The sequence below is a fragment of the Pinus tabuliformis genome, chromosome J (assembly GCF_031772625.1).
Source record: "Pinus tabuliformis cultivar Carrire ecotype Pingquan chromosome J, CPIR1, whole genome shotgun sequence".
Lineage (NCBI taxonomy): Eukaryota > Viridiplantae > Streptophyta > Pinopsida > Pinales > Pinaceae > Pinus > Pinus tabuliformis.
In genome coordinates this window covers 553,459,277-553,603,455 of record NC_142295.1, presented here as the reverse complement: position 1 = coordinate 553,603,455, position 144,179 = coordinate 553,459,277, and positions in this window count along the sequence as shown.

The window sequence follows — 144,179 nt, the reverse complement described above, 5'->3', positions numbered from 1 at the left end:
TCATAAGTGTATTGAGAAGAAATTATTCTACATAGATTGTGAAGAGGAAGAAGAAAAGGAGCAAGAAAGGTCAAAAGAAGAGGATATACTCCAGGAACAAAGCCTAGATAAAGAAGAAATGAATCTGACCATATCTTGTAATGCATTGGCTGGAATTACCACTCCTCAAACCATCAAGATAGAAGGACAAATCAAGAAGAAAAAGGTAATAGTGTTGATTGATTCAGGAAGTACCCACAATTTTATTCATTGTAAGGCAGCAAAAGAATTGAATTGCTTCCTATATCCAGCACCAAAGTGTCAAATGATGGTTGCAAATGGAGGAAAAATAAATTGCTCTGGAAAGTGCCATAATATCAAGCTATCCATGGGAGAATATGTATTGACTAGCCCAATGCTTTCCATTCCAATGGGAGGTGTTGATGTTGTACTAGGAGTCCAATGGCTACAATCCTTGGGTACAATAGCTTTAATTTTCAAGAAATTTTCATGAAATTTTCTATGGAAGGAAAGGAAGTTGAATTAAGGGGTATTTCAGGGAAACCGAGAAAGATAATCAGCTCTAACAACATTATTGAAGAAAGATGCATTTTCATGGACTCCAGAAGCAACAAAGGCCTTTGAACATCTTAAAGAGACAATGTGCCAAGCACCAGTCTTAGCTACACCGAACTTCACAAAAACCTTTATTGTGGAATGTGATGCTTCAAGAAATGGAATTGGTGTTGTTTTAATGCAATATGAAAGACCCATTGCTTTTGAAAGTCGTCCAATCAAGGGAAAGTTTTTACATAAAGCTATTTATGAGAAGGAAATGTTGGCAATACTACATGCACTTAAGAAATGGTGACCCTACCTAATGGGAAGACACTTCAAGGTAAAAACGGATCATGATAGCCTTAAATACTTTTTAGAACAAAGAGTATCCTCTAAAGAGCAAAAAAAGTGGGTCACAAAGATGTTGGGTTATGACTTTGAAATCATCTACAAAAAAGGGAAGCAAAATGTGGTGGCAGATGCACTCTCAAGAAAGGATGAGGATGTGGAAGCATTGTTGTGCGCCATTTCTATTATCCAACCAAATTGGATAAATGAAGCAAGGGAGGAATGGAAAATGATGAAGAAGTGTGGGCACTTATTTGAAAGTTACAACAAGATTCCAGTACATTTGATACATTTAGCTGGCAAAATGGTTTGTTATGGTACAAAGATTGTTTATACCTCTGTAAGAATTCCCAACTCAAACAAAATATTCTTATGGAATTGCACACTTCTCCCTTAGGAGGGCACTCAGGATTTTTAAAACTTACCATAGGGTTAAGAAGGAATTTTTTTGGGATGGCCTTAAATCGGATATTCAAAAGTTTGTGGCGGAATGTTTGGTTTGCCAACAAAATAAAGTTGAAACAATTAAGACCCCGGGTCTATTACAACCTTTATCCATTCCAAGCCAACCTTGGGAGGAGGTTTCAATGGATTTTATCACATTTTTACCCAATTCTGAGGAAAAGAGTGTCATCATGGCGGTAGTTGACAGAATTACCAAGTATGCACACTTTTGTACATTATCACATCCATTTAAATCCAGTACAGTTTCTACTGCATTTATGGAAACAATTCAAAAGCTACATGGAAACCCAAAGATTATTGTAAGTGGCAAAGATCCCATTTTCACTGGAAATTTTTGGACAGAATTATTTTCTTGTCTCGGTACTCAGTTAGCTCATAGCTCACGTTATCATCCTCAATCTGATGGGCAAGCTGAGATAGTAAACAAATGTTTGGAAGGATATCTTTGTTTCTGTGTATCTGATAAACAGACACAATGGGTCAAATGGTTGCCTCTGGCTGAATGGTGGTATAACACTTCCTTCCATACAGCAACAAAAATGACCCCATTTATGGCACTTTATGGATATCAGCCACCATCCATCACATCATATTTAAGATAAAATTTTAAGGTTCAAGTAGTGGAACATCACATCAAGCATCAACAACAAGTCCTCCAACTCTTAAAGGATAACCTCATGTTGGCGCGAAATAGAATGAAACAACAGGAAAATCAACATCACAGTGAAAGAAGTTTTGATGAAGGTGATTGGGTATTCCTACGGCTACAACCATATAAACAAATTTCCCTCAAGGAAGCTAAGAAGGATAATAAATTATCACCAAAGTATTAGGGTCCATACAAGGTGTTGCAAAAGATTGGTACTATGGCATACAAATTAGAGCTTCCTGCAGCTTCTCGAGTGCACCTAGTTTTCCATGTTTCATGTTTAAAGAAGGTTATAGGTGACAAGCTCCCAATTCAAACAATATTGCCTGAACTTGACGAGGAAGGAAAAATTATATTGGAACCGGAAGCAGTCACAGAAACAAGAACTCGACAGCTATGAAATCGATCAATTTCAAAGTATCTCATCAAGTGGAAGAACTTATCCACTGAATATTCCACATGGGAGGATGATAATTTTATACAGACGCATCCAGAACTACTCAAGCGTTGAGGAAAACACTTTTTTGAGGGAGAGGGGCATGTTAGGTCCCTATAATAATAGTGATTACCCCATTACTATTGTAATTGTATCCCTTATTAATATTGTTGTGCCCTTATTGTCCCCATATTGTTATTATTGTGCCCCATAGAATCCCTCTATTGTTATTTTTGTGCCTTTATATTATTATTGTTAGGCCAGCTGGGTTATATTGTGACTCCTTAGACTCCTATATATAGAAAGGAGGTTTTGTCATTTGAATCATCAAAGAATCATTCATTTGTGTAATATAAAGGAGGTTGCCCCCCCCACAGAGGCTGAATTATAAGGCATTGATCTGTCTTTTTTATCTTTTCGTGAATTGGTTTCATAACAAAAAGAGTGGAGCTGAAGAGATACTTTAGGAGAGAGTGAGAGATTGTTGGATCTGAACTAAATTGGTTCATGAATCCATTTTTGTATAAATTGTGATCTTTTGAATAAGTCGAGAGGTTAGCTAGAGGTTAGCTCGAGGTTATCTAGAGGTTAGCTAAGGGTTAGAGAGCTAGAGGGTAGTAAGATCAAGAGTGAGGAGTTAGAAAAAGCAGTAGATGGATTTCATTGGAAATAATTGAAACAATCAAATATGACTGTTTTCCTTGTAAATATTATATAAAAGACCAATACAGTGTGGATTTTTATATATCCTGTGTGAGAATTTATGTTTGTATGTGTCATAATAGCCTTATGGTCCATTGAATGTGAATATGAGAAATACTGTGTAATTTTTGTGTTGAATATCACGAATGACTGATGGAATTTCCTTTACGGGATTAGTACTTAATTGTCTAATGAAACTTGTGTATAGGCATGTAGGAAGTAGGATTCCCTTCTAAATGGATGGAGGGATCAGTTGGAAGCAAGCACAATTGGATTTTACAGTAGGCAGAGGAAGATTGAGAATATCTTCTATAGTGGAGGATGCAGGCTTTTCCCCAACTTCCTAAAAGATTATAAAGAGATAGTGAAGAGCAAAAGAACGATGGAGATTAAGTCGCATTGTTGAAAATGGAGGATGGACAGCTCAGATTAACACTTCACAAGTCAACAGCCGCGAGAGTGTGGTGATCGTCGATCGGAGGAGATCCTACAGTGATCGCGTACCAATAAGCGTGGGTGTTAATCGGAATGGAAGAGCAAGTTTCGTAAGTGGCAGTTTTTTCTTGCGCGGCATCAAAGCTGTAAGTGGTAATCCAAAATCGGACCCGAGAATATATAAAAATTAGTTAATAACTCAGTTAATCCTGACTGTCAGTTTGGAGGGGACAGATCTGACGATAGTCGTGCGGAAAAATGCACGGGATTTAATATGAAAACTGGACACGATATCTTATGGACAATGATTTATTCTAGTTGAAGTCTGGTTTGATCGTGGTCGTTCGTTGTGAAGGTATGAGATCTAATGGATATCGCTCCGAAAAGTGATCGCGAGTTAATTTAATTTTTGGACGTGATAAAGGTTTGCATCGGAGTTTAATTTGTTTGGAATCCGCGCAAGAGATCGGGTCTAATAGTTTTAATTAGCAGAGGTTTTAGAGTTTAATTGCCGGAATTGTGGAATCGGCGCGCTTAATAAATTTATCAAAGAATATATGTGGGCCCATAACTCACAGGCCCACCTGAGGAAAATTGAAAAGACGCAGTTTGGCTGTGTCACACCTTATTAATTATGGAAAGGTAGACCAACTATAGTCAAATAATTCAAAGTATTTGGGAGTAAGTACTATATAAAGATAAATGAAGATAATTTAGGCAATATTGATTCCAAAATAGATGAACGTATCTTTCTTGGCTATGCATCTGGAAGCAAGGCCTACAAATGATACAACAAAATTCTGTGCAAGGTTGTAGAAATTATTGATGTAAGAGTGGATGAAAAAATACCTCAAAATAAAAGTAACAAACAAATGAATATTTAAAGGAGGCGATCTACATTGAACAAGAAAAGAAAAAAAAAAGAAGAAATAAAATTCCAATATCTAAATACACCATCCATATTTATCCAAAAGTATTATCAAACAAAATATATTTGTGTTGATATAGATACAAGAGTTCGCACTAGGATAGGATTGGTAAGTACCAAAACAAGCAAACTTTTATTTCTTATCCAAAATAGATCCCAAGAAATTTATACAAGCTAGTGAAGACAAGCATTGGGTTAATTTTATGGAAGAAGAACTCAATTAGATTGAAAATAATGAGACATGGGAACTTATTCCTAGAATAAAAGACAAGAATGTGATTGTAACCAAATTGGTATTCAAAAACAAGTTGAATGAAGATGGACAAGTTGTAAGAAATGAAGAAAGATTGGTTTGTAAAGGGTATCCTCAAGTTTAAGGTATTGAATTTGAAGAAACCTTTGCTCTAATTGCAAGATTAGGAGCAATCAAAATGTTTTTGGCATTTTCATGTTCAAAGAACTTCAAATTATATTAAATGTGTGTCAATTCATTCTTTATAAAGGGAAATATGGAAGAAGTATATATTGAACAACCATAAGGATTTCAATTGTTATACAATGAATATCATGTATGCATATTAATGAAAGCACTCTGTGGACTAAAGCAAGCTCCCAGATCTTGGTATTCAAGTCTTGACAAATACCTACAACAAGAAGGTTCTGAAAGAGGAATTGCGGACAACAATATTTACATCAAAATAGAAAATGAAAATCTATTAATTATTGTGATTTGTGTGGATGATACCATTTTTTAGAAGTAATGCTAACAGAATGAGCCAAATTTTATAAAAGAAATGCAAAAATAATTGGAGATATCCATGGTTATATAATTTTCATTCTTTCTAGTTTTGTGGATTTCTAAATCTAGAAAAGGCATATTCATTTCTCAAACCAAATATATAGAGGAGATGTTGAGAAAAAATTGGATTGGAAGATTGTGCACATATTATTACACCCATGATCACAAGATTTAAATTGAGCAAAGATGATGAATCCCCAAAAATAAAATCAAGCATTGTATAAGATAATGATTAACATCCTACTATATGTGACAACATCAAGGCCATATATCATGCAAGCAGTAGGTTTGGTTGCAAGATTTCAATCTGCACCAAAGGAGACACATGCAAGCAGTAAAAGGAAATTCAGATATATAAAGGGTACATTGGAATTTGGCTTGTGGTATTCAAGAAGCAAGGACTTTACTCTAACAACATATATAAATGTATATTGTGTAAGAAGTATTTGATGACAATAAAAGTGCAAGTGGAGGAGCATTTTTCTAGGCAATTGTCTAGTATCATCGTTGAGTAAGAAGCAAACTTCAATCTCTCTATCCATAGTAGAAGTTGAATATATTTCAATAACCACATGTTGCACACAATTTCTCTAAATGAAGAAGAGAATGAAGGATATCAAGGTATAATATGATAAGCCAATATCAATCATTTGGGACAACACAAGTGCAATCATCATTTCAAAGAATATTTTAGGCACTCAAAGACAAAGCATATTCTCATCAAGTACCACTTCCTAAGAGAACAAGTAATTGAACAAAGTGTCAAGTTGGAATACATTGCCACCAAGGAATAGGTTACAGATAATTTTACCAAATCCCTTCCCAAAAACACATTTGAATATCTCAAACAAAATCTAGGAGTGATGTCCTTCTATTGAGGCCGCTACAACACCAAACCCCCCCCCATGAAATATTTTTCCCGTCCACCTAATTTTTGGGTCCCTCCTTTGCTTTTCAAAGTTTTAACTGTATCCCTGTGGATTTAAACGATCGAAACCCTCTAATGACTTAGTTATCATTGGAAAATATGGTTTTGCATATTTTCATGAGACACATTGTTTATGCATGCCTGTCTTGCTTCATTCCCATTCCCATATTATAGTTATATTAGGGTTTATGACATTTGAATTCAATCAATTTTGAAAAGGATCTTGTAGCACGGCTTCTCCATTTATGTTTATCTAGGTGGAAGGTTTTTGTTTCTGAGAAGCTATCGTAATTATACTTACGTGTGTCCTTGTATGTCTAGGGTTTAGATAAGACTGCAATCAGACGAGAAGGCTTACTACCACTAGAATCACATTTTAATGGGAAGAAAATACTATTAGGCCAGTGGGATTAGAAGATAAATCATGGCCCGCTAGTGATTTATTGATGGCATATTGTTGTAGAGGTCGATTTGGCTTCATCGATAATTGAGTTTAAATTTGGAAATGATTTTGTGATGTTACATGCAACAATAAGATTTTCTCAAGGTTCTTTCCCTATGGACTCTTAAATATTCACTTCTCCTTTGACTTGACTCTAATCGCATTTCACCTTTGTAGATTTAGCTTTATACCTTTAAAGACTTGCATTTTTTGTCCTTGTCGCAAGTTGCAATTGCAACTTCTAGTGCTACCTTGCATGGCCTCTAGAAATGTGATTTGTGACTTGTACTATAAGGATAATCTCCCAAGTCATCAATTGCAAGCATAGTCCCTAATGATCAATCCACTAGCCTCTAGAACCCTGACTTGTGACTTGTGACTGAGGGATAGAGAGATAACTCAAGTCGCAAATCATATCTTCAGTTCCTTGTGACTTATTGACCACCTCTTAGACTTGCGACTTGCGACTAAAGGCTAGAGAGATAACTCAAGTCACAAATCGCATCTTCAATGCCTTATGACTTTCTGACTATCCTCTAGATTTGCGACTTGCGACTAGTCATTCCCATCATCGCATGCGACTTAATCCTGTCAAAATTCTAAACTCTAACTACCACTACAAAGTGTGATTGTGACTACAAAGTGTGACTATGACTACAAAGGGAAATTGTGACTACAAAGTGCAGTTGTGATTACAAAGGGTGACTGTGACTACAAAGTGTGATTACGACTACAAGGAGTACGAAAGGTAATAAGGAATACAAAAGGTCATAGGGAAAGTGAAAAGCCACCTTCCCTTGTATAAATATACCCTCATGCCTCATTTAGAGGGGACTTTTAGCACTTGAGATAGGCTAGCATTAGAGAGATGTTTTGTTCTTAGGGAGCTAAAATAACTCTGCTCTTGGAAGCTTTTAGGATGATGTTGGTGAGGCTAGGGTTTGGTCTTGGAAATGATATCAGCAAACTACATTCCACTATTGGGTTTTTATGGACCTATTAGAGATGTACTTGAGTTTGCAGCGTGAATAATGAGAAGTTCTTCACTTTCAATATTGATTCATGTGTACTTTTATGGTGGTTGTAAGGTTTATCTAGTATTTCCATTGTGTGTGCATGTGTGCTTACATGTTGGGTATATGTTAACGAACTAATTCGTGACTTATGGCTTGCATGCCTACTTTGAATATTTATTTCTTATTCCAGGCTATGTCGATGACTCATTGTGAACTAATTTGTAATTAACTTCTGGCACTTTCTTATTCATGTATGTCTGAGATGGTTTTAGCTCACTAACCCTTCTTGAGGCATGCTTCTTCTTATTGTTTTTTTCATTCCCATTTTTGGGGCATTTCATTCTTTTAGTCATGCTAACATCTCTACATTTCGACAGCCAACATTGAAATCAACATGGTGGCAGTTGGTCCCACATACCAGATGGGGCTCTTATCCCAAATGGTGTGAGGTCTAATTGGGACTTCAAACTAGGGAGACAATCTAACTATTGGTGGGATATTTTTTCCTATGAACACTCTCCCATTTCATCAATAAAGGGAAGAAGAATTCCAATGGGAGCAACACTTTTCCATTGATGTCAAAGGAGGAGAAGTTACAGAAAGAGGAATAATTGGAGATACAATGAGAGTTGTAGAAAAAGGGAGTACTATACTATTGTTGCATAATTGAATAAGGATTGGCATCGATAACAAAGGGGGGAATTTTTGGAAATAATGTTGTCATTAAATTCAAAGATAGCGGCAGACTAAAATGTCCAAGATAAATATTACAAGATGGAGAATGTTGGAAATATTTTTTTTCACTTTTGATGCCCAGTTTAGATACCCCATCTTTGAAGGAAAATTTATTCTAAATACCTAGCTCAAACTAGAGCATAGGATATATGGTTAGAAATATTATTCTAGAAACTTTCCAATGGTATATGTAAGTCTTTCTAACTCTGTAGGAATGAGGAAATATGAAAGTTTTCTCCAGGTCGGCTCAATGAGTTTTTACAAGTTGGACCCATAAGTGAACACATAAGCACAATAAATATATTATTGTCTTTAAAGTGTATCCAAGCAAGAAGATCAAGTATGAGTGCACAAAAGAGATATAAGGTGTGCAAGAAGAGTTTAGGAGTATTCTTGGGGTTTATAGGTGTTAATTTTAGTTAAAAATGGTATGTTCTATACTTAGCACAATTACTTAAATGTTCCTTTATTATCCCAATGAAAATTTCCAATTTAGTTTTCATATAGCAATCAAGTTAACCATAAATCACATTGACAGTAACTGTAGATAGAACATAAAATAAAATACAGAAGACAAGCCAAGACAAGAGAACACCAGATTTTGCGAATTCCAAGGAAAAACCCCAAGATGGGGAAACCCTTTGATCAAATATTCTTATTATTATATCAAATATTCGACAGAGAGTGAGCGTATAAAAATTCAAAGTTGACTTTCCAAATCAAATTCAAAACAGCCCTATCAAATCTGCAATCACTTGCAGTCAAATTCAACCCTAACTATAAAGTCAAATATGGTCAACGTAGAAACAAAACTTCCCCTTAGAAGCTTGTTCAAATAGAAGTCAAAATAGTCCACAAAACAATAGTCAAACTCGGTCAACTGAATTCAACTTCTACGATCAAACAAGCCTATGGTCAATGCAGGTCAAAGTGCTCAAAATTTCTCGATTTATGTGTCAATCTGTATGGCCAGTCAAAAACGAATTTTCCCCACAAAAATCACAATCAAATGATTAGTCAAAGTGTCTAGTCAATGATGGTCAAACCCATGCAACAGTCCTAAAATTTGGCCCTGCAATTTTCCTAGAAAATTCGTCCTCATTGACACACGTGTGAGAGAGAAGATCTACCCAATAGTTATACGAACCAATGAGAGAAGGAGAGAGAAGAAAATATGTGAGTGATGATGCCAAATGAGGTGAGAGATCACTTGTATTTATACAAGTCATTGAGGGTGAAGTGACACGTCCATTGGCCTTCATGAGCCTACATGATGATGTGGCCGACCTTGACATTTTACATATGTGTGGGCATAAATTCAAAAATACACTTCTGCTTGTCCAAATTTGATGATCTTTGGGTGAATTTTGGTCCTCTCGAAAAGAGTAATTTAATGCAATAATCATCTCCATAAAATGAGCTATACAAAGTGGAATTTTCCCCTAGTTTCCAATTTTAACACTCCCTCTCAACTAGGGAGAATTCCACATGCCAATCCATAAATCATCATCGATCATCATTCCATCTTGTCATCATGTACCATCTCTGCATCTCGTCTCAACTTTGTTGAACAATGATGTAATAATGAAGAAGAATTGATCGAGAGTGAGTCATAAGACATGTCCACTCTCCACGAACAAAAGTCATTCCAGGGGTAAAACCCCAATCAGATTTGATCCTGAATGTTCATGTTGTTGAACATCATGCATCCTAGACATAGGGAGTATGATAGTACATGATGTGTCCATATGTAGTGATATGGTCCCTATCCACTTTTCCCAACTCATTGGCCAGATGAGAGGTACTTCCAATGAGTCTCAGACTACATGGGTAAGATGTATGCTCGGGCATCAGTAGGAGAAGGTGAACCACTCATCCTACTCATATGCCATAGGATAAGGTGAACCATTCATCCTATCCATATGTCAATCGAAGGGGAAGGTGAACCACTCACCCTACACACATGTCAACCATCATGGGGTAACACAGGGGAAGGTGAACCACTCACCATGTACACAATGCACCAATAGGGGAAGGTGAACCACTCATCCTATGGTCACTCATAGCTCCAAGAAGTACCCCAATCCCTTAGGATCTCCCAGATCTCAATGTGCAACTCAAGCACGATCCTCATGGGAGGGTCTTTCCATGACACCAAGTCTCTCTCAGAAGCATAAGAATTTGACCTTCCCTAAGGGCTTTGTGAGGATGTTTGTGACCTGCTCAGCAGTCATAATGTGTTGGATCCTTATTGCTTCCCGTTGTACCATATCCTAGATAAAGTGGTACTTGATATTAATGTGCTTGGAGTGGTCGTGGAACACGAGATTTTATGAAAGGAAAATCCCACTTTGGTTGTCATAGAAGATTGCAGTGGTATCCAGTACGTGCTCAAATAACTCACTAAAGCACATCCTCAACTAAACAACCTCACAATAGGTCATACTAGATGTAATGTATTCGGCCTCGACGGTGCTTAGAGAAACCGATTTCTACTTCCTACTCATCCAATAAATTGAAGCAGACCCCAATGAGAAGCAACATCCAGATGTGCTTTTGTGATCCACCACACTGCCAGTGCAGTCAGCATCAATAAATCCATGTAGCCTCACATTCTTGGCAATGTATCTCAGTCCATAGTTGATTGTGCCATGGAGATATTTCAACACATTCTTAGAAGCAATCCAAGGTATGTGATGAGTCTCGACCATAAATTGACTCAACGTATTCACAATGTTATGAAACCAACTCACAAAATAGAATAAGAGATAGATCAATGACTTCAAAATTAGCCTCTTCGAGGGGGCGACCTCCTTTACATTACACAAATGAACAATTCTTGGATGATACATATGACAATACCTCCTTTCTATATAGGAGTGTAAGGGGTCACAATATAATCAGAGCCTACATAACAATAATATTGTAAGGGCACAACAATACCAGTAGTGGGCTTCTATGGGGCATAATAATAACAATATGGGAACTACATGTGCACAACAATACAATAAGGGGGTTACACTAATAACACTAAGGGGATACACTAGTATTATAGGGACCTAACATGCCCCTCTCCTTCAAAATGTGTTGTCCTCAACACTTGAGTAGTTCTGGATGCTTTTGTTTGAAATTCTCATCCTCCCATGTGAAATCTTCAGCGGGTAAGTTCTTCCACTTGATGAAATACTCTAAAATTGATCAATTTCGTAGTTGTCGGGTTCTTGTTTTCGTGACTACTTCAAGTTCCAATATGTTTTTTCCTTCCTCATCAAGTTCTGGCAATATTGTTTGAACTCGGAGCTTTTCACCTATGACCTTCTTTAAGCATGAAACATGGAGAACTGGGTGCACTCGGGAAGATGCATGAAGCTCCAATTTGTATGCCATAGTACCAATCTTTTGCAACACCTCAAGGACCATAGTACTTTGGTGATAATTTATTATCCTTCTTAGCTTGCTTGAGGGAAATTTTTTTGTATGTTTGTAGCTATTAAAAAACCCAGTTGCCTACATCAAAACTTATTTCGTTTCGATGTTGATTTGCCTATTATTTCATTCGATTTTGTGCAAAAGTGAGGTTATCCTTTAAGAGTTGGAGAACTTGTTGTTGATGCTCGATGTGATCTTCCACTGCTTGAACCTCAGAATGATTCTCCGAGACATTTTGGAGATCAAGAGAAATAGATGATTTCGTTGTTTGAACCTCTAATGAACATAATTGTGCAATTACACCCCATTTTTCTTTCTTTAGAAGCTTTGTCATGCCATTAGAGATGGTTATCTTTCTTGATTTCCCAGCAATACCCCTTAATTCAACTTTCTTTCCTTCCCAAAAAATTTCAAAAAAAGTTCTTGAAAATTGAAATATATCGTCCCCAAATACTGTAACCATGTAATTTTGAATCTCCAAGTTCTAAAAGTTTGGCCTATGATATCCCTCTAAGTCCTCTTTCCAACCCCACAAGTTTGATCGAGATTGGATTCTCCAATCTCTTACAGTGACCTTATTATAGACTGGTTCAGTAGAGCGAACTTGTACAACATGCTATGTGTCACTGTTTCAACCTTCGGCCCTAAAAACGATACCCAACAAACAACAGTCCATCCTCTTTCTATCAATTTTTGCGAAATTTGAATCTGATGCTCAGAGAGAAATTTATGATGATTTTCCCAAGGTCACCTGTAAAAAGTGACCTAACACACAATGAAGCATATGTCAGGATGGGAGTTTACCAAGAACATCAGGGCCCCCACAAGTTGTCTATATTCAGAAAGGTCTGGAAATTCAAGCCTAGCAATTCTACCACATAGCTTCTTGAAGTTGAGTTCCATCGGAGTAGACATATACTTGCAATCCACCATCCCTCATCTCTCGAGCAGCTTCACAATGTATTTTCCTTGAGAAAGGAAAATATCACCTGGATTTTGCCAAACCTCTAGGCCTAGGAAGTAGTGCATCAGTCCTAGGTCTTGTAGGTTTTAACCCCGTACAGAAATTACCTGCATACGAATTCTAAAACACAGAAAATAAACAATGCGAGAGCATAACACATAAAACACATGTACACAGAGATTTTCCCCTGGATCCCAAAACCGAGACTACCAGCTTGATTTTTCATTATGTTCATTTCAATGTTATAATACATATTTATACATGCCGAAGCATCCAATACCATGGACCGAAAACCATCGCATCCAAAAAACATGTGCGAAAATTATGCACAAAACCATAGGTGGGTCCGCCCAACCTAACATAGGGTCCAAAAACAAAATTTTCCAGGGCGCTGCCCCAGACCCCATAAAGTGGGGTTATGGGTGCCCCTCAAACCCCTTGTTAACTACGTGGAAAGAATATAACACAACCCAACATTCTTCCACTTGTTTTTTTCTTTCCACAGGGGGCCACAAGAGAGCTTAGTCATTCTTCCAGCCCTGAAATGCCCATTGTCTCTCTACACCAAGAGAACTTCTCAGAGCTCACATATTTTGTCAATGCATCTGCAGTATTCTTCAAAGTGTCCACCTTTACCAACAACACCTTTTTGTCTTCTATCATATCCCTCACAAAGTGATACTGAACATCAATGTGCTTTGTCTTTGAATGATATGCGGGGTTCTTTGCCAAGAAAATTGCACTTTGGCTGTCACAGCCTATCCTTATAACACCCTGTACTAACCCCATACTTGAACACAATCTCTGCAACTAAAATGATTCCTTGCTTGCATGAGTGGTTGCCATGTATTCTGCCTCTGTAGTTGACAGTGCCACTACAGATTGTTTCTTACTCATCCAACTGACTACACTTCCAAATAGGTTAAACACATACCCACTTGTAGATCTTCTCTAATCCATATCTCCAGCCCAGTCTGCATCAACAAAGCCATGAATATCCAACACTCTATCCAATCCTGGTCTTCCTTGGTAGCACAAACCATAATCACTAGTGCCACACAAATACCTGAAAACCCACTTCACTGTTGTCTAGTGCTCCTTCCCTGGTTTTGACATAAACCTACTCAATACTCCCACTACATGTGCAATGTCTGGTCTAGTACAGACCATTGCATACATCAGGCTACCAACTGCACTTGCATATGGAACACGGGACATGTCATCTTCCTCTTCTTGTGTCTTGGTACATTGTTCAGCAGATAACCTCACACCTACAGGAATAGGAACCTTCACCGGTTTACTATCCTGCATATTAAACCTCTGCAATATTGTTTTGACATACTTCCTCTGGTTTAACTAGAGCTTCCTCTTTGCCCGATCTTTTTTAGTTTCCATGCCCAAAATATAGTTTGCAGCACCAAGATCTTTCATGTCAAATTTGGAGGACAATTGGGTCTTCAAATCATGGATAACTTCTTTGTCATTTCCAACTAACAACATATCATCCACATACAAGACCAGATAAATAACACGGTCACCAATTAATTTAAAATACACACAGTGATCTGCTTTTCTTTTGGTGAAGCCAAGTCCCCGTATAAATGTATCAAATTTCTAATACCACATCCTTGGTGACTGTTTTAACCCATATAGAGACTTCTTTAACTTACATACCAGTTCTTTCTTACCCTTCACCGCAAAGCCTTCAAGTTGTTTCATGTAGATCTCCTCTTCTAGATCCCCGTGAAGAAATGTTGTCTTCACATCTATCTGTTCTACCTCAAAATCAAAAGCAGCAACAACAAATAAAAGTAATATAATAGAAGTTACCTTGGCAACAGGAGAAAAAATATCACCAAAATCAATTCTCGGCACCTGAGAATAACCTTTTGCTACCAACCGAGCTTTGTATTTCGCCACTTTTCCTTATACATTTGTCTTCTTTTTGAACACCCATTTGCTGCCAATGGGTTTCCTTCCAGCTGGCAACTCCACCAGTTCCCAAGCCTCATTTTTGTGAAAAGATTCCATTTCATCAACCATGGCCTCTTTCCAGATTTTTCCATCCTCTGAATCCACTGCTTCCTTCACAGTTCTAGGATCATCATCAATAACAGACAAAGAAAAATTTGAATAGAAAGTAGATGGACTATACCTTTCTGGCTGCCTTCTTTCTCGAACTAATCTTATCACAGCCAGAGTTTGTGTCTCTTCATCTTCTGATTCCTACTCTGTTGTAGAGTCTGATTCTTCCTCCTTTAGCTCAAACTCTATCTTCTCAGGTTCCTTTGGTTGGACTTGATGTTTAATAACATCTTTCACCTCTCTGAACACCACATCTCGATTGTACACAACTTTCCTTGTTACTAGGTTCCAAAGCTTATAACCCTTTAAACCATCCTTATACCCAATAAAGATGCACTTTTCAGATTTACTATCCAACTTGGTTCTTTTCTCCTTTGGAACATGTACATATGTATCACATCCAAATACCCTTAGATGTAAAAGAGAGGGTTTCTTACCAGTACATATCTCTTGTGGAGTCTTATCCTCCAATGTTGATGAAGGTGACCTGTTGACCAGGTAACATGCAGTATCCACCGCCTCTGCCCAAAATTCCTGTCCTATCATGGCACCACTGAGCATGCTTCTTTCCCTTTCCATCAACGTCTTGTTCATTCTTTCTGAAACTCCATTTTGTTGAGGTGTATATGGAGTAGTCTTCTGCCATGATATACCACACTTCTTACAAAATTCTTCAAATTCCTTGCTGCAATACTCTCCACCATTATCTGTCCTCAGCACCTTTATCTTCTTCTCTGTCTGGTTTTCCACCAGAGCCTTAAATTATTTAAACCTGTCAAAGACTTCAAATTTCTTCTTAAGGAAATATATCCATGTATTCCTTGAGAAAGCATCTATAAATGATACATAGTACATAGACTTACCCAGTGATGGAACCTTCACAGGTCCAAACACATCACTATGCACAAGTTCTAATATATGTTTTGCCCTCTTACTACCAGAGGGGAAACTCACCCGATTCTGCTTCCCATATACACAATTTTCAAAGAAATAAAAATCCAGAGAGCTATTACTCATACCTTCTACCATACCTTTACCATGAAGTACCCGAAGGCCCTTTTCTCCAATGTGTCCAAGCCTTTAATTCCACAGCATAGTCTTCTCTCCAGAGACCACTAGATTTTCTGCTCCACTTTCAGGAACCACAGAACTATTGCACCCATCAATAACAGTGCTACCTTGCAGCTTGTACAGAGTTCTATTCCGAACTCCCCACATCAATACCAGTGCTCCCCAAACCATCTTTTAGGTATCCTTCTCGAACATTGTTTTTACACCTGCATCATCCAGCTTTCTTACAGAAATCAAATTTCTGGTCAATGCAAGAATATGTACAACACCCGGAAGTGTTCTAACCCTTCCACCTTTCAACTTCAACTTTACTTTTCCGCGACCAATGATTCTAGCCTTCATGTCATCCTCCAAGAAGACATCACCACCATCATATTTCTCATACTCGCAGAACCACTCTCTATGGGGAGTCAAGTGAAAGGATGCACCTAAGTCAATCAACCATGCCTCATGATCTACATGTGTACTTGAAGAAGCCAAGTACACATCCCCCCTTCGTCTGAGGTGGTTTTCGCCTCTACAAAAGGAGCCTCATCAGATCCCTTTACTCTGTCAGGAGCTTTAGATTTACAGTCCCTTTTGAAGTGGCCTTCCTTTTCGCATTTCCAGCACACCACCTTTACAGGTTTTCCTGGAGATTTAGATCTCCCTCTAGATTTAGATCTCCCACTCGATGACATATTTTTGTTTCTATTCTGGGACCGTCCTCGTACAGACAAGGCATCACCATTTTGGCTCTCCATATTTTTCTGTCTCATCTCCTTCGTCAGCAAGGCTGAGACTATTTCATCAAACAGCAAGGCAGTTGCATTGCTACCTATTGCAATAACCAGACTATCCCACGAATCTGGTAGAGAACACAACAAACTGATGCACTTGTCTTCATCTGAAATTTTAATATCAACAGATGCTAACTGACTTACCACAGTATTAAATGCGTTCAGATGCTCTGTCACCGAGTCTCCATCTTTCATCCTCAAGTTATACAGCTTTTTCTGCAGGAACAGTTTATTCACCAGAGACTTAGATTGGTACAAAGTCCCTAACTTGTCCCACAAAGCCTTTGTTGTAGCTTCCCCTGATACATTCAGCAATACTAAATCTGAGACACACAATCGTATTGTGCTCTTTGCCTTCTGATCCAACTTCTTCCATTCTTCATCGGACACTCCTGTTGGTTTAGTACCCGGATCTACCGCGATCCACTGATCTTTATCCACCAACAGATCCTCCATCTTGATTTTCCACAACTCAAAACTCTGACCATTAAGTTTCTCGATCTCTATCTTTCCATTGCTCACCATCTTCTTTCACCACCAGAATCGATCTCACAGATCTCCCACTGAATAGGGTCTACCACAGGCCCGAGCAAAACCCCTCAGCAACAAAGGCGTCCCCTTGAAGCAAAATCTGCTCTGATACCAAATGTAGGTTTTAACCCCGTACAAAAATTACCTGCATACGAATTCTAAAACATAGAAAATAAACAATGTGAGAGCATAACACATAAAACACATGTACACAGAGATTGTCCCCTGGATCCCAAAACCGGGACTACCAACTTGATTTTTCATTATGTTTCTTTCAATGTTATAATACATATTTATACATGTCGAAGCATCCAATACCATGAACCGAAAGCCATCGCGTCCAATACCATGGACCGAAAACCATCGCGTCCAAAAAACATGTGCGAAAATTATGCACAAAACCATAGGTGGGTCCGCCCAACCTAACATAGGGTCCAAAACAAAAATTTTCCAAGGCGCTGCCCCGGACCCCATAAAGTGGGGTTATGGGTGCCCCTCAAACCCCCTGTTAACTACGTGGAAAGAATATAACACAACCCAACAGGTCTTTCATATCGAACTAGGAATCCAACTCCCTCTTGCATTGATAAATGAGAGGTTCTGCGCCTATCAGAAAGAGATCATCTACATAAAGGACCAAAATGAGAGGCATGTCCTTTTCGACCTTGAAGTATATGTTAGGATTAGTATCACTCCTCTTAAATCCTAGCTTCATAAGATAGCTATCAATCCTCTCATACCAAGCCCTAGGGGCTTGCTTCAACCCATAGAGGGTTTTCTTCAACCTGCATAAGTGTGTCCTTCGATCTTGTGCTTCAAACCCCTGAGTTTGTTCCAAGTAGACTTCCTCCTTAAGTGAGTCATGTAAGAAAGCAGCCTTAACATCCATTTGATGTAGGCTCCATCCTTGAGAGGCAGCGAGAGCAATAATAGATTGAAAAGCGGTATATTGGGCAACCCTTGAAAATATCTCATCATAGTCCACTCCTTCTTCTTGATAGAAACCTCCAGCAACGAACCTAGCCTTATATTTCTCAACACTACCATCTTCTCCATGTTTGATTTTGTATAGTAATTTTGAGGTGACTACAGACTTGTCCTCGGGTCTAGGAACCACTTCCCAGACATCATTCTTCATTATAGATTCATATTCCTCACTCATCATATCCTTCGAGACTTTGTGCTTTACGGCTTCTTCAAACGTACATGGCTCAGTTTGAACAATAGTACCCATAGAAGCTAAGTAACCTTAATGCATGTTCGGCTTCTTACTTTCACAGAATGTTTCTCTTGGAGCAATATTTCTTTCAACATCTTTGAGAGTATCTTTGAGCCACAAAGGTATCTTCCTTGAGGTGTAGGGATCACCAGGAGGTGGATCAATGGGATCCATCGGCCTTCAACATCGGGCATAGGCTCATCTATCATAGGTTCATCCTATTTTTCTGTAGCATCATAATTCTCTTTCCTTGGGATAGGAAGATATCTAGATTTCCTAAGGGAAATATCTATTGGGAATCACGATTACCGTTACACCAAACCCGTAGGTGTTAGTTAACGATCACATCTCCAGAGATAAGGATCCACAAGAGGTGGTTAGTCCATGTCGTGAAACACATGAGGAGTGTTGGATGATCCAATGTCCAACAATATCCCCCCCAATGCAAGTCGAGTGTGTATCAAACTCGTGACCTACGCTCTGATACCACTTGTTGGGAATCATGATTGTCATTACACTAAAACCCGCAGGTGTTAGTCAATGATCACATCACCAGACATAAGGATCCACGAGAGGTGATTAGTCCATGTCATGAAACACAAGGGGAGTGTTGGTTTATCCAATGTCCAACAATATCTTCATCGAAGGTGACATCATGGCTTACTTCCACTTCTCTTTGACCAGGCACATAGATTCTATATGCCTTTAAAATATTACTATAGCCCACAAATATACCTTTCTTCGCAAATGCTTATAACTTGTTTCTTTTCTCTTTAGGCACATGAAAATACACAAGGCAACCAAACATTCTAAAAAGAGAAAAATTAGGTTTCTTACCAATGAAAACTTCTTTGGTGTCTTAAAATCTAGTGCTTGATGCGAGTTCCTATTTTGAACATACACAGCAGTGTTGGCAACTTCTCCTCATAAGAACTTCAGAAGACGTTGATCATGAAGCATGGCATAGGTGGCTTCCATGATTGTTTGATTATTCCTTTCATTAACTCCATTTTGACCAGGAGAGTATGGAACGGTTTTCTCCCTCTTAATTCCAGCCTCACTGCAAAATTCATTGAATTCATTTGATTCATATTCAGTTCCATTGTCAATCCTCAATATTTTGATCTTCTTCCATGTTTGATTTTCCACCAAGTCTTTGAAAGAACAGAATCATTTGAACACTTCATCCTTCTTCTTCAAGAAATAGATCCATGTTTTGTGAGAGAAGTCATCCACAAAAATTTCATAGTATAAGTATCCTCCCAATGGTGTTACGGGCAACATACCAGATAGGTCAAAATGGACCAATTGAAGAATATCGGTAATTTGGATTTCACTTGAAGGGGATGGTCCCCTTGTAAGTTTCCCAACTGCACAACCCTAACAAACTCCTTCATGATTCATGTTGAATTCGAGCATACCTGTGACCATCTTACTTACCGCAGGTAAGGCTTTGTAATGAAAGTGGGAAAACATTTGGTGCCATAATTCAAATTGAAGAGAAGTATCGTAAGTCAAGGCTCCAAAAGGACTTCCTCCAACTTGATAGAGACCATCAACCCTAAATCCAAGTGTAAATGCACCTTTAGAGTTTCTTTGCCAAATATGTACCTTTCCATCAATGAATGCTACCTTGAAGCCTTTATCTTTTAATCGCATAAATAGACACCAAGTTTTTCTTCAATCAGACACATACAATACTTCCTGTAGATTAATGGTTTGACCTTGATTTAAGTGAAGAATGGTAGTACATATCCCTTTCACGAGGTAGGTGGCATTATCTCCAAGTATGATCTCCAAATTAGTCTATTTTCAATTAAATTTGAGAGGACCTAAGTTTGTACCTAGTGATGTGCCTTAAGGCTCCACTATGAATCAATCAATGACCAAAGTATCCAGAGGAGAGGAAGTATATAGAGCGGAAATAAGATAAAACTCCTTTTGTTTTTCTACAACATTACTTTTCTCATACCTGGAATTTCTCATCCTTTTGGGAGGTCGACCATTTCCATATCGAGTAGTGGGAACTTTCCTTTGTTGTTGAACATGTTGTTCCTTTGATTGTCATTTCCTTTGAAATTCTTGTTTTTGTTGTCGTCATCCCTTGGAGAATCCTTCTTGTGAGGAAAATCTCTAGCATAGTGGTCGAACCCGTTACAATTATAGCACCTTCCTTTTCTTCCTTCTTTTAATCCTTGCTTGAATCCTTGACCTTGTCTCCTTGGACCAGCATTATTTTTCCTCTTAGCATGAACAAAGAGAGCATTAGGTTCATTTCCATTTCAAGTCTTGTCTCTCTCCATCGTCCTTGTCTCTTTTTGAGTACATCTAGCAAATATTTCATTGAAACTAGGAATCCCATCATTTTTTAGAATGGTGGTGTTAAACACATCCCATGCTCTTGAAATACCTCCAAGTGCAATGAGAGTGAGCTCCCTGTCAGCAATAACCTCTCCAATAGATAGTAGGTCATTCTTTATTTGTATTATTCTCATAAAGTATGATTGGATAGACTCCCCTTTATCCATCTTGATGTCTTTCAACTTGTTCTTGAGAAAGAGGATTTCATTTGCATTGTTAACTTTGAACATCCCAACCATCTTATCATACATCTCCTTAGATGTTCCCAAATCATAAATATAGGCAACCAAATTCTTTTGAATGGATTCTATGATAATTCTTTTTTATTTGCCCTCACCTTTCTTATACTTCGTCTTTGCAATAGCTAATGCATTTGAACGAGGCTCCACCACTCTTCCCTGCACATAGTCCATGGCATCATGCTCTTCCAAAGTCATATTCCATGCATGATAGTGTAATTTTTCCATTGTCTTATCCTCATATTATAAGTAAGATATAATAGCCATTGAGGCTAGTCCAATAATCTTGTCTAACATATCTCCCTTAGTTATTTCTTTTCTCTCTCTTGCTTGGGTTTTGTCTTCACTTGTGCTCTGATACCATGTTAACAATGGTATGTTCTATGCTTAGCACAATTACTTCAATGTTCCTTTAGCAACCCAATGACAATTTCCAATTTGTTTTTCCAATAGAAATCATGTTAACCATAAATCACATTGACAGTGACTATAGATAGAACATAAAATAAAATGCAGAAGACAAACCAAGACAAGAGGACACTAGATTTGGCAGATGCTAGGGAAAAACTAAAAGATGGGGAAAACCCTTTGATCAAATCTTCTTATTATTATATCAAATGTTCAATAGAGAGAGAGAGAGTACAAATAGTCAAAGTTAACTTTCCAAATCAAATCCAAAACAACCCTGTCAAATCTTCAGTCAAATGCAGTCAAATTCATCCCTAACCCAAAAGTCAAATATGGTCAACGTAGCAACACTCACGGACTCCTGTCATGTGACGTGAAGCCCCACTGTCCACATACCAGATACCTGTAGATGCTCCGCTAATCGAGGGAAAAGCATGCTCCCTCTGAACCTGTGTGGCAGGTGATCCTGCACTAGAGGACTCACATGTAGTGAACGCAAACTCCCGGTCAAAACGACCAGCAAAGTCCTCAATCTCTGCTGAAGCTGCCACGTCTTGGTTCTTTCCCTTCTTCTTCTTCTTCTCCGGACACACAACTGCATAGTGTCCCATCTTTTGACAATTCCAACACTTCACCTTGGAATAGTCCTTCTGTGTGTTCCCCGGTTTACCTTTACCTTTGCCTTTGCCCCCACCACTGCTTGTGGAAGCCTACTTCTTCCCTTTGCCTTTCTTGCCTCCTGCCACCAATGCTACATCCTCATCCTGCTCAACTGGCTTGGCTGCCCCAAGCTGACCTTTCCTGATCTCTGTCTGAATACAATCATCCCAAAACCTCTCCCATGTGGGAAGGGTCTCACGTGCACAAACCCCATCAGCAAAGTTCAACCATGAACGGAGGAGGCCATTCACTGCAATACGCACCAACTCAGTGGATGGAATGGCCTCTCCAATCGCTGCCAACTCATCTCTCACATTGGTAATCTTTGTGAGATATCCAGCTGCACTATCATTACCCATCTTAATGTTCTTCAGCTTCTCCTTCAGGACCATCTTCCGGTTCTCATTGGTACTCTGGTAGAGATTGGACAATGCTGTCCACATCTCATGGGCATTGCTCTTTCCTCTCACATGAGGAATGCAATGGTCTTTGATTCCATCTAGAATCAGCCTCTTACCCTTATTGTTCTTCTTTTTATACTCAGCCAACTGAGTAACATCAGTGGGCACAACAACAGGGTTCTGTGCGGTATGCACCATGATATCCCAGACTTCTGCCTCCTCAAAGATACTCTGCATTCTCTCCTTCCAAACGCTGTAATTTATATGCCCATCCAGCCTATCCTCCACCCTCAATCCCAATGACATCCTGCTGTCCTAAAACTGAAAAATAGCACTGTTGTAGTAAAGATAAAACTGTTGTTTATGAAAAAATCAGTTTGCTGAAATTTTCTGAGTGAAAAATCAGCAACTGTAATTTTTCCTTTTGCTGTCCCAAACTGCCCTTCAGCACTCAAGCTCCGATACCATGTAAAAATTTCTGTTTTCCCACCCCGGTTTTCAGTTTCTCCTTATTTCTCCCATGTAGTTAAATGCCCATTCCCATAACCATACATTTAACAGACTGAAAAAAATAAATATTGCTGAAAACACAAATTCTGGAAATTTTTCAGAATGCTGGAAATTGCAGAATTAAAAATCAGCAATTAAAAACGGCCATTAAAACACATTAAAACACTGATATTTTTGTTCAACTTGACCCTGGAAAAACCCCCTACAACTCTTGGGGAAAACCAGTTTGAGAGCTCTTCTTTATTTCTGAAAATTGTCTTTTTACAGTGAGAATTATTCAGCAAAAAATCAGCAAGCAAATTTACAACTTATCTCCTTTCCCGTGCCTCACAGCAATCTGGAAATTATAGCAAACAGGACAGCAATAAATGTTGTACGACCTCCGTTTTGTGTGCAGAAAAATCAGCAAACTGCTCCTCGATTTTTGTGCAAAAATCTGCCTTTCACTATGTGCTGAATCAGCTGTACAAATCTGCTCAACTGCTGCCTTGGAATGTGTGCCAAGCTGCTGTCTCCTTCTCCTTCCTGCTCAGAAATCTCTCTTGCTCTCTTGCTCTCCTTCTCCCAATCTGCTCATGAAAGAATGAATGACCTTTTCCTCCTTTTCCTCCTTTAATATAACTCCAAGTGACTTTTGGGTGATCCAAGTGACTTTTGGGTGATCTCTAAATCCAATGGCTGAAATAGATTTAGATCAATGGTTGAGATTAAATGCTCATTTAAATCTCACTTTCTATTTTTTAATTCACCCCACTTTAATAAAGACCCACTTAGTCATTTATTTCCAAAGTCACTTTTCCTTTCTAATTTTTCATTGACTTTATAAAAGTCACTTTAAAATTAGACTTAATAACTTTATCACTTAAAGTCACTTTTAAATTAGATTTAACTTTATAAAATTATAAAGTCACTTTAGGAGAAAAATTAAATTCTTTTGGACACTTTTCCCTAGGCCAAAGATCAAAGCCTAAGGGAACCACCTGTCCTCCGGTACCAATTTTCAACAGTTATTTGCCCTATTTACTTGGATACCATCACATGCATTCTCACTTAATATATTTTCAAGGAGTTCAGTTGGCTTCTTAGCATGCATGATGTTCCTGTTATCACTCTGTAAATCCATTTAGGCTGAGAAAAGGGCTACAAAGGTAGGCACAAACCGCTATGGGCTAGAAAACTAGCCTTTCTAGCCTGAGGGGGCTCCCTCAACTAATGAAATCTAAGGATTTGACTCTATAGCATACAGAGACCAGTTCTGGGAGTATTTGGATTTTAATAATGAAGGTGGTAGAGAATTTCTACGAAAAATTATTGATAGTAAAAGTGATCTCTCTATTATGACATGTTGATGTATTTCCAACCAGCTTCATATATGGAGGCTTAGTTAGCATAGTTTTTCGAATGAATAACAAAATTGTAGTATAGGAAAAGGTAAGAGTATCAAGACATTTATCAAAAGAGCAGGAATAACAACATTTATCACTATAGCTCAGATTAATGACCATCAACAAGAAAAGACAATACTTTTAAAGGCATACATACTTCATTTGCAACTGAAATATACTCGGTTCAGCTAGACATGAGCATATAAGATGAATTCAAGTATAATTGTCCCCTACACCTTTAAAACAGTATGAATAAAATATACAAGAGAAAGGCACATAAACTAAGAGAGAAAAACTTATTCCAAAAACATTCATACCATAAGAATCTCCATAAATCGACTAGAACCCCTTCAACATTCAAGCATGTTCATTTAAACCAAATCACAAGCATAACAGCAATAACTCCTCTAGTAATTGAGAAACCAACAACCACCTTCTTTGTCTTCATTAATGAAAATATATAGTAAAAACATGGATGAAAATCAGTTCAAGTTCGTTGCATCTTCGACCCCATAGAGGATCGATTCAAAATTGGGAAAAGATAGTAAATTGTTGTTTTCTTACATGATTTTCACCCAACCATAAAGCATAAAACATCTTTTTGTATTTTTGAAAGCAAAAAAAACCGATTTAAATACAAATTATCTTAAAAAGGTATTCGGACTAATAAAACTAACTAAAATATAAAAAAGCATAAAAGTTGCTTTTGTGACTGCTGAAAAGCCTGCACAGCGCCCAAAACTTCATCCTTCTAGAACTGACACATGGAAAGTAGCCGAGGCAGTGAGCTAGACACCATATGTACTCCATTTCAACATCATCAAAACCTGATAGGTGGCCATCGTACTGTGTATGTGAGATAGTCAGAGCATGGGCTGCGTAGCGAGTGCGCAACACCTGATTCTGTCAGCAAAAAGAGGCCACCATTTGACACATATAACTCCAAAAATATAGCACCTGTGTAAAATACGAGATAGGTTTTTGTATATGAGTTTGTTTTTAAGAAAAACCTCTCTCGGTTTCTTCAAATTAGAGCTTCATAAACTTCTCTTCAAAACCATGACTAAAACAGAGTATTTGTGTAGTCTGAAAAACAGTCTTTGAAGATGTGATCGAATATCCTGATATGTGAAACCTGTGTAAAATATGGAAGAGTTTATTGTTCTATGGTCTGTGCTTAAGAAAATACTCTTTCCATTTTTCAAAATTCGTCGCCATGTGGTCAGGAACCATTCTGAAAAATGGTGACTAAAACAATCAATTTCAGAGGAAATTGTATTGCAGAGTGTAGAAGCCCTCCATGCTTGGCATGAGTGTAGGGAGCATGATGTCTCTTAGGTGATGGGGGGGTTTCATGTTATACATTAGGTTTGTACATGTTATGAATATAGGGGAGTGGTAGTGGTGTCATGGGGATAGGTTTGGAACAAAGGGAGGGAAAGGAAATGAAATGTGAATAAGATGTAAATGATATGTGAAAAGTGTATAGGATGTATATGATATATGAAGGTAGGTATAAAGGGAAATAGGGTAGGAAATAAAAGGAAGCACGACTTGATTGTACAAACATACACGACCATGACTCCAATTAACTGAGACCCTTTCAGAATTTGAATGAACCCTGCATGCAAGAAACTCAGAGATGTCAAACAGTGATCTGGAGGTTATGACAGCAGCAGGAGTCATTGGCTCAACTACTCCAAACTAAAAGTTGAAAGATAGGAAAAAACATTTGATGATAAAACTTATGACCCTAACAGTTCCAAAATTCAACAACTTCTGAAATAATCTCAACCTCAGATATTAGTCAAAATCTATCATTTCATCTACTTACACAAAATTTTCAATGAATATTCATAAAGGGAATTTGCACTATGCATCCAATTTACACATTTAAACAATGCCTTCAATAATACATCCAAACATGTGCATATACATCTTGCCATAAATGTGTCATACTTGCACATATTCCATGTTATTCATGCACATTTATTTTTAAATTTAATTTTCAACCTCCCTTGTTTTCAATCATTCACATGACAAGCCTCATAAGAATAAGCATAAGAACACTAATCTCTTTCATGTGGTAAGTAACAACATGAGATCACTCTTGCACACTTGTCATATGAACATTCCATGTGTCATGGAATTCAATAGGTAAGCTTATTGTTATATTAAGAAAAACATAGCAAGTACCCATTTATACTTGCTTACCATTCATGCATTCATATTATTTTCATAAATAAAATATATCAGCCAAGCACAATTTTCAGTTAAGGGAAACTCCCTTCTTAACCATTTTGCACAGTTGTGACTTCACTGTACATCTGGTTCATATTGACCCAGTCAAGCCCTCCTTGGCCATCTTTGACTGATCATTTATCCACATTTACCCTCTAATCCAACTCTACAAGGAAGGCTTCCAAGCTCATTAGGAATTTCATCACACGAATAAGCATAGCAATTTTATTGAACAAAGAAATATTTTTTCTCAAATTCTTAGGAGGATCACAACCCAAATTTATTCCTTGTAACAGTTATGGGGTCTCTTCCCCTTGCACTCATGTGCATATTAGCTATCTCAACACACATTATATCATTACAATTGTCTTATAATATGATCATTTATTCATGCAATCTCACAAGAATATAATCATATAACACACTTAATCAGGCATTCAAACGATGCTTTAAGTGTGTATAAAATTCAAGAGTCAAAATCAATAATTATTTGAACAATTATCTCGAGAGAACCATTGGCTAGAAACAAACCTCTTATTTTTCCTTAGCCATGGGCTTTAATACTCTTGTTTTGTTCAACAGGGGTCATTCTCATGCTCGGCCATGACTCCAAAAAGACATTGGCTTACCAAGAGTCAAGTATGATACATAACCAATATTAAAAACAAAAAAGGTCAAGGTACCAACCTCTGTAGCCTCCAACCAACAGTGTCACATCCCCCCATCATCCCACTTGACCCAAGGTAGTGTACCCCCTATCTTTGATCACAACAATCCCTCTAGTTGTGCCACTATCCTTCTAAGGTGAGCAAAGAACAAAGGGTTCAAACCAACTTCATCCTTTAGGAGAAATCCTTATGTATATCAATTAAACCCAAGAAATCAAGGTGATTCCAAGATGGAAAAATCCTTAGAAAAGAGGCCAAGATCACCACTTAAATGTTGAGGCTGAAAAAGAGAAAACTTGTTCAAAGATTTACCTCATAAAGAGGACAAAATGAGGATTGTGTGCAACCTCTAGGAACCCACTATAGTTGAGGACAAGGGAAGAAATATTCCAAAGATATATTCAATCATGGAAGATCAACAAGCTAAGCATCGATCACACATGATTGAGGTGGAAGGTGGAGCCCGGAGGGGACTTTTAGGTAAAGCTAGTGCATATCTTGGAAAAAAAAATCAAGGAGCTCCAAAACAAAGCCATAGGGTTGGTAGAGGTCCAGTGAGTTGTTACAACCTGAAGGATGTTATGTAGGAGCTAGATTATACTATAAGGCATACTTGCAATTGTTTTTTATAATTTTTATGTATGTATATTGTATACAGTTACCCCTATGTAGTATCTACACTAAGGATAGTACAAAAATAAGGGGGTAGGGAATGTAATACCCCTGATTTTATAATGAAAATTGTACATAACCAAGGTATAGGCTAGTGAGCCAAATGATATGCCCAAGTGCCAAACTATGTAATGTAAATATTGTATATAATAATAATAATAGTAATAGTAATAATAATAAAATAATACAACATTGTAATGCATGACAGAGGGACAAGAAGAGTATGGAGGGCTATGAAACCATGAGAGGGGAACAAGAGTGGATTAAGGGGTGATACAGGGGTCAAAATAAAAGTTATGATATAAAATATTAATTTATTATAACTTAAAGTGCTTTAACTTTAGGAAAATTCCACCCTGGGTTATATGAGGGTAACTAGGAGAATGCCATGTGTCAAGTTAAAGCCATGCACATAAAAGTGAGCATTTTGTGAGTTGAGGTATGCTTAGTCATTCATTCCTACCTACACATGTTACAAATTTTTATGGTAGTTCGGGGGGGGAGGACCTTACAAATATAAAGTTACATGTGAGGTCTAATGTAAAATTACCATAGGAGCATCCCTCGTGTCTTGACATATAGATTTTCCTAGCAATATTACATTGGAGCCTTGCTAGAGGGATATAACCTGAGGAACTATAGTTTCCTAGAATGGGGATCCCCTCTTAGGTTGTGTGGGATAAGGGGGGAAAGAGAGCTCATGATTGGGATTCTTTATGAGAAAGCTAATTTTGCACCAAAAGATATTGGATTAAGTGATAGAGTGATATTGTTATCGCTTATGGTGTCATATCCCCAACACAGGGGTAGCCTACTATTGAGAGTTTTGAAACAACAATACCTAAGGATGGGACTAATGTCCTTAGCTGGCACCTAGTTGGTGGATTTCATTAAGATAAGTGTGTTATTAATTTATGCTTAAATGTGAATCTTTATGTGTATTTTTTATATGGCTATTATTGTTAAACATTTAATGGACATGTTGCATTATATGTTTTTGTTAATTAAGCATGATTTACATATATGTTAATGGCGAAGGTTAGAAATGCATATATGTGCTTACATGGGGCATAATTAAACAAATGGTATCAAAATTGTTGTTTATGAGTTATACAAGCTAGGATAAGAGGGAAAAAAATTCAGTTCGTGCAAAGCATAAAAGGGTGTTAGTGTGACCCAACATGGAATTGGGTACATTGCAGGCGTAGATTGCTTGTAATAGGGTGCATTATTAAGGCACTCATTGTGATATAAATGGTTCAAACCCATCATTGGCCCTATTTACCACACGAGTGGCCACGTTGGTACACCTGGAGGTTATAGTGGTAGTGGTTGGAATCAAACCCTTGCCACATGAGTATAAGACCTCCCTAGTTGATCTAGATATTTTAAGTGACTTGGTTTACAAAAATATTTAATTTTAAACAATTAAACTTAAACCAACAATTAACAATTAAATCAAGCATGAATAACTTTTAATTAAGCTACAATTTAAAGAAATGTATAAGATTGAGAAGAGAAGAGAAACAAGAAATGCCAACCATGTGATAACATAGTTCATCTAGCATGGAGTACGTCTCCAGGTCTTGCCTCCATGGGAGTGGACTCTTTTATTAATCATATGCTAAGCATTAAAAAGATTTGTTACATCACTTAGTCTTCAATCTACTCACAGGAAGCCTACAAAATTGTTGCTAAGGTAGTGGTGTTTGTAAACCACTTTCCTCCCTTCTTGCTACCAAAAATGAGGCTCAAAACACCCTATCTACAAATTGAACTCAAATTACAATTGAAGCCTTCAAAAGATGCAACAAAAAATGAGCTTTCTGCTAACAGGAAGTGGTTCAAAATATCGCTAAATTCCCCTTTGGTTGTTGCAAAATTCAAGATCAAACTCCTTTGTTTTACAAAATTATGTAGGCATAAAACTCTGTTCAAAAAGGCTCGACCCTGTATTATTTCAAGTTTCAAAAACTATGGCACACTGGTTATAATTTTGATGTATAAATATTTAACAAATGGGAGGATTAGGGATCGACTCTCGGGCGTTACCATATGATCCATTATACCATATAAAATCACAACCACTTTTAAAACTATGTAAACCACGAACCAATCAAGTTTGTGCCTGGTGGCACATTAGTTATCGGTGGAATTTGTAATTGCGTTTGGGTAGGGGCCCCACGGGCTTCCATACAACATACAACATGTTTTTTTTTGTAACAATATCCATAACTAAACCCAATGGAATGTTTAGCCATGTTTCACATTGTTATAATGATGGAACCTTTGAACGTTGTTTAAAGTATATAATCGGTTTGTTGTGGGACATGTCCATTATAACTATGATATGGTTGGCCATTGGGAGGGGTGGTGTTCAATCCCCGTCGACTCCAGTTTTTGGCTAACAACCGATCATAAATATAAATTTCTCATTATGCCACAAAAACACAACTCGTGGCCCAATGGCCAATTCGTTGGTCATCCTCCACAGAGGTCGAGGTTTCAAACCCCATGCCTCTATTGTTACATTATGACCAGGCCCATTTTGGTGCTCCAAGGTGCCATGTGGTGCCCTCTAATTGGGCCATGTGGCACACTCCCGTTAGTGCACTTTTCCATCATCAGTGCCCAGTCACCTTCCACGTGTCACTGGCTCAGCACCCAATCACCTTCCACGTGTCACCGGCTCAGCACCCAGTCACCTACCACATGTTGCCAACTCAGCACAAAGCCACCTACCAACTGAAACTGCCACGTTAATTGTACTACGATGTCATCTACTAACAAAACTACCTTGTGTCACTTGCTGGTGTTGCCATGTTAGCTGTCAGTTGTGCCACGTTTCATGCTCAAGTTGAGCCATGTAATGGCCATATTAGCACCACAACATGCCACCTATTCTCTACCAAACCCACCACATTAGCTTTGTACTTCCACGTGTCCTTTTGCAGGACTACCACATGGTACTTTTGCTAACATTTTTCCCTATTCCACGCAAAATTTAGAATGTTGTAACTTTCAGGCATGAAATATGTTTTTGCTTGTTCAAGTTGCATTGGAATCATCTCATCAAGCTCTTCGACATGGTGATGTTTGCATCAAGTTTTGAGCACTTTGATTTTTGATGTTTTTAAGGATCCTCATAGATCATTCCTCCCCACTAAGAGGCTTTTGTACCTCCAAAAGGTTTTTAAATAGATACTAATTGAGGGAAAAACCTCCTCACTTGTCTAGTATTTGTCCACCATGTTCTATGCACCTAACTCGTCACAAAAAATTGCATAACAAATATGAAAATTGAAACCATATTGCTACTCATTTGCATTTTCCCACTTCCTTCTACATTTATTACTCCATCTATGATCCGAATTGGATCCATGAAAATTATCAAAATGCTATGACTGTATCGAATCAGGATAGACTTCAAAAACTTGTGAACAAAGAGCTATCAGGAAGGACCTCTGAACAGTGGCAGTTTGTAGCCAACAAGGAACGACGAGGACCTCAGTCAAAGCGTGCTGACCCAGGCCCATGGAGACCGCGCAGGATGAAAACTAGCAGTTAGGAAGTCCGGATCGAAAAACGGAGGCCGTTTCTGATGCACGATTAGCGTAATCGCCCATCGCTAGGAAAAACCCCTTGAGAAGGAAAGGAACCGAGCACTTGGTCGCATGGGAAGCTGGAAAACTGTAGGGAAAGCGCTAAAGTGAAAGGCGGGTCCCGCGCTCTGAAACCGGCGAAATATCGGAGGCACTTTGGGGCAGTAAACAGATTTGGCATAAACGAGCAATTCCACACATTGCACGATGTGTGTCCAGTGGATGATAGAGAAAACCGCCTCTCATCATGGGCTAACAGTCGAGCAAGTCAACCGTGCGATAAAATCGAACACCATAGGATCTGTGGGCTCCATATCTAACGGTAGAGATTGCACTCGATGTATGCCCGGATATGGAGGGAGAATTAAGCGACGGTACATAAAAGTCTGAAGTCTGATTTGACTGCTGAGTTGGCGTATGAATCATTACACAACGTAACCGAAATACCGAACCGTTTGAGGAAGAGCTGGCGCAGTTCGTGAGAGGACAAGTGGCCACTTTCCTGTGAGACGTTATGTAGAGGCGATGACGTAGAGGTAGGGAACTCCAAGCGAACAGCAGCAGGTGATCCGAAGAAGTGGAAGAGGAAGCGAATAGTCAGAGGATGGATTGTCTTTAAGCCATGAATGAACAGACAAAGAAAGGGGGGCACTGTAAGAAAGAAAGAGACAGTGAGACCGAAAGAGACCGAAGAGACAAAAACAAGAAGCAGAGAACAGAGAGTCGAGCTAACCTAAGGCAGCATTGAGTAGACAGAGCCAGGCTTGAGAAGTTCAAGCAATCCCTGAGAGGATATCTGTCGAGAACTAAGTACCAAATTGGACTCGTCCCTTTAAGACCCGTGAGGTCGAGACTTGGTAAGGAAGAGTCTGTGCACTCTAGTGGCTTGGGGAATCCAAGAACCACCCTACTAAGCATCATCTATTTCAGGAGACTCAAATTGAGCTCCTCATTGTAAAAACTCTGTTTTTAAGACACAATAAAAGAAGGCCACCACTGAAAGCTGGACTGGAGACATAGCCCTGGAGGATAGGGTGAACTCCTTATTAATTTGTTGTGTTCTTGCATTTGCTTACTGTGTTTCTCTTACTAGTTTCCATTTTCCAGTGTCTCTGTATTTTGCAATCTGATCAATCTGTTGCCTAAGATAACATAGACACACACCAACACATGAGTCTGTACTACCTTCATTCATTAATTAATTAACTGATATCACTCACGAGTGATTTTCAGATCAATCCACTACCCATGTACAACATAACAATAGTGATAAAAAAATACAAGGATATTGATGAAAATGAGCTAACAATATTTTTCATCCTCTTGGCATATTCACATGTCAAATTCTCTAATGGAAGCAAACTATAACAAAGATTTGTCATCCACTTTTGGCCAACCCAAGCCAATGGTTTCTCTTCCTCTAGTTGTTCCTCTTGTTTTACTAGTATATGCACAATCTTATTTCCCTTCTTCTAGAAAAAGCTTCTGGTGGAGTTGCCAACATTTAACTTCCTGATGTCCACCTTTGTTGCAATAAGTGCAATGGTTTTTCAACATCCAACCTTTCTTTCCCTTCTCTTTCTTCCAATGTGGATATGGGTCTTCATGTCATGTCCCCTTCTTGGTCAACATAACTTTCCTGTACAAAACCATTATTTTCCAACACTTGGCAACACTATGGTTATTCAACCCACAAAATGTGCATGGTTTCCTATACCACAAATTTTTTACATTTCCAAATTTTTTATAATCAAAATAAACATTAGAATAATTATTCTTATTATACCTTTGATGGTTTCCACTACTACTCATAGGTTGTTCTTGTAATGGTTTAGTTTCTTCCTTTGGAGAATTTCTTGCTTCCACTGCCTTGGATCATTCCCCTTCACCATACCCCAATCCTACATAGTGAGTTCTTTCTTCCACCTTTAAAGGTTCAATTATACTTTGGTCGTTAATCCCAATACCATTTCCCTTATAACCAATCTCAGTTAACAACCTCAATCCAGAACCTTGAGGTTTTTTCTCAAAATCACCAAAAGAAACATATCCTTCATTGGGTGATGAGGGTGGAGAATGAGGAGGAGAAGAAGAAGAAGAATGACTTAAAGGAGGAGGAGAAGAAGGACACTTTTTCCATTCCCGATGCATTTCATCTGTCATGGCCTTCATTTCCAAGAAAGCTTCATGAAACTTTTCTTCGGAACCAAAAGGATCTCCTCTCCTTGGTGTGACATTATTTCTCCTCTTCGAGTGAAGGTTCTCAATCCAATTTTTGGATTGCCTGCCGCAAGTGTTCCTTCACCTTGCTTGAGTTTACTCTTGGTTATCATGCACACTCACAAACCAATATCAATTTAGATCTTATACCACTTGATCTGTATATTTTAAGTGACTTGGTTTGCAAAAATGTTCAAGTGTGAATAATTAAACTTAAACCAACAAATAACAATTAAATCAAGCATGGAGAACTCTTATTGAAGTTGCAATTTAAAGAAATGCAGAATATTGAGAAGATGAGAGAAACAAGAAATGATGACCATGTGATAATGGATTTCCTCCAAATTGGAATATGTCTCTAGCTTCTCCCTCCGCGAGAGTGGCCTCTTTTATTAATTAGATGCTAAGCATTAAAAATCTTGGTTACATCACTTAGTCTTCAATATGCTATAGGAAGTCTACAAAAATGTTGCTAAGGTAGTGGTGTTCGTAAACCACTCTTATCCTTTATTACTTCCAAAAACAAGGCTCAAAACACCTTGTCTACAAATTGAAATGAAATTACAAATGAAACCTTCAAAACCTGCAACAAAAAATGACCTCTCTACAATCAGGAAGTGGTTTAGAAATACCACAAAAATCCCCTTTCGTTGATGCAAAATTCAAGCTCAAATTCCTTTGTTTTACAAAGTTATGTAGGCATAAAACCCTATTCAATAACGCTCCGACCAATACTGTTTCAAGTTTCAAAACTATGGTACATCAGTTATAATTTTGATATATAAAACTTTAACAAACGGGAGGATCGGGGATCAATCCCTTGGGCATTACAATCCAATCCATTATACCATATAAAATCACAACCATTTTTGAAACCATGTAAATTGCAGCTTAATCAAGTTCATGCCCCATGGCATATTAGTTATTGGTGGTCATTGTAATTTTGATTTGGTGGGGATCCCATACAACATACAACATGTTTTGTTTTGTAACAATATCCATATCAAAACCCAATGGAACCTTTAACCATGTGGCACATTTTCATAACAATGGAACCTTTGAAAATTATTTAAAATATATGATCGACCTATTGTGGGACATGTCTGTTATGACTATGATATGATTAGTCAATGGGAGGTGCAGTTCTCAACCCTTGTCAGCTCGTGGCCCAATGGCCAAATCATTGGGCATCCTTGGCCAAGCCCATAGGTTCAAACCCCATGGCTCAGTTATTATGGTACGACCAAGCCACTTATGGTGCTCCAAGGTGCCACGTGGACCTCTCTGATTGGGCCATGTGGCACACTCCCATTGGTCCACTTTTCCACCTTCAACGCCCAGTCACCTACCACATGTCGCCAAATCAGTGCCTATTCACCTTCCACATGTTGCTAGCTCAGCACACAATGAACTTCCAATTGGACTTGCCACATTAGTTGTATTGCCACGTCATTTGTTGACAAACTTGCCATGTGTCACTTGCTAGTGTTGCCATGTCAACTTCCAGTTATACCATGTGTCATGCTTAGGCTCAATCACGTGTCATCCATGTTAATGCCACATCATATGACCTACTCTCTTATGATTTGATTGTGTCAGTTATGTAAAACTACCACATCAACTTCATACTACCACATGTCCTTTTGTGGGACTTACACATGGCACTTCTACTAACATTTTTACCTAGTTCATGCAAACTTCAGAACGCAATAACTTTCGCATACAAAATCTATTTTTGCACGTTCAAGTTGCATTGGAATCATCTTATCGAGATATTCGACATGGCGTTGTTTGCATAAGATTTTGATCACTTTGATTTTTGAGGCTTTTTAGGATCCTCACATATCACCAATTGTCAATTCTACCAGTTCACCAAATATATATATATAGTTGCAACTATTGGTAGGCCATAGCCTACCTTCTACAAATTCTTGTATAATCACCTAGTTTTCATGTTGTTGTATGGCTTTGTTTAAGACCTATCTACATTAGTGTTCATTTATTTATAAATGTGCACGTACAAAATCTTTATAAACCTTCCAAATATTTCCTTTATATGTTCAACTAGATGAAGTAATAGTATATTGTGCAGATGGGATTTATTAGATAAAGCATTTATTACGAGACTAGAATATCCAAAAATATAAGATGAGCCCAAACCTTTCTTCATATTGAACTTTAAGTCCAAGTACAAAGCCATGAATTCACTATATTTCTTAGTCCTCCTTTCAACACTTTATTTGAGCTAAAAATAGTTGCTTTCACCCAGATGAAGAACTATCCCATAAACATAAATGGCATCATTACAAACCCCATGAAAGATAATACAAGGCAAGATTTTATCCACATTTATCTCACCAATAGTGCTTGGAGGATTTTTTTACATTAAGTGAATTATAAAAAGGAAGCAAACCCAAAATCTATCTAAAAACCTCAAAAGTGGGGACAAAATTATCTTCAAATAGAATCAAGTTGCAAACCAACCATATACCCCAATGGATCAAATATGGGATAGCCTTGAGGGGCTTGAGCTCCTTTTGTCCAAATCAAACTGAAAACAACCTTCCAAGGAATCCCTATTCTAAAGGTTCAATAGACCTAAATGGTCTTTCATATCATTATATTCTATTGTGTGAAGGTGAAAGACAAAAATAGATGTTCGATTGATCCATCATTATTCAATCATAAAAGGCAAAATTTTGGGCCACTTTTACCCCTTTTCTTTATCATCTCCCACATGTGAACCTTATTAGTTAGTGCTAGCCAAATTACCAATATATATTTTTGCAGTGCCTTCAGTTTCCATAACTTTTTCCACCACCATACTTGTTCCCCCAAGCTTATTCTAATTGAGGCTTTGTACCCAAGTTTAGCTGTGTAAAAACTTCCTATCACATTTTTCCCTTAGACAAGTTCATCTTCAACTTGGGTATATGTTTGTGTGTGTATATATGTGTGTGCATTTAAATATATTCAAACTCTAAAAAATGACAACTCTATAGGTTATTTAAAGTAGGTAAGTATGTTACATTTCAATAAGTTCAATGAGCATAATATAATGTAACATCTCAACTCAATCTCATTTACTCTGCTCTAAATTCTTTACAAAAAAATTACAACTTTAGAGAATGTTTACCCCTTACCACAAAGAAGTTGTCCCAACTTCAAAAATTAGTTTTCTAACTTACAAAAATAAAATAAATAAATAAAAACTATGTTTAAAATTTCACACTTGCAGAGACCAATTGCTCATTACATGAACTAGAGACTCTCTCAACCACTTGGTTAAGTCTTATTCAACCCAACACAACTAGATTGGTTGGATCATTCATAAGGTCTAGCTTTATTGGATTGACTAAATTGAAAATAGAGGTAAGAATAATATATAGTTCTTCAATAGGAGTGGTGCAACTTAAATTAATGGAGGGGTGAAGATTTTTAGGTGGGTGCCACTCACCCACACCTCCCAAAAAAATTTCTATCTAGTTGGGATAGTTGAACAACTACTAATTCTCAAATGTCCACAAATAGAAAGGTCCTAGCCAATGCATCTTTAGTTTCCTAAGATACTGGAGGTATTAGTTGTTTTAGAGTAGTACCAAGTCATTTTTTTCAAAAATCTTATATGTTATATGACAATCATGTCATGCCTTATGTTGAAACTTATCAAGCATCTATTGATACCACATTACGAAATGGCCCTCTTCCAATTCCATGAGTTATGTCGTGTGACTCTAACTGGAACCTTCCTTGGAAATTTTGGTGGATTGGTTAATGAATAAGGTGGTTATTATGAATTTCACAAGAACAACTATTTCCCAATATAAACCAACATGTGTGTACTTTGTTAATTTATTTGGCATCATCTTGCATGCCCAAAGCATAGCTTGTATGTTTTCATCCTTATCATTATGATTGATACCACAAACTTTAGTTAAGATTGTTTCTAGAATATTGTTGAATGCCTCAATTATATTATTTTCTCATAGGTGATATGGGCTATTGATTTATTTTTTGTATCATAAATTATTGGTTCAAAGTCTTAATTGTGGAGGTCTTGAAGTACTAGTCTTGGTCTAGGGTAGGGCTTCTAAGACATTCAAACTTGGAGATGATATTTTCAAATATAAATCTTGCAACCATAGGAGATGTGTAATATTGTGTTGGTGACACCTCTACCACTAAGTAAGGTAATTAGTTGCATTAATGATGAAGCACACACCCAAGTGTCTAGTAATGGGGTTGATAAACCCATTGAAATCAATCACCCATTTCTCAAATAGTTGCAATGCAATGACTAGGTGTATGGGTGTCTCATCTTGCCTAGAAAGATTATCAATTCTTTGATATACATCACAAGATCTAACATAGTCCTTAACATCTTTAATGGCTATGGGCCACCACAATCTAGAATATAATATCCTATAGTTATCATTTTCCCCATAGTGGTCACTCATAACCATGTCATGGCGTATAAACAATGTTCTAAAGAATTTGTGGTCCATGATAGAGTGTGTAATAATACCATTGATTCCTAGTTTGTATAATTGTTTGACGATTAGATGTACTCTATAGACTTAACAATTGGTTTCTCCTTCTGCATTATTGTATTTTCCTATGTTTCAAGTCTCATTGTTAGAAACATGGGAATTTCCTCCAAGTAATTTTTCATAGCTTCTAGCTAGAATAAATCCAAGTGTGGAATTTGATGACAAAGTGCTTATCTATATTCCCCTATCTTGATCCTTGAAAAGTGATACAGGACAACATTATTATTTTTTATTCACAGTAACTTTGAAATTGAATTCCCCAAATAATAAACGCAACTTACAGATGCAACCCTCCAAAACTGGTTTATTTGTCAACTATTTCAATGTTGAATGGTCAATAAAAGGACTTAAAACTTCCACCAAGTAGATATTGCATAAACTTATGTAGGGAGTAAACCATTTTCAAACCTTCTCTCCCAGTAATCATGCATTTTCACTCTTCTTTAGACAAGTTTCTACTAGCAAAGTAAATAGGGTGGTACATTTTCCTTTCCCCAAGTTGCCTCAATATCGCTCCTAAATCAATGCCTTAGCCATCAACTTATACATTAAATTTTAGAGTCCAATTCAAATATTACATGTTTTTCTCTAAGGGTATCAAATGAAGCTTAACACTCTTTATTCATGCAAATTTCTATGACTTTTTAAATACTCGTTCCTTTTCTCTGGTTATTATGGTGCACTTGATGATAAAACTCCTTATTATCTAGTGTGTCTAAGTGTTAGCCACAACTTATGGACATTAGTTGGGGCCCTGTTGATGCCTCTAAAATCTCAGCACCAACATCGGGGATAACCACCCGGTCCAAACCTTAGTACAGCTCCTTTTCCGTTTGGTGTGGTGGCTCCGACTGGATATAATGGGACCAGTTTCCCATATAATGAATGGTTTGATGGATGATTGTTTTATAATGTATAATAAGGATGATAAGTGCTTTAATCTATAACTCAAAAATACATAAATATGCTTATCTAACCCGGGTAATGTACTAACAATTCGATTTCTGATTATTCCTAATAGACAAATAATCATATAGATGAATTACTTATTGATAGAAAGATGCATTCATAGATAATGATTACTTTGTTTAAGAAATTAAACAAAGTAATTATTAATAAAAATATATCGCATTCATAACAATGTATATCGTTGACATGTATCTTTAAAGTAAAACAATTCTAAATCTTCAGAAATGACATGATAAATAATTATTTTAACAGCATACATATATCAACAATAGCAACTTTTTAAAAGGAATGTTTCATTATATAAGGAAACAAGACAAAAGAACAGTGATAAAAATACCACATGCATTTGAGTCTTTCTGATGTAAATAACACTCTGATTCCACTTTCTTATTTGAGAAAACTTCCAGGAGATACAAAAGTGCAGGTCTTGAAAAGGTTTCTTCACAAAAATGTAGAACCTTGATCCACTATTTATAAAAAATATTCAGAAGTACAAAAGAGTCACTTCTCAAGTCAAATATTATACAAATTGAGGACCCCTTTCTTCAAAGACATGAAAGGGTTTAAATAATAAAATAAAAACTAACTGTCAATAAAAATCGCTTTGATATGTTGAAACTGCAAACATGAAAATCTGGAATTTGATTTATGAAAATATCAGTGCGATAGCCTTTTAACCGATTCATTGTATCTACTTCCTCTCTTGCACTTGCAGTTGACAAATTGAGAGCATTTGCTGAATTTCCGGAGGATGACTCAGCCTAGAATGCAATTGAGCTGTGTACATAGCATCTGAAAGTTCGGGAACCATGAGATTGACAGTGTCGGAAAGGCATTTGGTGGCCATCTGCTGACTGTGCGGCTTTACTAGGAAAAACCAAAATGCATCCCAAGTCAAGTTTTGCACTTTGCCAATTTGTTCTTCTCTGCTGGCCAAATCCTGTTTCCATTGATCTTCTAGCACTTTTGCTTTTGGGAGCTTTCCTGGAGAGCAATCGGAGATCAAGTTAGTTAGATATAAGTTGTCATTTACCAACTCAATCACGTTGTTCCTTGTAGCCCTGGCTCTGGAAGTAGCTCTTTCGGCCTTAATTAACTGTGATTCCCACTCCGAAAACAAGATTTCTTTGTGCGATTCTTGGATTTTCGGTAGATTAGCAGCCATGCCTTCTTTTGAACTTTGCCAAGAGAGAAATTTTGTTACCTTATCATCTGCATTTTCAAATTCTAGCCTGGTATCAACTACCTATTCAATGAGTGATGCAGTGATAGTGCACAATGGGTCAACCAATGATATCTTATGGCAAAGGATATTTAGTTGCCAAGATAAGGCTTTAGTCACTTCCAGGGCTTCTTTCTTGAATTCATCAACCTTCGGATAACCCTTGAAATTTTCTACCTGTAATTGCAGTTGTGCAATTTGTTCTTCTTTAGTTTTCTTTTCCTGCTGAATTGTCGCTTGAAGCTTGTTGAGTTCTTGAGACAACTTTTGTTGTTTCTGAAGAGCCTGTTGATCGATCTTTTGCTTCTCCAGACTTAGCTGTTCTTTTAGTTGCTCATTCTATTGTTTTTCTCTACTAGTTGTTGCTCAAGTTGTCCAACCTTCTATTCCAATGACGTTTGCTCTTCAAGTTAGGTGATCCTTAGATCCTTTTCCTTGATCAGTTGTTTAACTTCGAAAGCCTTGTCCATTGTAGCGGCTGTATAGGCACCTGCATACTGAGACAACTTTGTTAAATCCTCAGAAGGGTTGACTTCTGAGTCTTTCCATACCACATTCATTAGTTCAGCTTGAGGAGTTGAGAGTGTTCCCTGGTCAATTTTCCTCCTTTTCCTTTGTCTTTTGACCACAGCCCTATGCTTTGGACTGTAAAATACATCCAGGGGTGGTATTTCCTCTACCTTCAATACAATCTCTTCAGAAGGATTCTCTAGAATTATTTCAATGTCCTGTTGAGTGTTCACTATGCCGACTACCCCTTCAATTGTAGTACTAGTAACAATAGGCTCCTGTGTTGCGGGAAATTCTGGTGTAACGATGTTTTGGGAGTCATTCTAGTTCTTGATCATTTGATCGAACTGCTCCCATTCCTTGATTAAGCTGGAATCAATATTTACATCGGTATCTAGGAGCTCACTGGTCTTTTCATTTGTCTGCTCCTTTTCAGGACTTTGCTCCTTTTCGGGACTCTTCTCCTTTTGAGGACTCTTCTCAGTAGTTTGTTCTTCAATGTGGCCTTCTTGCTGCACCATAGGGGTAATGGCCAATAAATCCAGAGGCAGTGGTTGTAACTTCTGTGCCCTGAACCGTATAAACTTATCTCTCCCTCCTGCTCCTAATTTGATCTTTGCTAGATGTTTTACCCATGAAAATAACTCAGCCGAAGTGAACAAGTCATCATATTCATCTATCTCATGTTCAAATTTGGCAAGTTTCACCTGACTAGTGAAGTTGTAAGCCACTACTCTTGGATCATACTGTCTCTTAGGAATGACTGATAACTTCAGAATTTTTATCTTCTCTGTTTCTTTCTCTACATGTTTGAAATCATGCAGTGTGTAGGTACCACAGCAAAGGGGAAATGAAGGCCACATTTGTTTCTTAGACTCTTTGAGGTTCCTGGACATTCCTGTTTCTGTTATCTGGTAAGCTATTTCTCTGGCCAATAGCTTATCAGGAATGTACAAGGGGAGAACATGTGGATCTGTGGTGCTGCCAAAAAGTCTGACATAGGTGAACATTTCTTCACTGAACCAACTGCCGATTGATGTTAGGTCAATGCTGGCCTCATTGGATAACCGAGGAGCAGGTTTGTTGAATATGGCCTGATGGACGAGTAAAACAAAACCATGGAAAATTATATATATATGATCTTTATAATGGGCCTTCCACAAATACTTATGATAAATGTGAATAGGGGTTGGGTCTTGAGGCATCCATTTCCAACCTAAAATGGGGTAGTCAAAATTGAAATAGATGGTATCCATGATGTAGGCTCTCTTATAGAATGGGGGTATTGTTCGGATAGTTACAAACCTATTTCTTCTATAATCAAGGATTTGGTTGGCCATTTTATTTGATAAAATGGTTGCTTAATCCATTATATAAGAGTTAATTGTTTCTTCCATTAAAGGCACCATTTCTATGGGAAACCTAGCTGAATTAGAGACTCCAAAGAGTCTACAGATCATAGCACCAGCATAGCAATAGGGAGATGCTAAGGAGTCTACGGAGTACATACCAGAGGATTCATGCTTATGCTTGTTTTGGAAATGCCTCCATTGCCTGATAGGGTCCGACTCTACATCGTTCTCCTGAGTGAAAGCTTCTAAAAATCCTTTATTGTACATTTTCTAGGGATCCAGCAAATGATACATCTTCTTGACATCTTCTGCCCTGAATGTCCTGAACATCCTTCCATCGGTTGTATAGAATGCTCTATCGGTTATGTTGATACTTTCTATAACCCATCTCACCAGGTCATTGTATGGTAACACTTTTGCATAGGCTGCTATTCTATGGAGGAAGGAGCTGGCTAAATCGTAAAGAGTATTTTCTGATTTATCAGTTGAACCAGCCGTTTCTCCTTCTTCTTCAACTTCGCTTGGATCCTCGGCTTCGAGTAAATTATATATGCCCTCCCATGAAGTCTTGTCGAGGCCTGCACAGGTAGTGTCAGCTATCAGTACCAACTTTGTTGGTTCATCTTTCACTACGACGGGGACCTTTGCTTTCTGAGCTCTCTTAGACATTTTTGCTGGACTGATGATTTCGGATTCGCTCTGCAAAATGAAACAGAAGGACGTAACAATGGAAAAACTTGTTCAAAGCTAATACACAACGCATAAGACTAACAGCAATTAAGCGCAATAGATGCTACAAATCTATGATATATTAAGCCACCATGGATGAAATCCTTGAAAGATTCAACCATAACTGCTTCTTAATGATTTCCCCATAACTTCCAATGTGAAACTTTAATGTCATGATGATATGTCGCATCGCAAATTTATAACAGTCCTTTTTAGAATGGGTATCGTGACTTCCCGATCAGCGATTAGCGATAATCACAAATCCGGAGTTACAAGTGTCGTGCTTAAATGGTTCCTTTGCATGGTTGCGATTGCGATCAGTGGTGAGCTGGCATGGGGAGGCGGCATGCTTTAAAATTAATAAATCATTTAAATTTTCATTATAATTGACTTATAACTTTAAACCGCACATGTTCATAATATTTCATGTTTTGCCTTTATCGAAAGCGCGCTTCATGATAATAAAATCACATCGGCAGATTTCAACGGAACTTTTTGGGATATGTCTTATGATTTTAGCGATGCGCGATTGCAATCGGCTCATCGCATCGGAGGTTTTCTATGGAAGACTTGGAGCGATTTTTTGATGAGTAGCGATATGCGATTTCCGATAGAGTTATCACATCGGCGGATCTCAATGGAACACTTTAAGTCCATTATTGAAATAAAGGATGTGTGTGATGTGATATTTTCCCCATATAATTGTTTTCGTTCAATAAAGATTTATGATAAGATTTTATTATAATTCAAATCGGATTGGACCTTGTCAAGAGGACTTTCATGGGTTTAATAGATTTGCAAATTGCGATTGCAATTTAACCTACCCTAAAAGCAAGTTTTATATGACTTATTATAAAATTTAATTTTCAAACATTTTATTGATTTTATTAATATTCTAAAGGGTACCCATTTCTTATTAAATCTTTTTTATGAAAAATTTTGAAATGGGGAGGGTTGTTGTATAGCACAACAATTGGCGATTCACTGGGAGAAATAGTTATCTCTAAAAATAATGCAATATCTAAAACTTTCTGAGTTTGGAAACAATTGAGGATAAAGAAAACCATCTAAGAATAGCTAAACAAAAATTAACTCTAAATGAAATGACAATTTTTGCAATTTATTTTACAATCCCTTAAAAATAAAAACATTTTTGGTTTCTTCAAGTTTTGATTGGTTGATAAAGATAAAGTAGGGGGCTCTTCCAACTTAGCTTTTAAATTTACTCTTTTGTCACAGGTAGTGCCTCTACTGCTAGCAAACATCTATAGTCTCGACAGGGTTACCTTTTGACCATCAGTCATTCATTATCCCATCCATCTAAGAGTATAACTTCTGAAAGATAAATCCATAAAGATATGTTCAAATATATATTTTTTGATTTTATATTCTTTTAATTTTTTAAGATAAAAAGCCATTGTCCTGGTTTGGGAGCCAGCTAATGACAATTCCATTCACTGGTTATAATTGAACTGAACAAGTTGGCTCATGATGAGACCCCTTGTCTGATGATTATAAGTCATTAACCTGTTTTTATATGCAGCATTGGTAATGTCAGTTTAACTAGTTCCCTATGATCATGGTAAGCAGGCTCGTGATGAGACCTCTTATCTTTTGTATCAGACATATTTTAGAATTACACTCTGAAAAATCATAAACTTAGTGGATGGGGTGAATGACTTTCTCCTTAAGAGTTTGTGGATGACAATTTTAGAGTTATGGATGCTAAGCTTGGAAAAGTCTTTACTTTTTATAAATAACCTCTCTTAAGTTTATAAAACTTAGAATGATTTACAGTATTTTCAAGGTTTTGGAAGATTTTTCAAACTTTAAAGAGGTCTTCAAAGTTTAATGTTTTATTCAACTTTCCAAAACTGTAATCATTTCCTTAAAAGTTTCTAGCATTTGAAAGCAAGTATTCACAATATTCTCTCAAAATATTTTCAATAGTAAAAGGCCAATGGAAGACTATTTACAACTTTATTTTCTATAATAAACAAACTTGCATAAAGAATATTTACAGGTAAGAAGGGGTTACCTTCTTAAGAAAAGAATTTCTTTAAGATAAGCCCATTCACAGGAAGAGAATCTCTCTTTCCTGATAAATCTTGCAGTATGAACGTTGATGAGCCTATCTTTTCAATGATTTGAAATGGTCCAAGCCACATCTTTTGAAATTTGGTATGTTTACCTTTGTCTTCATGTGCCTTGTCCCATTTCAACACGAGATCACCAATTTGTAATTTGTTTGTGCCAGTAGAACTTGCATCAAAAGAATATTTCATGACTTGTTGATGTTTAGCATGAGTGATTTTGGCCTTCTATATTTCTTCCTCCAATTTAAGGATTTGGTCAAATCTTAATTGAATAGAGGAAGAAGGATTTTCTTCAATAAATTGTACTAGGGCTAGAGATGGGAGTGCTAAGTTTGAAGATATTACAACTTCTTTCCCATACACTAGGTTAAAAGGAGAAGTACCTATTGAGGCCCTCTGAGTTATGAGATCTGCCCATAATGAAAATATTAAAGATTTATGCCAATTCTTTTGATTTTGATCAACAGTTCATTTGATAATATTAATGAGATTCTTATTAGTTGACTCTGCCAAACCATTACCTTGAGGATAGTAATTTGCAGAATATTTTAATTTAAAACCTCTCTTAAAAGAAAATTCAACTATACTACTCCCAGAAAAATAAGATGCATTATCAAAAATAAGAGCATTAGGTACACCAAACCTGGTAATGATGAATTGATCAATGAATTCAATGATTGCATCAAAGTTGGCTACCTTTAATGGAATTTCTTTTACCCACTTTGTGAAGTAGTCCGTGGCTGTAAGGATGTATCTATGTTGCTTGGAAGAATGTGGAACAATCTCTCCTATGATATCAAGCTCCCACTTTTCAAATGGTTGTTCAATATTTACTGGTTGTAAAGGAAAGGTTGGTTTCCTTTGTCTCCCACTAGCAATTTGGCATATCTTGCATTTCCTGTCATAATCATGGGCATCTGTAAACAAAGTGGGCCAATAATATCTAGCATGTATGATTTTGGGAGCTGTAGTATCTCCTCCAAAATGTCCATCTGTTGGACCATCATGTAATTCCTGTAAAACCTTTTGTGCTTCAGTTTTTTCTAGGCATCTTAATAAAATTGAATCATAATTTCTTCTGAATAACACATCATCAATGATTTCGAAGTGTTTTGCTTTTAATCTTAAGGCATGTTTGTTTTGTAATTGAAATTAGGGGGAGCATATCCATTTTTCAAGTAAAAGACCAGATCAACATATTGAGATTCAGAATTTATGATACTTATCTTGTTCACTTGAAGAGTCTTATCTGAATCTTCATGTTCTGGAATATTAGAAGCTCCTACTAAGAACCTGCAAAAACCTTGCCCTCTCACAATTTTCGCTGGTTTAATATCGATATCATACTCCTATAAAGTTGTTACCCAATTAGCTCTCTTTTCTCCTACTTTCCTTTGCACTAGCAATTGCCTCAGTGCAGAGAATGGGGCTATTCCTTTTGTGTGTGTTTTTAGGAGAAATGGTCTAAAGTGTTTGATAGATTTAAACACAGCAAAAGCTTGTTTTTCTACTTCTGAATAGTTGAGTTCAGCACCCTGCAATTTGGAACTAAAGAAAGATATAGGTGCTTCTACTTGCTAATCATTGATTTGTGTTAAAACAGCGGCATAAGATGTTTCAGTGGCCAAAGTATACAAAATAAAATGATTAGAAAAAATGGGAGTATTCAATGCAGGAGTATTAATAATTACCTGTTTGATTGAGTCAAATGCTTCTTTTTCCTTATGTCCCCTTTTGAAAACTGAATTTTTCTTAATCATAGTTTGTAAAGGTAAGACTATATGATAAAAATCAGGAACAAATCTTTTTACAAAATTTATCTGTCCTAAAAATGATTGCATTGATTTCTTGTTATGCGGCAATGGAATATCAGAAATCTCTTTTATCCTATCAGGATCAATATATATGCCATCTTTGGATACAACAAACCCTAATATTTTGCCTTCATTTAGAGCAAAGAATGATTTCTTGCGATTTAGAGAAATCCCTTACCTTTTACATTGCTCAAAGATCTATTTTAAATCATGTAGATGATTGGCTCTTTTCTTGGAAAAGATAGTTATGTCATCTAAGTAAACAACAACTGACCTATTGATCAAACCTTTGAAGGCTATATCCATGCCTCATTGGAAAGTAGCTCCAGCGTTTATCAAACCAAAAGGCATTTTCTGATAAGCATATGTTCCCCATTTAGTTCTGAAAGTAGTTTTTAGTCTATCATCTAGATGCACCAATATCTGATTGTATCCTGAAAAACCATCAAGAAAGGACATTAACTCTGAACCAGCTACTGATTGAAGTATCTATTCCATTGTTTGTAATGGAAAATTATCTTTTTGACATGCCTTATTGAGATTTCTAAAATCTATGCAAATCCTAATATCACCATTCGTTTTCCTTACAGGTACCAAGTTTGAAACCCATTTAGAATGTCTGACCGGGAAATTATTTTAGCTTTCAAAAGTTTATTCAACTCTGCTTTGATTTGACTTTCCAAATTTGGGTGAATTTTCCTTAACTTTTGTTGTACATGTTTCTCATCAGAAATCATTGGAATTATGTGTTGAATGATAGAAGTATCATAAGTTCTCAGATCCTCGTAATTCCAAGAAAAAACATTTTTGTATTTGTTTAATAATTTGATGAAAGCAAATCCTTCTTCTGATGTGAGTTCAAGTCTTAGATTAACATTTTGTGGTTTGGCCTCAATGCCAAGATTTACTAATTCAAACTTTAAAGTAGAACTTTGAAGTTTTGCATTAGTGACCTTTTTAAATATATCTTTGATATCTTAGAGATCTTCTAGCTTGACCACAGATTTAGGAATAGAATTCTCATTTAGTCTTTGTTTTAGCTGAAGATCATGATCACTTTCATCAATAATCTGATCATCATAAGATTTTTCAAAAGTCAAAAAATTTAAAATTGTCTTCATCATGATTAAATACTCGCCAATTGGTGACATTGTCAGGGACAGATGGCCAAAAATTAATTCTATTGAAAACCTATCTGGACTATAATCCTCGGATGGAAGGAGCTTAGAAGCAACATTAGCCAATAAATCAGCTGTTGCATTCTGAGATCTAGGAATAGGAGAAATATTGAATGCCAGAAAATGAGTTGTGAGATCATAAACAAGGGATTGATAATGTTTGAGATGCCATGAAATACAATGGATAGTGTTCCTTACTTGTTTGATGACAATTTCGGAATCACCAAATACTTTCAGATATTTAATATTCAGGCATATTTCTTTATAGAGCCCTTGGATCAATGCCTTGTATTTTGCAGTGTTATTGGTACACTCAAATTCTAGTCTACATGATAGCATAGTTTTTCCCCTTTTGGACTAACTAAAATACACCCTGCTCTTGCTCCTGCACCGTCATTGGATTTTGATCCATCAAAATATAAAGACCAAAATAAAGGCTTATCTACATATTTATTTACAAGTTCATCAACAATACTAACACATCTTGAGGTATCAGTATGAGAGAAATTTTCAATTTGTGATGTGATACTATTAACAGGAAAATGCGATTGTTGAGCATTAAAATTTCCAAATAATGACTCAGCTGAGTAATTTCTGAGAATGTTATTATTGAAAGCTATAGGTTGGTTTTCTTGTTCAAACTCTGTTACTGTATGAGTCATGTGTTTTTCCCGACCTATTTTGATTTGATTTGGTTTCCCTTTATAAGGAAGCCACATATGAGACCAATCAGTGGAAATGTAACCATGGAGTTTCTCAGATCAATCCCTGCTTAGAATTAAACCATAGAACTCAGGGATGTTAGCAATCAATATATCAATTCTTTGAACTACTCTGGGATCAGCCAATAGCCTAATGGTAACTGAATTAATCTCTCCTAAAACTTGCACTTTAGTCTGATCTAATCAAACAATATGAACTGCAAATTTTTGGGACTTAATGTTTAATTTAGAGCAAACTGAAGCTGGAATTATGTTTGATGAAACCCTTGAATCTATCAGACAGTTATGCAAATTTCTATTATAGATTTCATAAGTCAAGAGAAAGGAGGAGTATGAGAATTAGACCTATCTCCGATCAAAACTACATCAGTAGCATCTACTTTATCCGATGGTGGTTTACCTGATCCTTTAGCTGCCTTAGATAATACATTGGTTGGGAAAGGAGAAGAAGGTACCGCATTCAATTCTTTTAGTAACAACTTCCATTGATTTTTGAGCTTGCTAAGTTCATGTAAAGAAATATTTGCTCGAGTCTTCTTCATGTCCTCCACAATGTTGTAATCCATAGAGTCAGAGACTACTAATGTTTTAGATGATGAGGGTGGATTGGAGGATGATGGTTGATTTTGGGTAGGCACAACTGGAGTTTTCTTCATGGGAGCTTTGTCTTTAGTAACAGGGCTTGAATTTTTCTTCTTTGGATTTGTTTGAATAGGCTCTGCTGCATTTTTACTTCTGGTATTTACTAGGAGAGCTTCCTGTTCACTTTCATTGTCAGAGTTGGGCAAGATAAAGTCCCACATCCCATGACATTCAACTATTTCCTCTTCTTTCGTTTCCTCCGATGATAAAATTGTGTCTTCATCTTCATCATCATCTAGATTTGATTCTACATTAGATATAGCATTAGGTGGTTTTGGTTCAGTTGACTGATTTCTTCTAAAGTTTCTAAATGGTTTTTTAGTAGAAGTTTCAGCTACTTGCATTTTTATTTCCACCATTTCGTTGGACATAGTTTTCATAACCTTTTGTAAACCTTCCATGTTGTATGGGTCTTTAACTGCTTTCTTTTTTAAATCATCTTTGAAAGTAACTTTTTTGAATTTTCTTTCTTCAAGCGCGTTTTTCTTTTCCAAAGAAATGATACGTTTTTCAACAGCGATCGCTTCCTTCATATTTTCTGCTAATGTAGGTTTGGCATCCCTATCAACAAAGATGGCTATGTTTGAAGGTAAAGCAGAGATATACCATTCGCTTCAGACTTCTTCACTAGGTTTGGACGTTGAAGGAATTTTATTCAGTAGTTTATTAAATTAGGAGTTGAAGTCTTTTATGGGTTCCTTCGATTCAGATTTCAGATTGGAGAGATCATCAATCAAAGTTGATGTGGACCTATCATGTCCAAACTTAGTTAAAAATTGCTCCTGAAAAGCATCCCAGCTATTGATGGATCCTAGTGGTAATGAAAAATACCACGATCCAGCTACCCCTTGTAGAGTGTATGGAAAAATCCTAACAACCGCATCTTCTTTTGTTACCCCATTCAAGTTTATTGACAACATGAAATTGTTTATATGTTCTTCAGCCAATATGCCAATGTCTGGATTAAATTTTGGTAACCATTTTTTAGGATGAGCTAGTAATTGACTTAAGGGTGCAAGCATAGCGACAACTCCTGGATTTGTCCATGGCCTTGGTTGAGGTTGATTATGTTCCATTGTCAAACTAACAGCAGAAGAGGGTTAAGAGGTAGTTGAAAGTGACTGGGTAGAGGATGTTAAAGTATCTATACCCTTATGGACAATGATTTTGAGTTGGGGAATGGATGGATGACTTTGCAATGGTTTAGATGGAATGTATGATGATGAATAAAGAGTCTCACTGTCAGACTCTAAAGGTGTCTTCCTATCTCTTTTTCTACTTGGCAGAGGAAATTCAGTTGGTGGAATACCAAGCTTTTCACTCTGTGCTCTAGTAAGAGGCTGGGATGGAATATATTGCGAAGTCACACTACCTTGGGATAGCTCAGACTGTTCTTGGGATATCAAAAACCCTTGGAGTTTATGAATCAAGGTCTGTACTTCAGGGGTTTCAAGAGAAGAATAGTTAGGTGTGTTTAAGTTTTCAACAGTGGGTGTTGTATTTTCCTTTTCAACTTCTCGCTTAAAAATGGGAGATTTAGAATGCGAAGGAGAAGTTGAAGGAGATGGTGAGGGGGTTTTACTCTTAAAATGGCCTACGAATTTGGATTTGCTCGCCATTCATAGTTCAGACCCTCCTTCTAGCACCAAAAATGTTGATGCCTCTAAAATCTCAGCACCAACATCGGGGATAACCACCTGGTCCGGACCTTAGTACAGCGCCTTTTCAGTTTGGTGTGGTGGCTCCCACTGGATATTATTGGACCATTTTCCCATATAATGAATGGTTTGATGGATGATTGTTTTATAATGTATAATAAGGATGATAAGTACTTTAATCTATAACTCAAAAATATACAAATATGCTTATCTAACCCGGGTAATGTACTAACAATGCGATTTCTGATTATTCCTAATAGACAAATAATCATATAGATGAATTACTTATCGATAGAAAGATGTATTCATAGATAATGATTACTTTGTTTAAGAAATTAAACAAAGTAATTATTAATAAAACATATTGAATTCATAGCAATGCATATCGTTGACGTATAACTTTAAAGTAAAACAATTCTAAATCTTCAGAAAGGACATGATAAAGAATTATTTGAATAGCATACATATATCAACAATAGCAACTTTTTAAAATGAATGTTTCATCACATAAGGAAATAAGACAAAAGAACAGTGATAAAAATACCGCATGCATTTGAGTCTTTCCGATGTAAATAACACTCTGATTCCACTTTCTTATTTGAGAAAACTTCCAGGAGATACAAAAGTGCAGGTCTTGAAAAAGTTTCTTCACAAAAATGTAGAACCTTGATCCACTATTGATAAAAAATATTCAGAAGTACAAAAGTGCCACTTCTCAAGTCAAATCTTATACAAATTGAGGACCCTTTCTTCAAAGACATGAAAGGGTTTAAATAATAAAATAAAAACTAATTGTCAATAAAAATCGCTTTGAGCTGTTGAAACTGCAAACATGAAAATCTGGGATTTGATTTATGAAAATATCAGTGCAATAGCCTTTTAACTGATTCATTGTATCTACTTCTTCTCTTGCACTTGCAGCTGACAAATTGAGAGCATTTGCTGAATTTCTGGAGGATGACTCAACCTAGAATGCAGTTGCGTTGTGTACGTAGCATCTGAAAGTTCGGAAACCATGAGATTGATAGCGTCGGCAAGGCATTTGGTGGCCATCTGCTGACTGTGCGACTTTACTAGGAAAAACCAAAATGCATCGCAAGTCAAGTTTTGCACTATTCCTTGTAGCCCTGGCTCTGGAAGTAGCTCTTTTAGCCTTAATTAACTGTGATTCCCACTCGGAAAACAAGATTTCTTTGTGTGATTCTTGTATTTTCGGTAGATTAGCAACCATGCCTTCTTCTGAACTTTGCCATGACAGAAATTTTGTTACCTTATCATCTTCATTTTCAAATTCTAGCCTGGTATCAACTGCCTATTCAATGAGTGATGCAGTGATAGTGCACAATGGGTCAACCAATGATATCTTATGGAAAAGGATATTTAGTTGTCGAGATAAGGCTTTAGTCACTTCCAGGGCTTCTTTCTTGAATTCATCAACCTTCAGATAACCCTTGAAATTTTCTACCTGTAATTGTAGTTGTGCAATTTGTTCTTCTTTAGTTTTCTTTTCCTGTTGAATTGCCGCTTGAAGCTTGCTGAGTTCTTGAGACAACTTTTGTTGTTTCTGAAGAGCCTGTTGATCGATCTTTTGCTTCTCCAGACTTAGTTGTTCTTTTAGTTGCTCATTTTGTTGTTTTTTCTCTGCTAGTTGTTGCTCAAGCTGTCTAATCTTCTGTTGTTCCAATGTCGTTTGCTCTTCAAGTTGGGTGATCCTTAGATCCTTTTCCTTGATCAGTTGGCTAACTTCGGAAGCCTTGTCCATTGTAGCGGCTGTATAGGCACCTACATACTGAGACAACTTTGTTAAATCCTCAGAAGGGTTGACTTCTGAGTCTTTCCATACCACATTCATTAGTTCAGCTTGAGGATTTAAGAGTGTTCCCTGGTCAATTTTCCTCCTTTTCCTTTGTCTTTTGACCACAACCCTATGCTTTGGACTGTAAAATGCATCCAGGGGTGGTATTTCCTGTTGAAAATGCAACAAGATGATGGATCTTAGTGGAAAGGAGTCACCTTCACTAAGTGGGCCCGCAGGCTATTTTTGGCGCAAAGTCTATTTTTAGACTATGTCTATTTTTATACATATGGATCATGGTCTATGAGTTGCAAGATGTTGTTTATGGATGATTGGTCATGTTGGGAAAAATAGATGAACTTCTATTTTTGGTTCACAGCGGAGTGATCAAAGTCTATTTTTAGACTTCCAGACTAAAAATAGAAACAGTCAAATATTATTAGCCCTTAGTAATATTTGGACTCTAAACATTATCTTATTCTCTTGGAGCACTTCAGTTCGAGCTACGGATGTGGCACATGCAGCTGACAAAAGGAATCACGTGGTTTCTTATGTGTTAGTTGAGCTATTTCATGGACGACTTCAATTAGAACTCATGCATGTGAGTTCTGTGGAGTTGGATGTGGAGTTGATGGAGTTGTGTTCAGTTTGACTTAGTTGAACTAGTTGTATTTAGTCTAACTAAAGAATACACTAGTGATGAGTTGTGTGAATTGATTGTTAATTATAATTCACTAATTATTAACTCATAAAGAAACTAAAGAATACATCAGTTAACTCAGTGCATGGATAGTTCATCAGAGACAGGTGTTAGAGGTAAGTGAAAGGGTGAGTTGTGACTATCAATTGTGCATGAGATTTGCACATGCATGGATTGAGTAATGCCAATGAGGATTGCGCAGTGTGGACCAATATCAAGGCAATTGTAGCTTGTGCTCACGTGATTTTCAATTTGCATTGTGCAGTGGAGGCAGGCAAAGCAGTGAAGAAGATTTGAACCTATGACTTGTTCGGATCTGAGCTAGTTTTGTGTGTAACAGGTGGAGATAGTACTGAGTACTTGTGAGGAGTATTGTACTATGTATTTTTACATGTCCTTAATCATTATAATATATAGATAGTGTGGGGTTTTTAGCTGTATGCTTTCCCCGGGTTACATACTGTGTTAATGTGTGCATGCAATTGATGTTTCATTGATTTTAATGCTGCTAAATTGATGATCAACGTAGAGGAGGTTATGTATTATGCATTTATTCCGCAATAGTGTATAATCGGGATAATCTCTGTGAATAAGTGTTTATTATTCAAAATTTCTACATGGTATTAGAGTTGGTTGATTTGTAGAAAAAGTTCTACAGGATATCAAAGCGGGATTGATCATCAGATCTATTATTCAGAAAGTGTTTACATTTTATTTCTTTGGGAAAATTCTGTAATCAGGCCAGGTAGCCTCTGGATTCATCCTTCCTTTGGAAGGTGAGATATCCGGTGAATGCCCATACAGTCGATCTCTGTACAAGAAATACTTTGTTCTCACGAATTTTAGATCAGAAGCAGTTGAGTTTTGAGCTGGTGGAATGGCGCTCAAGGATAAACTCAGAAACATCAAAGCTGAGAATGGAGATGCAACAGATTGTCCGCAAAAGAAGAAAAATAAGCAAGTTGTTGGATCTGCAGCAGGAGAGGCCTTAGCCTCGCAGGTTGAGCTGGATTTTTCATTGATCTCATGCTTGGTATCAAGTGTGATGGGATCGATATGGTTCTTGGACAGTGGTGCATCTTCTCACATGATAGGAGATCGAGATTTGTTTTCTGATCTGGATGAGAAAGATCTTGGAGTGCACATCGAGATGAGTGATGATGGTAGATACAGTGCGACTGGTATCGGTACCACTTCCTTTGAGAGGGAGTCTGGTAAACCCTTCGTATTGAAGGAAGTGATGCATGTTCCAGGATTGAAGAAGAATTTTATCTCTGTGGTGATGTTAGAAGACAAGGGATATGATGTTGTCTTCAGTGAGGGAAAGGCTTTCCTGCGCAGCAAGACAACTGGAGAAACCCGGAAGATAGGGGTTCGAGTCAGGAACCTTTATTAGTTGCATGTAGATGCATGCAAATCCCTAAGCAGCAAGGCAACTGATGGAGAATTGGTGGTTGAGAGGGAGCGTATATTACCTCTCAACATGCAGAGCCAGAAGAAGTCTCAGACGATTATGGAGGAGCCACGATTGGTGCAGCAGCTTCAGGAGGTTGTGGAGCAGCCACAACAAGGGAAGCTGAGAGGAGATCGAGTAGAGGCATCTACTCATGTAGAGACCTCCAGTAGGGGGAAACTTCGAGCCAGGTGGGCAGAGGGATCGCATGCAGCCATACCTCCAGGTAGGAGGTGAGGTGATGTGGATTGGTTGTCCCAAGGAGGAGGGGCAGGATCCCTGAGGTACCCAACCTCTTGGATGAGACCTTGCTACGGGAGTCGCGATGTGGAGTAGCAGGAACTGACTGATTGGGTAGAGACAGATGTGGATAGAGTGGCAGAGAGAGCGACAGTGTAGGGAATCCCAGGACAGCGCATAGCTAGCAGGCTGCAGCAATGCGAGAGGCGCAAGTGTTTTGCACAGTGCTAGGTGGCACAAAGAGGTGTGCAATGGTGCGAGATGCATGGAGATGTTGCAGTAGCGCAAATGTCAAAGAGGGAGCACTTGTCAGCAGCAAGTAGAGCTTCAGCATCAGAGTATGTTCCTAGCCCAACAAAGTGGTCAGTTGGGAGTGTTTTTGTTCCAAGTGTTGTTGGAGCAAGTGGACCGGGAAAATGTGTTGCATGCAGAACATTCCAGAGTTGCAGGATAGGGGTTGCTGATAATCCATATATTGTTGAGAGGGAGTGTTGAAAATGCAATAAGATGATGGATCTTAGTGGAAAGGAGTCACCTTCACTAAGTGGGCCCGCAGGCTATTTTTGGCGCAAAGTCTATTTTTAGACTATGTCTATTTTTAGACATATGGATCATGGTCTATGAGTTGCAGGATGTTGTTTATGGATGATTGGTCATGTTGGGAAAAATAGATGCACTTCTATTTTTGGTTCACAGCGGAGTGATCAGAGTCTATTTTTAGACTTCCAGGCTAAAAATAGAAACAGTCAAATATTATTAGCCCTTAGTAATATTTGGACTCTAAACATTATCTTATTCTCTTGGAGCACTTCAGTTCGAGCTACGGATGTGGCACATGCAACCGAAAAAAGGAATCGCGTGGTTTCTTATGTGTTAGTTGTCTTCAAAAGGATTCTCTGGAATTATTTCAATGTCCTGTTGAGTGTTCACTGTGCCGACTGCCCCTTCAATTGTAGTACTAGTAACAATAGGCTCCTGTGTTGTGGGAAATTCTGGTGTAACGATGTTTTGGGAGTCATTCTGGTTCTTGATCATTTGATCGAACTGCTCCCATTCCTTGATTAAGCTAGAATCAATATTTACATTGGTATCTAGGAGCTCGCTGGTCTTTTCATTTGTCTACTCCTTTTCGGGACTTTTCTCCTTTTCAGGACTCTTCTCCTTTTCAGGACTCTTCTCAGTAGTTTGTTCTTCATTGTGGCCTTCTTGTTGCACCATAGGGGTAGTGGCCAATAAATCTAGAGGCAGTGTTTGTAACCTCTATGCCCTGAACTGCATAAACTTATCTCTCCCCCCTGCTCCTAATTTGATCTTTGCTAGATGTTTTACCCGTGAAAATAACTCAGTTGAAGTGAACAAGTCATCATATTCATCTATATCATGTTCAAATTTGGCAAGTTTCACCTAACTGGTGAAGTTGTAAGCCACTACTCTTGGATCATAATGTCTCTTAGGAATGACTGCTAACTTTAGAATTTTTATCTTCTCTATTTCTTTCTCTGCATGTTTGAAATCATGCAGTGTGTAAGTACCACAACGGAGGGGAAATGAAGGCCACATTTGTTTCTTGGACTCTTTGAGGTTCCTAAACATTCCTATTTCTGTTATCTGGTAAGCTATTTCTCTTGCCAATAGCATAACAGGAATGTACAAGGGGAGAACATGTGGATCTATGGTGTTGCCAAAAATTCTGACATAGGTGAACATTTCTTCACCAATCCAACTGTCAATTAATGTTAGGTCAATGCTAGGCTCATCGGATAACCAAGGAGCAGGTTTGTTGAATATGGCCTAATGGACAGGTAAAACAAAACCATGGCAAATTCTATATATATGATCTTTATAATGGGCCTTCCACAAATACTTATGATAAATGTGAATAGGGGTTGGGTCTTGAGGCGTCCATTTCCAACCTAGAATGGGGTAGTCAGAATTGAAACAGATGGTATCCATGATGTAGGCGCTCATATAGAATGGGGGTATTGTTCGGGTAGTTACAAACCTATTTCTTCTATAATCAAGGATTTGGTTGGCCATTTTATCTGATAAAATGGTTGCCCAATCCATGATATAAGAGTTAATTGTTGCTTCCATTAAAGGCACCATTTCTATGGAAAACCTAGCTGAATCAGAGACTCCAAAGAGTCTACATATCATAGCACCAACATAGCAATAGGGAGATGCTAAGGAGTCTACGGAGTACATACTAGAGGATTCATGCTTATGCTTGTTTGGTAAATGCCTCTATTGCTTGATAGGGTCTGACTCTACATCGTTCTCCTTAGGGAAAGCTTCTAAAAATGCTTAATTGTACTGTTTCTGGGGATCCGGCAAATGATACATCTTCTTGACATCTTTTGCCCTGAATGTCCTGAACATCCTTCCATCGGCTGTATAGAATGCTCTGTCTGTTATGTTGATACTTTCTATAACTTATCTCACCAGGTCATTGTTGGTAACACTTTTGCACAGGCTGTTATTCTGTGGAGGAAGGAGATGGCTAATCATAAATAGTATTTTCTGATTTATCAGTTGAACTAGTCGTTGCTCCTTCTTCTTCAACTTCGCTTAGATCCTCGACTTCGAGTAAATTATATATGCCCTCGCATGAAGTCTTGTTGAGGCCTGCACAGGTAGTGTCAGCTATCAGTACCAACTTTGTTGGTTCATCTTTCGCTATGACGGGGACCTTTTATTTCCGAGCTCTCTTAGACATTTTTGTTGGACTGATGATTTTGGATTCGCTCTGCAAAACGAAACAGAAGGACGTAACAGTGGAAAAACTTGTTCAAATCTAATACGCAACGCACAGGACTAACAACAATTAAGCGCAATAGATGCTACGGATTTATGATATATTAAGCCACCATGGATGAAATCTTTGAAAGATTCAACCATAACTGCTTCTTAATGATTTCCCCGTAACTTCCAACGTGAAACTTTAATGCCATGATGATATGTCGCATCGCAAATTTATAATGGTCCTTTTTAGAATGGGTATCGTGACTTCCTGATCAGCGATTAGTGATAATCGCATATTGCAGATCGGGAGTTACAAGTGTCGTGCTTAAATGGTTCCTTTGCATGGTTGCGATTGCAATTAGTCGTGAGATAGCATGGGTAGGCGGCATTCTTTAAAATTAATAAATCATTTAAATTTTCATTATAATTTACTTATAACTTTAAACCACACATGTTCATAATATTTCATGTTTTGCCTTTATCAAAAGCGCGCTTCATGATAATAAAATCGCATCGGCAAATTTCAACGGAACTTTTTGGGATATGTCTTATGATTTTAGCGATGCGCGATTGTGATCGGCTCATCGCATTGGAGGTTTTCTATGGAAGACTTGGAGCGATTTGTTGATGAGTAGCGATATGCGATTTCCAATAGAGTTATCGCATTGGTGGATCTCAATGGAACACTTTAAGTCCATTATTGAAATAAAGGATGTGCGCGATGCGATATTTTCCCTTTATAATTGTTTTCGTTCAATAAAGCTTTATGATAAGGTTTTATTATAATTCAAATCAGATCGGACCTTATCAAGAGGACTTTCATGGGTTTGATAGATTTGCAAATTGCGATTGCGATTTAACCTACCCTAAAAGCAAGTTTTTATATGACTTATTATAAAATTTAATTTTCAAACATTTTATTGATTTTATTAATATTCTAAAGGGTACCCATTTCTTATTAAAGCTTTTTTATGAAAATTTTTGAAATGGGGAGGGTTGTTGTATAGCACAACAGGCCCCCAAGTTGATGATGGTTGCAACTTTAGCTCAATGCATGAGAACATCATTCTTACAAACAACATGATGGAATATTGTACCAAAGGGTATGCAAACGATTCATTTCCTCAAGTTTAAGACAATTGTATATGGTGACATCTTTTGAACATGAGGTGCAACATTTTGACATCATCTTTCAATAGATACAAATAATCCAATCTTGTAGATATAGCTCTAGAGAATTATGAATGTATTCATAGAAAGAAATGATAGCAATCCTTGAAAATATTAGTGCGGTGTTACTTAGGTTAAAAGGCATGAGGTTATATACATAGGATCTATTTTATATTGCAAGGGTCATCTTCCTTTTGGCTTATATTACTATTTGGACCTAATGGTGCCCTAAGAATCCTTAAGTTAATGGATGGATTTATTTTCTAGCCACATGATTGAGTATTACATCACTAGAGGGGGTGGGAAAGGGGTCACTAATGCAAGCTACATTTGTCATCCAAACATCCGCACAAAATTTTAACCTCGCCCCTTTAATTCTTATGTTACATCACTATGGGGTTGATCCAGTCCAACTCCTCCATAGGAAATTTTCATCGAATTACAACAATTTTAAATTTTTCTTCTTCTACCATTTCCTTTAGTTGGTATGTCCCTATATTGATCAATATGGCATTTATTTTTAGTTTAATCCACACCTTACCAAACTCTCTCTTGATTACCTCCTTCTCTATGTCGTTTTAGGTGAATAGGTCCATTTATTCCTTCAGTAGGACTGCACCCATAGAAATGGTATCATTATCCCAGTAATTTATGATGGAAGGTAACCAAGGTTATTCATTCATGCCAATGATATTCAACAAATCCCTATATATCTTCCTAATTGAATCATATATTGTTTCTTTTATGGACCTTTCTCCTTTTAATTCCTTGAACATTAGATGTCATAACTTCTATGGATCATCATCTTCCTCAAGTTCAAAATAATTAGAATTACATCATTATATTATTTGTCATCTATGTTGATGCTTCCGAAGTGGAAAAAATGGAGGAGTCAACTTGCAGGGTTACTTTTACCAACTGTTCCTAATTTCGAAAATTGAGGTCTAAAGCCTTCCATATCCATTTTGAGTCATTAAATGAAGTTTTTGGGGTCCAAAACTCTCACTTATGTGAGATATCACATCACTATTTTGCACCCAAAGGCATTTCCAATGGTGCACGAAACATCAAATTGAGTTCATATGCAAAATGTATGCCTCTTGCAACTTGACTTACCATATTGACCACCATGGTATGAGTGGATGGCACATCAACCCCCATTTCTCATGCATATGGCACTATCTACATGTGAACTTTGAAGAAGACTCTAGAAGGTTCAAACCTATAACTATAATTGAGGGTTGAGGGAATCAAAGCTTACCCCTAGTTAGCTATCTAGCTGTGTTAAATACTAGGCCTCGGGAGGAGTAGGGGTCCCATTCTATACCCTTTTTTTTGTTCCATAGTTGAGAGGATAAATTGGGAGTTGGAATTTAGAGGGAAATATAGAGTGGGTTAAGATTTTATGGCATCCATATAGGCCACAAGTTTCAGGTAATTCCTCGGAGAGTGCCTATTTGTTTGTACTTACACATTTTCCATACTAGAGAAAAGAGAGTAGAGTAGCCTCACCTTCTATTTTGGTTTTCAACCATAAGGGTTTGCTAGGAAAAAAAATTATGTCTACTGTGGATGGTGTGTGTATTTATTTCTATTTTATATTTCTAACATTTCATTTATTTAATTTAATTAATTAAAAAATTAGTTAACCAAAGAATATAAAATCTAAAGGAAAAATTAACAGTAAAGATTTCAATAATTTTATCAAATATGTTGTGACAAATTGTTCTAGTGGAATATCAATGGAAATTTATAGATCATATTGGTATTAGAGAAAGTATCTTTGGGGATTTGTGGGAAGTTGCAGGGGATCTAGGAAGAAGGTAAGAAAAAATTCATAGAACCTTATCCATTGTCCACAATTATATTCACAATAAGCCTTGTGGCAGAAAAGAGATTTGCAAGGCTGGAAGTGCAAGTCATTGACATCAATCACAATATGAACCTCCACATGGTAGTTGTAGAAACCAAGCTTGGAATTAGAGAAGATGGAGGCTCTAACTCAAAGGTCAAATCAAAGGAGAAATTGGGACATCATAAAGATCTAAAAAAGGAGTTAAGGAAAGAGCCCAAGAAAGAGTAGTCAAGCTCAAGAGTCGTTAACCACTCACAATATCTATTCAATATGGAAGTGAAAGTAGACATAAATCCATACCAAGGTGAGATCAATGCATTAAAATTGAATCATTGGTTGTAACAATTAGAAGTTTATTTTAGCGTTCACCATACAGGTGAGGAGTAGAATTTTATTTTAGGGTTTCTCTCCTAAGAGCCCAGATGTTGTTAGAAAATTATATATTACAAAGCAACGGAACACATAAAACATATTGCAGAAATACAAACACAGAAAACACATAAAACAAGAGTGACACAGATATACGTGGTTCACCCAATTTGGGCTACGTCCAAGGAGAAACAGCAAGTCCTTCCTTTTATATTATCCAGCAAACTGAAGAGATACAACCTACAGTAGATTCAGTGTAATTCCCTCTTCGCTCTCACACAATCTCCTCTCTCTTTCTCACTCAGAATATATATCTACATAGACGCAATAAAATTCCCTCATATATAGCGAGGGGTTTCCTTTTAGGGCAAAAAACCCTATATTAAACATAACTTCTACCGCCAGATCTCCGCTTAATGAACGGCTCAGATTGACTACGAAATTACAACATTTTACAAGGCAATTTTACATCTATTTTTAGCTTTTGGGGAGCTTTCCCCGATCCCCCGCTAGGGGGGTCTCCCAAGGGTCACAGCCACCCCCCCTAGACCCCCCTTGTAGCGTAAATATTACGGGCAGCGTTGCCGCCACGTTATAAACTAGGGTCCAATGCGGTGATACCTCTGAATAAAGAAGATAATCAAGCTCCACACCCAACAATCTCCCACTTGGAGATTGATTATAGCAACTTCACCACTGCTTCATTTGTTGGACAGTGACTCCACTTTGGACCTGGTTGTTTCTCATCTTCTTCATCATACTTGAAGACCAATTGAAACTGAGCAAAATCTCAGTTTCTCCCTGGTTACAACTTTTGTTAACATATCTGCAGGATTCTGACTACTGTGTATCTTTTCTAGCTTCAACTGTCCATCTTCCAATGCTGACTATATGAAATGATACTTGAGTTGTATATTTTTTGTCTTGGAATGAAATGCAGAGTTCTTTGCAAGATGTATGGCGCTCTGGCTGTCACTGTATAACCTACCCAACTCCTGCTTCTTACCCAATTCATCCAGAAACCTTTGTAACCAAATCATTTCTTTACTAGCCTCTATAGTAGCAATATACTCTACTTCCGAGAGTGCAACAACACTTTGCAATTTTGAAACCCAACTGACAATTGTTCCACCTACAGTAAACACATACCCTGTTGTGCTCCTCATGTTATCTCTATCACCCGCCATATCTGCATCAACATATCCCTGTAGAGCAATGTTTGAACCACCAAAGCATAATGCTTGATTTGTGGTACCTCTCAAATACCTAAGAATCCACTTCACTTCCATCCAATGTTCTTTCCCTGGATTGTTCATGTACCTACTTACAACTCCCATTGAATGTGCAATATCAGGCATTGTGCAGACCATTGCATACATTAAGCTTCCAATTGCTAATGCATATGGAACTTTAGACATATCAGCCATTTCTTCTTGAGTCTTGGGACACACCTCCTTAGTTAGTTTGAAATGGCTAGCCAAAGGTATACTAACTGGTTTTGTATTCTGCATATTAAATCTTTTCAACACCTTTTCTATGTACTCACTCTGAGACAATGTTAATTTTTTATTATTCCTATCTCTAGTTATTCTCATACCAAGGATTTGTTTTGCAACACCCAAATCCTTCATTGCAAATGAGTTCGCCAATTTTGTTTTGAGCACATTTATTTCCTGCATGTTAGAGAATGCAACAAGCATATCATCTACTTACAATAACAATATAATATAGCTGCCATCATTTTGCTTTTTGAGATAAACACAATGATCAGAGTGACATCTAGTATAACATTGTTCAGACATAAACCTGTCAAATTTTAGATACCACTGCCTTGGAGCCTATTTTAAGCCATACAAGCTCTTCTTCAATCTGCACACTAGTTTCTCCTTACCTTTTACCTCATATCCTTGTGGTTTCTACGTATATATCTCTTCCTCCAAATCCCCATGGAGAAAGGTTTTCTTTACATCTAACTATTCAAGATGTAAATCTTTAGTTGCTACTAGACTTAAAATAGTTCTGATTGAAGTCATTTTAACAACAGGAGAAAATATCTCATCAAATTCTATACCCTTTTTCTATGCAAACCCTTTCACCACAAGTCTAGATTTATACCTTTTTCTACCTCCATATTCTTCCTTCAACCTATAAACCCATTTATTCTGCAATGTTGTTTTCCCTGCAAGCAACTTGAATAAGTCCCAAGTCTGGTTATGTGCTAAGGATTCCATCTCTTCTTTTAGGGCTTTCTCACACTTCTTCCTAGTTTCTATTTGCACTGCTTCTTCATAGCATTCTGGTTCACCAGAATCAGTCAACAATACATAATATAATGAAGGAGAGTATCGTTCAGGGGGTCTACATATCCTGGTAGATCTTCTAATACCACTTTCAGGTGTTTGAGGTGCTTGTTGTTGTTGTGGTAGTTGTTGATGTTTTGGTTGTTGATCATTATGATTTTCAAGCACCATCACTTTTTCTGTGATCTCTTCAAGCGCTATGTATTCTATGTTTTCTTTTTCCTACTTCTTTTCCTGCAGTTGGTCCTTATACAAAACCTTTTCATTGAATATGACATCTCTGCTCCTAATGATTTTGTGTTTTTCATAATCATAAAAGTGATATTTTGCCTCAAGTTTTGTTCTATTTTCTTTATTAACGTGGACAAAGGCTTCACAACCAAAAGTATTTAAAAAGAGTAGTTTACCATTTTACCTGTCCATGCCTCCTCTGGAATACCACCATCCAAGGAACTTGAAGGCCCTTTGTTTATTAGATAAACAGCAGTATCTACAACATCTACCCAAAATTGTAAAGGCAATCCTGCATGCAATATCATGCACCTTGCACGCTCCATGATTGTCCCATTCATCCTTTCTGACACACCATTTTGTTGTGGTGTTCCTGGAACTGTCTTCTCTCTGTGAATTCCATTTTCTGAACAGTACCTATCAAACCCTTTGATGCAATATTCACCTCCATTGTCTGATCTGGGACACTTCAACCTTTTTCCTGTCTCATTTTAAACCAAAGCTTTCCATTTCTTGAAAGTATCAAATACATCAAATTTATTTCAAATACAATAAATCCAAGTTTTTCTGGTTGCATCATCAATAAAAGTAACATAATAGCGAGAGCCATCGAGAGATGATACCTGAGCAGGTCCCCATACATCTGTATGCACAAGCTCTAATTTTTCGCTCTTCTTTTCTTTCCCAACTTTGAGAAATCTAACTCTCTTCTGTTTTCCATAAACACAATTTTCACAGAATTCGAAATCAACATGCTTCAAACCTGGTAACAAATTTCTTGAGTGAAGGATTTGCATCCCCTTCGCACTCATGTGCTCAAGCCTATGATGCCACAACGTCATATCTTCTCCTGTAGAGGTTAAAGCATTAACAGAATTAGAAATACCATTGCATAAATACAATGTACCAACATTCTCCTTTTGCAATTATCAAGGCTCCTTTAGTGACCTTCCATGTTTTATTTGTGAAAATAGTCACACAACCTTCACCTCCCAACTGCCCTATTGAAATCAAATTTTTCTTCAGATCTGGAACATGCCTTACCTCCTTCAATAGCCATTGATTTCCATTCTGTTGTTTTATGAAAATTGTACCCATTCCAATGATTTTACAAGGTTTATCATTACCCAATCAAACCTGTCCAAAATCTCCTTGAACATAATCATGAAAATGTTTCCTATCAGGTGTGGCATGGAATGAGGCCCCTGAATCTACCACCCGAGCATCAATAATATTTTCTAATGAAAGAATCAAAGCATCTTGCAACGCATCACCTATTACATTCGCTTCATGATTATTTTCTTGTTGCGCATCTCCTTCTTTTCCCTTCTGAGACTTGCAGTCTTTCTTCAGGTGTCCTTTCTTCCCACATTTCTAGCACACTATCCCTGATCTAGACTTGGATCTACCTCTTCTTAACTTACTGCGATATCCAGGGCTCTTTCCTCTTTCCATTTTTCTTCCCCTAGTCTCTTCAGTCAAAGCACTACCTGATGTCCGTCACATTTCCTCGCTGAGGATTGCACCGACAACATCATCAAACTTTAAAGTACTAGATCCAGAGGCAGAGTTACTAATGGCCATAACTAAACCATTCCAACGTTCTGGCCATGAGCACAGAAATAACAGAGCCCTAACTTCATCATCAAAAGTTACCCCTACAGAACTTAACTGATTGGTAACTATATTAAATTCATTTAAATGATCAGCAACAGATCCACCTTCTGACATCTTCATATTAAATAAACGCTTCATAAGAAATACCTTATTTAAGGCTGAGGGTTTTTCATATAGTTTGGCCAATGTCAACATTAAACCCTCTGTTGTTATTTCCTATGAAATATTAAAGGCTACCGACGTCTCTAGGCATAGTCGTATTGTTCCAAGTGCCTTTCTGTCGAGAATATCCCATTCTGTGTCTGTCATACTCGTCGGCTTCTTTACCTTTCCGCTCAATGGTTGGTATAGATCTCTCTCGTACAAATAATCTTCCATATGCATCTTCCACAGCTAGTAGTTTTGGCCATTAAATTTTTTGACCCTAAACCTACCATATTCTGCCATTGCTCCCACTCGAACCAGGAACCCTTTTCTCCTACGAGTCTATCAGCCAAATAGACCTTTGGCTCTAATACCAGTTGTTAGAAAATTATATATTACAGAGCAACGGAACACATAAAATATATTACAGAAATACAAACACATAAAACAAGAGAGACATAGATATACATGGTTCACCCAATTTGGGCTACGTCCACGGAGAAACAGCCAGTCCTTCCTTTTATATTATCCAGCAAACCGAAGAGATACAACCTATAGAAAATTCGGTGTAATTCCTTCTTTGCTTTCACACAATCTCCTCTCTCTTTCTCACTCAGAATAAATATCTACATACACACAATACAATTCCCTCATATATAGCGAGGGGTAGCCTTCTAGGGCAAAAAACCCTAAATTAAACATAACTTCTACTGTCAAATCTCGACCTAATGAACATCTCAGATTGACTATGAAATTACAACATTTTACAAGGAAATTTTGCATCTATTTTTAGCTTCAGGGGCGTTTCCCCCAATCCCCCGCCAGGGGGGGCTCCCAAGGGTCACAGTCGCCCCCCCCCCAGACCCCCCTGCAGCGTAAATATTACGGGTGGCGTTTTCGCCACATTATGAATTGGGGTCCAATGCAGTGATACCTTTGAATAAAGAAGATAATCAAGCTCCACACCCAACAGATGTAGTCCTCTAGTATTTCAGGGGTGTACATAGCCATCTAAGAAAGAAAATGATGTGGTTGGACGAGGCATGTGTACAAGTATAATATCTTGAAAGCATAGAACAGAAAGGGTAGCCAAGTTGTTCAAAGTAGAAAGGGAACCAAGAATATTCCAAAGAGTGGAAGAAGAAGAGGAAAGGGGTAAAGGATAAGGATACATAATTTATTTCATATTAGTGTAAGGATCCTAGCAACCATTGTAACGATTGCAGTATTGGTCACATTCAATAAAAGAGATGGAAACTGCATCCAATATGAACCTGAATAATTGCAAGAAGGATGGAAAGAAAAAAGAATATTTTAGCCATATATTCAAACAAAAAGGTCAAAAAAAACTCCAATATGGACGAGAAGATTGTATGCACATCAATGCAAAAGAAAGTGAATCTAAGTAGCCTTCACCATTGAGAAGAGAAGGAGATGACCAAAGTCTTCCATGAAGACCAAGATACATTCTCTATTCAACTTAGGTTCACAAGTTAATCTCATAACAATAGATATAGTCAACAAAGTTGGATTGGAGGTTTACGATCATCTTATCCCATATCCATTGGGAAGGGTAAACAAGGATGTAGATATCAAGGTAAAAAAATAGTGTAAGCCAAACAAAAAATTGTAAGTGTTGATTATATCGATGAAGTGGAAATGGATGTAGTAAAACTAGATGTATGTTGAGTCTTTTTCGGAGTGCCTACATGTACATGAGGGATGAAATCTTCATGGAAAGAGTGAACCAATACTACCTCATCAAGGATGGGAAATCCTTAATTATCAACACACATAAAGGTAAGTCCTATATTTCACTAGTAAGTCCCAATTAAGCCAAGAAGTTTATTAGTTCCAATAAGAAATGTGTTTTACTTTTCCTAAGATAAAATCAGTATGGTGATGAGTCAATAAGGGCAAAGGAATCCCTAGAGGGGTGTACTAAAGAACAAAAACATTGACTAGAATGGTTTCTACAAAAATATAGGGGAGTATTCCGGAAGCCTAAAGGCCTACCACCCAAGACGGAAGTGAAGCATGAAATCCAATTATTGTCAAACTCTACATTATCAAATATTGGGTTGTATAGACAATCCATTCTAGAAGGAAACAAAGTGATGAAGCAATCGCTAAAGCATGGTGTGATTCAACCAAGTACCCCACCTTGTGGCTAATGCATCATAATTGTACTAAAGAAGGATGTGAATTAGTTAATAAGCATCGAGTATAGGGAATTAAAGAATATTATGCTCAAGAATAGGTACCCCCTACCTAGGATCGATGATTTTTTAGATCAATTGTAGCACTCAAAATACTTCACTAATATGGATTTTAAATTATGATATCATGTTTGAGTCAAAAACAAAACATCTAGAAGACAACCTTCAAAATAAGAGAGGGTTTATATAAATGGTTGGTCATGCCATTTGGTTTGTGTAATATGCCAATTGTGTTTATGAGACTATTGAATGATGTACTATGCCCCTATCTAGATTAATTTTTTATAGTTTATTTGGATCATATACTAGCTTATATTGCTACCTCAAAGGAGCACATCTCACACTTTATGCAGGTGCTAGAGACTTTGAAGATGCACCAACTAATAGGAAACCTCAAGAAATGTGAGTTTTCCCAGTAGTATTTGGTGTATTTGGGGTATGTGATTGGCGGATGGGTAATCATGATATATCCCACAAAGATGGAGCCCATCATGAAGTGGCAAGTCCTACAAATGTCTCTGAAGTTTGCAGTTTTTTTGGGGTATAATACCTGTGAAAGTTCATAGCTTCATTTTAAATAGTAGCTACACTATTCCATACCATAATATAAAATGGAAAGATTTTCCAATGGGGTAAGAACCAACAAAAGAACTTTGAAGAGTTAAAAAGAAAAATTAGTTAAGCACTAGTTCTCATGTTACCAAACTTACAGAAGCCCTTTGAAGTGTAAATGGATGCAAGTGGGTATGCCATGGGAACAGTAGTATGTAAGGAGGAAGGCCTATATGCTATCATTATGAAGTAATTCATGGGGAAATTCTCAACTACTCTACCTATGACAAGGAGTTCTATGCCCTGGTACAAGCTAACAAAAAGTGGAAATACTACTTAATGGGAAAGGAGACCATCATCCACATAGATTTTCAATCACTATAGTATCCATAAATCCAAAGTAAGTTATAGTAGACAAAACACTACAATTGGATTTGGTTCTTACAATAGTTTCATTTAGTCATCAAGTAAAAGAAGGGAACTCTAATGCACATAAAGGCTTTCACCCATGATTCATATAAAGAGACATATACAAAAAATTAGGACTTTAAGGATGTGCTTTAGTAGCTACAGGGCCAAATTCATGTAGGATACAATGGAAACAAATATGATTATCATCTCTATAATAGGTTGCTTTGCATGCTAGAATAGTTTTTCATTCTTAAAGGTGATCAACTACAGCGTATTATAGAGGCTCACACCTCAAACGTTGTAAGGAATTTTAGTGTTGAGAAAACAATTCCCAACTTACAAAGGTATGTGTACTAGCCCATAATGCAAGAAAATGTTACAAGGTACATTAAAGGATGTATACTTTGTTGTACTAGAAATCCTAGTTACAGAAAGAAAGGTTTATACCATCTCTTATGTATACCCACTCGTCCTTGATAAATAATTTCCATGGATTTTGTGGGAGATTTAACAAGAAATAAGAAGGGACATGAATACCTATTTGTGGTAGATGACAGGTTCAACAAAAAACCATCAGAGGGAAAGAAGCAACAAACATGTTATTTGGATAGGTCAAGGTGCACTTTAGGATACCAAGGAGCGTTATTTTTTATAGGAACACCAACCTCTCAATGTATTTTGGACTACATTGTGGGAAAAGATTGATACAAAGTTGAAGAGGTCAACAACATTCTATCCACAAGTAGATGGGTGGACAAAAATAGGAAACAAGACTTTGGTGCAGCTTTTGAGGGGTTGCAATCAAAAGAACTCAAAGACCTAGGATGAAAATATATTTTATACATGGCACTCTTACATTAGGAAAATCCACACTTCTATTCGTAAGTCCCCTTTTAAAACTTTCTTTGGATATTTTCCACCTTCACCTATGGATGTTGTATATGGGAAGCAAGGAGTAGTGAGGGAGGAACTCAAAACAGATGCATTAAGAGCAGAGAAATTTGTTGATAATATTATGAAAATCCATTTTATGGTATAATCACATGAAAAATACAAGGCCATGCATGATCTATCACATCATTTTAGATAGGGACACCAAATTCTCAATGCATTTTGGACTACTTTGTGGGAGAAGATTGATACAAAGTTGAAGAGGTCAACAACATTCCATCCATAAGTAGATGGGTAGACAAAAATAGGTGACAAGACTTTGGTGCAACTTTTGAGGGGTTACAATCAAAAGTAATCGAAGACCTAAGATGGAAATCTAATTTATATGTAGCACTCTTACGTCAGGGCATTCCACACTTCTACTCGTAAGTCCCCTTTTAAAACTTGCTTTAGATGCTTTCCACCTTCACCTATGGATGTTGTATATGGGCAGCATGGAGTAGTGAGGGAGGACCTCACAAAAGATGCATTAAGAGTAGAGAATTTTTTTGAGAATATTATTCAAATCTATTTGATGGTAAATTCACATGAAAAATGCAAGGCCATGCATGATCCACTTGGGATAGAGAAGTAATTCAAAGTGGGAGACATAGTATGGTTATAGTTGAATAAAAAAAGACTACATAGTCTTGTTAAGAAGATCAATGCTCTATATGGTCCTTTAAATATATTGGAAAAGGTGGGAGAGAATGCCTACAAACTCAGTCTACCCCCATACATGCACATTTACTTAGTAGTGAATGAGAACCCCAAGCTCTATGAGACTTCCATGTTGGATCAGGAAGAGGGGAATGTGCTACCTTTCATAGAGGAATTAGCACTAGATGCTCAACTAGAGTTGACAAAGGACACAATTTTTAGAAGATGCCTAGAAATACAAAACAGGGTCAACATGACCTTTGGTAGATTTGGTTGAAGGGACAACTTCTAAGAAAAGCTAAATGGTACTCCAAGGAGAAGATAGAGGAAAATTTCCCTCACCTCATTCAGCAAAGCATTTGGGGACCAAAATCCTCCCCAAGTAGGGAGGTATAATACAGATTGGATCATTATATTTTTTTCCATCTATCTCAATGCTTTTAGTGTGGATAAATTGAAGGAATTAGCCTGGAGGGTCATTTTTAATTGTCAGTACCAATTTGGAGAGTTAGCATTTGAAACCTTCTAAAGTCATTTTAAAGCATTAAACAAAGTTTTTTTGGGTCCAAAAAACATTGCTTACATTAGACACCGTAGTGCCATCCTATGCTCAGAGACATTTCCAACGATGCAAGAATTGCATCATACAAAGTACATATGTAAAATTATGCCTCCTACAACTTGACCTACTATGTTGACCACCATGGTACAAGTGGATGCCACATCATCCCCCATTCCTTATACATATAAGGCTATTTGTGAGTGGAATTTTCCAAAGACTCTCGAAGGTTCAAACCCATAACTTCATTGGAGGGTTGAGGGAGTCTAACCTTACCCGAGATTAGCTATCAAGTTGTGTTAAATACTAGGCCGCTAAGAAGAGTAAGGGTTTCATTATGCACTATTGTATTTTGTTCCATAGTTGAGAAAAGCAACTAGGAGTGGGGATTAGAGAGAAAATAAAATGGGTTAATATTCTATCATAGCCAAATAAACCACGAGTCTTAGGAAACTTCATAGAGAGTACCTCTTTCTTTGTACTTTCAAATTTTACATACTAGATCAGAAAAGAGAGTAGAGAAGCCTTATCTTCTAGTTGTGTTTTCTCCCATAAGGTTTACCCACAATAAATTTTTTGTTTATTTTGGATGGTCTGTGGATTTGTTTATTTTTCTCATTTCTTGCATTTCATTTATTTCGATCAATTAATTATTAAATTAGCTAACCAAATAATTTTAAATATAAAACACAAATTAACAAATTTCAGTATTTTTATCATACCATTTGTGGCGAAGTCTTCCAATGGAACATCCATATAAATTTATAGATCACTAAATCTACCTTAGCATAGTACTAGAATGGTTACTTGCCATCACTTTGGCTTCTGACTAGGTCTTGGAAACACGGTCTCTACTAATGCACTTTATAAACATATCACTTAGGGACATCTAGCCTTTTGTTGAATATAAGTGATTTAATAGATAAAATATTAGACATGACATCTGAGTTTACCTAGATATGATAAGGTTGAACAAAATGCCTTCTTGAGTGGTTCCTAATTGTATGTTTGACATAAAATTTCTTCATGTAAGTAGAATGCCTTGGGGTTGTGCCTTATGGTGTAAATGAACTTATGAACCTAATACTATATAAGGCATCCTTCCTTGTCCACTTATTGATTCAATTATCCATATGAAATATGGGATTGGCCTCCCTTAGCACACTTCAGTTAAAGTAATTGAGTTTTCCACCACGTTTGGAATATTAATAACATGGTACTCAAGTAATGGGTTGAATTGATTCCATAATAAAGGCTAGAGCCTCATCCCAACCTTTTAAGTTGTTTTTTTATGTATTCCACCATATGGAGTGAGTGGACCTTATTATTATACCCATTGTTGGAACAAATTGTTGTTTTGATATCATTAAGCTCATCTATTCAATAAATTCTTCTACATCCCTGATTGATGGGATTAAAAAATGTAGCAAGAGTGCTACCTCTACTCATCTCTCTACTTTAACTGTCAACCCATGGTCATACAAACTTGGAAGATGTTGTGCACTTATGTGCAAGATAGAGTCTTCTTTGTTCCCTTAATTATTTGTTCCTAGGGTTTTATCTAGTAACGGGCTAAATGACACCCCAATATTACTCTGCATTCTCAACCAAGGGAGAATTATTCAATTAAAACAACTTTCGTACGCTAAAAGTTGGAAATTAACTAAGCTACTAATTGTAGGAAATCAAAGGAATGTTATGAAGCTAAATTATACTCTAACTATTGTCAATCAACCAACTTTAAAGAAGCAAACCATTTCAAGCAAGGAAATGTAAACCTCTACTATTTAACTTGCTACAAAACCACAATATTAAGTTAAGTTGTAACAAATAGTGAATCAATACTTGAAGTAATCAAAAGCCTAACTAATTCTGAATCCCCTCAAGAGCATCATTGCATAATGTAAACATTATATCGTGAAATAAGCATGCATTGTTGACTCCAAACTATGAAAATATTACAATTCTACATTGTTCTACATGAATATTTGTAGACTTGCAAGAAATTATGCAATCCAATAGAAAATTTGCATTAGAAATTATAGGATGTTGAGAAAGTGGTAAAAATGCCTTTCTTCTCATGGGAACTCTTCAAATGACCTGAAATACATATGAAGAAAATGCATAAACTACAAATAAAGACAATTGCACCATTAACTTCTCCTCTATAGGAAGCAAGTAGCTATGTATTGCCTAATTTATGCAAAATTAAATGTTGAAAAAAAAATGCACAACCTGAAATATCAAAGGTCTTATAGAGCTCCTATGGGTGGGCCCTCCCCAAGGTGCTCAAAGGCCTAATTTGTTCAACACAACTAACTAAGCAAAAGAGATTTTTCATTAAACTAGTAAAACAGAGAACATAAGCCAACTAAAATAAACTAGCTTCAAAGCTTCAAGGTTGCAAATAAAAATTATAATCAAGGCCGAACTGTTGATTTTGAGAAATGAGTTCCTTCTTATACATAGAGGAAAGGACTAGTCCCCTTGATAGGTGGAATAGTTCCCTCTGAAATCCTGAAATTATAGGTCCTAGGTTTTAGGATCCATTTCAGTTAAATATAGTTAGGCCTGAAGCTATTTGAATTGTCTTCATGTAATTTCAAGCATCCTTGGCCAAGTGCCAATCCTATGAGAGACAATATTCCTGAATTTTCTCCATGATGTTCCTCAAATTTTCCTTTAGAAAATCCTGCTATATGAACACATTGCACAAAAAGTTCAAGTAAACCATAAACATAACTATCCCTTTCAAGAAAGTCTAATCTACTCATGATAATCATGAAAACAACTATAATATACATCAAACTAGGTTGAATTATGTATAATTAGGAAAAACTAGCACTATGGATGGCCCTATAGGATATCTAATGTGAGGGTTCATTACTAATGCCATCAAAAATGGAAGAATCACTCAATTACGTACCAATTCATCATGTTGGTCACAACACAACATCAAAATGACATATTTTGATTGTATTTCCAAGTAGTTCTATAATGCATATTGGTTATCTGTGTTAGAGGAACAAATGTTGTGCTAACCAACTGTCAAGTTGTATAACTAATCCATCATTGCATCATCTATAACATCCTCCATAGATTCAATGTACTATGATCCATTTACAAGATTTATAGGTTGTATCACTCTTGTTCCACCTAATATAGAGACATTTTCTCCTTCTTCAAGTTAATGATAACTTCTTTGTCATTGTTACATTCAAACCCCAAGAGTGGAGGGTAAGTGTACTTCTCATCTACTATCTCAATGATCCCAAAGTCTATGATGGCATTCATAATTCTAAGGTTAACGTCATCATTTTCCAAGAAATCTATTAGATCAATCTTCTATTGATTTCTGAGCCACAACTATATGGTGAGTTGATTAGGTGTGGACTTCCCATTATCTCCCATGAATTTTTGGGAAGGATGTTCATATTAGACCCTAGTTCCAACATGAAATCTCATATTGATGGATCTAGGCATCCATTTGGAATTCTCTATAAGTGGCTCTTCATTTCTTCTTTTACCTAACCCTTTGATCTTGTCTCTCAAGCATGGAGCAAGGATGGGTTCCTCCTCCCATCCCTCAATAAATTATTAAAGGTTGACTACAACTTTCTTATTAAACTTTCATCATCCAAAACTTTAATAAGAGAATATAATTGATATTAAATTAGCTAGGATGAGTCAGCTTCTCCTACTTGCCCACAAATGACTAATATGATAATGGGTGGTGGTATTTCCACTTGCACCACTTCCTACTACCACGTCAACTTCCTAAAATGATTCCAAAGCTACCCTAAAGTAAGACTTTTGTTTGGATACATCAAAATTAGTATTTATAGAAGCAACTTTTCCAATGTGGAAAGGCTCCTTGTTGTTCCCATTAACACTCACAAGAGCCTCTCCCTTCAATATTACATTAATCCTTTTGTCCCCAAGCTCAATGGTATTATAGGGCTTAGAGTCCTCCAATTTCACATTATAATATCATATATTTGTCTCCCATTTTTCTATCAAGTCTAGACAATCCTTAGTTACACGACCCATGGCCCTATAATAGCCACAATGCAATCTTGTTGGCTATGGAAAATCCTTAGTAATATGTCCTATCTCATTGTAATTATAACACCTTATTGGGGTTTTTCATATGCCAGTCCTTCCTCCTTAGTAACCTCCTTCATATCCTCCCCTATGGCCTCCACCATATCCTCCTTGGCCTCCTCCTTTAGCAAGTCCATCACTTACTTCTTTTTAAAACATCATGCTTCTTTGTAATATGGATGTTTGTCATATATAAGTCACAAATCATTATAGTTTGAGCTTAAGTGTACTTTTGAAACATCAAGCAAAGTTATAGGGGATGTCTGTAAACTTTGCAAATTTTACAATGATCATTGGCCAAATTGTCTAAAAACCTACAGTTGGTGAGGTTGTGTTGGGAGTTGCAACTTTATTGGTAGTGAGAGGAAATAATTAGTAGTATGTCCCTTTGTATTACATATTATGCATCAAATGTGACCTCTCCCTGCCTTTGTTTTTCTCATCTCCTAGATATCCTTTGTTAATATGGATAGTTGGGACCAGCACAATACTTATTCAGGAGTTGCAATAGTTGAGGGAATAGTCGCAACACTTGTTTAAAGTACCAGGATACCCATTCATGGACTCAATACTAGGTTTCAAAATCATTGATCATACTCCTAAGCACTCTCGCCATTCATATGTTTGATATCCTTTAGTTTGGCACAACTTTGTTGCTTCAAGTTAGGCTTCTAGAATTTGGCTATAAATTATACCTTTACCTTATCTATGGTTTTAATAGTAGTCATTGAACCAATTTATTTCAATTTCATGACCATTGTGAATCCCTCCAATACAATGTGGTTTGGAACTCTTCAAATTTATCATGTGGAGAAATGGTTCTCTTTAGTCTAGATTGACTCACATAGGAACTTGTGCTTATTCTAAATCACTATCACCCTTCCCCAAGAACTAAAAAAAATGCAACACCATATTAGTTGTTTCTCTAGCCATATCAATGGTGTTCGTTTACCAAAATGAAACCATGTGAGACTAGTTGATTAACTAGACTCATCCCTCTACTTAAATTAAAACTAGCAATCATAGTTATACTTCTACCAACCCCCATGCTTACCCTTGAATTTACTTGTCCGCCATTGTTATTTCTTGAAATAGTTTTAGGTGATGCTTTCAAATCAAAACCATAAGAAAAAAACTAAAAATTGCCTTAGTTATCGTAAACTATGTATACAGAGGGTGACTATGCCTTTGGAATAAATTTGTGACATTCAAGTTGCACCATATTTATTGCTCCTTTATCTCTTCTTTTGGATGGTTCGAACACATCATCAATCACCCTAGTTTCTTGCAATTTGATGATCATGCCTTCTCTTTTCAGTTTATTAGAGTTCTCTTTAGACGAAACTTACCATTGCACTATCTCTAATCCATAGATCTAAACATGTCACCGATCTATTGTGCTTTCTGTTAGTGTCGGTCTTGAGCCCTCCATCAGTGATCAATAGCTCTTTGCATATGCATAGGTAGGTGTCTCATTAGTGTCAGTTTTGCATCCCGCTAGGCATGCCATAAAACTGAATGGAGGGCTGGTCTTTGTTCCCTTCTTGGCTTTGCTGGATCAGGTCATACCACAATGAAATTGAGTCATGTTTGTTTTTATTTTTGTCTTGAGGTCCCAGGTCTTAGGTCTAGGGTTTTGAGTCAAAATCACTGCCAGGTCATGAGTTCAAATTCAGTGAGTGCCCAGCAAGCCAGAAGGAGGTATGTACATATGTTTCATTGTTATTTTCATTAGCTACAGGTCATTTAATGCCTTGGATTTAAAAACCCTGTTTTTAAGTTCAAGGCCATGAGAAATTTGTAAAAATAAAGAGATTTTCAAAAGTTTTCAAAAGTGCCGGCAACAACCCTGGTTCCTTCGCCACAGCCCATCAGATGCTCAACCTGCAAAAAGAACGAAGTCAAACGCCTCAAAGAGCTGATTTCAGGACAAAATGAACTCCAAAACAGTGTTAAAAGAGAATGCAAAATGAAAACATTATAAAGTGGGTTTCTAAAGTCAAATTTTTTTAAAACGACCCTATAAAGGTAAATTCCCTCCTTGCAAAGTTTCATTGTGCATTTGAGAGCGAAAAATTACAAGCAAGAGGCAAAGAGGGCGAATTTGGGCGATTTCCAGCAAATTCCAGGCTTTGGAGGGTGCGCGACCACCTGGGTGGTGCGCGACCACTCCATCCAATTTTCGCAGTGTATTTTTGGTCGCGCGCGACCACTCCAAGGGTGCGCGACCACTCCAAGGAGGGGCGCGACCACTCGTTCCGCCTTCACAAAAACTCACCCAAACTTCAATTTTCTCTCAAATTCGCTCGTGGATTCTACAAGGTATGCCTCCTTTATCAAGTTTTGAATTGTGTCATGGATCCAAAGGAGGGTTATGGTCATAAATATCATGCAAGAAATTAATGAAAAATAGGTTAAGTGACTTGATGTCTTTGCAAGCTTATGTTAGGTTGTATTGTTTGTTTTTCAAGGTAATTTTTCCTTTATTCCCTTCCATTATTTTCCCATTATAAATTCACATGTGTTAGAGTGTCATTTTCATTAATCTCATTTGCAAAGAAGTGCTAAAACCCTACCCCAAATTCCATGAAACCCTAACCCCTCCTAAACCCTATTTCAAAACCCTAGTTTTCTACCATGCATCATGCTCAAACCCTACACTATTACACACAGCAAATTATATATGTAAATTGCACAGCAAAAGAATGAAAACAAATATAGTAAAAAGAAAAGAAAATGATGACAAGGCATGCTTATAATCACACAAAAACAGAGTAAAAAATATAACTTGCATAGCCTTATAAAAAACAAAAGAAAAATGTCATCTTGCTATAAATATCAAAGGTTAGAAGCTGTGTGAAAATCATGACAAAGTTTATCAAATGTACCAGCTGCTAGCTATCAAAAAGGAGCAGTTTTGCTGTGCTAGGGTTTGTGCATTAACATGGTATCATCTCCCTTTCCCTAGACTCTGTTTTCCTACCTATTCCCCTCATGAAAAACCCAATTCAATTGCCTATCCCTTCTTCAAACTCCCTATGCAATAGAATCTCCTTCCCTATTGTCAAAACATGCAATGAAACCTTAATTCACTCATGACAAATGCAATTATGAAGCTGCCAGCACTATTGAAAGACTGTTGTTGTGAAAATTGGTTGGCAGACTTTGTTAATAGGTTTCATTACTCCCTAACCCTAATTCCTTATATCCCCTCATTCCCCTAATTCCCTTGATACAATCCCTCTCCCTTCCATTGTAAAATAATCACAGCAACCCTTCTCTTCCCCTTGTAATCAAATACCCAAAACCCCTGTTTTCCATTAGCATCAAATGGCCATTTTTACATGTGAAAAAACAGAGTATGCTTATGAAAGGCATTAAAAGACAAAATAAGCAAAGGAGCAGCCTGTTACTTGTACATCATTGATGCTACCCTATTCCCCTGTGCCCATGCCATTATTTCCTCCATGATGGAGATTTTTATTGTCCTTTCCCTTGGTGCTCAAAATACAAATTTTCCCTAATAAAGTATTAATTTGCAAATGATGAGAGATAGAATGACATGTTTAACATTGTGTGATTGTTTCCTTCGAAATTCCCTGTTGTTTATATATATATTTTCCCTTTCCTTATGTAAATTCCCTCCCCTAACATTTCCCTCATGATTTTTCCCCTTGAAAACAGCATACTTCACAGCATTTTGCAGGCGGGGCAGCAGTCATCTTGACTTATTTATTCCACCTTGCTCAATAACACCATGTCAACCACTGAGACTAATGAGCAAGGTGATGACCGATCTTCATCCACTGAGATTGAGACACAGCGGAGGCCTCGCAAAGGAGGTAAGGGTGGTCATCACAAGAGGGAAGAGCCCACATCATTGGCAGAGTTGCAGGTTTGCCCATTGGCAGTGGCTTGTTTTCAGCACATGGCTTGCTATCAGTTTTGCGAGAGGCTGTCACAGATTCAGCATCATAGACAGTTGGCCCGGCTATTTGTCCTACACCTTCATGACGGGCAGGTCACCCTTGCAGGGGTGAATTTTGTGCTTTCTCCAGAGGCCATCTCACAGGCTACCGGGATACCCAATGTGGGTGAGGTGTGGCCAAAGCGCAAGTGGCTGGATTTTGTTTACTTTGAGCCATATGTCAGGCCAACATACATACACAACTTGTCAGGGAACTTTCCTTTCAGATTCCTCTGAGAGGAGTATGCTCCTATCATGCGGCTTATCATGCACTATTTCACATGCGAGGGGAGATTCTCACGGGTATTTGCTTGTCACATCCGCATGCTGATGCACTTCACCAGGGTGAGGATGATGAACATCCCGGCTTATCTCTTTCATGACATTCAGAGGATAGTCTCTATGTTTCAGAGGCAGTCCCCAGCTCAGCAGCTCAGGAGCTTGTGTCATCATGGTCTCATCCAGCTGGTTGTTTCCCATCAGCTGAGTCAGCAGGGCATTTCTTGGGCAGATTTTATCTCCCGTGAGTTCTTCACACAGCCACAGCCACAGCCAGAGCCAGAGGTCATTCATGAGGTGGGAGGTCCATCACACCAGCCCGAGATTATTGTTCCGAGACATGTGGCTTCTTCACCTCGGGTCACCTATCAGAGAGGTCCTAGGACCTTATTTGCAGCAGCTCGACGAGTATTTTCTCCACAGCAGGTGGAAGGGGTCTCGTCATCTTCTTCAGATCAGCGAGTGTTATCTCCACACCTGGTGGAAGGGGCCTCGCATTCTTCATCAGTAGAGGCAGTACGGGAGGGCAAGCAGCCCATGATTGAGGATGAGAGAGCTGGTGATACACATGATGATTTCATTGGTCGTGATGCCCGCTCTCCTTCTTCAGATTTTTATGAGATTATCAGGCAGAGAGAGGAGGAGAACCTCGTGTTGCAGCAAAAGCTCCAAATGGCTCAATGGACCATCACTTATCTAGAACATCTCACTAAACAATTAGAAGAAGAAAAAGAACTTGATGAGCTATGGAGGATCCGCAATGATCGAACTTTGAACCGTAGGAGGCCCGGTGACCCATTGCCTGCTGACCGGGAGTCCATGCTTATCCGTGTGAATGCACACTTGGAGAGATTGTTGGAGAAGGAAAATCGTGACAAAGAGCTGCTGCGCAACATGAAAACACACTATTGGGCAAGACTGCATGTTTGCAAGGCTAAAATGAAAATTCTCCAAAGGAAGCTGTCAGAGGCCCAGAAGAAGAAGAAAAGGACAAACCCACTCCGTATCTTGGCTGAGGCATCCCTCACTCACCATGGTACTCATTAGCCTTCATCCAGCAGCAAAATCAAAAAATTTTGAGAGTTTTGGGGCATTTTGGAAATTTTTTGGAAATTTACAGGTTTTTGCCTGTGGAGTGGTCTCACCCCCCGCGCGACCACTCGTGAGGATTGCTCGGAATTGCAAAAAGTTGACATTTTTGGAAAGGGTATGCAAAGACTAAAATTACCTATACTTGGGAGAAGCCTGATTTTGAGATTTGAGCCTCCAAAAGCTCAAAATACATCAAAATAATGACTTTCTGCCCACTTTTTGAGTTGCAGAAAGTGACCTTGGGAGAATTGACTTTTGAGGGGTCAAATCAACTCCAAATCCAGAAATTCCACTTGGGATGGAAAGTAGACAGACCAAGCTTTCCAATGAGCCATCTTGCACCTGATTTGGACCAGTGGAACCCACTCAAAAGTTGCTACAAAGGGGCGCGACCACTCGAGCAGGGGGCGCGACCACTCGAGCTGAATTTAGCAGTTTTGACTTTTCAGGCCAGAAAACACTGTTTTCACCTTGGTTGATGATTTTTACTTATAGATGATGGATGAATGTATAATTTTCATGGCACATTGATAGATTTTATCTCTCTTTACCCTTCTAGAAGCTTCCTTGATGTAAAAAGTGAATAATTAATGCATGGATGAGTTAGCTAAGTAATAGAGGCAAGTTGTTTGACTACCTATTATCTAGTGCTTAGTTTAGAATCAGTTCAAACTGCTCCTAGGAAGCTGAGCTCGACCCCTAGAGGTGGGGAAAGGAGTTAGATGGTCTATATTATGCCTTCTCTTGCTCATTTTCATGGTTGGACTCTTGTGGGAGAAGTATTATTGCATATTGTACATCTATTACTGCAATTTAAGGAAAAGGAAGGCCAGGGTTTTGCAGACATCATTGCGGATTCTTGTGGATTGTTGTGTTGATGGTGTGTTCTCTACATGTTATTGTAAGTGTGTTTATGTATTCCACATCTCTCTTTTGCTTCTAATTGGACAGATGAAGTGGTAAAGTTTGAATTCATGCTTTGACATGCTCAGCTTTTTAGTTTGTTCAATATTTATGTTTTCTACTGTCTAGAGAGGATTCAAAATGGTTGTTTGCCCTCTTTAGCTCCTCCTCTATCATCCCTGATCATCTATCTCAGATTAAGGCATCAGCGCTCACTCCTACCTTGCCCCAAAGATCCCCCTGCAAAAACTATGCTCAATCCCCGCACCCTGAATTGCACTCCCTCCAATTGCCACCAAAAACCCCAAAAATCATTAAATCAACCCCCCTATCAATTTACTAGCCTAAAATCTTTATTCCTAATTGGTCAGCTTATCCTATTGAAAGATCTACCGAATCTGACCCGAGAGAGCCTTCTCATACCTCGTAGGGCTAGCTACGAGGTGAAATGGTTTGATGTAGCCTTGAGAGTTTGTCTATCTCAGCCTAGGTGAATTCCAAGCGCTAACATAGTGGCGACCATACTGGGGAGAACAAACTTGTTTGTGTGTTGATGTGTGTGTTTCGCAAGTCTTAGACGGAGCCTGAAGTTACGCCAGGTAGCCTTTGAACACGCTCTTGTTTTACATCAGCGTTAGTAGATAAACGCTGCTTCAGTCAATCTCCGTGAGCTTCTGAAACACTCACTTCAGTGACATCTTTATCCCAGTATCATTATGGACTCTAAGCTTCGGATGATAGGCTAAGAGTTTCCATACGGCTGAGCGGTTTTTCCTTTCCTAGTCTATTTGCGAAAACAAGCTGGCTACTGATCCAAGACCAATTGTTAGATCTAATTCATGCCCAGCTATTTTTGAGTATCTTGAAGATCTTGATTTCGATGAAAGTTTTGAGTTGTCGTTGTTTAAAGCTAAATCTGAAAGTGCACTTGCTACTCTAGTTCCTAATCCTGATTTTGCAACTGCTATTGAATTTGAGAGGCATAATAAATTAGTTGAAAATTTCATTTTGAGGAATCTCCAGACACGTATACAAGCTACAACTCTTGCTGATTTCCTTGAAAATATCTCTGGTCATATCAGATCTTCTATCACGACGCATGAACAGGCAAATCCCCCTTATATTGCCATCACTCCCATAGTTACTCATCCCCCATCTACAGTTGTTTCGCCCTCGGTTTCACATACTACTTCTCCTCCTCTTACTCCTCATACTGCCACACCTACTCCGCCTGCTACTCCAAGACCCACATTACCTAGAAAAATGGCAGCCCGTTTTGCCCCACTTGTATTGCCTGCTAATCTTCATGATATGCCTGCTGATTACCAAAGCAAAATTCCCATGTTCGATGGCGCTCCACAAAGTGTTACAGCACAGCAACATGTCGATAAAATGTCCACTTTCTTTGATCTATATGAGTTAGATGAAGAAGATGTTACCATGCGGTTGTTCGTGCAGACATTTGCCGGAGAAGTAAGAAAATGGTTCAGAGGGTTGGCAGCTAACAGCATCACCACCTTGCAAGCACTTGAAGATCAATTCTTGGACCGATGGGAAATCAGAAAAGACCCGCTGCAAATCAATGCCGAGTACAACAACCTCAAGCGAAATCCGGGTGAGTCGGTTCAAGATTATATCATCAGATTTAATTCAGTGTATAACGCTATACCCGATGATTTGAAACCATCAAGAAAGTCCGCATTGCTTAAGTTCCCAGATGGTTTCGATCCGGAGATGGCCTACTCACTACGGGACCGAGATCCTCCTACTTTGGAGGAAATGCAGAAAATTGCAGTAAGTGTAGAGGCTAATTTGAATGATAAAAGGGCAAGAATGAAAGCGGAAAAGAAGGTCACAATCAAGGAGGAGGTGCCATCCACTTCTCAAGTTATTCGGAAAATGGAAGAGGTGTCAAAGGCACTCCAAAATCTCAGTCTTGGCAAACCGGAACCACAAGTTCGAAATCCAAACTTCAGAGGCCAACAACAGCAGCCCCAATATAGGATCAAACAGCGGGAAACACGAGCACAAGAGGCAGCAGTACAGCAACCGATCCAACCCCCATTTCAGCAAAACTATGTCACTCAAGAATCTGAAGATGAGGGTGAAGGTCCTGGTGAAGAAAATCATTTTTTCACTCCCGATGATATGCCCACTTACATCACGGAAGAAGAAGAGCTGGTAAGTAATGCTTATACACCTCAAGATGAGCATTACATTCTATCTAATGATGTTGTACTTCAAGAAGAGTCAGAAGAGTATCAAAGAGGTTACTTACATGCTTTATCAGCTCAACAAGGCCAGCAGAGACAGTTGAGAAACCGGACAGTTCCCATACATCCAATTCAAAAGAGGGCAGAAAATTTGGCAAAGAATGGTGCTGCTGTTCCACAGAAAAAGGGTAAAGAAGTTATGGATACCCCATCAACTCAAACAGTTCTAGCAAACAAGATGGATCAGCCATCAAATGTACCCAAAGATAGAGCAGAAAAACGAGATAATCCGGCAAAAGAAAGTGAGAAAAGTCAAGCATTCAGCATTGAGAACGAAGTTTCGAAATTGAAATTGTCCATTCCACTAACAGAAGTCATGAAGAACACTACCTACAGAGCACAAATTTCTAAGATTTTCAATACTGATCCAATGTTAGATGCGGTAAATGTGGAGGATGATCAGCCGGAATTAATCTTTGGGCCAGCTCTAAACGGTGAGTCTCCGGAAAGCGATGTCCCGCCATTCTATATCAGCTTAAGAATTCATGATTATGTGCTTCATAATGCTATGTTCGATTCGGGAGCATCACACAATTTAATGCCCAAGGCAATAATGGAGAAGTTGGGACTTGATATAACTCGTAACTACCATGATCTATATTCATTTGATTCCAGCCGAGTTAGATGCATCGGTTTGATTAAAGATTTGGTTGTTAGCTTGGATCAGATTCCCGCAAAGAATCTCTTGATGGATGTGGTAGTGGCGGACATTCCTCCAAGGTTTGGTATGCTCCTTTCAAGGTCATGGGGATCAAAACTTAAAGGTACTTTACAGCTGGACTTTTCATATGCCACTATTCCGGTGTTTGGCCAAATGAGAAAGGTGTACCGAGAGAAAAAGATAAAGTATATGATTACTAGCAAGGAAAAGCCAGTAAATCATCTTGTAAATTATGTACAAACAGATTTAGAATCCTTTGTTTTATTTGCTGATAATTTTAATGAGGTAGATAGTCAATTAGTTCAGATAGAAGACATCCCAGGCATGGCAGAAAATTTCAAGGAAGTACTGAGAACGGACAGTGAAGAAAGGACTGCTGTCATAAAGTCAATTGCCGAAACAAATGAGCAGCAAGTCATGACTGCAACAACATCACAAGTGCAGCCCTTGGACGATGATGAAGATGGTCTTTGGACCATGGATTTTGATGGTGCAGTGGGCAGCGATGGAGCTGGCATAGGTGTATGGATTCGTAGCCCGTTTTTAGTCCCTAACCAAGTCCCAAGCAAGGTACAAGTGTGCTCTTATAAATTGGCTTTTGATTGTTCGAATAATGAAGCAGAATATGAGGCCCTTATAGCTGGTTTGAAAATCCTCCGGAAATTAAAAGCAAAGAAGATAGCAGTTTATGGCGACTCCGAGTTAGTGATCAAACAAGTAAAGGGGGAATTTCAAGCTAAACATCCTCGTATGCGGGCTTATCGCAATGTTGTTCTAGACATTTTGAAGCGGTTTTCAGAGCATACTTTAACATGCATACCCCGTATACAAAATGGAGTTGCGGATGCATTGGCTAGGGCAGCAAGCAATTTGAAAATACCAATGAATTCGAGCAACAAGTTTGAAATCTATGTAAAGCATCGCCCTACAATCCCGGACAACCAAAGGAGTTGGCAAGTCTTTCAGGATGATGAGGAAATCAAAGACTTCTTGCATGGAGAAGGTAAATTTGAAGAAATTTCAATAGACATGGAGCCTGAAGGAGTTAATCAAATGGATGTTTTGCAGCTGAAAGATAATCATATTCCTAAAGGGCTGATTCCTTTAGAAGAACTTTTTGATCAAGATGATGTGGCTCGCAAGCCAACTTTGATGCCAACAGAAGAAGGTGTGGAAGATGTGAACCTTGGGACAGCGGAACATCCAAAGATGGTGAAATTATCAAAGGCTCTGCCACTCAAGGTAAAGAATCAATACATTAGATTGCTGTCATCATTTTCTAATGTATTCGCTTGGGATTATTCAGATTTAAAGACATATGATACAAGCATCATCCAGCACACTATTCCTATAAAGGCAAATCAAAAGCCTTTTCGGCAAAAGTTGCGGAGGATCAATCCCAAGTTGCTGCCTTTGATTGAGAAAGAGGTCAATAGGCTCTACAAGTCCGGAATCATAGTTCCCATTCGCTTTTCAGATTGGATCTCCAACCTAGTGCCTGTGAGAAAGAAGACCGGTGAGATTCGCTTGTGCATAGACTTCAGAAATTTAAACAAAGTGTCGCTAAAGGACAACTATCCGCTGCCTAAGATGGATCACATATTGCAGCGGGTAGTGGGTGCCTCAAAGATGTCATTGCTAGATGGATACTCCGGCTACAATCAGATCTTAGTCCATGAGGATGACCGTGATAAGACAGCTTTCACTACGCCTTGGGGAACATTCCATTATGCTAAAATGCCATTCGGTTTGAAGAATGCAGGTGCTACATTTCAGCGAGCTATGGATATGGCTTTTGCCAATGAAAAGGACATATTCTTAGTTGTATATCTTGATGACTTAACGGTATTTTCCAAATCCGATGAGGAGCATCTATTTCACTTAACTAAAGTGTTCCAAAAATGTAGAAAATATGGCATTTCTTTAAATCCAAAAAAGAGTCTTTTTGCCAAGAGTGAAGGTAAATTGCTGGGACATATCATTTCCAAAGACGGTATACGAATTGATCCCGCACGGGTGGAGGCAATTCAGCAGCTAGAGCAGCCCCGAAATAAGAAGGAGATACAATCTTTTAATGGTAAATTAAATTTTCTGCGCCGCTTCATTCCTAATCTTGCAGAGCACCTTAGAGAAATGACCAACATGCTTCGGAAGGACAGCGAGATCAAATGGACCGAGGAGGCAGTCAAATCCTTCAATTTAATCAAGGTAATCTTGTCTTCAGCCCCGACCTTAATCAGCCCTGATTATACTCAGGATTTCATTGTGTTTTCTTTTGCTTCCGAGCATACATTAGCAGCAGTATTAATGCAAAAAAGAGAGGGTGTTGAAAGGCCAATTGCATTTTTCAGCCGGATCATTAGAGATGGGGCATTAAACTATAACATCATTGAGAAACAAGCGCTGGCCCTGATTAAGGCATTGAAAGATTTCCGGGTTTATATTCTTCACTCTCATGTATTAGCTTATGTTCCTAGTGCAGCGGTAAAGGATGTCTTGGTACAAACAGAGCCGGAAGGTAGGAGAGGTAAGTGGATTGCTGCTCTCTTGGAATATGATGTTGAAATCAAGCCCACCAAGCTGATTAAAGGACAAGGACTTGCTAAACTAATGGCTGAAACAAACCTTCACGCCCTTGATATCAACTTGATCGTTGCCTTATCCGATGGTGAAGGAGAAAATTCAGCGGTTCAGGTATCAGATATTTTTATTAATTCTCCTTGGTATGCTGATATAGTGTATGTACTTCAGAATGTGTCCGCGCCTCCTGGAATGTCAAAAAATAAAGCAAGGACTTTGAAATTAAAGGCTGCTAAATTTTGCATTATGAAATCAGCATTGTATTGGAAAGATCCCGGGGGCATCTTGCTAAATTGTTTGGTTGAAGAGGAAGCAAAAGCGACGGTAGAAGACTTCCATAAAGGTGACTGTGGAGGTCATTTATTTTGGAAAACTACAGCCAACAAGATTTTGCGAGCTGGTTTTTATTGGCCTTCTCTTTTTTCTGATGTGTACAAAGCGGTAAAGAGCTGCCATGAGTGCCAAATATTTCAAGGAAAACAAAAGTTGCAGCCATTGCCTCTCAAACCGGTGGAGATTAGTGCGCCATTTCAGCAGTGGGGCCTTGATTTCATTGGTGAAATCCACCCAGCTTCGTCCGGGCAGCATAGATGGATCTTGACTGCCACTGATTACTTCACAAAGTGGATAGAGGCAATTCCTACTCGGCAGGCCACAGATTCGGTAATTATCTCTTTTCTTGAAACTAATATCTTGTCACGTTTCGGCTATCCATTCAAAATAATCACAGATAATGCAGCTGCCTTTAAGTCCAATAAGATGGTTGATTTCTGCTATAAGTACAACATCAGCTTGGGTCACTCCACCGCTTATCATCCGCAAGGTAATGGGCTGGCCGAATCATCAAATAAGTCACTAGTGAACATTATCAAGAAGATACTGGAAATTAACAAGAAAAGTTGGCACAAGAAGTTGGTCAATGCATTATGGGCTGATCGGGTGAGCCAAAAGAAGTCCATTGGAATGTCGCCATTTGAGATTGTTTACGGAGTTGATGCAGTCTTTCCAACATCACTTAGTGTACCGGTCGCGAAGTTACTTCAAGAAACGGGAGAAGATATGGATCCAATGCAACGGAGAATCAATCAAATGGTCCACTTACAGCAAACAAGGGAAGAAGTTCTCCAAAACTCTTTAAAGCTGCAAGAACGTATCAAGAAAATCTATGATAAGAAGGCAAAGTTGGAAAATTTTCAGCTAGAGGATGTTGTTTTGAGATGGGATGCTCGAAACGAGGACAAAGGTAAGCACAGTAAATTTGATAATTTATGGAAAGGTCCTTATAAGATTGCTGCATATCGTGGTCCTAATGCTTTCATTCTCAAAGAGTTGAATGGTGATGAATGTCCCGGTGGGTCGGTGAATGGCCGGCTTCTCAAGAGATATCATGCTTGAGCAATGCTGCTCTAAGTCATCTTCATTGTATATATCATTTTACTTTACTACAGCAAGTGTGAATTGATCTCTCAGCCTTGGTTTGGGGCCCGCAGTGAAGGCTATAATTCCGAGGATGAAGATTGGTTGGTGTGAGGTTTTCAGTTTGTTTATTTTCTGTAAAAATCAGTTTGTTTGAGTCATAGTCCTTTGAAAGTTTTCAGTTTATAATCCAAGTCAAATAAAGTCTGTTCGAGTATGGTTATATTTGTACTAGTTGACTCCATTGCCCAATGAATAAGGCACTGGTCTGCTCTCCCAAGAGGTCTGAGGTTCTTGGCACCTCCAAGGAGCTGCCATCCCCATTGGAGCCAATGTTAGTGTCGGTCTTGAGCCCTCCATCAGTGATCAATAGCTCTTTGCATATGCATAGGTAGGTGTCTCATTAGTGTCAGTTTTGCATCCCGCTAGGCATGCCATAAAACTGAATGGAGGGCTGGTCTTTGTTCCCTTCTTGGCTTTGCTGGATCAGGTCATACCACAATGAAATTGAGTCATGTTTGTTTTTATTTTTGTCTTGAGGTCCCAGGTCTTAGGTCTAGGGTTTTGAGTCAAAATCACTGCCAGGTCATGAGTTCAAATTCAGTGAGTGCCCAGCAAGCCAGAAGGAGGTATGTACATATGTTTCATTGTTATTTTCATCAGCTACAGGTCATTTAATGCCTTGGATTTAAAAACCCTGTTTTTAAGTTCAAGGCCATGAGAAATTTATAAAAATAAAGAGATTTTCAAAAGTTTTCAGAAGTGCCGGCAACAACCCTGGTTCCTTCGCCACAGCCAATCAGATGGTCAACCTGCAAAAAGAACGAAGTCAAACGCCTCAAAGAGCTAATTTCAGGACAAAATGAACTCCAAAACAGTGTTAAAAGAGAATGCAAAATGAAAACATTATAAAGTGGGTTTCTAAAGTCAAATTTTTTTAAAGCGACCCTATAAAGGTAAATTCCCTCCTTGCAAAGTTTCATTGTGCATTTGAGAGCGAAAAATTACAAGCAAGAGGCAAAGAGGGCGAATTTGGGCGATTTCCAGCAAATTCCAGGCTTTGGAGGGTGCGCGACCACTCCACAGGGGTGCGCGACCACCTGGGTGGTGCGCGACCACTCCATCCAATTTTCGCAGTGTATTTTTGGTCGTGCGCGACCACTCCAAGGGTGCGCGACCACTCCAAGGAGGGGCGCGACCACTCGTTCCGCCTTCACAAAAACTCACCCAAACTTCAATTTTCTCTCAAATTCGCTCGTGGATTCTACAAGGTATGCCTCCTTTATCAAGTTTTGAATTGTGTCATGGATCCAAAGGAGGGTTATGGTCATAAATATCATGCAAGAAATTAATGAAAAATAGGTTAAGTGACTTGATGTCTTTGCAAGCTTATGTTAGGTTGTATTGTTTGTTTTTCAAGGTAATTTTTCCTTTATTCCCTTCCATTATTTTCCCATTATAAATTCACATGTGTTAGAGTGTCATTTTCATTAATCTCATTTGCAAAGAAGTGCTAAAACCCTACCCCAAATTCCATGAAACCCTAACCCCTCCTAAACCCTATTTCAAAACCCTAGTTTTCTACCATGCATCATGCTCAAACCCTACACTATTACACACAGCAAATTATATATGTAAATTGCACAGCAAAAGAATGAAAACAAATATAGTAAAAAGAAAAGAAAATGATGACAAGGCATGCTTATAATCACACAAAAACAGAGTAAAAAATATAACTTGCATAGCCTTATAAAAAACAAAAGAAAAATGTCATCTTGCTGTAAATATCAAAGGTTAGAAGCTGTGTGAAAATCATGACAAAGTTTATCAAATGTACCAGCTGCTAGCTATCAAAAAGGAGCAGTTTTGTTGTGCTAGGGTTTGTGCATTAACATGGTATCATCTCCCTTTCCCTAGACTCTGTTTTCCTACCTATTCCCCTCATGAAAAACCCAATTCAATTGCCTATCCCTTCTTCAAACTCCCTATGCAATTGAATCTCCTTCCCTATTGTCAAAACATGCAATGAAACCTTAATTCACTCATGACAAATGCAATTATGAAGCTGCCAGCACTATTGAAAGACTGCTGTTGTGAAAATTGGTTGGCAGACTTTGTTAATAGGTTTCATTACTCCCTAACCCTAATTCCCTATATCCCCTCATTCCCCTAATTCCCTTGATACAATCCCTCTCCCTTCCATTGTAAAATAATCACAGCAACCCTTCTCTTCCCCTTGTAATCAAATACCCAAAACCCCTGTTTTCCATTAGCATCAAATGGCCATTTTTACATGTGAAAAAACAGAGTATGCTTATGAAAGGCATTAAAAGACAAAATAAGCAAAGGAGCAGCCTGTTACTTGTACATCATTGATGCTACCCTATTCCCCTGTGCCCATGCCATTATTTCCTCCATGATGGAGATTTTTATTGTCCTTTACCTTGGTGCTCAAAATACAAATTTTCCCTAATAAAGTATTAATTTGCAAATGATGAGAGATAGAATGACATGTTTAACATTGTGTGATTGTTTCCTTCGAAATTCCCTGTTGTTTATATATATATTTTCCCTTTCCTTATGTAAATTCCCTCCCCTAACATTTCCCTCATGATTTTTCCCCTTGAAAACAGCATACTTCACAGCATTTTGCAGGTGGGGCAGCAGTCATCTTGACTTATTTATTCCACCTTGCTCAATAACACCATGTCAACCACTGAGACTAATGAGCAAGGTGATGACCGATCTTCATCCACTGAGATTGAGACACAGCGGAGGCCTCGCAAAGGAGGTAAGGGTGGTCATAACAAGAGGGAAGAGCCCACATCATTGGCAGAGTTGCAGGCTTGCCCATTGGCAGTGGCTTGTTTTCAGCACATGGCTTGCTATCAGTTTTGCGAGAGGCTGTCACAGATTCAGCATCATAGACAGTTGGCCCGGCTATTTGTCCTACACCTTCATGACGGGCAGGTCACCCTTGCAGGGGTGAATTTTGTGCTTTCTCCAGAGGCCATCTCACAGGCTACCGGGATACCCAATGTGGGTGAGGTGTGGCCAAAGCGCAAGTGGCTGGATTTTGTTTACTTTGAGCCATATGTCAGGCCAACATACATACACAACTTGTCAGGGAACTTTCCTTTCAGATTCCTCCGAGAGGAGTATGCTCCTATCATGCGGCTTATCATGCACTATTTCACATGCGAGGGGAGATTCTCACGGGTATTTGCTTGTCACATCCGCATGCTGATGCACTTCACCAGGGTGAGGATGATGAACATCCCGGCTTATCTCTTTCATGACATTCAGAGGATAGTCTCTATGTTTCAGAGGCAGTCCCCAGCTCAGCAGCTCAGGAGCTTGTGTCATCATGGTCTCATCCAGCTGGTTGTTTCCCATCAGCTGAGTCAGCAGGGCATTTCTTGGGCAGATTTTATCTCCCGTGAGTTCTTCACACAGCCACAGCCACAGCCAGAGCCAGAGGTCATTCATGAGGTGGGAGGTCCATCACACCAGCCCGAGATTATTGTTCCGAGACATGTGGCTTCTTCACCTCGGGTCACCTATCAGAGAGGTCCTAGGACCTTATTTGCAGCAGCTCGACGAGTATTTTCTCCACAGCAGGTGGAAGGGGTCTCGTCATCTTCTTCAGATCAGCGAGTGTTATCTCCACACCTGGTGGAAGGGGCCTCGCATTCTTCATCAGCAGAGGCAGTACGGGAGGGCAAGCAGCCCATGATTGAGGATGAGAGAGCTGGTGATACACATGATGATTTCATTGGTCGTGATGCCCGCTCTCCTTCTTCAGATTTTTATGAGATTATCAGGCAGAGAGAGGAGGAGAACCTCGTGTTGCAGCAAAAGCTCCAAATGGCTCAATGGACCATCACTTATCTAGAACAGCGCACTAAACAATTAGAAGAAGAAAAAGAACTTGATGAGCTATGGAGGATCCGCAATGATCGAACTTTGAACCGTAGGAGGCCCGGTGACCCATTGCTTGCTGACCGGGAGTCCATGCTTATCCGTGTGAATGCACACTTGGAGAGATTGTTGGAGAAGGCAAATCGTGACAAAGAGCTGCTACGCAACATGAAAACACACTATTGGGCAAGACTGCATGTTTGCAAGGCTAAAATGAAAATTCTCCAAAGGAAGCTGTCAGAGGCCCAGAAAAAGAATAAAAGGACAAACCCACTCCGTATCTTGGCTGAGGCATCCCTCACTCACCATGGTACTCATTAGCCTTCATCCAGCAGCAAAATCAAAAAAATTTGAGAGTTTTGGGGCATTTTGGAAATTTTTTGGAAATTTACAGGTTTTTGCCTGTGGAGTGGTCTCACCCCCCGCGCGACCACTCGTGAGGATTGCTCGGAATTGCAAAAAGTTGACATTTTTGGAAAGGGTATGCAAAGACTAAAATTACCTATACTTGGGAGAAGCCTGATTTTGAGATTTGAGCCTCCAAAAGCTCAAAATACATCAAAATAATGACTTTCTGCCCACTTTTTGAGTTGCAGAAAGTGACCTTGGGAGAATTGACTTTTGAGGGGTCAAATCAACTCCAAATCCAGAAATTCCACTTGGGATGGAAAGTAGACAGACCAAGCTTTCCAATGAGCCATCTTGCACCTGATTTGGACCAGTGGAACCCACTCAAAAGTTGCTGCAAAGGGGCGCGACCACTCGAGTAGGGGGCGCGACCACTCGAGCTGAATTTAGCAGTTTTGACTTTTCAGGCCAGAAAACACTGTTTTCACCTTGGTTGATGATTTTTACTTATAGATGATGGATGAATGTATAATTTTCATGGCACATTGGTAGATTTTATCTCTCTTTACCCTTCTAGAAGCTTCCTTGATGTAAAAAGTGAATAATTAATGCATGGATGAGTTAGCTAAGTAATAGAGGCAAGTTGTTTGACTACCTATTATCTAGTGCTTAGTTTAGAATCAGTTCAAACTGCTCCTAGGAAGCTGAGCTCGACCCCTAGAGGTGGGGAAAGGAGTTAGATGGTCTATATTATGCCTTCTCTTGCTCATTTTCATGGTTGGACTCTTGTGGGAGAAGTATTATTGCATATTGTACATCTATTACTGCAATTTAAGGAAAAGGAAGGCCAGGGTTTTGCAGACATCATTGCGGATTCTTGTGGATTGTTGTGTTGATGGTGTGTTCTCTACATGTTATTGTAAGTGTGTTTATGTATTCCACATCTCTCTTTTGCTTCTAATTGGACAGATGAAGTGGTAAAGTTTGAATTCATGCTTTGACATGCTCAGCTTTTTAGTTTGTTCAATATTTATGTTTTCTACTGTCTAGAGAGGATTCAAAATGGTTGTTTGCCCTCTTTAGCTCCTCCTCTATCATCCCTGATCATCCATCTCAGATTAAGGCATCAGCGCTCACTCCTACCTTGCCCCAAAGATCCCCCTGCAAAAACTGTGCTCAATCCCCGCACCCTGAATTGCACTCCCTCCAATTGCCACCAAAAACCCCAAAAATCATTAAATCAACCCCCCTATCAATTTACTAGCCTAAAATCTTTATTCCTAATTGGTCAACTTATCCTATTGAAAGATCTACCGAATCTGACCCGAGAGAGCCTTCTCATACCTCGTAGGGCTAGCTACGAGGTGAAATGGTTTGATGTAGCCTTGAGAGTTTGTCTATCTCAGCCTAGGTGAATTCCAAGCGCTAACATAGTGGCGACCATACTGGGGAGAACAAACTTGTTTGTGTGTTGATGTGTGTGTTTCGCAAGTCTTAGACGGAGCCTGAAGTTACGCCAGGTAGCCTTTGAACACGCTCTTGTTTTACATCAGCGTTAGTAGATAAACGCTGCTTCAGTCAATCTCCGTGAGCTTCTGATGATATGCCCACTTACATCACGGAAGAAGAAGAGCTGGTAAGTAATGCTTATACACCTCAAGATGAGCATTACATTCTATCTAATGATGTTGTACTTCAAGAAGAGTCAGAAGAGTATCAAAGAGGTTACTTACATGCTTTATCAGCTCAACAAGGCCAGCAGAGACAGTTGAGAAACCGGACAGTTCCCATACATCCAATTCAAAAGAGGGCAGAAAATTTGGCAAAGAATGGTGCTGCTGTTCCACAGAAAAAGGGTAAAGAAGTTATGGATCCCCCATCAACTCAAACAGTTCCAGCAAACAAGATGGATCAGCCATCAAATGTACCCAAAGATAGAGCAGAAAAACGAGATAATCCGGCAAAAGAAAGTGAGAAAAGTCAAGCATTCAGCATTGAGAACGAAGTTTCGAAATTGAAATTGTCCATTCCACTAACAGAAGTCATGAAGAACACTACCTACAGAGCACAAATTTCTAAGATGTTCAATACTGATCCAATGTTAGATGCGGTAAATGTGGAGGATGATCAGCCGGAATTAATCTTTGGGCCAGCTCTAAACGGTGAGTCTCCGGAAAGCGATGTCCCGCCATTCTATATCAGCTTAAGAATTCATGATTATGTGCTTCATAATGCTATGTTCGATTCGGGAGCATCACACAATTTAATGCCCAAGGCAATAATGGAGAAGTTGGGACTTGATATAACTCGTAACTACCATGATCTATATTCATTTGATTCCAGCCGAGTTAGATGCATCGGTTTGATTAAAGATTTGGTTGTTAGCTTGGATCAGATTCCCGCAAAGAATCTCTTGATGGATGTGGTAGTGGCGGACATTCCTCCAAGGTTTGGTATGCTCCTTTCAAGGTCATGGGGATCAAAACTTAAAGGTACTTTACAGCTGGACTTTTCATATGCCACTATTCCGGTGTTTGGCCAAATGAGAAAGGTGTACCGAGAGCAAAAGATGAAGTATATGATTACTAGCAAGGAAAAGCCAATAAATCATCCTGTAAATTATGTACAAACAGATTTAGAATCCTTTGTTTTATTTGCTGATAATTTTAATGAGGTAGATAGTCAATTAGTTCAGATAGAAGACATCCCAGGCATGGCAGAAAATTTCAGGGAAGTATTGAGAACGGACAGTGAAGAAAGGACTGCTGTCATAAAGTCAATTGCCGAAACAAATGAGCAGCAAGTCATGACTGCAACAACATCACAAGTGCAGCCCTTGGACGATGATGAAGATGGTCTTTGGACCATGGATTTTGATGGTGCAGTGGGAAGCGATGGAGCTGGCATAGGTGTATGGATTCGTAGCCCGTTTTCAGTCCCTAACCAAGTCCCAAGCAAGGTACAGGTGTGCTCTTATAAATTGGCTTTTGATTGTTCGAATAATGAAGCAGAATATGAGGCCCTTATAGCTGGTTTGAAAATCCTCCAGAAATTAAAAGCAAAGAAGATAGCAGTTTATGGCGACTCCGAGTTAGTGATCAAACAAGTAAAGGGGGAATTTCAAGCTAAACATCCTCGTATGCAGGCTTATCGCAATGCTGTTCTAGACATTTTGAAGCGGTTTTCAGAGCATACTTTAACATGCATACCCCGTATACAAAATGGAGTTGCGGATGCATTGGCCAGGGCAGCAAGCAATTTGAAAATACCAATGAATTCGAGCAACAAGTTTGAAATCTATGTAAAGCATCGCCCTACAATCCCGGACAACCAAAGGAGTTGGCAAGTCTTTCAGGATGATGAGGAAATCAAAGACTTCTTGCATGGAGAAGGTAAATTTGAAGAAATTTCAATAGACATGGAGCCTGAAGGAGTTAATCAAATGGATGTTTTGCAGCTGAAAGATAATCATATTCCTAAAGGGCTGATTCCTTTAGAAGAACTTTTTGATCAAGATGATGTGGCTCGCAAGCCAACTTTGATGCCAACAGAAGAAGGTGTGGAAGATGTGAACCTTGGGACAGCGGAACATCCAAAGATGGTGAAATTATCAAAGGCTCTGCCACTCAAGGTAAAGAATCAATACATTAGATTGCTGTCATCATTTTCTAATGTATTCGCTTGGGATTATTCAGATTTAAAGACATATGATACAAGCATCATCCAGCACACTATTCCTATAAAGGCAAATCAAAAGCCTTTTCGGCAAAAGTTGCGGAGGATCAATCCCAAGTTGCTGCCTTTGATTGAGAAAGAGGTCAATAGGCTCTACAAGTCCGGAATCATAGTTCCCATTCGCTTTTCAGATTGGATCTCCAACCTAGTGCCTGTGAGAAAGAAGACCGGTGAGATTCGCTTGTGCATAGACTTCAGAAATTTAAACAAAGTGTCGCTAAAGGACAACTATCCGCTGCCTAAGATGGATCACATATTGCAGCGGGTAGTGGGTGCCTCAAAGATGTCATTGCTAGATGGATACTCCAACTACAATCAGATCTTAGTCCATGAGGATGACCGTGATAAGACAGCTTTCACTACGCCTTGGGGAACATTCCATTATGCTAAAATGCCATTCAGTTTGAAGAATGCAGGTGCTACATTTCAGCGAGCTATGGAGATGGCTTTTGCCAATGAAAAGGACATATTCTTAGTTGTATATCTTGATGACTTAACGGTATTTTCCAAATCCGATGAGGAGCATCTATTTCACTTAACTAAAGTGTTCCAAAAATGCAGAAAATATGGCATTTCTTTAAATCCAAAAAAGAGTCTTTTTGCCATGAGTGAAGGTAAATTGCTGGGACATATCATTTCCAAAGACGGTATACGAATTGATCCCGCACGGGTGGAGGCAATTCAGCAGTTAGAGCAGCCCCGAAATAAGAAGGAGATACAATCTTTTAATGGTAAATTAAATTTTCTGCGCCGCTTCATTCCTAATCTTGCAGAGCACCTTAGAGAAATGACCAACATGCTTCGGAAGGACAGCGAGATCAAATGGACCGAGGAGGCAGTCAAATCCTTCAATTTAATCAAGGTAATCTTGTCTTCAGCCCCGACCTTAATCAGCCCTGATTATACTCAGGATTTCATTGTGTTTTCTTTTGCTTCCAAGCATACATTAGCAGCAGTATTAATGCAAAAAAGAGAGGGTGTTGAAAGGCCAATTGCATTTTTCAGCCGGATCATTAGAGATGGGGCATTAAACTATAACATCATTGAGAAACAAGCGCTGGCCCTGATTAAGGCATTGAAAGATTTCCGGGTTTATATTCTTCACTCTCATGTATTAGCTTATGTTCCTAGTGCAGCGGTAAAGGATGTCTTGGTACAAACAGAGCCGGAAGGTAGGAGAGGTAAGTGGATTGCTGCTCTCTTGGAATATGATGTTGAAATCAAGCCCACCAAGCTGATTAAAGGACAAGGACTTGCTAAACTAATGGTTGAAACAAACCTTCACGCCCTTGATATCAACTTGATCGCTGCCTTATCCGATGGTGAAGGAGAAAATTCAGCGGTTCAGGTATCAGATATTTTTATTAATTCTCCTTGGTATGCTGATATAGTGTATGTACTTCAGAATGTGTCCACGCCTCCTGGAATGTCGAAAAATAAAGCAAGGACTTTGAAATTAAAGGCTGCTAAATTTTGCATTATGAAATCAGCATTGTATTGGAAAGATCCCGGGGGCATCTTGCTAAATTGTTTGGTTGAAGAGGAAGCAAAAGCGACGGTAGAAGACTTCCATAAAGGTGACTGTGGAGGTCATTTATTTTGGAAAACTACAGCCAACAAGATTTTGCGAGCTGGTTTTTATTGGCCTTCTCTTTTTTCTGATGTGTACAAAGCGGTAAAGAGCTGCCATGAGTGCCAAATATTTCAAGGAAAACAAAAGTTGCAGCCATTGCCTCTCAAACCGGTGGAGATTAGTGCGCCATTTCAGTAGTGGGGCCTTGATTTCATTGGTGAAATCCACCCAGCTTCGTCCGGGCAGCATAGATGGATCTTGACTGCCACTGATTACTTCACAAAGTGGATAGAGGCAATTCCTACTCGGCAGGCCACAGATTCGGTAATTATCTCTTTTCTTGAAACTAATATCTTGTCACGTTTCGGCTGTCCATTCAAAATAATCACAGATAATGCAGCTGCCTTTAAGTCCAATAAGATGGTTGATTTCTGCTATAAGTACAACATCAGCTTGGGTCACTCCACCGCTTATCATCCGCAAGGTAATGGGCTGGCTGAATCATCAAATAAGTCACTAGTGAACATTATCAAGAAGATACTGGAAATTAACAAGAAAAGTTGGCACAAGAAGTTGGTCAATGCATTATGGGCTGATCGGGTGAGCCAAAAGAAGTCCATTGGAATGTCGCCATTTGAGATTGTTTACGGAGTTGATGCAGTCTTTCCAACATCACTTAGTGTACCGGTCGCGAAGTTACTTCAAGAAACGGGAGAAGATATGGATCCAATGCAACGGAGAATCAATCAAATGGTCCACTTACAGCAAACAAGGGAAGAAGTTCTCCAAAACTCTTTAAAGTTGCAAGAACGTATCAAGAAAATCTATGATAAGAAGGCAAAGTTGGAAAATTTTCAGCTAGAGGATGTTGTTTTGAGATGGGATGCTCGAAACGAGGACAAAGGCAAGCACAGTAAATTTGATAATTTATGGAAAGGTCCTTATAAGATTGCTGCATATCGTGGTCCTAATGCTTTCATTCTCAAAGAGTTGAATGGTGATGAATGTCCCGGTGGGTCGGTGAATGGCCGGCTTCTCAAGAGATATCATGCTTGAGCAATGCTGCTCTAAGTCATCTTCATTGTATATATCATTTTACTTTACTACAGCAAGTGTGAACTGATCTCTCAGCCTTGGTTTGGGGCCCGCAGTGAAGGCTATAATTCCAAGGATGAAGATTGGTTGGTGTGAGGTTTTCAGTTTGTTTATTTTCTGTAAAAATCAGTTTGTTTGAGTCATAGTCCTTTGAAAGTTTTCAGTTTATAATCCAAGTCAAATAAAGTCTGTTCGAGTATGGTTATATTTGTACTAGTTGACTCCATTGCCCAATGAATAAGGCACTGGTCTGCTCTCCCAAGAGGTCTGAGGTTCTTGGCACCTCCAAGGAGCTGCCATCCCCATTGGAGCCAATGTTAGTGTCGGTCTTGAGCCCTCCATCAGTGATCAATAGCTCTTTGCATATGCATAGGTAGGTGTCTCATTAGTGTCAGTTTTGCATCCCGCTAGGCATGCCATAAAACTGAATGGAGGGCTGGTCTTTGTTCCCTTCTTGGCTTTGCTGGATCAGGTCATACCACAATGAAATTGAGTCATGTTTGTTTTTATTTTTGTCTTGAGGTCCCAGGTCTTAGGTCTAGGGTTTTGAGTCAAAATCACTGCCAGGTCATGAGTTCAAATTCAGTGAGTGCCCAGCAAGCCAGAAGGAGGTATGTACATATGTTTCATTGTTATTTTCATCAGCTACAGGTCATTTAATGCCTTGGATTTAAAAACCCTGTTTTTAAGTTCAAGGCCATGAGAAATTTGTAAAAATAAAGAGATTTTCAAAAGTTTTCAAAAGTGCCGGCAACAACCCTGGTTCCTTCGCCACAGCCCATCAGATGGTCAACCTGCAAAAAGAACGAAGTCAAACGCCTCAAAGAGCTAATTTCAGGACAAAATGAACTCCAAAACAGTGTTAAAAGAGAATGCAAAATGAAAACATTATAAAGTGGGTTTCTAAAGTCAAATTTTTTTAAAACGACCCTATAAAGGTAAATTCCCTCCTTGCAAAGTTTCATTGTGCATTTGAGAGCGAAAAATTACAAGAAAGAGGCAAAGAGGGCGAATTTGGGCGATTTCCAGCAAATTCCAGGCTTTGGAGGGTGCGCGACCACTCCACAGGGGTGCGCGACCACCTGGGTGGTGCGCGACCACTCCATCCAATTTTCGCAGTGTATTTTTGGTCGTGCGCGACCACTCCAAGGGTGCGCGACCACTCCAAGGAGGGGCGCGACCACTCGTTCCGCCTTCACAAAAACTCACCCAAACTTAAATTTTCTCTCAAATTCGCTCGTGGATTCTACAAGGTATGCCTCCTTTATCAAGTTTTGAATTGTGTCATGGATCCAAAGGAGGGTTATGGTCATAAATATCATGCAAGAAATTAATGAAAAATAGGTTAAGTGACTTGATGTCTTTGCAAGCTTATGTTAGGTTGTATTGTTTGTTTTTCAAGGTAATTTTTCCTTTATTCCCTTCCATTATTTTCCCATTATAAATTCACATGTGTTAGAGTGTCATTTTCATTAATCTCATTTGCAAAGAAGTGCTAAAACCCTACCCCAAATTCCATGAAACCCTAACCCCTCCTAAACCCTATTTCAAAACCCTAGTTTTCTACCATGCATCATGCTCAAACCCTACACTATTACACACAGCAAATTATATATGTAAATTGCACAGCAAAAGAATGAAAACAAATATAGTAAAAAGAAAAGAAATTGATGACAAGGCATGCTTATAATCACACAAAAACAGAGTAAAAAATATAACTTGCATAGCCTTATAAAAAACAAAAGAAAAATGTCATCTTGCTGTAAATATCAAAGGTTAGAAGCTGTGTGAAAATCATGACAAAGTTTATCAAATGTACCAGCTGCTAGCTATCAAAAAGGAGCAGTTTTGTTGTGCTAGGGTTTGTGCATTAACATGGTATCATCTCCCTTTCCCTAGACTCTGTTTTCCTACCTATTCCCCTCATGAAAAACCCAATTCAATTGCCTATCCCTTCTTCAAACTCCCTATGCAATTGAATCTCCTTCCCTATTGTCAAAACATGCAATGAAACCTTAATTCACTCATGACAAATGCAATTATGAAGCTGCCAGCACTATTGAAAGACTGCTGTTGTGAAAATTGGTTGGCAGACTTTGTTAATAGGTTTCATTACTCCCTAACCCTAATTCCCTATATCCCCTCATTCCCCTAATTCCCTTGATACAATCCCTCTCCCTTCCATTGTAAAATAATCACAGCAACCCTTCTCTTCCCCTTGTAATCAAATACCCAAAACCCCTGTTTTCCATTAGCATCAAATGGCCATTTTTACATGTGAAAAAACAGAGTATGCTTATGAAAGGCATTAAAAGACAAAATAAGCAAAGGAGCAGCCTGTTACTTGTACATCATTGATGCTACCCTATTCCCCTGTGCCCATGCCATTATTTCCTCCATGATGGAGATTTTTATTGTCCTTTCCCTTGGTGCTCAAAATACAAATTTTCCCTAATAAAGTATTAATTTGCAAATGATGAGAGATAGAATGACATGTTTAACATTGTGTGATTGTTTCCTTCGAAATTCCCTGTTGTTTATATATATATTTTCCCTTTCCTTATGTAAATTCCCTCCCCTAACATTTCCCTCATGATTTTTCCCCTTGAAAACAGCATACTTCACAGCATTTTGCAGGCGGGGCAGCAGTCATCTTGACTTATTTATTCCACCTTGCTCAATAACACCATGTCAACCACTGAGACTAATGAGCAAGGTGATGACCGATCTTCATCCACTGAGATTGAGACACAGCGGAGGCCTCGCAAAGGAGGTAAGGGTGGTCATCACAAGAGGGAAGAGCCCACATCATTGGCAGAGTTGCAGGCTTGCCCATTGGCAGTGGCTTGTTTTCAGCACATGGCTTGCTATCAGTTTTGCGAGAGGCTGTCACAGATTCAGCATCATAGACAGCTGGCCCGGCTATTTGTCCTACACCTTCATGACGGGCAGGTCACCCTTGCAGGGGTGAATTTTGTGCTTTCTCCAGAGGCCATCTCACAGGCTACCGGGATACCCAATGTGGGTGAGGTGTGGCCAAAGCGCAAGTGGCTGGATTTTGTTTACTTTGAGCCATATGTCAGGCCAACATACATACACAACTTTTCAGGGAACTTTCCTTTCAGATTCCTCCGAGAGGAGTATGATCCTATCATGCGGCTTATCATGCACTATTTCACATGCGAGGGGAGATTCTCACGGGTATTTGCTTGTCACATCCGCATGCTGATGCACTTCACCAGGGTGAGGATGATGAACATCCCGGCTTATCTCTTTCATGACATTCAGAGGATAGTCTCTATGTTTCAGAGGTAGTCCCCAGCTCAGCAGCTCAGGAGCTTGTGTCATCATGGTCTCATCCAGCTGGTTGTTTCCCATCAGCTGAGTCAACAGGGCATTTCTTGGGCAGATTTTATCTCCCGTGAGTTCTTCACACAGCCACAGCCACAGCCACAGCCAGAGGTCATTCATGAGGTGGGAGGTCCATCACACCAGCCCGAGATTATTGTTCCGAGACATGTGGCTTCTTCACCTCGGGTCACCTATCAGAGAGGTCCTAGGACCTTATTTGCAGCAGCTCGACGAGTATTTTCTCCACAGCAGGTGGAAGGGGTCTCGTCATCTTCTTCAGATCAGCGAGTGTTATCTCCACACCTGGTGGAAGGGGCCTCGCATTCTTCATCAGCAGAGGCAGTACGGGAGGGCAAGCAGCCCATGATTGAGGATGAGAGAGCTGGTGATACAAATGATGATTTCATTGGTCATGATGCCCGCTCTCCTTCTTCAGATTTTTATGAGATTATCAGGCAGAGAGAGGAGGAGAACCTTGTGTTGCAGCAAAAGCTCCAAATGGCTCAATGGACCATCACTTATCTAGAACAGCGCACTAAACAATTAGAAGAAGAAAAAGAACTTGATGAGCTATGGAGGATCCGCAATGATCGAACTTTGAACCGTAGGAGGCCCGGTGACCCATTGCCTGCTGACCGGGAGTCCATGCTTATCCGTGTGAATGCACACTTGGAGAGATTGTTGGAGAAGGCAAATCGTGACAAAGAGCTGCTACGCAACATGAAAACACACTATTGGGCAAGACTGCATGTTTGCAAGGCTAAAATGAAAATTCTCCAAAGGAAGCTGTCAGAGGCCCAGAAGAAGAAGAAAAGGACAAACCCACTCCGTATCTTGGCTGAGGCATCCCTCACTCACCATGGTACTCATTAGCCTTCATCCAGCAGCAAAATCAAAAAAATTGAGAGTTTTGGGGCATTTTTGAAATTTTTTGGAAATTTACAGGTTTTTGCCTGTGGAGTGGTCTCACCCCCCGCGCGACCACTCGTGAGGATTGCTCGGAATTGAAAAAAGTTGACATTTTTGGAAAGGGTATGCAAAGACTAAAATTACCTATACTTGGGAGAAGCCTGATTTTGAGATTTGAGCCTCCAAAAGCTCAAAATACATCAAAATAATGACTTTCTGCCCACTTTTTGAGTTGCAGAAAGTGACCTTGGGAGAATTGACTTTTGAGGGGTCAAATCAACTCCAAATCCAGATATTCCACTTGGGATGGAAAGTAGACAGACCAAGCTTTCCAATGAGCCATCTTGCACCTGATTTGGACCAGTGGAACCCACTCAAAAGTTGCTGCAAAGGGGCGCGACCACTCGAGCAGGGGGCGCGACCACTCGAGCTGAATTTAGCAGTTTTGAATTTTCAGGCCAGAAAACACTGTTTTCACCTTGGTTGATGATTTTTACTTATAGATGATGGATGAATGTATAATTTTCATGGCACATTGATAGATTTTATCTCTCTTTACCCTTCTAGAAGCTTCCTTGATGTAAAAAGTGAATAATTAATGCATGGATGAGTTAGCTAAGTAATAGAGGCAAGTTGTTTGACTACCTATTATCTAGTGCTTAGTTTAGAATCAGTTCAAACTGCTCCTAGGAAGCTGAGCTCGACCCCTAGAGGTGGGGAAAGGAGTTAGATGGTCTATATTATGCCTTCTCTTGCTCATTTTCATGGTTGGACTCTTGTGGGAGAAGTATTATTGCATATTGTACATCTATTACTGCAATTTAAGGAAAAGGAAGGCCAGGGTTTTGCAGACATCATTGTGGATTCTTGTGGATTGTTGTGTTGATGGTGTGTTCTCTACATGTTATTGTAAGTGTGTTTATGTATTCCACATCTCTCTTTTGCTTCTAATTGGACAGATGAAGTGGTAAAGTTTGAATTCATGCTTTGACATGCTCAGCTTTTTAGTTTGTTCAATATTTATGTTTTCTACTGTCTAGAGAGGATTCAAAATGGTTGTTTGCCCTCTTTAGCTCCTCCTCTATCATCCCTGATCATCCATCTCAGATTAAGGCATCAGCGCTCACTCCTACCTTGCCCCAAAGATCCCCCTGCAAAAACTGTGCTCAATCCCCGCACCCTGAATTGCACTCCCTCCAATTGCCACCAAAAACCCCAAAAATCATTAAATCAACCCCCCTATCAATTTACTAGCCTAAAATCTTTATTCCTAATTGGTCAGCTTATCCTATTGAAAGATCTACCGAATCTGACCCGAGAGAGCCTTCTCATACCTCGTAGGGCTAGCTACGAGGTGAAATGGTTTGATGTAGCCTTGAGAGTTTGTCTATCTCATCCTAGGTGAATTCCAAGCGCTAACACTTTCTTTATCAATTCTTATGATTCCCTGGATGCTTCACCTACTTCTATTATTCTTTCTAGACGTGTTCTACCAACCTATGTTCTCTCAACCACTAGCCAATTTTTTCTTCCCATTTATGAAACTTCTCTAACTTCTTCAATCACACTTATGTGTTCCCTTTCCCATCAATATCTATCCTTACCACTTGAACTTGCCATTGAATATTTTGTATCCTTCTCAACCACTACTTTTCAATTATTACACCCAACTTTAAAGCTCACTCTACTCTCTCTTGATCCTATGCCTCCTCCATTGTGCCTTCTACCTTTAGTTACTCATTCTTTCCAATTCCATATTAGGTCACCTCCAAGCACAAGTACTTATGATGCCATGATTGGTAGGTTAAAAGACATATAGTCCTCTTCCACCAAAATCATCTTTACCCAAGTCATGATTTCCTTTACTAACCTCATGCAAGCTCATTTCTTAAATTACTTCTTTACTCTTGAAAAATATTGCCTAGACTCAACCATGAATTCAACAATATAGTTAACAAAGTAACCAAGTGAATTGTGCATTAAATTCTAAACCCATGATCCAAATGTTTGTCAGATTTTGTGTTCCATATGTGTAGGCTCCAAGTTCCTCATTTGCTACTAGTTTGTTTATCATGCTCCTAATGAATTTGAAATTCACACTTGTATAAGCAAACATCTTGAATTCAAACACACTTGCATAAATCAATTTCTTGTAGATACTAACCTATTGTTTGCAGTAAAAGGAATTGATTAAGATGTGGAATTCAAACAAATGTGTGTAAAAATGAAATTGAAATTGGCAAACAATCTAAAGTACGCGTCACTCTATTCGTTTGGAATGAGCTCTACCTCATAAAATAGGGCATTAAGTTTAAGATACGACAACATAAATAAATCAAATCATACATTGCATAAGAAACTTAAAAACTATTATTTACATTAGAACAAGATCTCATGAAACTGTTTTTTTTTTTTTTTTTTTTTTTTTTTTTTTTTTTTTTTTCTGAGTAAAGATTATTCTATTATGTATAAAAAAGATGAAAAAATATTTACAGAGAGGTTTGAACCTCTAAGGGGGCTGTAGCCTGCCCTCTGTCAAAAAAACTGTTGCAGTCAGCTCTTAGCCGTCTGTTTACATAGATGAAAACCAAAAGCCCAAAACTCAATAGAGCTAGATAGGATCTATACTTTGTTTCCCGCCACCCTATTACAAAATGCATTTCTATGCAGCTATTACAAAAAGCTGGAAAGCCAGACTCATAAGCTGGAAGATGAGAAAAAACCATACTGAAAATACCAGAAATCATACCCACTGAGAAATACATCCAAAAAAAACCGCAGTCCTGAGATGACTTGCTGAGACAGAGTGAGTTATGCCTGAGGTGGCAAGTCTGTATCTTCTTCATTAGCTTTGCAAGGAGAGCTAACCCATTCAACCATCACATTGTCTTCTACTTCCATATTGTTGCAGCCTGGAGGAGTCACAAGATGCAGTACACTGCCTGAGAATTGCGCCGGTGCACAAGCAATGATATCCTCATGAGAAGAGGCTTGCTGATGGCGCGAATCCTCTTGATGACCTTCAGCCTGCTGCGCCCCTGGATTATTGAGGACATCACCCGCCATGCTTCCTTGAGAGTCACTAGAATTATGAGAGAGAGACCTGTCCTTGGAGTGTTCATCAGAGCCTGTGAGCTCATCTTCTTCCTCTGAGAAGATGACTGTAATGATAGCAGAGATAATTGGCTTGTTTAGCTTACTTTTAAATTTGAAGCGTGAAGAGTGGAAAGAACTGTTAAGGGACGGACCGGAGTGGTCTGATGACGGTGAGGCCGGCGAGACAGAAGCTAGCGGGGAAATGCAACGAGGACCAGGTCCACCCCTACCCCTAACACCTCCACGAGCTCCTGAACTACTACCCCTCCGGGAAATTCCACGACGTCGGGCCATTGCAGAGAGGATTAATAAACTGAAAGGGCGAAAGGATTGATGGAGGAAGAAAGACGACCCGCCCCAATCTAAAAGAAACAGGAAAGAGCAGTACTCTGAATTGAAGGCCCCCAGGGAAAACTCCGCACAGAGAGTAAACAGAACCACGAAAAAAAACCCAGTACTGACGGACTGAACCCCACACCCTGCCCAGACAACTTCAACGAAGACCGTAACGAGACCTATTGCAGAGATGGGCCAAAGGAAAAAATACTGACCATACCAGATGCGTACCAGAAGAATCAAGACAAAATACCTGAAGCTGGCTAGATGCGAGCGCCTATGGAGCCATGGTGGCTTCCAAGTGCTCTGCCCTGCGCCTAAATTCTGAGAACAATTCCGTCCGAGAATGTCTCTGCCTGAATAAACCAGAGAGAATGTCGAGGTCAGAACAACTGAATCGCAGCTTGTGCTCACCATCTTGAAAACCTTACCCCGCATGCCGTGAACCCAATGCCTCATTAATGCGATTAAATGAGCTGCCATAAATCGCCAACCTGATCCGCAGTGATGCCAGATGCCGGCGTCGCTTGCATGAGCATTAACAGCTCATTAAGGCACCCGCATCCGGGTCTCATGAAACTATATGTTATCCCATGATAATTTTGACTATTTATTCTAAGCATCTTCACCTAGGACAAAGATGCCAATCTCATTTATACATGAGTTTTATTGAAACATAGTTAACAAACACCTAAATATGAATCCACTTTAGAATAAAATATCCTCATGTGGGTACAACAACACATAACTAAACACAAATAATTCCGAGATTTTTGTTAGACCCATAAAAACATCCAAGATTGTCGTTAATGATGCTTCTAGATCTATGGCATAATTTGTTTTTGAAATCTAGGTTGAAAACATTTTCAAAATATTAATTCTCATGGATTAGAATATCTGCATTTGGAGCATTTGGATCTGTGGCATGTGGATATGTAGCACATAAATCTATAGCAAACAATTGTGCAACAAACATATTTGCAACAATCTATAAGCTCCTTTATACCAATATAAATACAAATATGCACTCTTCCTCCTAATTTTTTATTAGAAAATCAAATGAAACAATAAGATGAAATGGAAAAACACATTGAGCCTAAATCTGGAAATTGAGCATTAAAAGAGATTAATGCATGGTTATGGGTAAGCAAAAAGGTTTAATATATAAGAGAAAAAGTGTGAAAAAAGATGGTAAATTCATGACTCATCTTCTCACCCCATCTAAATATGTTGCATGCCCTCATGAAACCATGTACCTCTGTAAGGAGCCATATTGAATGATTCTTCTATTTTTTGCAATGCATAACAACTAATTATGTTGTTAATGTATTTCTATTTACCTTGATTGTCCAACATAAAATTGTGCTAATAAAGTATATCAATCTCTTACCTAGTAGGATCTTGAAATAACTTTAAATAATGGTTAACCCATTTTTCAAAGTTTTCATTTCACATGGGTGAGTCATCTTTAGACATGTATCATCATTATCTTAGCCAAACATGAATGGAAAATCCATTATAGAAAAATTAATTTATCCATTTAGTAATATCTCATCCAATAGTCACCTAGATCATTTTAGAGATCATATTACCTTTTATGTGGCCATTACAACTTCAAAAAAACACCTATAACAAGTATATAACAATTTAATGGATTTGTCGCAAATGTGACAAGTGATCCATAGAAAACTCTACAGGTTTGATAAATAGTCGATTTCTCTTAAAATATGCTATAGGTCTTTGATTTTTTTATGTGTGCCTTTATCCCGATTTAATTCTTTCTTTTGTAAAAATTATCAAATACCCTATTCATAGATCATGATATGAACAAATTATCAACTTGGTATTTATAACATATGTTGTTAGGATTACCGATGAAAAGGAAAGTAATGGAATGCTCTATGAATACTCAATTGACATTGTAGATAAACATCATGAGGTGATTTGTAACCCATAGCAACTTGAACATGTGAAGAAATATATGCATTAATGAAACATTGAAATGGATCATGTCTTATACCTTTAGGTAACTATGGAAGTAGAGTAAAATGATGTCATGGTCCAAATGAACTGGTAAAGATTCTAGATTGGACAAGGGTGGTGATGGTGTGGTATTGAGAGGTAAATATATGGTAAATGTGTCCCCTTATCGATCTCAACTAAAATAAATTTCCATCCTTGGAAAAAATATTAGAAATACTTGTGTCATTGATGTCAAAGACAAGGGGAGACTACATATGTCCAAGGTAAACATTGGAAGATGAATTTTGTTGGAAATATCATTTTTGGGATTTTAATGCCTAGTTTGGATACCCTATATTTGAAGGCATTTTTACTCAAATTTCCTAACTCAAATTGGAGCATAGGATATATGGTTGGAAATCTTATTTTGAGACTTTCCAACAGTACAATGGCACTCCCTCTAAATTCATAGGAATAAGATATGAAATATTTTGTTAGGATGACCCAACCAAAGTACAAGCAAGCCTAGCCAAACAATTTTACAAGTTAGCCCCATAAGTGAATGAAGAAAGAATATAAATAAAGGACACATGAGTTCATTTGAAGGTCATCCAAGCAAGAAGATATATGAGATTTACAATAGGAGTTTAGGAATATTTTTGGGGCCATTCTTGGAGTCTAAAGGTGCAAGCAAATATGTTATTTATGGGGAGAACAAATAATCTTGGCATTTTCGTTATAACTTTTCTTCTGTGATGTTTCAGACTGTGAAACATGGAGCATATTGATAGAATATTTTGATGTACCTATGTTTCAAATTTTAGACCTTGGTTCGCTATAATTTCATAGATATGCTCTTAAGGAGTTAAGCTTCTTAAATGCTCCTGAAATTTGCTTCAAACAAGTCATCTTGAAATTTTCATAGTAACTTTCCTTCTGGGATGTTTCATACTATGAAACTCGAAGGAGATAGAGACACAATCTTCATGTAATTGTAATTAAAATTTCATATGCTGGTTTGGTATAATTCCGGAGATATGCTCTGAGGAAGTTGGGGTTCCTAAATGCTCCTTAAATATTCTTTGAACAAGTCATCTTGTAATTTTCACTATAACCTTTCTTTTGGGATGTTTCAAATTATGAAACTTGGAGGATACAGATATCAAATATCCATGTACATGTGGTTAAAATTTCAAACCTTGATTCACTATAATTTTGGATATATGCTCTAAGGAATTTAGGCTTCCTAAATTCTCTTGAAATCTACTTCAAATAGGCCAGATTGGTATCTTTCTTTTTTATATGTTCTATACTATGAAATATGGAGGAGACTGAGAATAGATCTCAAGGTACCAATGGTAGAAATTTTAGAGCTATTTTCGATATATTTCAAAGATATGATATGAGGAATTTAGTGTTCCTGAATACTCCTAAGACATGCTTCAAATAGCTCAGCTTGGTATTGCTATAAATTGCTTTCTAATTGTTTTTTAGACTGTGAAATATGGAGGAGATAGAGAAGATATCTCAAGGTACCCATCGTAGAAATTTCAAACCTTGTTTTGCTATCATTCTAGAGATATAATGTGCGGAAATTAGTGTTCCAAAATTCTCCTAAAACATGATTCAAACGGATCAACTTAGCATTTTTTCAATAAAACAAATTCTGATATTTTTCAAACTATGAAATTTGCAGGAGACAAAGAAGAGATATCTAGGTACCTGTGTAATAAATTTTAGAACCAAGTTTTGCAAAATTGAATACTTGGCATGTTGTGTAAGTTTGTTCTTGGGAAGAATCCAAAAGCAATAAGTTTTTGGAAAAGTATACCCAATGAAGGAAGGAGCGATAAGTAGACCTAGTGAAGGAAAAAAGAAACTAATAGACCTAGTAAAGGAAAAAGCAACAAGCAAATTTGGTAAAAGAAACATACATCATAAAGAAGCAAACAGACTCAGTGAAGTAGGTTTTTTCCTGCAAAGTAACAGAGAGAATTAGTGTCTCTTGTAGGTTAGTTCCTACAAAGTAGTAGAGGGGATTTGTGTCTCCTTTAGGTTGGTGCCTACAAATCATCAGAGGGTATTAGTGTCTCCTATAGGTTGGTTCCTACAAAGTAGCAGAGGGGATTGATGTCCCCTATAGGTTGTCGATTATGAAGCAGTAGAGGGGATTGGTGTCTCTTATAGGTTAGTGCCTACGAATTGATGTAATAGTAAGTAGAGGGGATTGATGTCCCCTATAGGTTGTCGATTATGAAGCAGTAGAGGGGTTTGGTGTCTCTTGTAGGTTAGTGCCTACAAGATATTTCATATAAATAAGTTTTTCATCTTTCTCCTATAATGATTTCCACGTATATCTTGTGTTACTTGTTTAGTTTATGAGATTGATGTTTTATGATGTTCAAATGTTTAAATAAGTAAAAATCGTCATTAAATTGATTCATCCCCCCCAACCGGCTTCTCAATATAGTTGTGAATCCAACAATTAGTTTTAAAGTAGCTTCCTTTATAGGAAATTTATAAATTGGAAGGAATATCTCAAAGGGACCATGGCTATTCATGAAGGTTTAATTAAAGCTCCTATGTTTGATGGATCAAACTATGCTTTTTGGAAGAAAAGGATGAGGGATTATTTGATTTCTTTTGGTGTCGATGCTTGGAAATATATAGTAGATTGAAGGAAGGGTGATAAGAATAATGTATAAGTGATATAGGTGGATATTGGTGACCATGCACCTAATCCACTGGCTCAAAACACAGTTCTCTAGCTTTGCATTTTTTTACAGTTTTTTTGGGTCTTGAACTTTCAGGGTCGTTTTGATGCCCTATATGAAATTTTTTGGATGTGGCAAGGGCCCAAGAGATATATTTGAGCTCTTACCTAGGCATAGCAAGATTGTGTACTTATCGGCTAGACCTTTCCAATGGGTTACTGAGTGGGTCTAACGATCGTGTGCAAAAGTTAAGACCATGGGAAGTTGACGTACCAACTAACCTAATCGAGGCCACAAACCTTTTGGTGTTCATCTCCTAGGGTTAGGTTTTTAATTTTTAGGTTTTCCTCATTATTTCTTTATGTTAAAAAGGGCCTTTCGTTCTCATTGTAATATGATTTGGTAAATGTGCATAGTCGTTACATCTCTTCTTAGAAATAAACTACCATCGTTCAAGTGAGTTTGTTTCATTTAACATTTTTAACAATTTCAAAACACTCCAATATTTAATATAAGTAATTTTTTATTGTAGCTCTATGTTTTTGTTATAAATCTCTATTTCATTTTGTTTCCTTAATAAAGTTGGATCAATGGTATCAAATGTAATATCCCTTTTTTCTACCCCCTATGTAAATATCACTATGTATATTTGTTTATGTGAAATTATGTGAAAATGTAAAATATGGCTAATTTGGAAGAGTGGACATGTATTTAGAGCCTAAGGAGGAGAAGTTTCTTATGAAATGTTTAAATACAAACTCAAGCCACTCCAATTGTTTTATGCACCTATCTCCTTGACGAATTAATGCTCTGCATAGAAACATTGAAGTTGTGTATGGGAAACCTGTTGTAAAGGACGAGGCTCATGCGGCCTCCCTGTCTCACGGGGTGTGTTAGGAGAGCCAACATGCAAGAGAAAATAAAATACAATGAGTGTTACGTAGGAGAGAGGGAGTGAGAAGTGGAAGAGTGGTGTTGTTGGTATAATAGAATTCTCCACACCTAACAATGTCGGAAAGGGGCGATTGAGTAGGGGAAGTGCCCATGATTACTTGTTTTTTGTAAATGTGAGTGGATGGAAGTCAGATCGTCTCATGGGAGACAGGGTGCCTCAAGGAAAATGAAAACCAAGGAGATATGAAGAGGGAGGGATGAGAACATGCAGCCAGGGGACAACAGTGGAAGTCATGAGAACAACGTAGGCAAAGCATGCAGGGGCAAGCACAGATCGAAGATGGAAAAGGAGAAGGAGCCTTGGAGCACTGAATTTAAATAGAATAACAACTACGATCTAATACATGTGTTGGGATATAACTCCTTGAATTTTTCGGCATGGCCTGTGATTTTTATTGGTGTGATGGGCTAATGAAGGTTCGATGAAGACATTGACTCACTTATAAGTTGTTGTCTCAACTAATAAACCTCTAGGTGTTTTCCTTGGGCAGATAAACCACTTAAAGTTGGTTGAATGGGATGATAAGCCACTAGGGTGCCTACCAAAGAGATCTAATAAACCACCCTTATAGTGAGATCATTGTTCTCGTCTAAGTTGAACTTCATTAAGCCTTGGATGAGTTCTTGTGATCTATGTTAGAGAGGTAGAAGAGTCACTATGATGCTTACTATAGGAGGTAGTTGATAAACTACCTAGATAGTTCACTCCCTCTTTGGTCTAGTTGATTTGACCTCATCCTCTAAATTCGGCTTGGCGGTGGTTAACTACAAGAAAGGCTACAATGTAGATGGTCTATGGTTGGGTGGATATTTGAAGTCCCTCCCTCGGTTTCCAGTCATTCAACTCAAGAAAATAAGTGATTTTACTCCTATATATACTTGTGCCATGGATAAGTAATGATAAAAAAAAAAAAATTATAGAAATGAGTAAGGATTCTATTGAAATGTGTGCCCGGATGCAGAAAGTAAATGGGAAATCAGATACATTGATTCTTCTTATACAGAATCCTCGAAAGAGGGATTGACAGGTGTTACTAAAAGAATATATTGGAATTAGACTACTACAAGAAGCCAACCTACATAGACTTTGCAAATTTTACCAAGAAGAAAAACACATGTACAATAAGAGAACATAAAAAAGGAGGAGAAAGAGCTTCTTTCATAGGCCTCTTAAGATCTAGTTGCAATTTGCTTGTGGGTTGACTAGATGCATTGTTGGTTAAGTTTGGGTTTTCATTTGTCGTGATCTACAACTTCAAGCCTTCCATCTTCTGACGAAGGGTATCAATTTCATCTTCTTGCTGAATTATTTTATCTTTAAAGGACTATTTCTCATTCATGGGAAAAATGGAGGTTGTCATTTGTTGGTGTAGTTTCCAATTCATGTTCATATATTTCATCTAACGAGCTTCGATTTATTGTGAATACATTCTACAATTGTTGTTACCCCCTACTGCAACTATGTTTTTCTTCTTGCTCAACATTATTTGGTTGTTAGAGTAAAGAGACTAAGTGTCAGAGAGGACGGGGATCAGAGGACTCAGAGAGCCAAAGAGAGAGTTGCCGAGAAAACAAATAGTGTTAATGTCAATTCAAAGAATGATAACATCCACCCATAGGATAGTTACATAGAGAGGGACATAGGAGAGCAACCACTTTCCACAAGGAGGATCAGACAAGCCTAAGAGGTGAAGGAGTAGGGGGGACTTCCAAATAAAGGGGAGAAGCGATCTAGAACAATTGAGAGTTGAATTAATAGGTAATTCCATGCAGAGGTGAAAGGGATACCCTAGAATTAGAGAACCCAGTAAAGGAAGGCTGACTTGCAAGGAATAGCACCCATGAGTAGGAAGAAGTTGGCGAATTGAGCTGTAACAAACCAAACTACTCTAAGGTGTGCCCTCATGAATAGGATGGCAGACCAGGCATGTCTAGTAGATGGCTAGACTATCAAATATTCATTTTCAAAGAGTCTAAAATTTGCACCAACTGACACTGTGAAAATTCACCCTATTTCCAATAATGTAGCTAACAGAGCTAAGAAGCCAATTATCATAGATAAACTTTGAGAAAACAACTCATCTCAAATGAGACAGCATTCGGCACCCTTGAATAATTTTGAGCAACATCTCACACTGGGCCGGCAATGGAAATCTAAGGAGGAAGAAGTGAATGAAGGCCATGGATTTAACATAAGAACCAGAAATCCCACACACGACACCAATCCTGTTACCATTAAACTTCATTATTTCCCTCATCCTTTAGACAATCAACGAGCCAAGTGCAAGGTCAGATCGAATATTGGTATGTCATCCAGTATTAAATTTTAATGGGTGCAAGAACATTGGGAGGAATTCCCTTGCATGGGCCACATACTCTCCAAGAACTACAACACCCTTTATTAATTCCACCTTTTATGATCATTAACTCTAATATTTTGTTCAATACATGGGATAGAAAGACTTAGTATAGGATTCCAAGTCATATTCATTAAAACTGAGGGGGAAGGGGGGAGAATCATGGGATGCATATTCATCCTAAGGATTCATTTATTTCAATCTAACCCACTTTCATAAGGAAAGCAAGATTAGCATGTCTATGAGCTTCCAAGTTTTGGCATCTAACGATATGAAAAAGGACTTGAGATGTAAGTGATCCAATGCAAAAGTAATTCTTTGTATAAGAAGTTTGAGGTGATTTTCTTTAGGGAATGAGCCTTTGTACAAATGTTGAATAGTGAGGAGAGAGTCCCCAAGGATTATTATCTTAGATATTTCCATGTTTTTGGCCAAGTTTAATCCAAGCAAGAGGCCATACATTTTAACTTGATTATTGGTCCTTTCACAAACCCCGAGGAGTATTTGATAGCTAGTTTTCCATCAGGATTATATATAACCCCTCCCCCTCCTGCCACCCCTGATAAGTAACAATAATTAATATATGATATTAAAGTGCATTGTTTCACATGACTTGTGAAGAAATGTTGGTATCTTTGTGTATCTTTGTGTATCTTTGATGAATGCTTGCTTATATGCTCTCATGGTTATGAGAAACGTATGGATCTTTGCGTATATTATGGTTCTAATATTCTAAAAAGACACATACATATCCATGGTTACTTAATTTGTTTTAACTAACTAATTATAGTTTGGGGTTCCACCATCTAATATGTTGTGAATTTCATGGTTCATTGCCTTATTGAAGGTTGTAGAATCCTTCTCATGAGGAGGAGCTAATCAAGCACCATGTGCTGAGTGGAGGAATTCATTTACAATTATTTGATTCCTATTTGAAGTTTAAGTAAGCACTTTGTTGTTTTTTTCTTTTGTATGATAGTATGAACTCTGAATAATTTGGTGCCTTTTCTTTATTTTCAAACCTTGAATGTTATGTGAAAATATCGGTCGCAAGAAGTAGTCGAGGTGGGATGATGTGTTCGCAGCCTCGTGATAGCCCTGAGCACTTCCATTTGAATGAAATAGATATAATGAGAAGCAGTAAGGGAAGGATGACGTGTGCATGGCCTTGAGCATTACCCATTCAATAAAGCATAGCATAATTAATAAACATCCACGAATGGGATGATGAAAGTGTGGGTGGGATCCTTGCTAAGACAATGTACTCAAGGCCCCAAGAAATTCACATTTCAACATAAAGTGGTTACATAACACAAATGGACAGGGACCCAGGACCACGATGATGTGGTTAAGTGGTCCAACCTTAACAAAGAGTGGTTGCAAATGCAATTGGTCAAGCCAATGGAGCCCATGACTTAAGTTCACATGGAAGGAGTTTATAGGAGGATAAGATGTCAAAGTGGATGCCAATTAGGACCAAGAAAGAATTAGAACTGAGGATTCATCGTGGGATTAGCCTAATCCTAGGCAGAGCTTAAGTGGCCTTAATTTAGGATTAGCCTTCATCCGAAGTAGCATGGCCCTAGGTGAAAATAAAGTTCCATGGTCAGAATGGGTCGGAGACCCAAGACCAGGAGGACATGGCATTGATAATGTGGCACACTGTCTGAGTGACACATGGTATGCAAAATTGGCCCTTTTGGGTGGTCAAGTGGAATTTTTTTTTATGACATGTGGCACCACCAAAGGATTCGACATTGGAGGATGATGTCACCATGACAACAACATGACATTAGCAAGACGTGGGAGAAGAAGGGTGATGTGGTAGCAGTCGATTAGTTGACGATGATGGGTTAGCATCACAGCTAGCTAAGTGACGTGGCAAGAAGTTTTGGTGGCAGATAGCTTAATCATAGCTTAACTGGCCATATATCCAAGATTTGTCTTGATCCTTGATAGCATGCCGTGGGAAAAAGTAAAACTCCATGGCCAAGATGGGTCAGGGACGCGGGACCGAGAGGACGTGGATCCCAATTAACCTAATAGTGCCACTAGGATAAAATAAAGACTATGTGGGTGCCACGTAGGATCAGCGTGAGAGGTGGAACTACCCAGGATGAAGTGGCAAGGCCATGTGGGACACACATGGTGGTCCCTTGCTAAGGTGGCACAATTTAATTAGTCAGAATTTGAATGGTTATAACTCTTAATCTGAGCATCAGATCGAGATAAAATTTATATCGTCAACAATATCTCAACAAGCTAGACAAAGTGGTGATATCATAAATTTATTTTGCAAACTTTTGAGACTGGGGAATTTTGTAACCCCATCTTCATAACAAACCATGGAGGATGGGTTAATTTTAAAGTAACACCTCCCACTTCTTGAGAAGGAAAAAGGGGGTGGGAGGGAGGGTTACTTTAGATCATTTTTCTCTTTATCAAGTTTTTTGTGTGTCCTCAATGAGGTGAGGGTATAAATATTTGTGACTCAAACCACTTGAGCCTTTGCAAGATATTCCCCAGAGACCTGAATGGCCTACCATGGCAAAAGAAAAGAAAGATGAGGGAGTAGGAAATCCTATTAACTATTGCTCGAGGAAGCCCTCATTCGAAAAAGGAACAAGATGATGGATAACTTTCTCTAGATCCTTTGATGGTTTCTAATTGTTGAATAATGTAACTAGGTTTGGTCTTCATATAATGTATTTGAGTCACAATGAAATGTATTTATCAAAAGAATGAAAAATAAATTATTATTATTATGACTTATTAAAGCATGGGTTTCATGAGTGGGTCATCATGTTTTATGTCAAAGTCCCCATTGAGGACTTCTAGGATTTATTATGAATCATTAGAGTCATTATCCATTTAAAGATACCTTTATTTGGCTTTTGAATCATGTAAAAAGAATTAATATTGAGTCAAATAGGCTATTTGTCACCTCCACACCAAGTCGACCTCATTTAGGGTTATTCGACCTCACCAAAAGCCTATATATGCAAGCAGTTCAAATTCATTTGGAGCATCTCTCTCACTCAAGTTCGATATCCCAGAAGAAGAGTTGGAAATTTGTGATGTTGGAAAAGAAGGCCAAAAGGAGTGTAAATTTGGAGATGAAGGAAGAAAAATTCAAGATCGAAGTTTTGGGCTATCTATCTCTCTCTCGTGTGGATTCCTCTAGGAGATCGAAGTCTTTTTTGTCAAGTCGAAGTTGTTGCTAATGTTGTTTCCAGTTTTTCGGTTGAATTGCTGCTACAAGTTGTTGCTAAGTCAAAGTTGTTGCTAAAGGATTATCATCTGCAAGAAGGAAGAAAGGGCTAACTTGGTGTGGCGGAAGTATGTTACTAGATCAAGAGTCTTGGATTATCTCAAGAAGTTATTAAGGAAGAGCTATTGATTGGGTTCTCCCCTAGATATGGGTTTTTCCCTGGTTTTCCACTTATATCTGGTGTATGTGATCTTTGTGTTATTGTCTTGGTAGTTTCTTAATGAACTAAAGCTAAAAGAAGAACATAAAGTTAAGAAAGTCACAAGTAATTATCTATATAAAGAAAATATTTGTTCCTTTCTGATTTTCTAACATGGTTTCAAAGCTAAGGTGAAGGAAGGAAACAAGGTACCTCAAAGATCTATTGAAAGTAAGGAGTTCTAAGAAGATTTGAATAAGGATCATGAATAGGAACATATAAAGCCAAGTATATCATCTTCAAGGACAATGTCTAACTCAATGAAGGGTGAAAACAAGCTAGAAGGAGCATCTAACTATGGGGCTTGGAAGAAAAGGATAGACCTCATCCTTGAGAAGAATAAAGTTTTGGATTTATTCAAGGGAAAGGTAAAGAAGCCAACTAATGAGTCAAGTGATGCAGAAAAGGAAAAATTCAAGGAGACAAAAAATATTTCCTATGACATTAATGGTGGAAGGAATAAAAGATAACCTCATCCCCTATATATCTAGCATAGACTCTACTCAAGAGATGTATGATGCTTTATCAAAATTATTCACTATCAAGAATCTTGGTCAAATAGCAAGCCTTAAAAATGAATTAAGATCTTCTGACTTAGTTACCGGAGAATCCACAGTAAAAACCATTTTTCGTCAACGTTTCAAATCCCAACTGGGATCCATCATCAGGACTTCATGAATGCTTGATAGAAGAAGAGCTCAATTGAGGGATTAAATAGTAATGAGAAGATTAGGTATTGGGTTGAGATGAATGACGGCCTTGATTCAATAATATTATTAATTTTTTATTAATTAATGATGAGTAAATTAATTGATTTTAATTTGATGTAAATTATTATTATTATTTTATTACTATTATGTTAATTATTATTCTAATTAAGTTTAATAACTTATTTTTATTTAATATAATGTAATATAATATAATATAATAATCTTTATTCTAAATAATTAGTGATTATTAAATTAATAATACATAAAAGTATTTGAATTTAGTATATATTAGTATAATATAATACTATTAATTATAAAAATATGTAAAATCTATATATTAATTAATAATATATATTGGTATACGATGAATAGTAATATTAGTGAATTGTATATTAAAATAACTTAAATTAATAATTATTAAGATAGAATTAATTAATATTAATAATATTAGAAACCAATATTAATAACTAAATACTAATAAAATCAAAATTAATAATTAATAGGAGATAATTCATGTTAATACCTAATATAATTAAAATAGTAATCATAATAATTACTAATTAATAATTAATTAATTAATAATTAATAATAATTATAGATAATTCCTGTCAAGTGTTTAATTTTTAATCATTAATAAATAGTTAAATTAATTAATAAATTTTATTTTTATGAATAGAATACCTAATTAATGGCTTATGATTAATACATAATAATGCTTTATAATAATAGCTAAGGTAATAGATATATCCTAATTATTAAACACTCTTGCTATCAGGGCCCTTCGAATTTCTGACGCGGAGCATCTGAATGAAGAAAAGAAACATTTGGTTTCAACCTTTAAGAGTATAGGCTACAAAGAAAAAGAGATTAAAAGAGCTATAGAGAAAGCTGAAAAAAGGATGTCATCTCATAAACCTAAGGCTCAAGACCAGCCTCAGTGTGGAAGGGTATTCCTACCTTATATTCATGGAGTAACAGATAAGATTGCTAAAATCCTAAGGAAGAAAAACATAAACACACAATTCTCAGCACCTGGAACTATTAGGCAAGGTATGAGGTCGGTCAAAGATAGTATTGATAGACATCAGCTTAAGGGAGTCTATAAAATAGATTGCTCATGTGGAAAAAGCTACATTGGTGAAACAGGTCGCTCCCTGCAGACTAGACTTAAGGAACATGGAGCTGATATTAAGAATGAAAGGTCTCGTACCTCGGCCTTGGCAGAACACTCCTCAAAAACAAAACACCATGTCTGTTTGGAAAGCGCCTCAATTGTCGCAAGGGAAGAACAGCATCATAGACGAAAGATTAGAGAAGCTCTTGAAATTATGAAGCATCTGGATAATCTCAACAGAGACAATGGTATGGACATTAGTGGAAGCTGGCTTCCCCTAATAAGAGAAATTAAGGTCAACAATTCATCTTAGGCTTAGCATTTAGTGGTAGATTTCCCTCCCCTTTTTTAGTAATTAGTAGCCTTGCTTTAATAATTTAATTAAGATAATAATAATAATAACTAGTACTTAATTACAATATTTCATTAATAATTAGGATATATCTATTACCTTAGCTATTATTATAAAGCATTATTATGTATTAATCATAAGCCATTAATTAGGTATTCTATTCATAAAAATAAAATTTATTAATTAATTTAACTATTTATTAATGATTAAAAATTAAACACTTGACAGGAATTATCTATAATTATTATTAATTATTAATTAATTAATTAGTAATTAGTAATTATTATGATTACTATTTTAATTTTTTCAGAAAGAAAAGCTTTAATATTATATTGAGGCAATATATACAGCATATGCTTGTTGAGCACACATGGAGAGAGTAGACTGCCTCTGTGGAAGAAGCAGATGAACCCCATAAGAAGGAAAAAGATAGTTAAACAAGATAAGTGCATAATTGTCTCATGGAAGAACACATATTATTAACATGAATTATCTCCTATTAATTATTAATTTTTATTTTGTTAGTATTTAGTTATTAATTATCAACTTTTAATTATTAATATTGGTTTCTAATATTATTAATATTAATTAATTCTATCTTAATAATTATTAATTTAAGTTATTTTAATATACAATTCACTAATATTACTATTCATCGTATACCAATATATATTATTAATTAATATATAGATTTTACATATTTTTATAATTAATAATATTATATTATACTAATATATATTAAATTCAAATACTTTTATGTATTATTAATTTAATAATCACTAATTATTTAGAATAAAGATTATTATATTATATTATATTACATTATATTAAATAAAAATAAGTTATTAAACTTAATTAGAATAATAATTAACATAATAGTAATAAAATAATAATAATAATTTACATCAAATTAAAATCAATTAATTTACTCATCATTAATTAATCAAAAATTAATAATATTATTGAATCAAGGTTGTCATTCATCTCAACCCAATACCTAATCTTCTCATTACTATTTAATCCCTTAATTGAGCTCTTCTTCTATCAAGCATTCATGAAATCCTGATGATGGATCCCAGTTGGGATTTGAAACGTTGACGAAAAATGGTTTTTACTGTGGGTTCTCCGGTAACTAAGTCAGAAGATTTAAACCACAGGTGTCTTAAATCCAAAATGAATTAAGATCTATAAAAATGAAAAAGGAAGACATTGTGGCATCTTTCTTTGTGAGAATAGCCAAATTAAAATATGAAATTCAATCAATTTATGAGATAGTACCAGAGAAAGAACTTGTAATTACTACACTCCTAGGTTTACCAACATCATGGAGTGCCTTTTCATCAAGACTCAATAGTTGGAAGGAGACTCCTATAGTTGAACAACTATGGAATGCTTGAAATCGGGAAGAAGTCAATATTTCTCTAGCAAGTAACAAAGAGAATGAATAAGAAAAGGTTTCAAATGCCTACTCTTCTCATCGCAAGAACAAAGGATCATTCAAGAAGACTGAAGGGCCTAGAAGGAATATAGACATATCCAAGATCGAACACTACAATTGTCACAAGATAGGTCACTACAAAAGTGATTGTCCTGAAAATCCGAGAAATAGAAAGAGAAATAGAGATCATGCAAATGTTGTCGAAGAAGGATCTCTAAATAAGCACAAGACTGAAGAATCAGAAATAAAGGAATTATACTACTAAGCCCTTCTGCTTTGAATTTTTTATTTGTTTTTCACTTTGATTTCTAGAACTTATAGGCTTAACATTCTTTGAAAAAACATTGTTGAATTGTTTTGTCAAAGTTTTAGGTATCCCTCAAGATTGGATTAAGAGGAAGCCCTCACTGTTTTCCAAAGATAAGTATCTTAGTCCATGTATTGTCTTTTATATTTGGTTTTCATTTTCTTATCTAGATGTGTGTACACTAGATGCTAATATTATTTCTTTTATATTTTCCTTGTTTAGGAAAATCTTGTTGTTATGATCAAGGGCTATGGAGAAGACCTCACAAGACAAAGAATTAAAGTTCTATTGGAATTGATGTCCTATAATATTTGTATAAACTCAAAGGTATGCCTTAGAATATAAGTTTTTTTTTCTCTTCATGATAAAGATATATTCATTCAATTAAAAAAAAATGTTTTACATTACTAACAAGTGTTATGTCTAAGACTATTGAATCATAACAAATTATTGATTGGGAGACTAATTATTAGATTGAATCTACCCTCATTAATCATTATGTTTGTGGAACCCTAATAGGTTACCTATAAAACCATAACCTAAGGGTATGCCAACGTTAATGTGATAAACCCTAGTCTACTTAGGGTTGCTGATGAAAACTAGAAAATATTATTCTTTGATGTTTGGGGTTTTGATGATAATATGTTTAATATTGGTGTGGAAACCCTATTCCTTTAGGGTTTGGTTGGTAATATTTTCCTATACCTTGAGGTTTAGGAAAATTAGGGATTGTAAGTAAAATCCTTATGTATTGAGAGTTTTCACCTAGGAATGAATCCCTAGGTGTATGTTTGTTTATCTAATAAAAAACCCTATCCTAATCAATATCGTTATATGTTTGACTTTAAATATATTGATATTTGTGTCTTAGGTTCATCCTATATATGTTATGATATGCTTGTGCATGATTATCCTCGAGATGTATTTGTGCTGACCTATTTGTTGGTAAGTTCTAGGGTTTGTAACTAGGCCCTAGTAGAAGTTTGATGTTCTAGGATATGATGTGTAGATATCCCTTATGAAGATAAAATCTAGGGTTTACAACAAACCCTAGTAGAAGTTGGTCATTCAATTCAAATGTTAGACTATGATTTGATTTTTTTTATTTGTTGTCATCCAAGGCTTAGTGTCTCATTTATAGAATCTAGGGTTTGCGTTAAATCCTAGTAGAAGTCTATCATATGAATTCTAAATTTGTTGGATGCATTGTAGAACTATAGTTGTTTGAATTGATTCTAGGTTTTGCAATATATTATATTAAGAAGTATGTCATATCTCTGAAATAAATATTGAAACCCTAAATATAATTAATTTTGTTGTCTTGCTCGAAGTCTTGATGATGAAGTCTAGGGTTTATTACAAAACCCTAGCAAGTAGTTGAAGTATAAAAGTATGTGTCTCTTGTTGTTTGTGAACCTAACTAAATTTAAGTATTTGTTGTCTAAATTCTAATGCTTCCATTATTGTATGATTCTGATATAGTTAAGTTCATGCTTCTATATATGTATTTGGTTGTACTTGTTGTCTAAGTTTTGCAGGTACATAATCTTCAAGACGATGAAGATGTTCGATAAGCATGATGAAAGAAAGTTGTATAAATGATGATGATCAAGAAGGATGAAAGCCATGAAAGATTCTCCGATGTCATAGAAAAAAAATTGATCTCCCTAAGTTAATAACGAGCTTAGAAAAGAGTATATCTCTTGAGTTGAGAGGGAGGGCATATCATAGTCATGATAGATACCTTGAAGAATAAATTGGAGAATACATATTGAGGAGTCGTTGAAAGAAGGTTTTGGTTGTTGCATGAGAAGTAGGAAAGGAAGTTGAATGATTGAAGAAACCTTTGTCAAGATTTGGGAAGCCTTGAAGTCCTACGATGATGAATTGTGAGGCAACATCAGGAAGTTAAAAGACCCCAAAGGTTTGTGTTTACTCATGAGTATTTGAAAATTTGTTGGGGTTGTGACTGTTCAGGTAAATCTCTCAAGGTTTTTGAAAATCATGCTTGAGGTTAGAGAGATTTGATGTGTTGAGGCATCGAGTGTGTATAATGTCGGGGAGGACATCTGGCCAACATATGTATCGATTTATAGATCCCGAAGAGGGAGGGTGGCATTGGTCATAGAGCTCTGACCTTGGATACGCACCTAGATCCTTGGGTTGATGGTTATCAAAGTAAGCTTGATGGTACCTATACTGGCTAAAAGATTTAGTCCATCTTAGTCCCACCCGGATAGATTTCCCTGGTCAGGAATCTAGTCTGTGGCACCGTAAGTGCCTAAACTCTTCATGTGTTTTGAGATCTTCCATGTACTTGGTGAGCTCCAGTATTGTAGCAATAATGCTACAACTCCTGGGGCTTCCTGTCTCTTAATTTTATCAACCTGGTAGTTCGTACAAACTTGGAAGCGACGGTGCTGTATGCACAAGTACTAGCTCTTGTCGCAGTTGTCACTTGGTCAGCTAGCACAAGTCCGCTAGGGCTCAAGCCAACTTCTATAGGCTCACAGAAGAAGCTTTATCAATGATGGACGAAAGCTAGCTCAAAGAAGACTAATCTACTTGGCAAAAATGAACTGAAAGCAAATCAAAACATGGAAACCCTAATTTAACTAGTCTAACCTCTATGATGCAAAGAATGTGAAGGAAACTTCTACCAATGATGCCATTACTTCTAATAAGTGAAAATGCATGAATCTAATCTACTTGCAGCTTAAAAGACATGTTTTTGTATTTTTTCTTTAAGTGGATGGAGTTTGGGAGATAACAGAGCGGAGCAGAGGTCGAGGATGTGGTTGTATGCGTGATCAAGACGAAGAAGGAGGTAATAGAATGATGAAAAGCAGTGTAAATGAAACAAATGGCTTGTGACTGTCACCAAGATGAAAATTCATTAACCTAAGCTACCTGAACTTAATGAACAGCAAGATAAAGCGTATAAAGGAATGTGCATGAAGCTGTGATGAAGGTGTATGGTGCAAGAGTGAAGTGCATGGAAAGATCTATCATAAACAAGACTATGTTGCAGCATGTATAAAGTGAAGAACTATGTATTTTTGTGGTTGGTATAGGTTGCACTCCAATCTCCAAACAGAGATGGCAGTGGAGACTTCCTCAACCTTTTTCCTTGGAGCTCCAATGTATTATCAACCCGCTAATCTAACTAAACAACCGAAAGCAATTCAACCATAAGCTAAACTCATTCAATCTCATAAAAACTAACTCAGCAAACCTGTAATTTTGAATTGCATGGTAAAGCAATGAACTAAAGTGCTGAAACAAAAAGAAATTAACATTACAAAACAGAGGAGGTCTATTGCTCTCTTAAAAACTCAGAATTGGATCAAAAGCTGCCTGTCTTTATTGAATAATCATGAATCTAATGACATGCCAAAACTGGCTTACAAGGAGCAAAAACCGAGCTACAACATGACTAACCAAATTGACTAACTAGCTATCCCCAAATTGACTAACTAGCTACACAAAATGACTACCCACTAGCTAACCAAAATGAGGCCCCAAGCCTTCTTATTTATACAATTTGAGGACCCAACAGTCCTCCTAAAAGTTAGGGACTTGGCTGCCCAAGACTTGTAGTTAACAGCAGTCCAACTTGACTTGCTTGGCTGCCCTTGAGCTGATTGATTCGGTGGCCCTTGAACTCCGAGCTGATGGTGGAGAATTCGAGGTAAGGGCCCATAAATGAGGGGGACACCTTCCTACAAATCCTCTAGCTTGTTCTCCCACGAATTTGGCTGCCAAGTGCTCATTAAGACCTTCAAATTTGTCTCCAAGTTGACCAAAAAGGCTACACAAAGCACCCATTAGACTTGTTGGCATAATGACTAACCAAATTCACTCTATTAACATAAAAATAATCAAAAACATGCAATAAACAAATAAGAATGGTGGATTAAGTCAAATTAGGAGGTTGAATGAGCCCAAATAATTGTACATTTTTGGGGCTCATCAGTACTTGTATATGTAAGTATGAATACCTCCCTAGTTAAGAGGGAGTGTTGAAGAATGTAACTAGGTTCGATCTTCATAAAATGTCTTTGAGTCACAATGAAATGTATTTATCAAAAGAATGAAAAAGAAATTATTATTATTATTATTATTATGACTTATTAAAGCATGGGTTTCATGCTTAAGTCATCATTTTTTAGGTCAAAGTTCCCATTGAGGACTTTTAATATTTATTATGAGTCATTAGAGTCATTGTCCATTTAAAGAGACCCTTCTTGGGCTTTTGAATCATGTAAAAAGAATTGCTATTGAGTCAAATAGGCTATTTGACACCTCCACGCCAAGTCAGCCTCAAGGAGATCAAGTCAGCCTCATTCTAAGTAATTTGACCTCACTAGAATCCTATATATACAAGCAGTTAAAATTCATTTGGAGCATCTCTCTAACTCAAGTTCGATATCCCAGAAGAAGAGTTGGAAAAGTGCGAAGTTGGAAAAGAAGACCAATAGGAGTGTGAAGTTGGAGAAGAAGGAAGAAAAAGTCAAGATCAAAGTTTTGGGCTACCTATCTCTCTCTCATGTGGATTCCTCTAGGAGATCAAAGTCTTTGTTGACAAGTCAAAGTTTTTGTTGTTGTTGTTGCCAGTTGTTGAGTCAAAAATTATTGTTGCAAGTTGTTGCTAAGTCGAAGTTGTTGCTAAAGGACTATCATCTGCAAGAAGGAAGAAAGGGTTAACTTGGTGTGGAGAAGTCTATGTCTAGGTCAAGAGTCTTGGATTATCTCAAGAAGTTATTAAGGAAGAGTTGTTGACTGGGTTTTCCCCTAAATATGGGTTTTTCCCTGACTGTCTACTTATATCTGGTGTCTGTGATCTTTGTGCTATTGTCTCGGTAATTGCTTGATGAACTAAAGATAAAAGAAGAACATAAAGATAAGAAAGTCACAAGTAATTATCTATATAAAAAAAATGTTTCTGCCTTTCTAATTTTCTAATGCTAACAACCAATCCATTTTCGTCAAAAAACCACTTTGGAGGCATTGCCCCTTTCAAGGTACAAGTTAGTTTTGATACCCCTGTATTTGAAGGCCGAATAGATGCAAATCCTCCAGATAAATAGTTAAATATGCTAAAATGGTATTATTTTATCCATAATTTTTTTGATAAAGAAAGGATTACCTTTGCGCTCCTCAAGGTTGCCCCCCATGTCAAGGATTGATGGGAGATTTACTATGAGAAAAAGGCCACAGAGGAATCTACATTTTTTGTGATCATGCCCACTTGGGGCTCTTTTGTGGATGTTATTAAGGAACAATATTACCCAATTGGAAGTTATGATGACCAATACATGATATGGACCACACTATGATAAGAGAGGGACCAAACGATGCAATAGTTCAAAAATATATTCCATACCTTGTGCACTAAGCTAGGTATCAAAGACTCTGAGTAATAAGTGTTGCTCAATTACCGTGATGGTCTACACAAATATATCTAGGCAATGAGTTTATGAACATCTTCTTATTAGGAATGGTGTATCGATATGTTGTCAAAATTTAGTAGAAATTTAAACGGAAGAAGTGAGAGTTTGGACCTGCAAATTCCTCATATCAGAAGTAGTCCAAAGGCATCCCTAATTTGCAGAAAAAAGGATAGACCCAAGATGGACCACCCCAGGAAAACCCATCTAAGCCACAGAGAAACAAGGGTAATGGGAATACAAAGAGAGACACGAGAAAGTGATGTGATTTCCATAAGTTCCCTTCATATAACATCAATGAATGTCACTGAAAGAAGTTGTTGGTGGCCTAGTTGAAAGACTCAAAGTCAGTTGCAGGTTTAGACTGTGAATCACATATAGGAAAGGGGAAGCAAATCATTGATGTAGAACCTAATGCCATTGTTGCTACCACCAAGATCCAACCAATAAACATGAAGAATAAGAGGAAGGTGAGTTCCTTTTTCACTCATAGATGTGGGTAAAGGGTGCTCTATTGCACTTCATTATCGATAATGGAATTCAAAAGAAACTCATCTTAGCAAAGGTCATCAAATAGTTGTACCTATCGACAACACCCAATCCACAACAATATACCATCGGGTCGCTGCTCCAAGGGTGATATCTTTGTGTTAGCTAACAATGTAACATGTCCTATGACATCAAGCCCTTCAAGGATGAGGTATTGTGTGATATTAGCCCCCTTGAAGTTTATGATGGTATTTTAGGCCAACCATACTTGTGGAAGCATCATGTTGTATATGAGTCTAGACCTCATAGTGTTATATTACTTTGGGTAGACAAATATATAGGATACTAGAGGTAGCTCCGCCTACCACCATTTCAATGAGCAACCCAGGAAGGTCATCTCCCAAACCATAAAATTTGTCTCCTTCATGATTCACTCTCAAAGTGAGTAGAAGGTTGTGGCCACATCCATCGCCTCCACATAAAGGCCTCTCCATGTGGAAAAAGTAAGTGGACAAGGTCGTGGAAGAATACAAAGACATCTTAACTTTTCCCATGGTGGTACCTTCACACTGTCAAGTCAAGCATTCAATCAATCTAACCCCCGATGCACCTCAACCCAATGGGCCAATATATCGTCACTCTCTTTAGGAAAATGAGGAAAACAAGCACCAGATCTAAGAGCACCTCCAAAAATGGCACATCCAATCAACCTCCTCGCCCCACAGAAGCCCAATTATACTCAAGAAGAAGGAGGACAGGACTTGGCAACTTTGCATTGATTACAGGGATTTGAACAAAATCATAGTCAAGAAATGATACCCAATTCCCCGAATTAATAACCTTCTTAACCAACTCAAGGGGGGAAAGTACTTTAGTAAGATTGATCTGAAGTCCAACCACCACTAGATCCTAGTAGAAAAAATTGATTTATGGAAGATTGCTTTCAAGTCCAAATAAGGTCGTTTTGAATGGTTAGTCATGCCTTTTGGTTTTACGAATGCCCCATGAATTTTCATGAGGCTAGTGGATGATATCTTGTGGCCTTTCACCAATTCTTTTGTGGTGGTGTATTTGGATGACATCCTCATCTTCAACAAGAGTTGGGTGGAAAGGTTGCAACATATTCAACACTTCCTTCACACTATGTGGTAGCACAAGCGATATGTTAACTTATAAAAATGCTCATTCAGCGTGAATAACATCTAATACCTAGGTTGCATTGTTGATGAGCATGGTGTGCATGTAGATCTAGCCAAGATTCAATTCATTCATGACTAACCAGCCCCGATCACACGAAATGAGCCTCAGAGTTTCTTAGGCTTTGCCAATTTCTATCATAGGTTCATGTTGGGATTATGTCATATAACATGGGCCCTCATCTAAGTGACATGTTGGACATTTGGAAATGCTTATATGGTTGGTGGCACTCACTATGTTTGCATTGATGTCAACTGGACTAGCACTAAGGATAGAGGCAACACTTGTTGGCACTAATGAGCATGTTGTTTAGGGGGAGTCCCATGGTTGCTATAGTAATTAGTAGAGAATCATCACAGTAGTTGGCTCACTGGAAAAGCCATAAAAAGATTATTATGATGGGCGGGGAGTCCCAAAGTTTGGAGTTATTTCTTCCCTTTGTATTTATTTCATATTCTCTTGGTTATGGAAAAGTAGGATTGTTCTCTATAAGATATTTCCAATGGTATGTTGGACTCCAGAAAAGGCCTTATGGATCAGGAGTTATAGTTATTTGAATATGGCAGACAAAAAATATCATTCGCTCAGGACTTACGTAGATTTTGAACTAAGCTTAGGACTTAGGTGAGTTGAGCTTAGTTGGAGGTCAGGCCATGTAGTAGAGTTAGCAGGGGAACAAAGCCCCGACCCCCGACCTGTGTGGGACCAGCTCCAAGTTAGTAGTCGGTATTCGGGCCAGTCAGAGGTCAGGCAGGACAACAAAGTTTAGCAGGAAGAACGAAGCCCCAGCTCCCGACCCCTAACCTGTGTGGGACCTAGTACAAGCAACGTGGTAGATGACGTTAGCGTAACATGGTAGTATGGAGGACACGTGGTAGGAAATTTCGGCATTTTTATGTGGTCTAGTGGACCAAATTTATGTGACAAGTGTCACCATATAGAAGGAGCCACGTGGCCCAGATGATGTCAACATGAAATACAATAATGATGTGGCAGAAACTCGAAGTTTTCACCAAGGGTTTGTTTTGTGTAGTTTTTCCCGTGTATTCAGTTATCGGAGTTGAATGAATACAGGCGCACATGCAGGCAATTCGGTTCAACTCATGACCTCCCATCCAACATTGAAAGGTGTGCCTAGGGATTAGTTTCGCATGGTCTTCTTGTGAAATTGGTGACTTCATTAACTTTAGTAGGGTATCAGAGTTGGTGTCAATATTAATGGTGACTGCAGAGAACATAGACAAGACAACGAGGACCTCGGCTTGCAGAGAAAATTTAAGGGGCCTGGCTTAAATGAAAATTAGCTTTCCCAAATATTTCTTGCACTCCATGAAGAATTGAATGAAAAAGACAGTGGCGTGCAGAAGAACTTGACTTGAAACAAGAATCCATGCCTGAGCTACAGGTTGTTCACAATGATCAGTTTGTAAGCATGGAATGCTTCTCTGGAGTGCATAATTTTACTGAGAATTAATTCTCAACGTAGGAATCTCTCAGAAGTTCATCCTTTGCATTAAATCAGTGGTCGTCACTGAGAACACAAGTTACAACAGCATGGGGAACCTTGTTGAAGTGTACAACCAACCTGATTGAGCAACAATAGACCATACCACGTTGTAGCACAATATTGGGTATAGAGACAACAAGGACAACATCGGCCACAACGCAACAATGGAACAAAACAGTGGAGAGAATTTATGCAAAGTGGGGGAATGCAAAATTGTTGAGTGTAGTGTTGTGGGTGTGTGACTAAGCTAAGTGTCACTGAGAGAAGGTGTATCATTGGGCTGAGACCTAAGCTAGTTGAGAAGCAAAGAGCACAGTTCAAAGGAGAATTGGGGAGTTGAAATAAAGGAACTGGTAATGGAACAGGCCATATTTGTATTTCTATGTATATGCATTTACCTATGTTTTAAATTTGAAAATTGTATGAAAAGTAGAACTGTAGATATACAGGTAGTTGTCTGCATTCATAAGAGGTTGGTTCCTCTTGGCAAGTAGTGGCTTGCTATCTTAAGGGAGTTGGTGCCTCCTGTGAGTGGGTGCTCACAAACAAATTGATGTAATTAAGTAGGTGCTTAATTTACTTCATAATGACAAACGGATTAGCGGTTTTCTCCCTTTGGGTTTCCATGTAAAAATACTTGTGTCAATATATGTGTGTTGCTCATGTGATGGATTATATGTACATGTGAATGCCTTATCTTGTTGTTCATTTGTATTGTGTATGAATGCTCTCACAAGTAACTGGCAATAGTGAAAAGAATTAAAGGCTTATACTTACAGTTTTAAGAACCTTACAATTACTGATTCACCCCCCCCCCCTCAGTAATTACTTATTCCAACAATTGGTATCAGAGCAAGGTTCCTTCAAGAACAGCTTAACCACTAGAAGGTAGATCCATAAGGAGTTATGTCTAGATAAGAGAGTCAGGATGCTTACTGAAGAAAGATATCAGTGTTTGACGGGACAAACTATACCTTTTGGAAAGTTAGGATGGAATGCTATCTTATGTCCTTAGGAGTAGATGTTTGGAACTCGGTTTTGATAGACTATGTTGTCCCTGATGTCCCTCCTGTAGACGCAAATGTTAAGAAGGTGTATGGAAAAAATTCTAAAGCCAAGAATGACATTCTCTTTGGCCTCGGTCAATATGAACTTGTTAAAGTTATGCATTGTAAATATGCTAAGGAATTCTTGGTCAAGCTCAATTAGAGTCAAGAAGGAGATGAGAAATTCAAGCAGGCCAAATTTCAAACCTTCAGAATGAGTTTTGAAAGCTTAAGAATAAGTGAAGAATAAATCATAGTAGAGTACTTCCTCAAAGTTAATGAAGTGACCAATATCATTAGAGGGCTTGGTGAAGCTATAAAAGAAGATATTATTGTACAAAAGGTCTTAAGATCTCTACCTATGAGATTTAATGCCAAAATCTTTGCCATTGAAGAGATGTTTGATCTAAAGAGTCTCACAATGGACCAGCTGCTAGGTACTCTCACAACCTATGAGATGAGAGTAGGAAAAGAGAAGTCTGAACCAAAGGAGGAAACATTCAAGGTGTCCAAGAAGGCTAAGGAGCACCAAGATCATCAAGATTGCTCCAGCTGCAAGTCTAATCAGGAGTTGGATCACTTTTCTAGGAAATTGAAGTGTGGCTCAAGAAAGTATAAAGGGAAGCTACCCTTCAAATTCTTCAACTATGGAAGAGTCGAACATTTCTTGTCCAAATGCCCTTACAAAGAAAAGACAAAAAAGGAAGATGATCAGAATTTTAGAGGCAGGGCTCAGAAGCACCAAAAGAAGAGGCTCTCTAAGAAAAAGGGGCTCTACTCTAAAGAGGATAGCTCAGCTCCATAATTAGATAGTGAAAACTCCTCAGAGGATGAGTCAAATGAATGTTTACTGATGGAATTTGGAGAAGACTCCAAGAAACGAGGCATTATAGACTCTAAAGAAGAAGAAGGAGTTGTGGACTTTGAAGGAGAACTCATTAGTGCTCTTGATGAGTTAAAGAAGGATAAAAGAAAGAACATGCAGCTAAAATAATAGCTACAATGTGTTAAAGAAGGTATGTATAACTCATACAATGAGGAGTTTGTCTAAAATAAAAACTTTAAGAATCCATCAAAAGTAAAGACAACTTAACTCTTCAACTAAAAGAAAAAACAAAAAACATGTGTGAAACTAGAAGAAGAGAACATGCATCTAAAGGAGGAGTTGTTCAAGGTAAAGAAGGAGATGATCTCAAATGCATGCAAAGAATAAATTTTGTCCCTGAAAGTCAAACTGGAAGAAGCTAAACAAAAAGAAGAAGTTCTTAACGATTTAATACATGAATGGGAAGAAAATTGTCAGAGTCTCAAGGCAGAAGTTATCTCTCTGAGAACAGATATTGAGATACTAGAGACTGAGAAAGGTGTAAATGAGAAATTTGTAGAAGGGAAAAGAAAGCTAGATCATATTCTGAACCGGAAAAGGTCTTCAGAAAACAAAACAGGTCTAGGATATTCTAGGCCACAGGAATCTTCTATGAGAAACATGAACTTCAAGTTCGCAGGTTTCGAGGAACCTCTGAGATATGAAAATATGCTTCAAGGGAGAATCAAAGAATTTAAAAGGGTAGCAAGTAAGAGAGAAGCCCATCACTGGAGTGAGAGTTCCATCTTCTCAAAAGAGCCATACCAACAGAGAATGAATCAATCAGCGAGACAACATAGGTACTTTCATGAATGAACTCATGAATGTTCCAACTCTAGGTACTCTAATCTATTTTATGGTCATTGTTATAAATGTCATACCTTTGGACATAAGGTTATTGATTGTAGAGGAGTCAAAGTTGAAAGAGATGAAAATTTCATATATAATAAGTATAAACATTATAGATCTCAAAACTCTCCTTCCAGAAATATAAATTTCTTCTCTCCCTTATGAATGATGTTGAATGATTCAAATGTAATAATTTTGAGCACAAGGCGAGTGAATGCAGAAGCAGGTGTGAGAATCCACCTAAATCCCATAATACTTGGTAGCCAACCTTTCAAAAGGATAAGAAGAATTGGAAACACAAGTCTGCAAAGAACATGGAATGTGGGCTTGCTCTGTCAAAACATAATCAAAAGAACAAATGGTATGTGGATAGTGGTTTTTCCAAGCATATGACTGGGGACAATGGAAAATTTTTGTCGCTAAAATAAAAGAACAGAGGGAACAATGTCACTTTCAGCAACAATGCCCCCACAAGGATTAAGGATAAGGGCATGGCCAGTCTTGATGAAAATTCTAAAGCCCAAAGTGTGTTGTATGTAAAGGGTCTCAAGCACAACTTGCTTAGTGTGATCCAGATGTGTGATAATGGCTATAATCTGACCTTTTGATCCAAGGACTATGAGATCTGAAATGAAGAGAATGGAAAGGTGGTAGGAAAGGAAGCTAGAACTCATAATAATGTATATGTGTTTGATGACTCTAGAGTGAGTTGTTATTTGAGGAAGATTAAACAAACCCGATTGTGGCACAAGAGACTTGGTCATATAAATTTTGGCAGTCTGATAAAGTTCAGCAAGATAGGAGTTGTAAGAGGATTTCCCAGTCTGTCAAGGTTTAATAATTCAATTTGCAAGTCTTATCAATTTGGTAAGCAGCCCAGCACTCATTTCAAGATAAAGGAGCTCTCTTCATCTAGACCACTGGAACTAATTCACATAGATATATGTGGCCCAACCAGAACAAAAAGCCTAGGAGGAGAGAAATATTTTATGTTGTTTTGATGATTTTACCAGAGACACATGGATAATTCTCTTGAAAAAAAAATCAAAAGCACTTAAGCATTTCAAGACATTTAAAGCTTAGGTAGATAATGAAAAAGATCTAAATATCAAATGCTTAAGATCATATAGAGGAGGAAAATACACTTCAAGAGAGTTTGAGGAATTATGTGAAAAGCATTGCATAAGGAGGCAGTATAATGTGGCCATAACTCCACAACAAAATGGAATAACTAAGAGAAAGAATGGAAGAATCCAGGGGATGGAAAGAGTTATGATGGATGAAGTAGATGTACCACACACCTTTTGGGGAGAAGCAGCTCAAGCAGTAGTGTATCTATCAGACACAACACAACTCAGGGCGAAAAGTGATAAAACTCCCTACAAGTTGTGGAAGGGAAGACCTGCATTAATGAAACACTATAAGGTGTTTCACAGCAAATGCTTTATCAAAAGAAATGATAAAAATCCTGGGAAGTTTAATTCAAGAGATGAGGGTATATTTCTTAGGTACTCTACTCGAAGCAAAGGATACAAATGCTACAATAAAAGGACAAAGAGGGTTGAGGAATGCATTGATAAAGTAGTAGATGAAATAATACCACAATCTAAGTCCACCAAAGGAAACACGAATTCACATAGAGAAGAAATTCCAGCGATCACATCCTCAGACCATGAATAAACAAAGTCAAATGATGAAGACGAAGAAATGAGCACAACCTTGAGGCCCAAAACACCATCCAAGTATGTGCAGAAACAATATCCTGAGAGTCAAATTATTGGATATCAATGACTTGTTGTTAATACTAGGAGGAAATTTGTTGACAATCCAAGTTATGCAAATCTTTCTATGTTATGTCAAGTTGAACCCAAGAATCTTAGTCAGGCAAGTGAGGATAAGTCTTGGGTGAGAGCTATGAATGAAGAGCTGGATAAAATCAAGAAGAATGACACTTGGGAGCTTGTTCCAAGACCCAAAGAGAAAAACGTCATAGGCACAAAATGGGTCTACAAAAATAAGCTAAATGAGCAAGGTCAAGTAATAAGGAACAAGGCACAACTAGTCTGCAAAGGGTATGCCCAAATAGAGGGGATAGATTTTGAAGAAACCTTTGCACCAGTAGCTATACTGGAATCTATCAGAATGTTCATTTATTTTCCAATCATAAAATCATTAGGGTATATCATATGGATGTGAAGTTGGCCTTCCTCAATGGAGATCTGGAAGAAGAAGTATACATTGGAGAGATATCTTTAGGAACAAGGATTTAAGAGGGGAATTGTAGATAGCAATTTGTACATAAAATTTGAAGATGACCACCTATTGATTGTGGTAGTGTATGTAGATGACGTATCTTTGGCAGCGATCTAGAATAGTTGGGGCATCAATTTGCAAATTATATGCAAACAGACTTTGAGATGTCCATGATAGAAGTATTTTCCTTTTTCTTAGGATTGCAAGTTTCTCAATCAAAAGATGGGGTATTTATCTCCCAATCTAAATACCTGCGAGAAACTCTGAAGAAATTCAAACTAGAAGATTTCAAGCCAGTTAGCACCCCCATGGTTACAGGTTGTAAGTTATGCAAAGAAGATGAGACACCACTGGTAAATCAGATTGTCTATAGATCAATGATATTGAGCTCGTTGTATCTTACAACATCTGGACCAGACATCATTCAAGTAGTAGGTCTGGTGGCCAGATTTCAAGCATGCCCCCATGAAAGTTATGTCATTACTATAAAAATCATTTTCAAATACTTGCGAGGGACAACAAACTATGGGCTATGGTATGCTAGAAGCAGAGATTTTAAATTAAATTCCTATATTCAGGTTAATTGGGTAGGCAGTATTGATGACAGGAAGAGCACCTCTGGTGCAACATTCTTTTTGGGGAATTGCTCAGTGTCCTGGGTTAGCAAGAAACAAGACTCCATTTCTTTATCAAATGTTGAACAATAGTATATTGTAGCTGCCACTTGTTGCTCACAAATTATATGGATGAAGCATACCTTGAAGGACATTAAAGTAGAGTTGGTGTTTCAAATTCCAATCATGTGTGATAACACAAGTGCGATTAGCTTCTCTGGGAATCTTGTCATGCACTCAAAGACCAAGCATATTCCTATCAAGTTTCATTTCTTGAGAGAACAATTTGTTGCTAATATTATCCGACTAGAATATGTGGTCACTAAAACACAACTAGCAAACATCTTTAATAAGCCACTTGCAAGAGAGCCCTTTGTGTATCTCTGACAATAGATAGGATTTGTGACTCCTCCTCCCAAATGAATTAAGTACAATGAGTGTTGGAAACTACCCAACTTGAAGGATCAATTGAAGAGTAGTTTGCAATGGTTCAAGGGGAGATTTTAGGAGAATGGGAGAAGATTATGAGTGCTAAGGAGAAGATCAACGGTGAAGAAATATATTCCTAGTTTTGGGGGGAGCTTAGTGTGTTTCCATCAATTCCAAAGGGGGATATTGTTGGACAATTGGCAATGTCTAGAAGGTTGATGGCACTAACTATGTTGGCATTGATGACAAATTGACTAGCACTAAGGATAGAGGCAACACTTGTTGGCACTGATGAGCATGTTGTTTAGGGGGATTCCCATGGTTGTTGCAGTATTCTGTAGAGAATCATCACAATAGTTGGCTTATTGGAGAAGCCATAAAAATATGACTATGATGGTCGAGGAGTCCCAGACTTTGGAGGTATTTCTGCCCCATGTGTTTAGTTCAGATTCTCTTGGTTATGACATAGTCGGATAGTGCTCTGGAAGAGATTTACAATGGTATGTTGGACTCTAGAAAAGGCCTTCTGGATCAGGATTTATAGTTAGTTGAAGATGGCAGATAGAAAAGCTCATTCGCTTAGGACTTAGGTAGATTTTGAACTAAGGTCGGGACTTAAGTGAATCAGACCTAGTCGGAGGTCGGGCCGCGTAGCAGAGTTAACAGGAGAACAAAGCCCCAACCCCAAACCTGTGTGGCACCAACTCTAATTTAGTAGTTAGTAGTTGAACCAATCGAAGGTCGGGGAGGACAACAAAGTTTAGTAGGAAGAACAAAACCCCGACCCCCAACCTGTGTGGGACTCGGTACAGGCAATATTGTAGATGACGTCAGTGTGACGTGGCAGTACGGAGGACACGTGGCAAGAAATTTCAACATTTTTGGGTGGTCTAGCGGACCAAATTTAGTTGATTGTATCACCATACAAAAGGAGCCATGTGGCCCAAATGATGTTAGGATGACATACACTGATGATGTGGTAGAACCTCGAAGTTTGCGCCAAGGGTTTGTTTTGCGTATTTTTTCCTCTGTATTTAGTTATTGGCGTTGAATGAATGAACATGTCCAAAAGAGTGGAAAAGGTCCCTAATTGGACTTATGGTCAAGTTAGGGGTCGAGGCTAATATGGGCGCACAAGCAAGCAAATTGGGTCGATTCACGACCTCCCAATCAACATTGAAAGGTGTGCCCAGGAATTAGTTTTGCAAGGTCTTGCTATGAAATTGGTGACTTCATTAACTTTGGCAGAGGATCAGAGTTGGTGCCAGTATTAATGGTGAATGCAGAGAATATGAACAAGGCAGTGAGGACCTTGACTTGCGGACCAAATTTAATGGGCCTGACTCAAATGAAAAATAGCTTTCCTCGATATTTCTTGCACACCATGAAGAATTAAATGAAAAAGATAGTTGGGTGCAAAAGATCTTCACTTGAAACAAGAAAGTCATGTTTGAGGTACAGGTTGTTCACTAGGATCAATTTGTAAGCATGGAACACCTCTCTGGAGTGCATGGTTTTACTCAGAATTAATTCTCGACATAGGGAATCATTCAGAAGTTCATCCTTTGCATTAAATTAGTTGGCGTGATTGAGAACAAAAGTTACAGGAGAATGGGGAGCTTTGTTGAAGTGTCCAAGCAACCTGATTGAGCAATAGTAGACCATATTATGTTGTAGCAAACTATCGGGTACAAAGACAATAGAGACAACATCAATCACGGCGCAGCAGAGGAACAAAATAGTGGAAAGAAGTTATGTAGAGTGGGGGAATGTATAATTATTGAGTGTTACAAAGTGTAGTGTATTGGGTGTGTGACTGAGCCAAGCATCACTGAGAGAAGGTGTATCATAGAGCCGAGACCTGAGTTGGTTGAGCAGAAAAGAGCATAGTTCGAAGGAGAATTAGGGAGATGAAAGAAAGGAACTGGTACTGGAACATACCATATTTGCATTACTATGTATATGCATTTGCCTCCATTTTCAATTTGAAATTGTATGAAAAGTAGAACAATGGCTAGAGCAAGTAGTTACATGCATTCATAAGAGGTTGGTGCCTCTTGGAAATTAATGGATTGATATCTTAAGGGGGTTGGTGCCTCCTGTGAGTGGGTGCTCACAAATGAATTGATGTAATTAAGTAGGTGGTTAATTTACATCATAACAACAAACAAATTGGTGGTTTTTGCCCTTTGGGTTTCCACGTAAATATACCTGTGTCAATATGTGTATGTTACTCATGTGACAGATTATATGTACATGTGAATGCCTTATCTTGTTGTTCATTTGTATTTTGTATGAATGCTCTCACAAGTAACTGACAGTAGTGAAAAAAATTAAATACTTATAAGTTTTAAGAACCTCACAAATATTGATTCACCCCCCCCCCCCAGTAATTCCTTATTTCAACAGTTGGCATCAGAGCAAGGTTCCTTCAGGAACAACTTAACCACTAGAAGGTAGATCCATAAGAATTATGTCTAGACAAGAAAGTCAGGATGCTTACTCAAGCAAGATACCAATATTAAATGGGACAAACTATGCCTTTTGTAAAGTTAGGATGGAAGCATATCTTATGTCTCTAGGAGTAGATGTTTGGAGCTTGGTTTTGATAGACTATGTTGTCCTTGATGTCCCTCCCACATATTTAAACCGTAAGGTGTATGGAAACAATGCTAAAGGCAAGAATGTCATTCTCTTTCGCCTTACTCAATATGAACTCGTTAAAGTTATGCATTGTAAGTTTGCTAAGGAAGTCTAGGTCAAGATCAATCAGAGTCATGAAGGAGATGAGAAAGTCAAGCAGGCCAAACTTCAAACCTTCAGAGTGAGGTTTGAAAGCTTAAGAATGAGTGAAGAAGAAAGCATAGTAGATTAATTCTCATAGTTGATGTAGTAACCTATCTGATTAGAGGGCTTGGTGAAGATATAAAAGAAGATAATATTGTACAAAAGGTCTTAAGATCTCTAACTATGAGATTTAATGCCAAAATATCTGTCATTTAAGAGATGTTTGATCTAAAGAGTCTCACAATAGACCAGCTGCTAGGTACTCTAACAGTCTATGAGATGAGAGTAGGAAAAGAGAAGTCTGAACCAAAGGAGGCAGCATTCAAGGTGTCCAAGAAGGCTAAGGAACACCAAGATCATCAAGATTTATCTAGTTGTGAGTCTAATCAAGAGTTGGCTCACTTTGCCAGGAAACTGAAGCATGGCTCAGGAATGTATAAAGGGAATCTACCCTTCAAATGCTTCGACTATGGAAGAGTTAGACATTTCTCATCCAAATTCCCTTACAAAGAAAAGACAGAAAAGGAAAATGATCAAAATTTTAGAGGCATGGATTAGAAGCACCAAAATAAGAGGCTCTCTATGAAAAATTGGCTCTACTCTAAAGAGGATAACCTGGCTCTAGAATCATATAGTGAAAACTCCTCAAAGGATGAGTCAATGAATGGTTACTAATAGCATTTGGAGTAGACTCCAAGAAACGATACATTACAGACTCTGAAGAAGAAGAAGGAGTTGTGGACTTTGAAGGAGAAATCATTAGTGCTCTTGATGAGTTAAAGAAGGCTAGAAGAAAGAATATGTAGCTAAAAGAACAGCTACAACGTGTTGAAGAAGGTATGTATAACTCTGAAAATGAGGAGTTTGTCAATCAAAAGAATCCATTAAAAGTAAAGACAACTTAACTCTTCAACTAAAAGAAAAACAAAAAAACATGTGAGAAATTAGACGAAGAGAACATGTATCTAAAGGAGGAGTTGTTAAAGGTAAAGAAGGAGGTGATATTAGATGCATGCAAAGAAGAAATTTTTTTCTTGAAAATCAAACTAGAAGAAGCTAAACGAAAAGAAGAAGTTCTTAATGATTTAATCCATGAATGGGAAGAAAATTGTCAGAGTCTCGAGGTAGAAATTATCTCTCCCATAACATATCTTGAGAGACTAAAGACCAAGAAATGTGTAAATGAGAAATTTGCAGAAGGGACAAGAAATCTAGATCAGATTCTGAACATCCAAAGGTCTCCAAAAAACAAAATAGGCCTGGGATATTCTTGGCCACATGAATCTTCTATGAGAAAGATAAAATTTAGGTCTGTAGGTTTCGAGGAACCCCTGAGCTATGAAAAGATGCTTCAAGGGAGAATCAAAGAAGATAAAAATGTAGCAAGTAAGAGAGGATCCCATCACTGGAATGAGAGTTCCAACTTCTCAAAAGATCCATACCAACGAAGAATGAATCAATCAGCAAGACAACATGGGTACTTTCATGATCGAACTCATGAATCTTCCAACTCTAGGTACTCTAATTTATTTTATGCTCATTGTTATAAATGCCATATATTTGGACATAAGGCTACTGACTGTAGAAGATTCAAAGTTGAAAGAGATGAAAATTTCAGATACAATAAGTATCAACATTATAGATCTCAAAACTCTCCTTCCATAAATAGAAATTTCTTCTCACCCATGATGAATGATGTTGAATGCTTCATGTGTAATAATTTTGGGCACAAGGTGAGTGAATGTAGAAGCAGGTGTGAGAATACATCCAAATCCCATAATACTTGGCAGCGAAACTTTCAAAACAACAACAAGAATTGGAAATGCAAGTCTAGAAAGAACATGGAATGTGGGCTTGCTCTGTTAACACATAATCAAGAGAACAAAGGATATGTGGATAGTGGTTGTTCCAAGCATATGACTGGGGATAAAGGAGAATCCATGTTGCTAAAAGAAAAGGACAAAGGGAACAATGTCACTTTTAGCAACAATTCCCCAACAAGAATTAAGGGTAAGGGCATAGTCAGTCTTGATAAAAAGGCTAAAGCCCAAAATGCGTTGTATGTAGAGGTTCTCAAGCACAACTTGCTTAGTGTGAGCTAGATGTGTGATAATGGATTTAATGTGACCTTTTGATCCAAGGACTGTGAGATCTGAAATGAAGAGAATGGAAGGTTGGTAGGAAAGGCAGTCAAAACTCACAATAATTTATATGTCTTTGATGACTCCAAAGTGAGCTTTTATTTGAGCAAGATGAATCAAACCTGGACGTGGCACAAGAGACTTGCTCATATGAATTTTGACAGTCTGATAAAGGACGACAAGATAGGAGTTGTAAGACGATTGACAAGTTTGTCAAGGCCTAACAATTCAATCTGCGAGTCTTGTCAATTTGGTAAGTAAACCAGGACTCATTTCAAGACAAAGGATTTCTCTTCATATGGAATGTTGGAACTAATTCACACAGATATCTACAGCCCAACCAGAACAAAAAGCCAAAGAGGACAGAGATATTTTGTGTTGTTTATTGATGATTTTACCAGAGCCACATGGATAATTATCTTCAAAGAAAAATTAGAGGCACTTAAGATCGTACAGAGGAGGAGAATACACTTCAAGAGAGTTTGAGGAATTTTATGAAGAGCATGGCATAAGGAGGCAGCATATTATGGCCAAAACTCCACAACAAAATGGCATAGTTGAGAGAAAGAATAGAACAATCTAGGAGATGGCAAGATCTATGATGGATGAAGCAGATGTACCTCTCACCTTTTGGGGAGAAACAACTCAAACAACAATGTATCTATCAAATATAACACAACTCAGGCCAAAAAAAGTGATAAAACTCCCTACGAGTTGTGGAAGGGAAGACTTGCATCAATGAAACACTACAAGGTGTTTGGTAGCAAATGCTTTATCAAAAGAAATGATAAAAATCCTTGGAAGTTTGATTCACGGGCCAATGAGGGTATATTTCTCAGGTACTCTACTCGAAGAAAAGGATACAAATACTACAATAAAAGGACAAAGAGAGTTGAGGACTACATTGATATAGTAGTAGATGAAATAATACCACAATCTGAGTCCACCAAAGGAAACATGAACTCACATAGAGAAGAAAGTTCAGCCATCACGTCTTCAGACCATGAAGAAACATAGTCGAATGATGAAGATGATGAAATGAGCACAACCCCGAGGATTAAAGTCTCCCCTATATTCAACAATTATAATATTTACCTTCATAGCTCGACCAGTCACAACCCTTTTTAGGTGGGCCTGGTATTTTGATCATTGTGTCCTACTGATGTAGCATTGACCCTTGTGTCCACATAAGCAGAATCTTCCCATGCCCATTTTGAGGCTGACAAAGCCACCAAATTCATTAAATGGATTCAACACACAGGTACCACAAAAATTCTAGGTGGGAGACAAGGTTTGGTTGCATTTATAGAAAGAGTGCATTATAGGACCCCATCAAAAGCTTTGTCCACTTCGTTGTGGACCTTACACCATCACCAAGGTTGTGGGTGACAATGATTTTGAGCTAAGTATTCCCCCTTCCTTGGCTTACACCCATTTTTCAATGTGGACCTCCTTCAACCATTCTTTCCACCATTATTGAACACATCAAAGATAGCAAAGCAGATGACACCAACAAATCCTGGGCTCATTTCTTCCACAAAGAGAGGAAAAGAAAATTTATTTCAATGCATTTTGAAGTTGAAAGTATCAAGATAAGAAGTTAATCTCACTTGATCAAGATTGCTTCATATTTTGTTTCTTTTAAAATGAAAGAGGCCCAAGCCTATGAGGGAATTGACCCAAAAGGTATTTTCTCATCCTACATGATGTCAATTGGTCATGGTTCAATTTTCAGCTAGTCTTGACAATTAAGTGGAGTAGGTGATAAACATAGTTTACAAGAGGATTATGGAGCATCTCCTGATGATGGATCTCAAAAATCAAATCCCTCAAGATGATATTCATATGTTGATAACTATTAATTAATAATATATATACAATAAGGACAATTTACAACTAGTTTCATTGTTGGTTCCTCCCATCATTCCCAAAAAAGTGTTAATGAATAGAAGCAAACTACCACTGGTAGTGTTGGTGATGGAGGTCCCCTTAGAGGCCACTTGAGAAATTACTGACTAATCCAATCAATTCTAACGAAAGAGAAATATGGTGGAGAATAATGTTCAATATGTTTAATAGGTAGAAATAAATTCTAAAGAGATTGAAATTGACGATACATGTAAAATACCTGGATGGGTGGAGATGCAAATAATTGAAACAAAATATATAGTAGAAGAGTTGGTTCACAATGAACCAATATTTTTTCAGAATAACTAGTTACTCTGCACCATGCCAAATATCACAAAGAATCAACGAAATGACAAATTGGAATAGTCAATTT